General features: G+C 36.0%; 2 protein-coding genes and 1 long non-coding RNA gene across 3 annotated transcripts; 1 reads left to right on the top strand and 2 right to left on the bottom strand.

Annotated features, from left to right (window-relative positions):
• Window positions 1–14468: 14468 nt before the first annotated feature.
• LOC138374279 (transmembrane protease serine 11G-like) lies at window positions 14469–38898 on the bottom strand. The gene is made up of 10 exons (XM_069456990.1): window positions 38852–38898; window positions 34454–34620; window positions 33749–33867; window positions 30612–30679; window positions 29809–29963; window positions 20264–20302; window positions 19825–19996; window positions 18581–18840; window positions 16489–16631; window positions 14469–14630 (listed from the first exon to the last, which is right to left on the bottom strand). The coding sequence occupies exons 1-10, from the start codon at window positions 38896–38898 to the stop codon at window positions 14469–14471; spliced, it is 1332 nt and encodes a 443-aa protein (XP_069313091.1).
• Window positions 38899–58209: 19311 nt separating this feature from the next.
• LOC138374654 (transmembrane protease serine 11F) lies at window positions 58210–121932 on the bottom strand. Its single transcript, XM_069457695.1, has 10 exons — window positions 121873–121932; window positions 94877–95028; window positions 89164–89282; window positions 81925–81989; window positions 80151–80314; window positions 76475–76513; window positions 75100–75301; window positions 71370–71629; window positions 69270–69412; window positions 58210–59079 (listed from the first exon to the last, which is right to left on the bottom strand). The coding sequence occupies exons 1-10, from the start codon at window positions 121881–121883 to the stop codon at window positions 58921–58923; spliced, it is 1314 nt and encodes a 437-aa protein (XP_069313796.1). The 5' UTR covers window positions 121884–121932; the 3' UTR covers window positions 58210–58920.
• LOC138374655 (uncharacterized) lies at window positions 59590–71436 on the top strand. Its single transcript, XR_011231392.1, has 3 exons — window positions 59590–59700; window positions 62274–62388; window positions 71232–71436. It is a non-coding gene; the product is annotated as an uncharacterized lncRNA (long non-coding RNA).
• Window positions 121933–128772: the final 6840 nt, after the last annotated feature.

The following is a 128772-nucleotide window of genomic DNA, read 5'->3' as shown; positions in this document are numbered from 1 at the left end:
GACTAATTTTGTTAAAGGAGAAGAAGCTGGTTACAAGGATTTGAATGAGAAATATATTAGGCATGTTCTAGGATTAAGAGTTTAAAGAAGATTATTGGGAGGTATATAAATATCTTAAAGAAACCTTCACATAAAAGCTCTGCATGAAAACAATCAGATCTTAAAACCTAGACACATAGTATAACTCAAGAAATACTCCTTAAATTCTTATTGAACAACAGATACCTCCATGTATTACTGGGGTGTAGTGAATTTATTAGTATATAATAATTTTACTTTTAAAAATAGGTACCACTGAGAGTATAGACAAATTATTAATATCAAACCAGATTTTTCCCAAAATGACTTAATGTAATAAACATAGGTACAGGCTGGGCGGGGTGGCTCACGCCTGTAATCTCAGCACTCTGGGAGGCTGAGGTGGGCGGATTGTTTGAGCTCAGGAGTTCAAGACCAGCCTGAGCAAGAGCAAGACCCCATCTCTACTAAAAAAATAGAAAGCAATTAGCTGGACAACTAAAAATATATAGAAAAAATTAGCTGGGCATGGTGGCACATGCCTGCAGTCCCAGCTATTTGGGAGGCTGAGGCAGGAGGATCACTTGAGCCTACGAGTTTGAGGTTGCTGTGAGCTAGGCTGACACCACGGCACTCTAGCCGAGGCAACAGAGTGACACTCCGTCTCAAAAAAATAAATAAATAAATAAACAAACATAGGTACAGAGGCATTCATCAGAATGAAGAAAACCAAAAGAGAAGAAAAAAATATTTTCAATTAGACAAACAATATGTGAATGCATGCTCTTTGTAAATATTGAAACCTTAGAAATGAGATTGAAACCCTGTTTGACCAGGCCATAATATTGGTCCCTTTTCTTCTCCTCAGAAGCAACTATGGGGTCTATCCTTCCACAGAACATTATAGGCATTTACACACACACACACACGTGCAAACATAAACATATATCCACACAAAAATATATATGCATCTTAACTTAAAAGTATCATATTGTATACATTCTTGTGCAATTCAGTTTTATTTCACTTAATATTTTGAAGATCTTTCTATTTTGGGAGACACAGATCTCCCTTATTCTTTTCAACAGTTACATAATGTATGAAAATATTTCGTGTTTAGCCTTGGTTATACTTTTACAACCAAATGGTACCGACTTAAAGGGAAATTCAGCAGCCATTGCATCTAACACTTAGAGAAAGTTCATTTGAAATAATCTTCTTTGACAGTACAGCATCGTGCTTTAAGTGCACAGACTCTAGAGTCAGAGTGCTTGGATTCAACTCTAAGCAGTTTCTACCATGTCTGTAAAATAGAAATAATACTAGTAATTTCCTTGCCAGGTTTTTGTGAAATGTAAATAAGTTAAAACTGTATATGTAAAATGTTTAGAATAGTGCCTCCCTAAATGGAAGCACTACAGAAATATTGGCTATTGTTAGGACTTTAGTTCATTTGCATATGTTTTTTTTTACCTAAAATTTAACAGAGAAAAACTTAGTTGAAGGTCATTCTGTTGAACTATACAATGAGCACACATAGTTACATTCTTTCCTTCCTTTCCCTTCCTTTCCTTCTTTTCCCTTCTCTTTTTTTTCCCCCGTGGGGCACAGTGCTTCACTGAATAGTGAAAAGGGCATGGACTTGGAACAGAATTCTGACTCCCTGCCAGTTACGTGAATCTGGACAGGCTACTCCAACCCTCTGAGCATCATTTTTCTCCCATGTAGAATGAATTGATACCATCTATATGCAGGACTTTTGTGAGAATAAATGGCATAATGTATGTGAAACTGCCTAATACACTGCCTGGCAATAAATGGCAGCTTCTGTTGTGGGTGGCAGAAGGCTCTGTAAACAGCTCAGTCTTTGGAGGGAGATCCATTTGCCTGCAAATCCTGGCTGTACCACACAGCTGTTGTTTGGCCTTTCTGCGTCTTAGCTTCCTCATCTGTAAATGGTATTAATAGTTTTCCATACTATTGTATGAATTAAATGAAACAATATGTGTAAAATGCCCCATACTATATGGTACAAACAAGAACTGAATAGTGGACAGTATTAAGTATATTCACATTGTTTTGCAACCATTACCACTATCTGTCTCCAGCGTTTTTTCATCTTCCCAAACTGAAACTCTGTATCCACTAAACACTAACTGCCCATGCCCCCAACCCTCCAACCCTGGCAACCACCATTTTACTTACTGTGAAATTAATTTGACTACCTCCTATAAGTGGGATCATATAGTAATTGTCTTTTTGTGACTGGTTTATTTCACTTAGCATAATGTCCTCAAGGTTTATACATGTTGTAGCATGTGTCAGAATTTCTATCCTTTTTAAATCTTAATAACATTCCATTGTGTATACACACACACACACACACACACACACACACATTGTTTATTTATTCATCTGTTAATGGATTCTTGGGTTACTTCTACCTTTTGGCAATTGTGAATGACATTGCTATGAACATGGTGTCCCTGTTTTCAATTCTTTTGAATATGTACCCCTATGTGGTATTGCTGGCTTATATGATAATTTTATGTTTAACTTTTTGAGAAACCATCTGTCATACCATTTTCCACAGCAACTGCACCATTTTACATTCCTACTAGCAATGCACAAACGTTCCAATTTCTCAACATCTTTGCCAATACGTTATTTTCTGTTTTCCCCCATCCTAATGTGAATGAAGTGATATCTCATTATGTTTTTGATTTGTATTTCCCTAATGGTTAATGCTGTTAAGCATCTTTTTATGTGCTTATTGCCATTTGTATATTTTATTTGGAGAAATGTCTATTCAAGTACTTTGTTCATTTTGAATGGATTGTTTTTTAGTTGTTGAGTTATAGGAGTTCTTTATATATTCTGGATATTAACCCCTTATCAGGTATATGATTTATAAATATTTTCTTCTATTTCATGGGTTGCCTTTTCACTAAGTTGATATTAACAATATCCTCTGATGCACAAAAGTTTTTAATTTTGATGGAGTCCAGTTTATCTATTTGTTCTTTATTGGGCTGTGCTTTTGGTATAATGTCTAAGAAATCATTGCCAAAGCCAATGAATGTCATGAAGCTTATCTCTTGTGTTTTCTTTTAAGACATTTATACTTTCAGATCTTATATTTGGGTCTTTAATCCCATTTGAGTTAATGTTTGTACATAGTAAAGTAAGGGTATAACTTCATTCTTTTGTATGTGGATATCCAGTTTTCACAACACTATTTGTTGAAAAGACTGTCCTTTACCCATTGAATGGTCTTGGCATCCTTGTCAAAAATCATTTGACCATTTATGTGAGGATTTGTTTCTAGACTCTCTATTCTATTCTATTAGTCCATGTCTGTCTTTCAATATCACACTCCTTTGATTAATGTAGCTTTGTAGTAAGTATTGAAATCAGGAAGTGTGAGTTCTCCAGCTTTCTTCTTTCTCAAGATTGTTTTGACTATTCAGGGTCCCTTGAAATTCCATATAAATTTTAAGTTGGATTTATCTATTTCTGCCAAAAAGTCATTGGTATGGTTTAGTTTTGTCTAGTAAATACAATGTCTATGGTTCCTCAGGACTTGTTTCTGTTAATTTGTATCTTTCTTAAGTATGGGCTGTACTTTTTTGCTTCTTTGTTCCTTTATATGTTTTATAGGAAAATGTACATTGAATATGATGGTGTGGTAACTCTGGGAATCAGATTATCCCCTCTCCCCACAGTTGTTTGTTGTTGCTTGCTGTTGTAGTTGTTAGTGTGTTTAGTGACTTTTCTAAAACTATTTTAAAGACTATTCTTTGTCATGTGTGGCCCCTGAGGTCTTTATCCCTTTAGCTTAGTGGTCAGCTAGTGAATTTCCTGGAATGCTTGGAACCAAAAAACAAAACAAAGCAAAAACCAAAACAAATAGATTCTCCAGGTCTTTTCACATTGGCTCTGTGTTGCAGCATATTTTTAACACAGACAGGCCATTTACAACTCTTCCTCAGTCTTTACATTCTGTTTTTTCTGAGTCTGAAGAATAGCCAGAGATGAAAGATTATAGTCTTCTCAAGCTTTTTCTGAGCATGCATTCTGCTCTGTGCATGCATGTGGCCTTTCTACATTCCCCAGTATATGCAGGAGCTGTCCAAAGCCCTAATTCTCCAAAGTATCTTACTCCCTACCTGCTCCTCCAGGCTTTCAGGTGCCTACTATTTGTCCCAACAGTTATCTTTTGTGCCGAGTGGCACCAGCTTGCTAGTTAGCCTTTTCATGTTTCAAAATTACATACTTCATGTTGCTGCTTCTCTGCCATCAAAAGGTTCTAGTTAGGAGAAACAAAGTCAAGCCTCTTGAGTTAGTCTCTTAGAGAGCCCCAGATACCTTAAAACAGACAAACACAATTCCTCGGGAATAAGACCTGCTATTATTCCTCTGGAACTTGAAACCTGCAACAGGAATGTGGGCTGCTGTCTTCAAAACTGCCATCCTGTCAGGGAGTTGGGTGGGGCAAGGGTAAATTAAAACACCGTAAATGTCTCCCACCCTGCTTCAGTGGCCTTTCTCTCAATTAAGAGTTCACTTGGTCACTGTAAACCTTTGACTGTCTTGCAGGGTTTCAATAAAGTTGATTCTGGCAGTTTTTATTAGTTTTTTTTTTTTTTTTTTTTTTTTGGTGTTTCCAGGGAGAGATCAGTCCCCAGAGTTCCTCACTCTGCCATTTTCTTTTATATCAGTCTCCCAGCTCATTTTTTTTATTTTGATTTATTTTTAATATGTTTTTTGTCTATTTTTTCTTATTATGTGTTCATTCTTAGAAACTCTTAAAATAAATAATGACATAAAACAAACATGACATTCATAATCTCTCTTGCCTGCTGTCAACCAGGCCTAAAAAGTTAAAGAGTATTTTTAAAATCTTTTCTGCTTGCATTTCCTATTGTTAGAACTATAGGTTGTTTACAACTTTTTACGTTTACAAACTATCAGAGTTTGGCTAAGCATAAATTAGAAGTTATAAAGGAAATTATAAAAATAGACTATTAAAGAGATGTAGTTCGCAAAACTGCTCAAAGAAGAAACACAACTGATATTCAAAAATTAAATGACTGAGAACGTTATTTTTAGTCATGTATCAATTTCAATGAAATTCTGTTTCCAATATCTTTTTAATTTTAATTTTTAATATTGAAGACAATGTACTAGAATACAAATTGAAAGTGACTTAGTGCATGACAGGGACTGGTGCAGAATTCCTGGATCACAGGTGATGTATATATGTAATTGAACTAAAATGGACTGCTACCACCAGCATTCTGCAAAAGTTCTACATTCTTGCCTACACTTGACATTATTTCACCTGTCTACTAGATGTAACAATACCTTTCTTTTGTTTTAATTGTATGTCTCTTAATACTAATTATTTGAGAATTTCTTTATATAGTTGCTAGCTTTTTTGTTTTTTGTTTTTTTGGTAAATTATCTTTTTATATCCTTTGCCCATATTTCCACTGAGATTACTGTTTTCCTTGTTCTTTTAAGGAGTATTTTGTATTAATATATTCTAGATATTACTACCTTGTCAGTTTTAGACATTTTAAATATCTTCTATCCTATCCATAGTGTTAGTTGCATAATAGAAACAGTCAATAGTCAAATGTATCTTTTTTTGTCTTACACTTAATACTTCCAATACTTCCTATGCTTAGCTTTAACAATCTATCTCTTATCCTAAGTTGCAAGAAATTTTTTCTTTTCTTTCTTTTTTTTTTTTTTTTTTGTATTAACATGATCATTTTTTTCCCTTCTCACTTAGGTCTCTAGTTCATTTTTGGAGTCTACCTTTGTGTGTGATTTTAGGCAAGGATTGTGGTTGTGGTGATCATGGAAATGTGTCTCTCAGATCTTGTGCTTGGGGAAATATAACCGACAGTTGGCCCAGCTTCTGTCCTGTGAGCCCACAGCTGCATTCACAACGAGGCCACATCTCCCAATCTCCCACAGGCTCCTCCCAGCTATGATTAAGCACAGCAGGAATGTTAAGGTTGGTATTCCAGGACATATGGGATTCCTTTGATGGGTAACTTTAACTTCAGGACTCCTCATCGGCTTAGCCAAATTTTCTTGGAACTGCACTGCCATGTGCAATTCTTTGTATCCTACTCTTGCTTCTCCATGGCACAGAGGTCAGACCTGCACTGCATTCTGAAATGTCTCTCTGACTCCTCCAACAAGCATAACATTTTCTTCACATAAATTTTCTCTAATAAGTTTCTTGTACTTCAAATCAGGTTGGGATCTAATAGAGTAGTCTCAGAAATTTAGACTGACTAATTCACTTCACTGCCTTTTGGGCAAAGAGGATGCCATCCTGAGTGGCTGCGGGACACAGATAATCCTTGGCATAAAGTGGCAGCTGCGTTGTTAAAAATTTCACCAGCAGTGGCCTGGGAAAGCTTCCTGGAGCTTCCTGGTAGAGGGGATACTATTGTAGGTGTGAGGGTTCAGGCAGTTGAAAGATGGGAGGGAGGAATGCCTTTTACAAAGGTAGTGGAGTTGGCTGCTTACTTTTAAATTGCACTGTTATCCTGCATAGGGATAAGGGGAAACTGAGATCCATTTATAATTAGTTAAAGGCTAAGTATGAAAACCAGTTACTGAAAAGCTTGCATCTCCTGCAGAGGGAGAGTATAGACACAGCTAAGCAATAGGCTCAAGATTTAATAGATTCCCAGAGTTTGAATGCTTAGTCAAAGCAAATCTGCTAAGCTTGGGTAAGGACCCTTCTTGGAAAAATCTAAGACTTGAAATATAAGATCGGACAACGAGATGGATGTCCTTGAGAGGGATGGTTCTGCAGACCCCCCCAACCCTCATAATTTACATAAGAAATCACTCTGTCCTTAGTAAAAGCCAGCCCTTCTCCCCGCTGAAAGATGCTACAAGAACCCTTTTCCCCCACAAGGAAACAGGTACCTCTTCAAGAGATATCTTCACCTCTTCAAGTGACAACCAATCCAGTAGCTCAGCTAGTAACCTGCTGGGCCTGATAAGGAAGGAATAGAGACTATGCACTAAAGAAATTGTAAGAATTCATTTCTATTTACTGGCTTCTGACATTAGGTGCTTGATCAAGTAAGGATGAATGGAAGACTAGATAAGTAAGAATTCATTGGCTTGGGAGCATTTTCTCAAGATATGGAATTTAACACCCTAGCAAGGATCCAAGGAGATTAGGCAAACTTGCTGCTAGGGTGGCTCTTAGCAGCCTAGAGGAAGCCATTTCCAGGGTGGAATGAAGGTGAAATGTCCCAGTTGCCCTGGAGGACAGTGGAGAAAGAAATGAAGAGGCTGAGGGAAGTAGGCATGTTGGAATGGACATACTGTATGAGGCCAGAAGACACACAAGGGGATATGTTTCATGGAAAAGCCCAGAGGATATGCCATTTACCAAAGCCACTAGAAATGAGCTGGTGGGAGGTGCTCTAGAATAACTAAGTAGTTCAGTAATGGCTCTCCTTTGCAGGTGAAGCTTGACAGCAAGAGAAGCAACTACAGAACTAGGATCGACCATAGAGATGATGGTGCCCTGAAATAATAGAAGCCAAGCAGCAGTGCTTAACTACCAAAGCCAGGAACCCACAGTGAGCTTTAAGAAATAACAAGGTCAGAGGGACAGCCAAGGATGCTGGACCCACAAGGAATTGTGGGGGTGGTTCGAAGAACATGGTGTCTTTAGGGGAAAATAAACAGGCCACCAATAAGAGTGCTGATTAATCAAAAAGGACAAAAAGAAAAAGAAAAAAGCCAACAAAAAAAATAAAGAAAGAAAAAGAATAAAAAGGCACAAATGGAAGAACAAGTGGCTCTGGGTGATCACCACACTAGAAAGTGAAGATCCATTGCTCGGTTCTCGGTCTTGAGGCAATTTTCAGATCCAGAACCCACTGTCTGAAGAGGTGGTTATGTTCTTAGGAGGAAGGACCCTCCTAAGGGTCCTTGTATGGACCCTTGTATGGTCCTTGTATGGTAAGTGTATACAGTGATGATTCCCTAAGCGCTGCCTGAAAGGGACCTACTGCCATTTATTTACTGGGTGACTATACAACAGGCAAGGGAAATATGCAGATGTTTCAAGGACTGTTAGAAAGAGGATCTGAGTTGACACTCATACCGGAGACACGTAACATCATTATGGCTCCCCTGTTAGTGGTGGGATTTATGGGGGGCATGTTTGTCCTGAATATGAAATTCTAAGTTTATAGTTCTTTTCTTTTTTAAAAAAAATAATTAACTAATTAATTTTTGCATTTTTAAAATTTCAAAATATCACGGGGGCACAAATGTTTTTGGTTACATGGATCACTTCTGTAATGCTTGAGTAAGGGCTATAAGTGTGCCCATCACCTGGACAGTGTTCACTGTCCCCGTTAGGTAGCTTATAGTTCCTTTCTTTTAACACTTTAAAAATATTACTCCATTATCACCTTGTTTCCAATATTGCTGCCAACAAGGCTGATGTCATCTAATTTTTGTTACTTTACAGGTGAACCGCTCTTTCTCTCTGGTATGTTTTATAATGTTTTTACGTTGATATTTTAAAATGTACTTTAATATATCTAGGTATGGGTTTTTCCTTCTCTCTCCTATTTGGAACCCTACAAGCCTTTTTAATATAATGTTTTTCAATCTTCTTTAATTATGAAAATCTTACCCCTTAATATTTTTTCAAAAATATCCTCATCTCTATTTTCAATTTTTTTCTCCATTTGAGAATCTTGTAATTGGGATGTAGGAATTCCTACTTTTACCTTTCACATCTCTGAAATTTTTAAAATTGATTTTGTATTTTTATCCTTTCCCTCTGCTATTCTGGGAGAGTTCCTCAATTTGAACTTCCACCTCATTAATTTATTTTTCACTTGTAACTATCCTACCATTTAACTCATCAATTGTGACTTTATGTTTCAACTCTTAGTTTCCAGGTCTAATTTTTCCATTTGGTTCTCTTTTTGTACATTCTTATTCTTACTTCAGATGATTAATGTGAGCAACGACAGATAGCTAATATTTTCCCATATCTTTTTAAGCATTGATGTCATGTTTATTTCACATTCTTTGTCTATTCTAATGCTTCTGCTTCAGAAGCTATATGTTATCTCATCTATTGGATTTTTTCTGAGAAGCTGTACAATTCAATCTACTTATTGTGGACCATGATTTCATGTTTCCCTGGGCGTCAGTTGCTTTATCTGGCAGCATGGACTGTGGAAGGACCAAAGGTCAGGCCTTTTACCTGTGTCAGTCAAGGTGAGTTTAAGGAAGAGGGTGGGGATGAATTCTACAGTAGAGCGCTCCAGGAGCCACGAAACTAATATTGATCGTTCCTGTTTGTTGACCCTCCAGAAGCTGACTCTTGCAGTGGGAATTTCACTGATAAACTCCTAGGAGTGAAGCAGTACTAGGAGGAAGCAGTCTTTCTTAATTTTAATGCACCGACCCTGGAAGCCTGGAAAGGTAAGGGTGAGAAGAAAATACCTGAAAGCTGCTGATTAGTGCTACCCTTTCCAGAAACATCTCTTCTCAGTAGCCTTTGATCCTGATAATTCCAAAATTGATGGCCTGGATTGCTGAGACTCGTTTCCAGTATGAAAAGAAGGTAAACACTGTCTCAAGGCAATATAGGGGAAGGCAGGGTATTGGGGCACACAAGAGAAAAACTGAAAAAGCTTTTCTCTTTACTATTGTCTCATTCCACTGCAGGGTTTAGCCACCTACCCTCCCTACACACTCCAGTTTGAGATAGCCTCAGTTTCCCAGTTTCAGCCTGGATTCCATGTTTACCTCTTTCTTCTATAGTTTGGGGTTGATTCAGGGGAGGAAGAAAGTGTCACGTGTTAGTTCACCATTTTGGCAGAAAAAAAGCATATATGTACATATTTATACATATTAATATATGTATATATTGAAGGAGCTCAGGAAAATTCACCCCAAAATATAAAAGGCCCTCGAAATCTACAGGTGTTGGAAAGGGCTTTCCCCCTATCTGCATAAAACCAGATGGATCCATCAACGAGGACAATTGTCTTTGCTTCCCCTCCCTGTTATCCCAATATATTGCAGGAAAGAAGATCAAGAATGCAACCAGACCTGGCCCAACACATTTTAAAGATAATACTTGTCTCCTAGGTTAATTTAATTTCCAAAGAGAATCAATCTGTTTCCCCTCATCCGTTCATTCTCCCAAGTATCTATTCATTCTCCCTAGTAACCATTTATTGCCCCTAAACAGAATTACCTATATTTCCCGTCTCCTCCTCCCTCTAAAATGAGGGATATAAACTTCTAGATCCCATTGGGTTGTTGGGTAATCACTCTGTGATTCTCTCCATGAACACAGTAAATAAATTTGTAATCTGTTTCTCTTATTAACCTGCCTTATTGTGAATTGATCTTTTAGTGAAACTTTAGGGGGCAAGGGGGAAGTTTTCCTTTCTCCTCCACAATATACATATACAGACATACACACACGTATGTGTGCATTTATCAGATGATCTTATTTTTGAAACAAAAAGTGGATGAGCCCTTTATAAGTGAACAGATATACTTGTTTATATTTATATAAACAGAGAGAACAATGTGAAAGAATATACAAACGTTTAAACTTCGATTTACTCAGGAGAAAATCAGGGAGAGATTGCTAGATTTTCTTTGTACTACTCTATGTTGGTAAACAGCTCATATAACTTCAAAGCTTGAAATGAAATTACAGTTGACCCTTGAACAACATGGGGGTTAGTGTTGACGACCCCTGTGTAGTTCAAAATCCATGTATAACTTTGAGTCTCCCAAACTTAATCACTGGCAGCCTACAGTTGACTGGAAGCTTTACTGCTAATATAAACAGTCAATTAACACATATTTTGTATACCTATTATATACTGGATTCTAAGAATAAAGTAAGACAGAGAAAAGAAATTGTCATTAAGAAAATCATAAGGAAGAGAAAATATATTTACTCTTCAATAAGTGGAATGGGATCAACATAAAGGTCTTAATCTTCATTGTCTTCACACTAAGTAGCCTGAGGAGTAGGGGGAAGAGGAGAGAATTGGTCTTGTTGTCTCAGAGAAGGCAGAGGCAGAAGAAAATCCATATAAAAGTTCCTACCCATACTGTTTAAGGGTCAGCTGTCAATTATATGTTTTAAGTAACATGGACCAGCAGATGGCAGCATAGTAACACATTTGGTGTAAGTTTCTCTCCTGCCCTTTCTGCAACAAGTGTGGGGTCACGGTGACCTGCTGTTTCTGCATTTCCTGAATGTAACTATGATAAAATGACATTAACATATTGTGCAATCCAATTTTTGTTTTATTTGGGTTGGCTGCTTGCTTAAATTGTAATTTGCTGTTTTTAATAGGTGTGATTAAGTCGCTCTGATATTCCTCCATTAGCTGTTACTCTTTTGCTTGGTTGCCATTAATATATCTTTCTGGGTTATAAGAAATACCTTGCTGATTTAAAAAACAGCAAAAACGTGTTTTGATTCTTTAATACAGTATTAACTGGAGAAGTTCTGGCGTCTTTTTTGCAGGAAGGTTGAAAAACCGGTTTGTGATCCCTCAGTCTCACCTGTGGGTCCCTGAGCTGTATGTAGCTCACACAGAGTCCCCTTTCCATACTAGTGGACCACGTGCTGCCCAAGATGGTAGCCACTAGCCACACGTGGCTATTTTGTGCTTGATATGTGGCTAGTATGACATTAATGACTAAATGTGATTAGTATGACAAAATGAATTTTTAACTTATTTAATTTTAATTAATGTGAATCTAAATAGCCCCATCTGACCAGTGGCTATCATATTGGACAGTGTAGTTTTAGTGCTCAGTGAGGTTATGAAATTTTCTATTTTTCACTCTTCCGTGTTAGTGAAGTAATGACGAGCTGAGCCCTTCTGTCTCAGCCAAATACAAAAACCCCTTTTCAAGTGGTATCAATGCATTCTGAAGATATTAAGTGAGTATACTTGGTGTCATTATTCAGGATTTAGGCATCTAACAAATAACTCACAATATATTCATGTTTAATATATTTATGAACTATATGCCTGTAGCAGCTCAGCCTTCAAATGTCTTTTTTCAACTTTCTCCAACCAGTTTCAGTTTCCAAATGATCTTAATTTGGCTAGGATTGTATAGCCCTGAGTATAGTCACAACAGATTTTATTTTAGCATTTTCAATGCATCCGCACTATAAAAAGGGGGAGAAGAAAAATATCTCCCTCAAGGGATTAGTCATTTTAAAAGGAAAAAAAATAAAAGAAAGAAAAATATCTCCAAACTCATGCAAGGAAATTGTGAAGGGCTGGGTGCCGTGGCTCAGACCTGTAATCCTAGCACTCTGGGAAGCTGAGGCAGGAGAATCTCTTGAGCTCAGGAGTTCAAGACCAGCCTGAGCAAGAGCGAGACACCCATCTCTACTAAAAATAGAAAAAATTGACCAGGCACAGTGGCACGGGCCTGTAGTCCCAGCTAGGTTGAGGCAGAAGGATCGCTTGAGCCCACAAATTTGAGGTTGCTGTGAGCTAGGCTGATGCCACACACTCTAGCCTGGGCAACGGAGCGAGACTCTGTCTCAAATAAATAAATAAATAAATAAAACAAAGAAAGGAAATTGTGAGTACATGGTTTTTAACAGTGACTTTTTCCCTCTGACTACTGACCCCATTATAGTGATTCTTAACTGGGGATAATTTTGCTCTCCAGGGGATATTTGGCAATGTCTGGAGTAATTTTTGGTTGTTACAATTTGGTGGGGGGTACTACAGGCATCTAGTATGCAGAAGTAAGAAATGTTGCGAAGCATTCTACAAGGCACAAGGTAATCTCTCCCCCTCCCCCAAACAAAGAATTATCTGTGACAAAATGTCAATAGCATCAAGGTTGAGAAACTCTACATTACAGTCATGATTCAAAGAGAATGAGTTTGAGTTTATTACCATAAATATATTTTAACATATATGCTATAATATGTGGAGCAAGGGAGACTCTTACTTGATATAAAACCCCAAGGAAAATCTTAGCACAGCAGTTATCTCATTAACTAAATTAATTGTAAATGTGTGTTTGTGGGGGGGGTGGAAATAAAGGTTTAGATGCACAGAAAAAGACTTTTGTTAAATACTAGTCCACAGTCATGTACAGTACTATAAAATATGCAATTAAATACATATAAAATGATAATCTTATCATAATTAAACTAATACAAAGATACTTTCTTGATTACCCAAATAGTTTCTACAAATACTACTCTGCAAAAAATGCTGGCCATTTTTAACAGTAAATATAAATATTATACAATACGGTCTTTACCAAAATCTTGTATCAAATTGTTTATGAATGTCTAATTTTATATTAGCTTCTCATGTAAGTTGTTTATTCATATCTAATTTATATTGACTTCCTATTCTGTAGGTCCTTTAATTATTTTAAAGTTGGTTGAAAATAAAACTGATTAAGTAAAATATATTAAGAGATCATGAAACAAAAGTGAAAAGTAAATTTATACAAAGACTGAAATTTTTATCATTTTTAGAGATGGATCCAAAAGTAGCTCCTTCTCACTAAATCCTGCTTCTTTTCATTTCAACTTGACAAAAAGACCAAGAAAGTCTGCCTTTAATTTCTGAGTACCTGAAGGCATTTTTACATGGTTCAGGGCAGAATCCTGTGCCGGCAATATTTCAATGTGTCAGCTTTTTTTCAAGTTTCAAGTTTGAATCTGCTGACAGATTCAAGGATTTACTTATTCCTCCAAAATAAACAGCAGTGTAGTTGCTTAAAGAGATTAAAATCTACACCACTGGGTGTAAACATGTATGTCAGTTTTTTTCAAGTTTCAAAGAGAGGTTAAATGCACCTCTGAGAGCGAAGGGGAATGGACTCACAGTAGTTCTGTCTCTTAGGTTTCAGTTTCGTGTCTGGTGGCTCCTGTGTCATTTGTGTTAGCTGTAGCCAAAGCTAGTAATCTCCACTTGTCTAGTACAGGGGATTTAAAAATTCTTTATAAGGATTACTTAATGAGGAAGACAAAAACTGTGGCACCATCAGGGAAGAAAGGCATGCTCTGTTAGGGAAAAAGTAGAGAACATTTAGCATTTGGTACTTATCTGATTAAACTGCCAGATTACTCTACAAAAAATAGTACATAGCAGGGACAGAAAGGTGAACAAATCAGACCCAGTAGCAATGGCAGATCTTTGTGGAGTTGACAGTATTTTCTGTGCTCATAGTCAGCAAAACATTTCAGATGATGGGAAAGAAAGCCTGCCTCCCATGTTTAAGGGGAAAGTCATCAGATCACACTTATTTGTGTCTCGAACTTGGTGGCAACACACGCTAAACACAGTTTTCTAGAGACCACACGTGACATTTATAGTTTGAATGTAGAGGTAGCTGTTGCATTAGATGTTAGTTTCAGATTTAATCCAGTCCCGATAATGAGTCACTTTGGTATAAAGTCCAGGCTTGTTTTCTTTTCCACAGTCTATTCCCCAGCTTACTATTCCAATAAGATACCAGATGTTTCTATCTTGTGCAATAACCAGAGGTCCTCCAGAGTCACCCTGGAGAAGAAGAAAAAAATATGGTCAATTTGATAAACAGGAGTCAGAAATGAGTTAATCGGCATCTGAATGCCTGATTAATACTTTGAATTGAAACAAGTAAAATGAATTCCATTTTACTTACCATTAGTATTAATATGATAATTGACCTTATTACTTAGTCCCTGTGAATGATTTCAGCTATAATATAATATAAGTAAAGCTAAAGTTTCAGTTTTATCCTTATAAAATTTTTAGTTTTACTCTATCTAAACAGGGACCACAAACTGAACATAAGTCTAGGCAGCCAATTCTTACACAAATGATGACCTCCAGACCCAACTGAAATGTCACCTCCTCCTTGAAGCCTCTGTTAGCTAGAAATACTCTCTTGCTGTGAATTTGAATCTCACCTTGTTCCACTCACACTGATTGATAGGAGGGTGTCCTGGACATTGCTATGCAGTGGTAGGTTCAAGAGGAGGAAGACATGCAAAGACTCTCGAAGCAAACATGCACTATTTATTACTGAAAGGATTTTCCTCCCAAATTGAGGCAGAATCCCTCGACCTAGTGAACTGGTTTAAGGTATGTGAAACATGAGGACTTCCCTGTTAACGTTAATCCAAGGTTAGATAAATGATTTTAAATTTATCTTTTAGCAATGGACTTATTCATTCAAAAATGTATTATGTGGAAGCCCATTACAGAGTTTTTAAATAAAAGAAATAATCCTGTTTAAAGCAGGCATGGGGTTCTAGAGCCTTGTGCCTTTTGATTCCCTCCCTTCCATTTTCCTCCCATACTTCTCTCCTTCTGTGTTTGGTGGACAGAGGGTGAAAACCTGGTCTACCAAAAGACATCCTCCTTAGCTCCTTCCCCTTAGACTTGTATCCTAATCGAGGTCCTCAGTATTTTACTATGCTAGTGGTGAAAGGCGGCAAGACAGTATGAACCAATGGCAAGAGAACATCTGCTTTTATCCAGATTTGTTTGTTTCTCCTTTAAGTTATATTATCCAGCGGTATCTTGGACCACCTACATTGTCTCTCCTCAGGGACTGGAAGGACACCTTGTATTCTAGACTATGGAGCTAAATCCTGACCCTTCCTTTGTTTTAGTTACTTGTGTGCTCTATTATTAGACTGCACATTCATTGTGAATTCATTGTAATGTTTTAAATGTTTATGTTTCCTTCAGTAACTGCTGCTGTGCCTTGCAGTACACAAGAAAATCTGAGTGAATAAGTGAATGGATGTTTATTACCATCACATGACAGCCAGCCAATGATAGATCAGTAGTGGCACCTTTGCATGTTAAAAAAAAAAAAGCACAATATATATCAAATTCTCAAAGCCATTCTTAATCCTTCAAAAAATTGCAAAACTGTTGGACCTAGTTTCAAATTCTACAGGTAAAGTTTTTAAATAATGTAATCATATCTGGATGTATACTGCTTAAAGTCAAAGGTTTGGGCAGCACTGGTGGAGCGATGCTTTATTGGCCTTAGAGATAGCTGCAGAGCCTGTCCCACAGTGCCTCCCAGTTAATAGGGATTAGATACCCAACTGTTGGTTATGACTGTGCCCTGAAGCAAGTATGGCTTCCTAACTTGGTTTCCACTACCTGCTTCCAGTACATTTCTCTAATCAGAGTCCTAATTTGTAGCTGGCATCCATTTTTCTACAGATGGTTCTGTTCAATAAATAGGGTGTTAAATGAGGAGGATGTCTTACAGTTCTTCCACTCCCTCATTTACAACCTCTTCGCTCCCCCACAAGTTAATTTCATGGAGTCACGTGAAATGACATTGGCCTATGGTCTGTAAGCCCATCCCTACTTAACAGAACCATTTTTGTGGATTCGAGTCTATTCTTACCTCACAGGCATCTAGCTTTCCTGTCAAGAATCCAGCACAGATCATTCCTGATGAGACAGCACCGCCATATACATTAACTTGATTACATATATCATTACTTATGATCTCTATTTCAACTTCTCGCAGAGTATTAGGAAAAGCACCTAAAGAAAGAAAAAATTAATAAATAGATGAATTTCCACATTGTTGTTCTCATAGTTAATTGTGCCCTGCTATGGACGGACCAGTGATGAAAGCTAAGTCTTGAAGGTGTAGGATTCTGGGCTGAATGACAACGTTCAGAATTAAGTTACATGTCCTGGGTGCCTTCTAGATGCTGGGTACTATGTTTGGCTTGTTTGCTCCTACTATCTTATTTAATCCTTGCAAAACCCACCAAAGATAGATATAAATATTCTTTTTTTCAGTTGAGGAAACTGAAGCTTATCTGGTTAGGGGTCTTGCCCTGATCACATGGCCAAATGGAGAATAATGTTAGATATAAACCCAGGGTATTTCTCAACACCTGGGAGAATCTGTGACTGCTTACCTTACCTTACCTGGAAATCTACTACATCACTTCACAAAGAACACAGCTATTTTGAAAACTGGGAATCCTTTAGCAAGAGCAGTATAGAACAAGGCTATACTACTAGGAAGTAACTTTAATACTGATGGAATCCTACTGCTTCATAAGAAAGATCAAGTTTACTTTGATAATAGCTTAACTTGCTACTCATAACAAACACCAGGGTAAATAACAAATACTAAGATAAGAAATAGATCATGTTTTATTGATTCATGACACATTTATTGATTCATTATTATATGAAGGGTATTATCTAGTTGCACTTAGTATTGTTTTAGCCATTATATTCTCCTCATTTCCCCTTAATAAATTCTATTTTAAAGGCTATTAATCCTTCATATAAAGATGAATGCTTTGCTTATAGCAGATTCAAAGACAATTGAGAGGATGAAGGAGTGCAGTGCTATTTATTTGAGACCTGAGTCAGGGTAATTCTGTGATTAAAGGCCCTGGTCTTAAAGGTTGCAGATATGAGTTTGAATGCTGTTTGCATAGTTTGTAAGCCACGTGACCTTGGGAAAGTTACCAAGCATCATTTTACTCACTTGTAAAAAAGAGGAAATTATGCCTTTCTCTCATGTTCATTATGAGTTAAAAATGATGAGGAAGTGGCTTTAAACCCCAAATGATTTAATTTCCCTTCATAGTCATCACCACTTCCTGTAGAACAATGCAAATCCCCCGCTCTCAGGTTATAACAACAGTACATCAACCTGGCCAGATCTTGGGGTGCACATTTAGAGGGCAGCAGACCTGTATAAAATCAACTGATAAGACTCATAGTCAATAAAAGCTATAGTTCACGCAAGCACATAAATAAGACTATGACATCATAATAAGAGCCTGGAACAAGAATCAGAAATTTGAGAGCAGACTAAACTATATGTAAAAAGTTCAACCAATAGACATATGAATTGGAAACTTATATCAGGATCTCAAGGTCTATGTTTGCAGTTTATTGTGTATGATTAAGTGGAGTAAAATGCCATACCTGTCAACTTTATAAAACCTCAGTTTCAAGAATACCACCATAGATACATGGATCAAAGGGACCCCATTTAGTAAGTGCTAGGTAAAGAACAGCCATCCATATTGCTCACTTAAGGCTATTTCTGTTTCGCTGCATGATAGGTTGCAGAAACTTATCATTACTAGCGCTTGCAAATCATGCAATTTATGAACCACCCAGCCATAGCAGAATCTCTACATGTAAAAGACAGCATCCAAAAGAAAAAAAATGATATAAAAATATGCTTCAATAAATGTTGAAAATAACATTCTAACTGGTTTCCATAATAATCCATAAAAAAGGCAATAAACGTAGGTACTGTGTAATAGTAATGGTAACAGCCAAAGTTCCAGAAATTCATCACATCTGTTTTTTGTTTGTTTTTGTCATATTTATCATGAGATATCTGATTTTATCTTATTTTGTATATTTTAATTTTGTATTTTATTTCACATCTCCTTTCAAATGAAGGATAGGCTTGTATTTTTTGTTTGCTGTTTTACTGAGATACTCACCATTTGCTTTTAATGCTCCCCATCCGGTGACAAACACTTTACTCTTGGGCAAAACTTCAAAAGTAGCATCCGGGAGACAGACTCTGTGCACCTCATTGGAAAATACGATGGGGGTGGAGAGCTTCACCACAGCGATGTCATCCTCATGTTTATGGGCAGCATAGTTTTTGTGAACAATAATTGACTGCACCTTTCTTCTCATCAGTGAAGGGTTTAGGGTTCTTCCAAAACTAGCCATCCATAGTCTGGGGTTTTTGTAACTGATCACAGATTAAAAGGAGTACATTTGGTTCATTTCTGATCTGATGTTGCCCAGGACTCTGGATGGGCATGGGATATAAGTATGGGAGAAGGGCAAATTTTTTAAGTTGATTGGGACCTTCCCATCTTCTTTTCTGAGTCTTCTCCCCTAAGAATGCTTTGCTTTCATCTAGCTGAGAACAATTCCCCCATTCCAAGGTAGCTTAAATTACTCTCCTTGAGGGGAATTTGTATTTTTTAAAAGAAATGTATCATTGCCATTTTTGATTATAAAAATGATGCAAATTAATGAAAGAAAATATAAACAAACAAAATGTGCATATATGTCCGAACATATACACACATAAACACACATATATTCGCATATCCATGCACACTAATATAAATGTATGTACAGCTATGGAGAGAGAGAGAGAGAGAGAGAGAGAGAAGTGTAAAATTGGAGCCATATTTTAGATATTGTTTTTTCATGCTTCCATTTTATTTGGCATTTTATCCAGAATATTTTTACCACTTAATACGATTCCACTAGGGTTACTGAATATCTCTATTATTTCCAAGTGTCCCAAATGTTAAATTTTCAAAAAACATAAAAAAACTAAAAGCCCAGCACCAAAGATATTCACAACACCAAATATATCTAGGATAATCAGATATATTTATAGGTTAGGATGCTGTTTTCAGAATTTTTAAAAATCTACAATATGTCTCAGGAAAACTGGTGGGCATGTTTAATTTTGGCAGTGTTGGCTTGTGAGATTTCTAGATAGTACATTTTCAGTTGGAGCTGAAGATACTCTTAATTTTTTCCGCTATTCTTCAGTAATTCTCATTTTTTCTAAAGCCTGATAGACTGTCATGAGTAGCATTGGAAGGCGTAAGATGTTCATGAAGGAAATGTAAAAGAGAGAAGAACTATAGGAGGTAAACAGGAGAAAAAGAGGTGAAGTTGGTGATCATATGGGTACAGAATGTAGACTTACACATCAAAACAGTGAGCGGCAGTCAGGAGCCACTCCTCACTGATCACAGATGCTCCGCAGATGTGCACACCTTCCACCTGCAGGCTGGCTTGCCATGGCCAGTCACCTTTCTTTGTAATAACACCATCAGCAATTCTTTCCATGGATGGCAACTCCTTTCCTAAACCACAACCTGTCACAAAGGAATTAGATAGTTATTTCCAGAGAGTTATAAACATACATAGGTATGTTTGACACATAAAGATAGAAACATTTGTAAGTGTGACATTTCCAATTATTAGTAGTAATTTTCTTTTTTGAGGAAAATTAAATCACATGTCCATTTAGAGATATAATATACTTTTGGGAAATAGTAAACATGGGAATGGAGAAAGGCTAAAAGTATTTTGAGTTTTATTCTTTGATTTATAAACATCTCAGTGATATTCTTGGAACTTACAGCTGTTCAGAATGTGTTCTGCTTGTTCTTCATTCATAACTGGAAAAAAAACCAAGATGATTGATTGCTCAGTAATGAAAGTAGGTTAAAATACTATGCCTGCATGCTATAAATTTTTCTGGTTGGAAGGAACTGCATTAGTTAGTAAATTTTTAATTTAAGGACAATAGAATAAAATCCTACAAAAAAGAGAGGCTTAGATGTAAACTAAACTCTCTGACTATAGGTAGACACTGGGAAAATCCTCGTTCATGATTACAAAAATCAATCGGCATAGAGAAGGCTATGAAGGAGGACTGTATCTAGTTAATTAATGCTATACCAGTATATTAAAATGTGAGTTAAAATAGAAGAGGTCTAGGACTAGTTTTACATGTGCACTGCTATATGTCAAGAGACCATTTCCTTCAGACTCCACTTAGTGTTATGGTAAAGGCATTTGTAGCATTCTGGAGCCTGGCATCTAGGTTTGGTCCATGGGTGCTTCCTGTGGAATCAAAATCCACCAGTGTGATAACAAATCCTCAGTCATATTTTTCATAAAGCAAAATAGAGAAAGCATGATCTGTGGCTGTCCCCCAAACTATTTGATTGTTCCTTATGCCAGCTAACATAATGAATAATCCAGACCCATATTTTGTTAAGAAAGCTGTTATGTTGTTTTGGTGGGCTTGCATATTAATGAGTCTGTAATTTAGGTAAGACTCTAAAAAGGAGCATTGAGTTCATCTGCAGGGAGCCATGCTTAGAGAATTTATTAGAGTAATTCCCTTAGAATTAATTTTTGCCCATAATAACAACAACTAGCTAATGGATTCCCTGGTCTTTAGGATAAACCCAAACTTCCATGACATAGTCCCTGTTTACATCTTTGATGCGATGTTGAACTGTTCTCGCTCTTGGTCATTACTCAATGGCTACCTTGGCCTTCCTGTTTCTTGATTGTGCCAAGGTTTTCCTGCCTGCAGTTTTTGTCCTAGCTGTCCCCTTTGCCAGGAATGCTCTTCCCTTGGTCTGTTATGGTTTGTTTCCCATTGTTATTCAGCTCTCAGCTTAAAAATCCTCTCCTCAGAGAGAACTTCCATGACAACTAAATCTAAAGTAGCCTAGACTCTCTGTTTTCTGCATGGAGTTTCACATTGTTTATTACCTTGTTTATTTACTTACTTGTTGGTCATCATCTTTCTTACCCCAGTTAGAATGTCAGTTCTGTGAGGACAGAGACTTTAGTTCCTGGCACAAATATGTTCTCAATAAATACTTGCTGAGTGAATAAATACACAGTAATGATAACTTTTACTGAGTCTTGTGTAGCAGGTACTGTGACAAACACAAATTTGCTTATTATATTCTCACAATAATATTATAGACTCACAAGTCTATTAACAACATGATTTAATAGTTCTTGAGGCAAAAAGCTTGTCCATCAACCATTTCACTATAAAGTCAATTATAGTTTAGTCCCACCCTCTGTAGGTCATGAACAGTGAGAGAGAGGTGAAGTTATGATTAGTTCACAGCTAATTTTTCCTTAATTCTAAACTCATCTCTATACATGCAGAAACTGTTGATCAACTTCTACGATGGTGCTATGTTCCATATGTGAACATATGCAATAGATATGTTCCTCTTGCAGGATAAAAGAGGTTGAATAGCTCCAGTTCTAGAACAAGATTGTGTAGACTTACTTTTCTTTGCTCTTCTCCTATAAATACAGCTAAGTACTCTGAAAATTATTCATTAGGAAACAATAAAAGAAAAGCTGGAAGGAAAAAGACGGAATAGTTAGAGTCTTCAGAATTTGAGGATGGACAAGTGGTGAGTTTCCTGAGTTTTCTTTTATCTCACATATACTGTGGACTGCAACCTGTAACCATCATTAGGCATAGACAAAATAATCTCAAGAAAAGTCTGTTCTCTCCATCCCAAGTACTCAGAAAGCAGAAGCCTAATAGAGACCTAGTAAAAAACCCAAACCCCTCACTTCACAGCCAAGGCCTGACAGTCCATTTTGCCAGCAGCAGGACAGAAAAAGAAAAATCATAGGAACAATCCCAAAAGAGCAAAAGTGGCTATACTGGTGTCAGATCATGTAAACTTCAGAGCAAAGAAAATTACTTGGGACAAAGAGGCACATTATTTCATGATAAAAGGATCAATTAGCCAAAAATATGTAGCAATTTCACATGCTCATACACCAAACAACAGAGTTTCAAAATACACGAAGCAAAACTGAGAGAACTGAAAGGAGATAAAGAAAAATCCACAACCATAGTTGGGTCCTTCAACATCCCCCAATCTCAGCAATTGATAAAATTACTAGACAAAATCAGCAAGGATGCAGAACTAAACAACATCACCAACTGTAAAGGCCCACTCGCGAGGTGACCTATGTTCGCTTGACCTATGTCTGTAATTGGGAAAAAGTACCCTGCAGAGATAAATCAAAGCAATTAACTTGTAACTGTTTAAACTTTCCAGCTGCCTGTTGTAAAATTTGTTGTGCTTGATTAACGTCTGAAAGAATGCTCCTTAATTGGTGCTGTTTCTGTAAACCTGCTCGCTTAAAAATTGTAACCGAAACGGGGTTCCGAGGCTGGTCCCAGACCCCACAGCTGTGGAGAAGATGATATAATGTTGTTTCTACCACCGTGCCTAAAGTCACGTAGCTCTAACTTAGGATAGTATAAAACCTTCCTGTTTTTTCGGCTCAGGGCCATTCTCTGTACCTGTACCCTAACAGAGCAGGGGGTGGTTGCTGGCCAGCTAAGAAAGACTCATAATTTGGCTCAATTTGGTCTCTAGGAGGTCATTTCTCGCACTCCACACTATAACGCAACCAACAGGATCTAATTGACATCTATAAAACTTACTACACAACAATAGCAAAATACACATTCTTTTCAAGCACCCATGGAACATTCCTCAAGATAGACATATTCTGGGTCATAATCCTCAACTCATTTAAAAGAATTGAAATCATACAGAGTAAGTGCTCTGTCCCTAATAGAGTCAAACTGGGAGTCGATAACAGAACAATAATGGGAAAAATCTCCAAATACTTGGAAATTAACACACTACTAAATAACCCATGTGTAGGGGCTGGGCCCAGAAGAAAGGATAGATGGCAAGACCGTGAGTAGAGTGAATGAAGGGTCAGGTGAAAACGCCTGCCTGAAGCTGCTTGTTTGCTGAGTGCAAAGGTCAGCTGACCTGTATGGAAATTGTTAAAGAAATTAGCAAACGGCCCTGACCCTTTGCACGTGTCCTTGGAAATAAATACGGGGAGGAACCTAGCTGAGGAGGCCATTTTCTCCTTTAGAATTTGGGAGACGCTTCTCTCTAAGCACTGTGTGTTTCTGGTAATTATTCATTTCTTCACTACCGAGTTCAGGAGCAAAAAAGTAGCCCCCAAAAGTGGTGACCTGGGCGTGATTCAGGAATCCACGCGTCTAATGATCATTTTCGTCGTCTGGACTACAGGAAGAATCATCCCGGTAAGGGACAGTCCCGCCTGCTGCTTTGGTAAAGGGACCCATGCATGTAGTTTCAGAAGGGGATTTCTAATATGGGGCAGCACCTGACAAAAGATCAGCGAATTTATCTGTGCACTTTGCAACAACTCGTAAAAGCTGCCCAGTGTTCTGTCGAACCAGAAGCTTTACAACAACTCTTCTGTGCAGTAAGACAGCATTGCCCCTGGTTCCCAGATGAGGGCATGTTAGGTTTAGAGCTCTGGGAACAAGTAGGGAAGGTTTTTAAAAAGAATCTTAGGCAGGGGGTTCCGGTGCCCCTTGCAGTGTTAACTACACTGAGCCTGGTGCGAACAGCGCTGACTCCCTTGCTATTCCTGCAGATTCTAATCTGTAGGAATCTGTTCCTCCTCCTCTTCCGCTGTCTGCTCCGCCAGAGGAGCCCGTGTCCCCTGCCTGCTGTAAAATTCCCAAATCCTGAGCCATTCTCTCCACTATCACCTTCTGTGGCTCAACAGGAGGAACAGCTACCTCTTTCTCCTCCCCCCTCAAAGGGGATCTCTATTCCAACCCTGGTAAAACCATTTGCTTTTCAACATTGCCTAGGAGAGGGCCAATCTTTATGGGGATGAGATTTGCTAGAACAATGGAATCTTCTTCCAACTACCCAGCCTTTTCATTAGGGGCCACTGCTCAGGTGCATCCAATGCAACCCACACCTTTACAATGGCCTACTAATTCGCCCATCTGGATAGAGCAGCAGCCCATTAAGCAGGATAAATTAAAACATTTAAAAACTCTTGTCCAGGACCAACTTAAAGTGGGACATATAGAACCTTCCCTGAGCCCATAGAACACCCCTGTATTAGTCATCCCTAAAAAGAACCATAAGTGGTGGTTTACTATAGGACCTAAGAGCTCTTAATGCTATTACAGTCCTGATGGGACCTCTACAAACTTATCTTCCCCAGCTATCATTAATTCCAAGAGATTAGCCTTTGATTGTAATTGATTTAAAAGATTTTTTCACAGTTGAAACAAGACCAGGAAAAAATTTGCATTTTCTGTTCCCACTTATATGAATGCCTACCTGTTCTTTTATTTATCTTCAACACCCCACTATGTCCAACTGCTCTTACAGGCCAATTAACACCTCACATGGCTCCTTTGGAATGGCTGCTTCTACTTCACACTCCCTCCAAAACCTTTTCTCCCCTTCTAGATCTCTTTGTCTCTTTAATTATTAAGGGATTGCTTGGATTAGATCTGTACACTGTATATCTCCCTATTCCTAAAAACTGCTTCAAAGCAACTTTACATAATTCTTTACTTTGGCAATCAGTCCTTGCAAGTTATGTAGGTTCTTTCCTTCCATTACTTCTCTGACAAGCTTCTCTTCACACTCTCCTTACTTCCTGTACAACTGCTTACAAAACTCTTCTCCTACACCTCTTCCCACTGTCTGGACAATGTTTATAGATGGCTCAGGATGATTATCCAAAGCAGGAATTGCATGGAAAGATGGTGATTGGAAATATTTATCCACCTCCGGTTTTCCCTCCACTCAACAAGCAGAATTAAGAGTGTTTATATTAGCTGTAAAAACATTTCCATTAGAACCCCTAAACATCATCACTGATTCCCATTATGTATTCTATTCTGTTCTCCATGTCAAAACTGCTATCATTAAGGACATACCTAATCAAACTTCAACAATTCCTTGTTCTACAGGGCTTATTAGATATCTGGTGACACCCCCTCTTTATTTCTCATATTCATGCTAATACACCTTTGCCTGCACCTCTGACCAAGGGACATAATGCTGTTGATCGTCTCATTTCCTACCATGTTATGTTCCACTAATGCCTTTAAAAATGCTGTAACATCCTATCAGTTCTTTCACCAAAATGCTCAAACGCTTATTAAACAGTTTCCCATTACCCAGAAACAAGCTTGTCACATGGTTTGTGCCTGCTCAGCTTGTCAGGCTGGACAAGGTGTGCCTTTATCATCTAGGGTTAACCCTCATAGCCTAACTCCTAAATCACTCTGGCAAATGGATGTTACTCATTTCCCTGCCTTTGGGCGCCTTCGGTATCTACATGTAACTGTTGATACTTAGGAATGATCCATGCCACTCCATTTTCAGGTGAGTGTGTCTCCCATGCTATCACTCATTTGTTAAACTCCATTGCTTATCTAGGGCTTCCTCATACTGTAAAGACTGACAATGGACCCTGTTACACCACAATTGCCTGTCAGACTACTGTATAGAACTGGAACATTCACCACATCACTGGCACTCACATAACCCTACTGGACAGGCAATTGTTGAGCAGACCACCCAAACCTTAAAAAATTATTTGGAAAAACAAAAGGCGGAGTACTCTGCCCCTCCACAACAGAGAGTAGCAAAAGCATTATACACTCTTAATTTTTTTATTTTTGTTCAGTCTCTAGCTGTGGACGTCATTACACGTCCCTTTCCGGATCCAGAGAAACAGAAAGTCAGTTAGTGGTTGCCAAGGGCTAGGGGAAAGGGGAATGAGAAGTGACTTTTTAGTGGGTATAAGATTCTCTTTTGAGGTGATAAAAATGTCTTGAAACTTGGTAGAGGTGATTGTTCTGCAACATTGCATACTAAATGCCACTGACTTGTACACTTTAAAATGATTAATGGCTAATTTCATGTTATACGAATTTTAGTTCAAAAGAAAGTCCAATACCCATTCATGATAAAAACTTTTAGTTCATTAGGAATAGAGGAGTAATTCTTGAACCTCATAAAGAATGTCTACAAAAACCTGTATCTAACATCATACTTAAAGGTGAAAAATTGAATTCTTTTTCTCTATAATTGGAATAAAGCACAAATGTCCACTACTGGAAGGTCTAGCCACTGAGTAGGTAAGAAAATCAAGTAAAAGGCATTTGAATTGGAGAGGAAAAAAATAAAACTGTCTCTATTTATAGACAATGTGATTGTCTACATAGAAAACCCCAAGGAATTTATTAAAAATACTCCTAAAAATAATAAGTGAGTTTAATAATGTTCTAGGATATAAGATCAATACATAAAAATCAATTGCATTTCTATGTATTGACAATGAACAAGTGGAAACCATAATTAAAAACACAAAAACATTTACATTTTCTCCAACAAAAAAGAAATATTCACCTATAGATATAAAAATGTACAGGATTTGTATGCTGAAAGTTATAAAATGAAGAGATTCATAGTAAATATGTCAATTCTCCTTAAATTCTATATGTTCAAAATTTCTATCATGTCAGCAAATTTCTTTGTAGACATAAACAAGAATATATTAAATATTATGTAGAAAAGAACTAGAAGAGTCAAAACAATTTTGATAAAGAATAAAGTGAGAGAAATCATTCTTACCAATGTTACAGCTAGCTCACTGTATAGCTATGGTAATCAAGAAAGTGTGGTACTAATGAAGGGACAGACATATAAATCAATGGAACAGAATGGAGGACTCAAAAATAGAGCCGCACAAATATACCCAATTTATTTTTGACAAAGGAGCAAAACGAATTCAATGGAGGATGGATAGCCTTTTCAGTAAGTGGTACTGGCACAATTGAACATCAATTAGCAAAAGAAAAATAAGCCTTTGCCTAAATCTCACTGCATACAAAAATTAGCTCAAAATGAATCATAGACTTAAATGTAAAATATAAAGTAAAACTATAAAACTTATAAAAAAAAATGAAATGTATGAAAAGCATGTTTAAAATGTAAAATTATAAAACTTCTAGAAAAGAACTCAGATACCTGAGAAAGTCCTTAAAATGTTAAACTAATTTATTTGTACTTAGGGCTTTTAAAAGCATTTGTACACCTTCCTAAAGAGTAAGTTACACAGTTGCTATTATCTTCATTTTGCAAAACGGATTGAGGCACAAAGTTTCAGCAACTTATCCAAGGCCACCCTACTGTGATTATTGCTGGAATGCAAGTCTTCTGAGTCTAGCAATCTTTCTACTATCACTTGCAGTCTCTCCTAGAGTCCATTCTATGCATTCTTTTCTTTTCACTGCATATATTTAAATGATGTCTCTTATCCTATAAAACTCAACTTTTGTTTTAAAAAATTTTAAGTATGAAACCTCTCACTTTTTTTTTCCAATACAGTTCTAAAACTCTATGTGGAGATAGGAATGATTTCAGGTTCTTCAGTGCTCTTGTCGTATTATTAATTTTAAAAGACCTCTTTTGTGTCCTACTCACTTTGAACAGATTTAGTTTACAGAGTTAAAGATAAATCATTTCACAAATACCAAGTTCCTACTCTGTGTTGAGCTCTACGCTAATCTTGGTGATATGCTTGTGACTGTAGTAGACACATTTCCTATATTCAGAAAATTATCCGTCTTCTGGGGAGAGAGATGAAACAAAAAACACATAAATCAAAGCAATTCCCCAGGACCTTTGCAAAGCAAAGAAGTATCAGGAAATGCCACTCTAAGGGAGACTTTGGATGGGAATGAGGAATGTCTCAACAATAACTTGCTTAAACAGGCAACTGAGGATCTGGGGATGGACAATGGATCACCAGCAGACACCTGTATGACCAGTAATGACTGAGACCTAAACGTCCCCCCCCCCCACACCATTCAACACTGTGAAGGACCTAGGTCACCTAACACCATAGAGTGGGGTTGGAGGTGGGAGTGGGGGATAGATCCGGAAATGATGAATTTAATTTTCTTTCTTTTTTTTTTTTTTTTTTTTTTTTGTTGAGACAGAGTCTCACTTTGTTGCCCAGGCTAGAGTGAGTGCCGTGGCGTCAGCTTTAGCTCACAGCAACCTCAGACTCCTGGGCTTAAGCGATCCTACTGCCTCAGCCTCCCGAGTAGCTGGGACTACAGGCATGCGCCACTATACCCGGCTAATTTTTTCTATATATATTTTTAGTTGTCCATATAATTTCTTTCTATTTTTAGTAGAGACGGGGTCTCGCTCTTGCTCAGGCTGGTCTCGAACTCCTGACCTCGAGCTATCCACCCGCCTCAGCCTCCCAGAGTGCTAGGATTACAGGCGTGAGCCACCGCGCCCGGCCTAATTTTCTAACAAGTTGACTTAACAGGAACTCAAAATCAAAATTGAGTTTCTTAAAAAATAAAGTTCCATTTCACACATACCTACATCTTTCCAACAGGCTGTTTCCTTCAGGGAGTCTTGCTTCTGCAATCTAAAGTCCAGCGCACTGGATTCAGAGTCTACTCTGTTCTGTCTGCATGATTAACAGAACTGAATGCTGGGCATTACTCATAGAGACTTCACACTCTTACCTTCAAGCTATTTTACCTTCTTTTTGACTTTGGCCAAATCTATCACAGAATTTTCTCCTCTATTAACATATTATAATATACTTATTCTAGTCCTCAGGAATAGTTTGGGGAAAAAGTACTGAGGGAAGAGTTATTGGTAACTTGTAATTTTCTGTCAGCTCTATGATCTCCTTTCACATCTTAAATAAGTTCTGGTAAAATATGACAAAATTAGTTCATAGGAGGCTAACATCAGTTTTTGTATTGTAATGAACTTTGTGTAGTCTTACACCTCACGCATCTACCAACCAGCTGTTTATGTCTGGGTTGCAAATGAAATGGTGTCTTTATGCCTGAGACAGATACTGTCAGGGTCTGGTGTTTGTCTTCTGCCCTTTCTGTGTTCTGGGCCAATCCTATTCCGGGTGCAGTGGTGTAACCTACAGTGCCAGGCCTCCTTCCAAAAATCATGTTTGTGATCCACATACTGTGGTTCCTGTCCACACCACTCCCACATTCTGGATTCAGACTGTAGAGCGTATTGCAAGAGGAGGAGTCAGGCACTATAGATTACTATTGTTTATCAGTAGCAGAGTGTAGGTTTTGTCATATGCATGCTTAATTGATTCAAACTATTCCACTAAGATCTTTTTAAAAAACGAAGAAAGACTGTGATAGTTGGATTATCATACAATTCTTGCTTTATAATTATTTCTATAATTATATTATTAAAGAATGATTAACTATAATAGGGAAGAAAATAGTATTTCTTGCCTGTAAGATAAGGTAATGAAGTGTCTATCTTCAAGAAGGTTTCATTTGAATTCAACGTCTGATGCAAAATGTTATCAGCTTGCCTTTTTATTGTGTCCACATTGTTAGAAGTAAATTTAAGCAATACATCTGTTTCCAAACCATCATTACTTGGCCTATGAAACAAAATCATCAGAATGAGTGAGGTCATCGCCATAGTAATTATTATGTTATACCTTATGACTTAAATATTAGTTATATCTTCAAGAAAATACAACATAAATATGTTATGCATTTTTTTGCCATGGATTTTTTTTCCCCTTATATCATACAGATGTTAATACATAAGTTATTCCCTCCTTGTAAAACTTGATCATATTCAGGGAGGGGAGAGTATTTGAGAGTTCTAGAACATTTTTTTCTGAAAAAATAAATCAAAAGCACTTGTTAAATCCACCAGTTCTATATTTATATAGTGTTTATATAGAGTATGTGATATATATATATATTCTTGTATTTCAGAAATTCTTATCTGTTATTTTTAAAGTAAAATTGAGAGCAGTAATTAATGATTTTAAGAATCTTCATCTGAAATGAAAGTCTGTAAAAGGACAATCAGTAGAATATATTTTATCACTACTCAAGGAACTCACTATAGGTACTCTGTACAGAAGGAATAACAATTAAATGTAAAGTATTAGGCTATTTCTGCTCTTGGTGCATCTAAGATCTTTAGATCCTGTCCACAGAGCAAATAATTTAAGAAAAACAAAATAATGCAAAGTTGTCTTTGTTTATCATACAAATTAATTAGTTGTGATTACCTAAAGTTGATGACATGAGACTTGATGTAATGATGATTTAAACTGGATCTTTGAAATATCTTATCTATCTGAGAAAAGAAAAAAAAAATCCAACAGAATAGATCTTTGTTAAATATGAATTTCAAACATTTCAGTACATCACAAAAATGCTTATATAAAGCCTGCTGTGATGCAAATATCATTTATATTGATGTGTGTTTACAGCTATTCCCCGAACGCTCATTTGGGCATAATCCTGTAGTCATAAACATCATCCCTAAAACTGTACGTTGATATTTGAACAACTTATCACCTGGTCAAAGATGACAGATATAAAGAGTTGAATTAAGCTAGGTATTTCAGTAGCCATTGTAAAAGACACATGGATTTGCAAGTGCAGAGATTTAAAAGCTTTAGGTATGCAGGCATCAGCCAGTCATCGTTCAGTATCATTCAAGCTCAGTTATCGTCCTCATGGATGTAACTGAAAGATCATATTTTTATGTTTTAATGAAACTTTTGAGGCCACGTCTTGATCCTGTGGTAAATGGGGAGGGGAGGAGAATGTATATTTGTTGGGCACTTCTCAAAAACCAAAAAATGCATGAAAGGATTACTTAGAGTAAGGTAAGACTGTAAATGCCACTTACATGGGATAATTTCTCTGTGGTATAAAATCCTAGATCAAATTATTTCTTAATAAAGCCACAGCTTGTTACAGAATCTGTGGTCTTATAATCCTGTTTATTACCATTGCCTTACCAAGCCGGCTTGTCAGAAAAAAAACACCAATTAGATGCTAAACCTTAAGTGACCCTGAGTCTGCATAGTTAGTTCCACAAATCAAAAGAGAAGAGCTGCTAGACTGTGAAGCTGGGTGTAAGTCAAACAAGTGTTTTTCATTCATCTGTCTTAATTTATAAGATTTTCTTTGGTGAAGTGCCATGCAATAACATTGGATAAGCTGGTAGGCACAGGTGTACTAAGATATCAATAGTTATTCAAAACAAATGACAATGTGTTTTCCTTATGACTAACTATGAAGAGATATTTGTTCTTAAAATAGTTTTGTAAACACACAGGTACATTTATATGACAAAAGTAATACATACATATTTATTGTAAAAAAAATTTTTAAAAGCAAGCAGTACAGAAAAGTGTAATGTATTAAAATAATTTTTAAATAACTGTCTAGATAACCTGCTATTTATATTTTGGCATCTGTGCTTCCAGATTTTACATTTACATTTTTATATATACATACAAAATCTCTCTATATACACATATACAGATGTATACATAATAACTATATGTTTTCTGCTTGCCTATTTCCATTTTCTTTCCAATTTTATCATTTTTTCCCTTGAATTCACATGGAAAAGTCACAGCTTCATGAGCCATATATTATCCATGGCAATTGAGCACATAAACAGTCTTGATTATCGAATGCCACAAGAAACTATAAAATTCATTTTAAGTCCTGGTTTTAATCTTCTAGGAAAATGTTTGCTATAACTGTAACCTGCATTCTAAATCATGGGTCTGCAAACTACAGCCTGTAGGCCAAATCTGGCCTGCCATTTGTTTTTGTATTGCCCATGATCTAAGAATGGTCTTCATGTTTTTTTAATAAATAAAAAAATTAAAAGAAGAATATATTCTGACAACTAAAAATTTTACAAAATTCAACTTTCGGTGTTCATAATAAATTTTTATTGAAACATAGTCACACTCATTCGTGAATGTATTGTCTATGGCTACTTTCACACTATAATGACAGCAGTGAGTAGTTGCACAGACATTGTGTGGCCTGCAAGGCCGGAAATATTTACTATTCTGCATTTTACAGAAAAAGTTTGCCTACTCCTAGTCTAAATTATTTCACTGCCCTTCTTTATGTTGTCTCCACTTATGCTCTAGGAGACAGGACCAATACTAGTAAGTTGGTCATTTATTTATTAGTCATTTCCTTGATGAGTATTTTTATGGTCCTACCATGTGAAGACACTGTGAGAGGCAACAAAAATAGAAGAAGAAATAGACTCAGCCCCAGCACAAATGAATACACAAGTCCAAAGGGGGCATAGACATAAAATAATATTGTCATAAGGCTGTAAGTGCTTTAGCATAAATGTATGAAAAGTTCTGAGAGAGCTCTGGAAACAGATGCTAACATTTATTCAGATATTACCTGTCATACTTGCTATTCACTACATCTAGTAATCCTCAAAATAACTCTGGGAAATGGATAAAATTATTCTCATTTTGTAGTTGAAACTTTGAGGGGTCAAGTAACTTTTCAAACGTTCTTAGGCTGACAAAGGATAAAATTAGGAAATGAATCTAGATGCTTCTGATTCCAAAGCTTGGGCTGTCTGTAACTCAATATATGGATTCTTGTAACAAAATATATGATACTCTGGCCTGCTTCCCCCACTCTCCTCAATAAAAATTTCTTTAGGATGTATTTTTTAAAAGATATGCCCACCCCACTCATTTTATCAGCTTTTGCTTTGGGTTGTGAAATGGCTAAAAAAATATTTCTGAACTTGGCAAGAGTGATCTGCCACCTTTGGTCAATGTTAGGCTCAGTAGAGACTGTGTATACAACAAAAGTCTTCAGTAGACGAGCTAGTCTGTGTGATTCTGTGGTATATTTTCAGGAGTAGATGTTTGGTATAATGTGCCTAATGGGAAATCTATCAGGGTCATCTGTACAGTGGGCACTTAATAAATTGTATGTAGTAATCTTGTGCCTGAATGATTATGTTTCCAGATAATTCTAATACTTGTTTATTTTTCTGTTATGCTTATGTTGTTAAGTCTCTGGCATAATTATCTTGTTTCCAATGTATTTTTCTAGGCTTCCCAAGATAATGTTGGTTAGAGTTGCCAGAATGAGCAAATAAAAAACACAGTTAAATTTTAATTTTAAATAAACATTGAATGATATTTTTAGCACAAGCATGTTTCAAATACTACATAAAAATATTTTTAGGAGGATCTGAAATCATTAATAGAATACAGAATGCACAGTTAAATTTTATCTGGCGACCCTACAATGGGTGCTATCAGGAATGTGCTCAACTCACTTCTTACTTTAACCTTCACAATAGTATTGCCAGGGTAGGAATGATACCAGCGAATCTCAGACTTACCTCATCATTGACTTTTTGTTTCATGTCAGTCCCAGACGTTGAGTGTTCTACTGAAAAATCAGGATCATATTGAATACTAGGGATCTGGAAGGAGGCCTGGTAATAATGAGACTTCTGGTCTGGAAGGCAGAAGAGAAACACATGGTTTCTGCCTAGTTCATTTGAGTTGTATAAACGTGAGAAGTAGAGGGGATGATAAGCAAAATGTCATGTCATTGGCAAACTCCTGATAATTAAACATTCAATAGCTGTGGTCAATATCTCCCTCCAACCCTTTTTTAAGATCACGCATTCTCACAGTTACCATGGTTGTCAGGTGTGTATTCTTGCAGTTATCTGTTAGTGATGATTCATAAATTTAAGCTATAAATTAAGTAACAGTAGAATTTAATATAGTCTCATAAGTTGACCTCTAAGTTAGAATTTCTACTAAAATAATTTTTTACCCTCAACATACTAAATATTATTGAATCACAAAATTACATAGGAAGTGAATCTGTTGCATTGTTCAAGAGATATTATATAAACTACATGAAATTTTAAATGTTAGCAGTAGTTTTTACACATAAAAGTTTATTCTTCCAAAATGTATGTAAATTTGTTCAAATGAAAACTGCATTCTAAGATAATAGAAAATATTAATGTTTTGAAATAATTGAGTGGGTCTTCAAGTTTTCAAAATAATGCAATGAGATAGATACTTACCATATGCCAAGAAATGAATAAGGAGACCAATAATTATTGCCAGAACCAACACAATAGCTGTGACAATAAGAGCAATCATCCATGGTTTCAACGAACTTTTTCTTCTACCCAGTGTCTCTGGCCTTTTAAGAGAGAGTTGTATATTAAAAACAAGTAGAACTGTAAGACTAAATTTTTTTTGATGTAGAAAATATTTTATATTTTATGGAATTTATAGTTAGCTCGTATTGCATTTGATAACATTGGAATGTATTTTCCATAAAAAAATTCTCAAAATACTATCCAAAAGCTAATTGACATTTAACTTCATATTTTTATATTTATTTATTTATTTAATTTCAGCATATTACGGGGGTACAAATGTTTAGGTTACATATATTGCCTTTGCCCCACCCGAGTCAGAACTTTAAGCCTGTCCATCCCCCAGACGGTGCACACCGCACCCTTAAGGTGTGTATATATCCATCCCTTCCTCCCCCCTCCCATCTGCCCAACACCCGGTGAATGTTATTGCTATATGTGCACTTAAGTGTTGGTCAATTAATACCAATTTGATGGTGAGTACATGTGGTGCTTGTTTTTCCATTCTTGTGATACTGCACATAGTATCATATTGGCTCCAGCTCCATCCAGGATAATATAAGAGGTGGTAGATCACCATTGGTTTTTATGGCTGAGAAGAAGTCCATGGTATACATATATCACATTTTATTAATCCACTCATGTATTGATGGGCACTTGGGTTGATTCCACATCTTTGCAGTTGTGAATTGTGCTGCTATAAACATTCGAGTGCAGATGTCTTTTTTATAGAATGTCTTTTGTTCCTTTGGGTAGATGCCCAGTAATGGGATTGCTGAATCAAATGGTAGTTCTACTTGTAGTTCTTTGAGGTATCTCCATATTACTTCCCACAGAGGTTGTACTAGTTTGCAGTCCCACCAGCAGTGTATGAATGTTCCTATCTCTCTACATCCACGCCAACATTTATTGTTTGGGGACTTTTGGATAAAGGCCATTCTCCAGAATGGGAGAAGATATTAGCATATTTTGATTTTTAAAAGCCAGCCTCATATTATAGTTGACTACTGTTTCATATACTTATTGGTCCATTATATAAGATGTATTGAATTTTTTTTCTTTGTAAATAAGTGAATATTTTATATTTAGTTCATGTGCTTTAAATCACAATGAACCTTAGAGAGCAAGAGCATTTGGGTCATTCCTCTTATTCTAACATGCAGAGAGAGGAGCAGAGATTACCAGAACCTCAAGTTGGATATTGGGAGAGCCAAAAATAGGACTTAGGCTGTTGGGGCTCTTTTCACACCTTTATTCTTAAACCCATTGCTCCAATTTGTAGTTCATGTAATCTGTAATGCATATGAAGAGGATCTATAATTGGAAGATTTATGAAAATGGAAAAGAACTATATGGAAAAAATAGTTAGCAAAAATAAGAAGAAATCATTAATAGAAAGAACAAACACATAGTGGTAGCTCAGAACTTTGGACCCAGGAATTCTATGGTATGATATGATAAATATATATTTTATAGGGTTATAATATTTCAAGCCTATGATTTTTATAGATGATATTGCATAGGATAAGGCCACATTTATTTGAGTAAATAAAAATTGAACTTAAAAAAATCAAGACAATAATAATACCAGTGGTTTGCAAATGTGGCAAAAACCATGGGAAGTGGTTTGCAAATTACGCACATTTGAGAAATCTTCGTGGAAGCAGGGAAATGTGACAGAGCTCTGTCCCTATCCCAGTGTCAGGGCCCACAGTATAAAGACAAAATATGAACAGTTACAGAGTTGTGGCAGGCTAGGATACCACCCACATAGGCTGGTTGCCCAGAGAGATCTAATCCACAAGGGAACTGGACAGGAATAGGATTCTGAGAGTTAAAGGTCCTGGTTCTTACCTTGTCTGTCAAAATTACATGTGGAAAAGAGAAGCAAGAAATTACTTTACCTGAGATTGACACCTGGTAGTGGTAAAGTGGAAAGTAAGCCCCAGCTAAATAATTGAATATATCATTTTAGTCACCTCTTCAGGCATCAATGATCTGGAAGGAGTGAGGATTCCCCTGGTACCCTAGGGTCTGGGCAAAGGAGAACCTAGAAGCAGTTTCCCCACCCCAAGACCATAACCCTGAGCTCTGTTAAGTATTCAAGTAGCACTAATTCTAAGTTCAGCTGGGTTTCTGAAAGGATGTAAAGTTACTCTGGCCTGCCTACTCTTTGGTCAGGTGGCAAGAGGAAAGCATTAAAATCTGCAAATATCTAACATGTCTTTAGAAGAGCTGAGTTAGAGCTGGGGCATTGGCAAGAGCTGATGGATATATTCATCATCATTACTGATAGAAGACCATGGGCAATCATGAACTCATTCAGTTGACATTCATTGACTTTCTTCCATATCCCAGGGAAACACCTTCTCCTAGAGATTCAAAATGATTAAAACATAGTCTCCTATCTTAAAGGATGTGTAATCCAGAGACACATGAAGTAACTACTATAATACAATTGCTACATGTCATCATAGAATTATGCCCAAAATGCTATTAGAAATTAGCAGATACAAATGGTTTTTGCCTTAGAGAAGTTGTCCTTTGAATTGGGCCTTGAAGGCTGAAGAGGAATTGACAAGAGTGATGTGAGCTTCAGGCAGAGAGAACAACATAAGCAAAGACAAGGAGGCATGAGAACCTAGGACATATTAAATACTTGAGAAAATAAGAGTATATGAATGAGAGTTGAGGTAAACTCAATTAATGCATTCAGTTATTAGTTAACTCAGCAGGTATTTATTGAGCACTACTATATAGAAAATAGAATATAAAGACTCTTCAATAGATCTTTCTTTTGAGGAACTTACAGTCTTTTAAAGGAGGAGCATAGCATACACAAATTGCTGTCAGAATTGCAGAAAATTTTTTTTTTTTTTTTTTTTTTTTTTTTTTTTTTAGACAGAGTCTCACTCTGTTGCCCAGGCTAGAGTGAGTGCCGTGGCGTCAGCCTAGCTCACAGCAACCTCAAACTCCTGAGTTCAAGCGATCCTTCTGTCTCAGCCTCCCGAGTAGCTGGGACTACAGGCATGCACCACCATGCCCGGCTAAATTTTTCTCTATATATTTTTAGCTGTCCATATAATTTCTTTCTATTTTTAGTAGAGATGGGGTCTCGCTCTTGCTCAGGCTGGTCTCAAACTCCTGAGCTCAAACGATCCACCCACCTCGGCCTCCCAGAGTGCTAGGATTACAGGCATGAGCCACCGCGCCCGGCCTGCAGAAAATTTTAAAGAGAATTTCAAAGAAGGGCTAATGATTCTTCTTTGAAGCAAATAATGGCTGAAAAATAATGATAATGTTTTTTAAAGCCTAAAAAGGCTGGACCCATTTTTTTTCATTATTTTCCTCTCTGAGTCAGATACAGAAAACAATTTGTAAACAGGGAGATTGTTTTGCAACAAAATTCTCATCTTCAGAAGGACGTGGTTACCTGTTGAATTATGCCACTTCTAACATCAGAAACACCATTGTGATTGAATTATAGTCATGTATCTGTCAGAGTGAGAAATTGTTTCAATTTATTTCCTTGCAACATGACCTAAATATATATTCCTTGATTTTTTAAAAAAATACTTTTTCTCCCTATTTATTTTGTTATTAATCTAATTTTGATTTAAACATTGACTAATTTCAATGGCTGTTCCAGACTGGTGGAAGCTTGTGCCTCATAAATACTTGGTAAATATTTATCTACTCAATAAAAGAATGTGTCAAAGAGTAGTAGACAGTCCTAAACCATTTGCAAAACAAAAATTATTTTTACCAGAGAGTTTTGCTGGAGATGAATTCCTTCATCAGTGGCAGGAGGAGAAATGAGATTAAGCGTTTACCTAAAATCAAGATGCAATTACAATTAAATTTTTTACTTAAAAATCACTAAAGGATGATTCTCTCCTTCTCTTTTCTTCTTGGCTTCTCCCTATCCCTAATGCTTCCAATTCAAAGAATTTAACTTTGGTCAGACTATCCCAGCAAGACTACTCAACAGGTTCACTGCAGTGCAGGAAAATCCAGCCTTGGAGAAACCTCTGACACACAAACAAAAGAAAACACAGGTGACCTCACCTGTGCCAGTGTAAAGATGAGCACCTACAAAAAGCTACCTGTTCAGCAGGTCAGTGCAGAAAACTTTTGGCAGAGTCAAAGCATTTTTGAAAATTGTCATCTTTTTAATCCCTCCCCGACCTTCATTTAAATGCGAAGTGGCTCATTATCCAGAATGCCTCCTGGGTCAGTGTTTCTTCAGCAGAATGGACAGGACTCTTCTTGCTCTTTTCAACATCAGCTATTTCTTTCAATGTTATAATTGTTTACCAAGGTACATCTTCAGATCCTTTCCCCTCAGGTAGATCTCTTAGCATGTGTTCTTTTTTCTGGAGATTTTCAAATGCGTTATTTAACCAAAATGTTGGCACTCAGTGATTCAAGGATGAGAGATAAATGGATTTCTTTCTGCCACAGGAAGGGCCACAAGATGTGAAAGCCCCTAAAAGAGGTTGTTCAGCATCGTGGTTTAGAGGGTGGGTTCTGCAGCCATCCCACCTGAGTTCTTACCCTTTCTCCCCTACTAGGGACTTTTAGCAATCATTCAACCTCTGTGCTTCAGCTTCCTCATTAGTAAAATGGGGATAATAATATGCACTGTCTCAATCTGTTTTGTGTTGCTATAAAGGAATGCCTGAGGCTAGGTAATTTATAAAGAAAAAAGGCTTATTTGGCTCATAGTTCTGCAGGCCATGCAAGAAGCATGGCACTAGCATCTGCTTGGCTTCTGGTGAGGGCCTCAGGCTGCTTCTACTCGTGGTGGAACGCAAAATAGAGCTGGAGTATGCAGAGATCACGTGGTGAGAGAGGAGGTGTGCTAGGCCCTTTTTAACAATCAGCTCTCCTGGGAACTAATGGAGTGAAAATTTACCCCCTAGTGAGGGCACTAATTTATTGAGTCATTGGATCCACCCTCATGATCAAAACACCTCCCATTAGGCACTAGTTTCAACATTGGGGATCAAATTTCAATATGAGGTTTGGAGCAGACAAATACCCAAACCATGGCACCCTCCTTGAGGGATTATTGCAAAGACTAAATGAGTTAGTATATGTAAGAGCACTTGGAACAGTAGCTGAAACATGGTGAGGACTTAGGAGTTTTGGGTATTTTATTACCATTTTTATCCAGGGCATACTAAAAAGAAAATCTAATTTTTAAAAAATAGCTAAGAAAAGATACCAAGGAGTTTGTATGTAGATGGAGTGGAGTGAACTGGAGGATGGTGGACGTGTTGCTCAAGAAAGAAACAGAGTTGGGAACTGGTGCCCAGGACTTCAGAGCCTGAGTGGCAGCACTAGACGCAAACTACTCGTGGGTTAGGGAGCAGCTGGGCAGCCTAGCAAAGCCCCGCTTATCTCCACAGAGTGTTCCAGCAGATAAAGGGTTTTCCAAGCTTGGGAGAGCAGGGACACCAGAGCCTGCACTGTATCTAAGCATGGAAAAACCACACTTTTAGAAGCAGGGTTTATGTGGTGAGCACATATTGAAGCATCCAGGGGGAAAGAATTATTAGGAAGGAATGGGTATGGGGAGATTAGAACAAGATAGGTTAATCACCACTTGGGGTTTTGCTTCATTTCCTAGGGAAGACAGAATAACTCTGGAAGAAAGTTGTTGTCGTGCAAATACCAGGGAGTAGTAGTGTTATTATTCATAAAAATAGTGGCTCAGTAAAGATGATGATGATCATTCTAATTGTGCCACAGGTACAATGAGACTTACATAAAATAGGTGATATGGGCAGAAACACTAAAAGTTGTGTAAGAGGTTAAATGAGGTTTGTGCTTTCTTTTATGTTTTGTGTTCTGACAAGCTGTGTGTCTAGTTTCTGTCATCCTACATTATACAAATAAGAAAGACAAGGTTTCATGAATGGAAAGTTGATTGATATCATAGTTAAAATATGATTAAAATACCTAATATTGCAGTTAGGTAAGAGTTCAGAAGGGCATAATCAAGGTGAGAGAGTGCTATCCTTCAAAGATCTGTTCACTAATGCAAATATTTATGGTGGAATTCAGTGAGAAACTATTCCTTGAAGGAAATTTCAGAGCATTGAGATAATTAAAATGTGATAAGAACCAAAAAGATTGCATATGCCATTGACCTGGGCTATTGAAGGTAACGTGACTGGCCCAAACAGTTCTTCCATCCATTTTTGCCAATATGGCTTTAGGGTTTTTTAAAAAAAATTTGGTACATTTTCCTGTTTTCTTACTAATGTTTTCAATTAAGCATAGTTTGCCCTGAATCATCTCTCTTTCTACTGTTACTAACAGCAAATTTTGACATCCACAAGAAAGCAGGGCTTATTGTGAAAGTTTAAATGTGCACAAATGCACTATTTGCAAATCTTTTCGAATGAACAAGTCCTGCTGTCACTATATCTAAGTATTGGGAAACAGTCTTTATTTAAAAACTAAAATTTAAAGTTTGAAAAGAAAATCGACAAAGGTCTTCCTTGAGTCAAAAAGAACTATTGAAAGAACTATTTGAAACTGCTGGGGAAGTCAAGTCAGTGCCAAAAGGGAAAAATAATGATAGCTCTTGATTTTGAGAGCTTTGGTGAATAGTAGCTATGGGAGCTGTTACATTGAATGAAAACACACTTTTGACCCTGCAGAGCATTTTGGTCTCTTCCTTCCTGTCTTTTTTTTTTTTTTTTTTTGAGACAGACTCTCACTCTTTTGCCCCGGCTAGAGTGCCATGGCGTCAACCTAGCTCACAGCAACCTCAAACTCCTGGGCTCAAGCGATCCTTCTGCCTCAGCCTCCCAAGTAGCTGGGACTACAGGCATGCACCACCATGCCCAGCTCATTTTTTCTATATATTTTAGTTGTCCAGCTAATTTCTTTCTGGTTTTAGCAGAGACAGGGTCTCGCTCTTGCTCAGGCTGGTCTTGAACTCCTGAACTCAAACAATCTGCCTGCCTCAGCTTCCCAGAGTGCTAGGATTACAGGCGTGAGCCACCACGCCTGGCCTGTATATTTTTTATTGTGTATAATACAATGTTTTGAAGTACATATAAATTGTGGGATGGTTAAAGCTAGCTAATTAACAGATTACCTCACATAGTTAACATTTTTGTGGTAAGAACATATAATATCTTCTCCTTTTATATATATGTTTTAATGTTTAAAATTTATTGGTCCAAATTTATTGTATTATTTTAAGAATTGACATGAATGCAGTTGTGTGGTTTTATGATTTCTTTTTTAATTATTTCAAACTATTATGGGGTACAGATGTTTTTGGTTACATGCTCCATTCAGGGTTAAATGTGTGCCCATCACCCAGATAATGTTCACTATATCTGTTAAGTAGGTGTTTGCTCATCCCCTATTGCTCCCTCCCCCAACTTGATTTCCTTTGAGATTTACTTCCCTCTATGCACATGTGTGCTCATCAGTTAGTTCCAATTTAATAGTGAGTACATTTGGTGTTTGTTTTACCATTCTTCAGATACTTCACTTAGGATAATGGTTTCTAGTTCCACCCAAATTGTTGCAAAAGGCCTTAGTTCACCCTTCTTCATGGCTGAGTAGTATTCCATAGCATACATATATCACATTTTTCTTAATCCACTCATGAATTGGTGGGCACTTGAGTTGATGCCACATCTCTGCAATTGTGAAATGTGCTGTGATAAACATTCAAGTGCAGGTCTCTTTTTGTTAAAATGGCTTCTTTTCCTTTGGCTAAATACCCAATAGTGGGATTGCTGAATCAAATCATAGGTTGACTTTTGTTCTTTGAGGAATCTCTATACTGTTTTCCATAGTGGTTGTACTAATTTTCATTCCTACCAATAGTGTATAAGTGTTCCTTTCTCTCTGCATCCATTCCAGCATCTGTTGTTTTGGAACTTTTCAATAAAAACCACTCTGACTGGGGTAAGGTGGTTTTAATTTGCATTTCCCTGATAATTAGTGACATTGAGCATTTTTTCATATGTCTATTGGCCATTTGTCTATCTTCTTTTGAAAAGTTTCTGTTCATGTCTTTTGTCCACTTTTTAATGGAGTTGTTTATTTTTCCTTGCTGATTTGCTTGAGTTCTTTATAAATTCTAGTTATTAGGCCTTATTAGATGTATAGTTTGTGAATATTTTCTCCCATTCTGTAGGTTGTCGATTTCCTTAGCTGTGCAGAATCTTTTTAATTTAATCAAGTCCCATTTCTTTATTTTTTTTGTTGCTGTGATTGCCATTGGGGTCGTCTTCATAAATTCTTTGCTTAAGCCAATATGTAGAAGAGTTTTGCCAATGATTTCTTCTAGAATTCTTATGGTTTCATGCCTTACATTTCAGTCCTTTATCCATCTTGAATTAATTTTTGTGAGTGGTGAGAGATATGGATCCTGTTTCATTTTTTGTGGCTGTCCAATTTTCCTAGCACCATTTATTGAATAAGGCTTCTTTTCCCCAGTGTATATTGTCGTCTGCTTTGTCAAAGATCAGTTGGCTGTATGTGGATGGTTTTATATCTGGGTTTTCCGTTCTGTCCCTTTGGTCTATGTCTCTATATTTGTGCCAATACCATGCTGTTTTGGTTACTATAGCCTTATAGTTTAGTTTGAAGTCTGGTAATGTGATGCTTCCTGATTTGTTCCTTTTGCTTAAGATTGCTTTGGGTATTCAGGGTCTTTTCTGGTCAGGGACCATGGGGGTCCTTCCAGCTGTGGGTTTTATTGTGTTGGTTTAGGTACTAGGTTCCAAGGCAGAGTCCTATGCTTACTTCCCTCTCCTTCCCCCAAGTGGAAAGTATCTTCTCCATACTGCACTGCCTGGGGTTGCGGGAGGGATGGCATAGGCAATCCTGTGGCCATAAGGGGTCCTGTGGCACCTGAAGCCTTCTGCCAATGTGCATTGATGATACCTGTGCTTAACAGTAACTCAATTCCAAATTGTATTATATTTGTTGCTCACTTATCGTTTTTGCTCTTGTTCCCTTACTAGAAACCATGTTTCCTTTAACCCTCTATCATGTATCTAGTTACAAGTTTTGTCTTGGTAGTATTTGAGTACATTTTTGTTGCTTTTGTAGAAATAAAACTGCACTGAACTTACCTTACTGTTATGTAGATTGCTGGTCAGGATAAGAAATATTCTCAGTATTTCCTCATTATGACTCCTGTGTATGAGCCTGAAATTTTCTGTCTGATTCATTCTGAAGATCAAGACTGCATTTTTACTCAGTCAATAACTAGAAAATTCGTACGGCTAATAAATGGAGAAAAAGAACGTAGCCTGTGCTATGATTTTGTGAAGCAAGATTAATTGTGGACAGAATGGGTCGTAGTATTTTCAGGCTACAAACTGCTCTTTTATAAGTCTATAAAATAAGATAATTATTGTACATTTCTTACTCCTACGGGGACATTTTAAATATTATGATCTTGGCTTATTTTTCTTTGCCATCATATTTATGAATGACAGATGACAAAAACGACATATGCAGGCAAAGCTCATCAAGAGAAATAATAAATAACTTGACTAGTTAAGTAAACTTTATGATATTACACATTTTGTTTATCAAATTTTCATAAATGAAAGTCAAATGGCAAATTACAAGTATGAAATAGGGTAGATTAGTTTGCAAACACAAATAAAAATACATTCAATATGCATTCCTTTTAATCTAGCAATTTTACTTTACTATTTAAAATGATTACTGAGTTTATACTAATGCTAGGTACTGCTAGCCATTGACATTATAGCAGTGAACAAGCCAGGTACTGTGCCAGATCTTCTAGTGTTTTAGTATGTGGAATATGGTAGGTGCTTAAGAATTTTTTCAGTTGAAAGAACAGGAAGAGAGAAGGGCCCAGAAAAGACTTCTAAAAAGGACTCACATTCAAGGAACAGAGAAAGAATGCAGAAGCTTGAAAACCAGAGACAATAAGGAAAAAATTGGAAGAAATAGAAGAATAAATATAGTATTATAACAATGAATAAAAAAGAGTATTCAAGGAGGGATTGACTCAGTGTCAAATGCCATTGAGAAATCAAATATGATAAAATTTAGATTATGCACAGGGTTAAGCAATGGGGAATCACTGGTGATCATGATAGGAAAAGGAACAGAGTAGTGGGGTCATAAATCAAATGTCCACGAGTTCGAGGAAAAATTAGACGTGAGGAAATGGGACAGTGGGTATCAACAATATTTTTTCATGAGTTTGTGGATGGAAAGAGAGAGACAAGTCATCAAGGTATATGGAGTTGATGGAGGGTTTTTATTTTCTTGTGGATGGGACAGTTTTGTGTGTATAATCATTAGGTATTCTGAGGTTGGGAGGGGGATTGGGTTCAGAGCATATTTGAATAATTGTAGATTCTAAACCATTATGATCCCCATATGAAATTACCTTTTGGGTAGGTCAAAAGTGGTCATATATTGACATTTTCACATGGTTCAACCTAACAGGCTGGGGAACTTGGACACACTGTAAGCATCCTCTTGAGAATGTGAATAGATCCAGGTAGGTTTGTTGGTTTGATATCAGGAAGTTGAAGGAATTCTCATCTAATTCATCAATCACATTATCTCTTTGAAGTAGTAGAAAGATGAGAGGGCAGATGACGAGAACTGGAAATTCGAGGAAGCTGAAGTTAGAATAATCATCATGGAAAGTAGACTAAGGTGTTATAGTAGAAATGGTGGGCAGAATTAAGGGCTTGGATGAAGAGGCACCACCTGCACATTTGTGAGGTTTTTTGTAACATTCCCCCGTGGTCTGGGAAGAAGTAAGCCATTTTCAGAGAGTTACATTTTACCTAGAATTTAGGCAATATGAATGACAAAAGAGATATGGGGCAGGAGACTTTAGTGGAGTTTAAGACATTGTTAAACATTTTGTTTCAATCATTAACCTAAAGATCACCAGAGAAGCAAAAATGAGTTCGTGCATTTGCGTGAGCGCACACAAGTGTGGATGCTGGGAGTGGCAGGTGATGGATTCGAAGAATTTAAAGATTAGAAGAGTGGTTGAAATAAAAACAACTGATTCCTTAGAACTAACTAAGACTGTTAAGAAAGAAGGTTATAATAGTGACAGAAGTTCAAAGTTATGATTCAGATAGAGTAATTCTAAGTCATCACAATGTCCAGGATGTGGATATGAGAGGAGTATTTGAAGAGAAGATTATAGATATAAGAAGATCAAGGAGATAAATGACTAGGATGTGGAACATCAACCACAAAAGCACTTCTGCTACCTAGGACAAAGGTAGAACTTGAAGTTCATATTTCTCTGAGAGTTTGGGAATAAGAAACCCTTAAGTGAGGGGGGCCATAAAAAATGCTATGTCCTAAGGAAAGAACTATATTTCAACTATCCAGGGGTATAGGGAATAGTCAGTGACAAAAGAAACTTAGGGTGTAGAGTCATTAATTAACCATGAGATAACATGTCAAGACTTGTAAAAGTATGCAGAAAAGAATTCACTCTAAGGAAACAATTTTGAATGCGTGCAATAATTAGCTAAAGGGATGTTCATTATTATAGATAAGAGTGTTTGCAGGACATTGGTAAGTGCAATACTGACTTCCATGTATGTCAATTTTACCAAGATGAAAAAAGTTTTTTAAAAGTTAAAGAATATGTTTAAATTAAAGACTGTCATGACATTTTCCTGTTAAAAATATATAAAAATAGATTAATAAAGATACGTTTGTCTTTTTATGTCTTATTTAAAAACATATATGATTTAAAAAGTAAATACGAATGTATATGTGTATATGAGGTCTGTCCAGAAAGTATCCAGCCATTCTTAATATAATATGTTCATATTACACGGCTGGATACTTTCTGGACAGACCTCAGTATATACATATGTGTATATGTTCTGACAAAGCTTTAATTGCATTTTTAAATTGGAATTATGCTAATTCAGAGATAGTATTTACTCTTGTTCAGTTTTGGGGCCATCTGTCTTCTCACGGTTTTTCTGTATCTAGTCCTAGATCTACACTAACAGTGCTGAACTTACAGAGCCCAAAACACTATCTCTGAAGATAAAGGAAATCTCTCATTTACATGACAAATTTGGTTTCCAAATGATAATCATCAGACTTTGTTTTCTACATTTATATGTTTTCACTGGACAAAGCCCTTTTATGCTTCCTCTTATGAAACCAAAACTTGATTTTAATGGTCCATGTAGGAAATAAACTAAAATCCACTGATAGAAGTAACTACGTGAAAAGCAACTCTACAATTTTTGTGTGAGGCAAAGAGAAATGTAAAATTGCACAGAACCTCATTTTAGGAATGAGCTAATCTAAGGAATCTATTTCATAGTTACTTATTTGTGGAAAACAATTAAGGACTAAATACTATAAGTGTATTTATTTACACTTACTTACATTACTATAAAATTTAAATACAGAGTGGCTTACTAGAAAATTAAACAAAATATCACTGTGAAAAAGGAGTGTTTAAAGATGGTATGGATTCCATTTGAGTCAAATGAAGATCTGAACAACCAAGAGCTGATAAGTTGTTGGTTGGAAATTAGTTGGTTCCAAATAAATTTGAAGAACAATTAACCAGTTAACTAACACATACATATGTGCCAAGCATTCTCCTAGGTACTGGCCTGTGCAAGAAAGTAAAAAATATATTTTCTTCAGATTACTCACAGGTGGCAAAAACTAATAAAGATCTATTTGTGTATCACAAATGGAGAAAACCCTCTGAGAGTTAATTACACTCAGGCACTGATTATCAATGGGAAGAGTGGGGATGATTTTTCAACACCTCCCCTACCCATCCTGACACTCTCGCCCTCTGAGCCACAAAGCCAAGGAAAACCAAACTGAGTACTGCAAAAATATATACAGTACTGAATAGGAAATGGTACTGTGGAATTTTAAAAGATTTTGGACCTGGAGAGTAACTTTAAAAATCTTGAAAATGGGAGGTAGCAGGAATGCAGAAACTTAAATGGTTTCTTGGACTATTGATCACATGCACATCTTTTGCTTTTCCCAGATTTTTATTTTACTCTATTTTCCCTGTTTGTCTCCTTTTATGTCACTTTCTTTTGTCTATTTACCTTTCTGGTGTATTTCTTATGTATTTAACCAGCCAATAGTACAGAATTGACATTCACATAGCCCTAAAAGAAATTTAAACTGTATGTTTTTCACTGCTATGCCTCCAATGCCAAGAATGGTTCCCGGCACATAATAGTATTTGAATAAATGCATGGCTATTAAAGTTATTAAAGAGGAAAAAAAATGGGTTAATTGAATTATTTTTATTGGCATGGCATCACCAACTTTTCCCTTAGAGATTGAAGATCCCTTTAAGTAAAAATAATAATAACATATAATAGTAATTATAATCCTGCTTTTATTACCATCCATTTTATTTATTTATTTATTTATTTTTATTTATTTTTTTGTTGAGACAGAGTCTCACTTTGTTGCCCAGGCTAGAGTGAGTGCCCTGGCGTCAGCTTAGCTCACAGCAACCTCAGACTCCTCGGCTTAAGCGATTCTACTGCCTCAGCCTCCCGAGTAGCTGGGACTACAGGCATGCGCCACTATGCCCGGCTAATTTTTTCTATATAGATTTTTAGTTGTCCATATAATTTCTTTCTGTTTTTAGTAGAGACGGGGTCTCGCTCTTGCTCAGGCTGGTCTCGAACTCCTGACCTCGAGCGATCCACCTGCCTTGGCCTCCCAGAGTGCTAGGATTACAGGCGTGAGCCACCGCTCCCGGCCACCATCCATTTTAAAAGTAAATGTTAATGCATACCAGTTCTATAAGTAAGGTCAATTAAGTGTGAAAAGTTTGTTTTTGTTTGTTTATTTTGTTTTGTCTTTCAACAACCTCCGCCTTAATTTGTGGCTATAAGTAAGTAGATGGAAAGGGAAGACTTTGAATGATTGTAAAACATAAAATCTATTATGGGGATTGTAGTCTAGAAATCTTTGTGTTTAATTAAATTTTATATACACAAAATCCAATTATTACCAATGAAGAAAAAAGTTCAACTCTGGCTAAACACCGCTAGAAGAAGTACTTATAATTCCCTCATTATCTTGAGTAATTTTTACTAATTGACCTCATATTTATAGATGAAAAATTAATGTTCAATAATGTCAAAAATGTAAAACAATGTAGAATAGACCAGACAGGAAAGTAAGGGCTAAAAAATGTTCAAGATTTATTTTCTATAAACTTCCTTTCAATCTATTAATATATAAAAATCTTTGAATCATTTATTTGCTTCCTGTTTTTTATATTATGTACAAATTGTTTTTATATTCTTTGATTTACTTTTATTTTAAAAGGCAAAGAATTTCTTAAAAGATATTAAAATTCATATTCATTTTTTGAGTTTTAGTTGTATTTATCACTTATAGAATGAGGGTTAAAATACAATATTTCCTATACAACTTGGATATTTCCTCTCTTTTCCATGTGTCAGTTAAACAAATGATTTACAAAGATCACAAATGGCATTAAATATTCTAAACTCTGGAGTGAGGATGAGAAATACTTCCATCCTTGCCCCATTCTACTCCTACAAATTTAGATAATTCACCTCAGGCTCTTTGGTTTTCCTCCCTCTCTCTGTGATTATCTCATTCTCACATTAAGCTTTTCAATGTGTGAAACTTTTCAAATATTAAATGTAAAATCATTAGCCTGGTTTCCTTAAATAGTATTAATTAACATTACTTAGTTACTACATTCTCCAACAAAAGTAGAGACAAAAACGATTAGATTCCCAATCCAATTTGCACTGGATTCCACAAATCTGAAACAAATCTTTCAAACATGAAATAAAATTAAACTTACGGATACATCATACGCTACTGAGAATGCAAACAACTCCACCTCCGTGCTGCTCTGCAATTTCTGGTCAAATGAGTAGTATCTTGGGCATTCTTTCAGACTTGTAAGCTGACTAAAGTAAGAATACTTAAGGATTTGAAAGAAACTAGTTTAACAAGTTGGGATGGGTAAACTTTAACCAGTAATATGTATCGAGGTGAAGAATCACTTGATAAGTCTGTTGCAGGAAGTAAGAATTTCCTGGTTCTGGCTAATTAAAATTAAGTGAGAAACAATACTGAGTCCAAAACCTAAGCAACACCCTTTGATACTTTGGAAAGTTTTGTATTTGTCTTTCAAGAGGTGGCACTCTTCGTTCTGAGTCAGTACAAGTCTGGTGTCAGGCCCTGCCCTTCATCTCTTCCAGAGGCAAGCCTGAAAGATCAGAGGTTTTCTTAAAATGTCTGATAGCCCTTGACTGGCTTTTCTCAGGGCAATGGTCCGTGTGCTCATTATATCTGCCCCAGAAATTCATTTGTGTACTCTAGAGGATAATCTGACTTTAAAGTGGGAAAATTAAAATTTATTTTGAGCCAACTATTTTAAAAGGCTTCACCAACTGATCATCTCTCTGTGTGCTTCCTTTTTAGCTATACCATTGTCTGCCTTCTTTGACTTAGCTGAGTATTTTTTTCTCAGTCTAGTCGTTTTTTTTCCCCCATTGAATCTTTGTCCCACATTCCTAAACGGTTTTTCCTTTAACTTTCAAAATATTAAGGGAGTACAAATGTGTTCGTTATGTGGATGTACTGCATAATGCTGAACTCAGCGCTTTCAGTGTACCCATCACCAGGACAGTGTTCATTGTAGGTAAGTTTTTATCCTTCATCCCCCTCATCCTCCCCTTTCATAGTTTCTAATGTCTTTTATGTCTTCTTGTGCCCATATGTACCCACAGTGTAGCTCTCACTCATTAATGAGAACATTTGGTGTTTGTTTTTCCATTCCTGAGATACTTCACTTAGGGTAATGGTCTCTAGTTCCATCCAAGTTGCTGCAAATGGCATTATTTCATTCCTTTAATGGCTGAGTAGTACTCCATAACACTGCTTCTGTGTGGATATATATCACATTTTCTTCATCCATTCATGAATCGATGGACATTTAGGTTGATTCTGTATCTTTGCAATTGTGAATTATGCTGTGATAAACATTCAAGTGCAGGTATCTTTTTGATAAAATGCAGTTTTTCCTGTGGGTAGATACTTAGTAGTGGGATTGCTGGATCAAATGGTAGGTCTATGTTTAGCTTTTTAAGAAATCTCCATAGTGTTTTCCATAGATGTTTTACTGGTTTTCAGTCTCATCAACAATGTATAAGCACATCTTTTTCTTTGAATCTACACAAGCATCTGTTGTTTTTCGGCTTTATAATAATGGCCATTCTGACAGAGGTAAGGTGCTATTTCATTGTGGTTTTAATTTGCATTTCTCTGATGATTAGTAATGTTGAATATTTTATTATTTTTTTGGCCATTTGTCTACCTTCATTTGAAGAAATTCTGTTCCTATCTTTTGCCCAATTTTTGATAGGGTTGTTTGTTTTATTCTTGCTGTTTTGTTTGAGTTCTTTGTAGATTCTGGAAATTAGTCCTTTGTGAAATATATAGCTTGAGGATATTTTCTGCCATTCCATAGGTTGCCTGTTTACTCTGTTGATTATTCCCTTTGCTGTGCAGAAGCTTTTTAGTTTAATTAAGTCTCATTTATTTATTTTTGTAGCTGCTATATTTGTCTTTGGGGTCTTTGTCATAAATTTTTTTTCCTAGGCATATGTCTAGAAGAGATTTTCCTGTGTTTTCTAAAATTTGTTGTGGTTTCATGCCTCACATTTAAGTATTTAATCCATCTTGAATTAATTTTTATATATGGTGAGACATAAAAACATATAGAAATATGTAAAAAAAACATTAAAAAATAACCCCATTAAAAAGTGGACAAAATACATGAGCATATTTTTCTCAAAAGAAGATATAGAAATGGGCAACAAACATGTAAAAATGTTCAACATCACTAATTATCAAGGAATGCAAATTAAAACCACAATGAGATATTACCTTACTCCTGTTAGAATGGCTATTATTAAAAAGTAAAAAAAACCAAAACCAATAGATGTTGGTGCAGTCACAGCAAAGCAAAAATGCTTATACACTGTTGGTAGGAATGTAAAGTAGTACAACTGCTATGGAAAATAGTATGGAGATTCCTCAAAGAGCTAAAAGTAGATCTACTATTTGATCCAGCAATCCTACTACTGGGTATCTACTTAAAGGAAAAGAAGTGATTTTATCAAAAAGACATCTGCACTTGAATGTTTATCACAGCACACTTCACAATTGTAAAAATATGGAACCAACATAAATGCCCATCAACTGATGAGTGGATAAAGATCATGTGGCATATATATACCATGGAGTACTACTCAGCCATAAAGGGAATGAAAGTGTTTTTAAAAGAAAGTAAAAGAATTATCTGGGTCATCAATGGTGCAACTAAAATGAGATAGTCCAAATTTCTAATGGTATTAATGTATATGGTTGAATGAATTTTCTTTAACTCTGCTCACTTATTCCAGACATAGAAGAGCCACTGAGTTCTGGAATTGATCTAGAACTGGGAGTGTGCTGTTTTGGTAGGCTGCAAGCTAAGGACTAGGGAACTGACCATGATGATGATGGAAAACCAGTTTATATGACCTACAGTGAAGTCTAACAGGTTTGTATGGAAGGAAGTGTGGTTTTTAGGAGTTAGACATACTATGATATGGATACTCTGAGAGATTTAATAAATTGGAACATAAGATTTCTAGAGTGCAATAAAAGTTAAAGTCATTTGGATTCATAAGCTCAAAGAATTAAGGATAGGTGTGGACCATCCACTTTGATGTTGAAATTGACCACAATGAAGACAGGAGTTGGGTGGAGAGGTCTATTTTGAACCAGGTTCCTAGTACCTCAATAAACCTGAGAAGCAATCAAGAGGAGGTCAGCAGCAATTAGGAGAGGCAATGTATGGTAGGTATAGGTAGAGGAATTAGAGGAATGAGCTTCAAGGAAATATAGTTTTATGCTAGTGTGTAGCAGAAATTGTTGGAAGACTACACAAAAGTTTGAAAGCTTATAGTTGGACTTGGAAGAATTCTGACTTAGTATTAAAGCCAGGGAGAAAGAGCAATCACTTGAGAGGGCTAAAAATGAAGTGATAGTGACATCCAGACTTTAATAAGATGATGAGGGAGCATTCTGTGAAGAGGTTGAAAGTATAGGGGCATTTTAATAAAAGAGAGCAAGGAAGACTTAGTGGAACCAGCTGGGAAAGAGGGTAAGAAAGAGGTATTAAACCAGCGGGGGAGAAACAAAGAGCAGTACGAAGTCAAGAGGAAGAAACAACACACATTATGGGAGAGAAGCAACGTAGAGAAGGAGCTAGGTGATCACGGGGGTCTTCATTTAGTGCAGAGCTAGAGGCTCGTGGAGTGGGGAAGGGCAATGTGCCATACTTTATGGTTCCTGATCTCAGGTGGAAAAATATATAATTTTATATAAGCTATTATATAAATTTGTGAAATATGTGTTCATATGTACAGGGATTAGAAGATAAAAATTAAAAATAGTTGTAAATTGGTAAAGCTGTGTTCTCTCTCCCTGTCAATAAGTATTTATTTCTTTAATTTTTTTCAAAGAGGGTAAATGAATCACCCATTTACTTCTTTAAAAATCACATTTATTCTGAATTCTGTTTTTTCTTCTATGAAACTTTTTCATCCAGTGTCTGTGGCTTAGTATTTGCCTTTCCAATAGGTTTGTCTTTTTTATTCTCAGATTCTGTCTATCCTCTCCACTTTTTTTAATTCTATTAAATTAATTTATTTTTTTATTTTGGCATATTACAGGGGTACAAATGTTTAAGTTACATATATTGCCTTTGCCCCACTCAAAGGAAAAAAAGACATTCTGTAAAAAAGTCATCTGCACTAGAATGCTTATAGCAGCACAATTCTCTCCACTGTTAAATTCTCCCTTTCCTCATACTGCATCTCAACTTGTTCATTCAGCCTTCTAATCCTCTTTCCCTAAAGATCATCACTTGTAAAGTGAACATTAGACGGTTTAAAAAAATTATCCTAAGAACTCAGGAATCTCCACATAGATCTAAACAGGTTTGAAGTGTAGCAGAAGGTACTTGACTATAGACAAAGGGCAGTTATTAAAACCACTAGAATGGCAATCCTATGATGTTTATGAAATTTCTCCTTCTGGAAATATTTAGAGGAGGTCGGGGGGCATCTGAACATCTTCTATGGAGATGACCTGGGTTTGAGAATGGAAAGAAAAGAAATATCCAACAGGATAATCTCTTTGTCTCCAAGCCTACATTTTAAAATAACAGCTGGGAACACAGGTTCTAACAATGGACTAAAATGTATGAAAATAAAACTTCACAGGAAATCTACGACATCTGGTTAGCATATTCACTATTGCATAGCTCTGTGACTTAAGTTAAAGAAGCTCTAATAATTCAGAATATAGAATGCTATGGTTAGGATATTATTTGTCCCCACCAAACTCATGTGGAAATTTGATCCCCAATGTGGCAGTATTGGGAGACAGGGCCTCGTGAGAAGTGTTTGGGTCAGGAGGGTGGATCCCTCAGGAATGGCTTGGTGCTGTTCTCTTGGTAGTGAGTTCTTGCTCCCTCGAGATGCGATTAGTTCTCATGGGAATGGATTAGTTCCCAGGAGAGCAGGTTGTTATAAAGTGAGGCTCCTCCTCCTGTTTGCCCTCTTGGCACATGTCAGCTTCCCCTTTGACCATCTACCGTGTTTTGACCCAGCACAAAAGTCCTCATCAGAAGACAAATAGATGCTGGAGCCATGGCCCTGTGAACTTCCCAGCCTGCAGAACCGTGAGCTAAAGAAAACCCTTTTCTTTATAAACTACCCAGTCTCGGGTATTCTGTTATAGCAACACAACATGGACTAAGACATAGACTAAAAAAATTACTTCGTTAAATGCTGATTCTGGAATGTTTTTGGTATTTTCCACTGTCAGCTATATAATAGCATTAAAATGTTCCAAGTAGATTGATTAGAGAGTCCTGGGACATGCTATGGTAAAATATTCTTTAGAGAAAATAAAGTTGAATTATATTTATTCTTAAAGCTGTCAAGTTAACAGTTAATTTTATTTGGCTGGTTTTCTTTTTTTCAATAAATTAATATTAACCACAGAAGCTATATTGTGTGGTTCTCATGAGAAAATGTTAACTATGTCAGCCAAACAGCAGTATCTGCAAAATAACAAATTGATACTATTGATAAAAAAAAAATGCTAACACTCTATAAAAAACTTCTTTACAATTTTAACAAGTGTGTAGCATTTCTTGTGTTGAAATCAGTTTATAATGATCTGCACTTTTGGAGCATATTTTAAACATTCTCTGACTTTTAGACTTTATTATTCAACTGGAAAGCCACACAACAGCATTCTGGGGAAGATAGGTTAATATTCCATTTGACGGCTTGAAGACAGTGGACCAAAGGTGTATTTCTTTTTTTTTTTCTTTTTTAATTGTGTGAAATGATTGCATTTTCCTCCTTTTTTATTAGTCATAGTTAAAACTTTAAGGCAAGGAAAATATTGGAACCTGTAAAAGAATGTTCATTGTAAGCATTTACAAAAGCAGCTTAATCAAAACTTTTTAAGTTTTCTGCATTTTTGTGGACTTCTGTAGCTTTGTTTATAAAACACATTCTCTAATGAGGTATTTAAAAAGAACAAAGAGGAAGACAAACATTTGGTATTTTAATAAGGTTCAAAATCTTTTGCTGCTCCTCATTTTAAAATATGATATGGATTTTATTTGTACCATTTCAAGGCTTTAAATTACTTCATAAAGTTTAGTGTGGAGGGTGAGAAAAGGATGGCATAAGGTATGAATTTAGGGGGTAAACTTTGCATAGAGCAGTCTGACCTGCCAGCTTAACTAGCTTAGTAGACTTGCCTACATTAAATTCATTCTGCATTTCCTTAGCAATAGTTGAATATAGTTTTGAGTGGGTTATTGTCTTAATGGTAAAAATGGTTTGGTACAACCACATACTTTGCTCAGTACCATGTGGGTTTAGCTTACCTAACATTTTCTTTTGCAGGGAAAAACTGGTTTGGCAATAGCCATTTTAATTTCAGCGATTTCTAGGTCTGCAGTGAAAACTGGTGACTGAACATGCATAACTCAGGTAAGAGTAGTGGAGAAAAGACTAGACTGGGCACCTGGATTCTGTTCCTACACTGGCTATAACTCACTGTATAACCTTATAATTGTCTTGGCATTGATTTCATATCAGTCAATAAAAGAGGTTGATAATCTCTTAGGTGCTTCCTAGCTCTAACATCTATGATTCTAGCGTGAATTTCAAACATTTGTAACAAATGTATATTTCATTTTGATGATTGCATGAAGGAATGCCTCACACACCTCCCCTCTCTGTTAAACATAGTAACAAATAAGTTTATTCAGTGGAAAGGGTAGATTCCTGTTAATATATTTTTGTTGTTCTTATTATTGAATCACACAGATTTCATTAAGAGATGGTTAACTATTGCAAAAATTTTGGTCCAGCCTTGTCCTGGCGTTATAAACTAACCCTTCAGTTCTCGTGGCATCCAAGATTCCACAGGGATTTTGTGATGCACTATTTATTATCAGCCTAATGGATTTGACCTGTATTTTAAAATGAGTCAGACAAACTGTAGGGTTTTTTTTTTTCTATGAAAAGATGTGAATATTACTATAGCATCACCACACGGAAGGCAAAGCCTCGTTTTTGTTTTGTTTTTGTTTTTAACCATAAATATATTTGCAAAATTCACAAAGCAATAAAAATGTCAATACTGTTAAAAAAAAAAACTTTTTTACAATCTTAATGCATTTGTAGCATCACCTGTATTGGTATTGGTTTACAATAATATACTTTGCATTTTTTTCGTCAAGGTTTAAAACATTTTTTTACTTTTCAACTTTATTATTATTCATCAGGAAAGCCCCACAACAATGCCATGAGGTAGACAGCCTAATGTCCCATTTGGCAGATGGAAAACATGAGGTAAGAAATATTACATGATTTCTATAAAACAACTCTATAGGTCGGACATGAAACTAGAAATAGGACATAGAAATTCTTTTTAAAAATCCACTTTTCCATTTCTTAGATTTACTTATGGCCTTTTGTATTTATTCATCTCATTTGTGTTAAAATGCCATTGAATAGAATAGAATTAAGCATTGAAATATTTAATCAGTATACATAGTTTCACAGATACTTATTCACAAAAAGGTATCACAGTCTTATGAAACATAAATAGAATTACACAAAAGCACATATCCATTGTTACAGACTTACATAAGTTTTTTCTTTGTGAACAGATTTGCTATCCTGTATCTACAGAGGAGATGTTTAATATTTAAAAAGTTCATAATCGGTCAAGGGCATCTTTAATAGGCTAAATATTCTCAGAACGCTTTAGATGTTTCTGTGCTAGATGAAAATTGTAGGAGTTTAAGTTAAGGAATTGTAAGAATTTAAGTTTTCATTCTTTTTTTCTGGTGGTATTTAGTTATTACTAATCAACTCAGAAATTTGATGACATTTCCATTTTAAAAGGGAAGTGTGCATGGATTACCCTCTTGTGTTCATGATGTCTTAGTGAGATATAAATAATGATATTTTGTTAGTTATATTTATCTTATTTACATATATTACATATAAACACACATTCATGTAAATTAACAAAACGTTCCATCACCAAAGAAATGGATGGGCCAGATTATTCTGGGATAAATCAGAAATCTCACATTTGAGATTTGGAGATGAATACGGATGCGTAGCTGTAGTCACAGCCATGGTGACAGATGAGCATAGCATTCTATAACTGTCTATAAGCAGACATAATTCAAAATGTATTAATGAGACATAAAAGTGATTTTGAAAATCTAGTAGTTCATCTAACTTTTTTCACAATGTAATTCAAAGTATTTTAAAACCAATTACATGGCTTTACAGAAGCAAGGGACAGTTTTTAAAAGTTTTATTGAGTCCAAAGCAAATTTATAGTGATTAATATTAATAGTAGCTAATCCATATTGAGAGCCTACTGTGTACAGACACTATTCAAATGCTTTACTTGTATTAATGCATTTAATCCTCAAAACAATCATGTGAGGTAGTACCATTTTTATTCTCATTGTAGAGATGAAAGAGCTAATAAAGACAGAAGTTAAGTAATTCTCACAAAGACAGTCAGCTCATATGTGACAAGAGACAATGTTTGAGCTCGGGCAGTCTGGTTCAAAGCCTGTGCTCCTTACCACTAGGCTTTGGGCTGTCTTAAACCCCAAAGTCATTCACGTATTTGACAGAATTGAATTTATTTATCTTAAAGCTTGCTAAAGCAATGAATTCCACATAGCAAACATTTATTTAGTGCCTGGTATATGCTAGGCACTGTGTTTTATTCAAATCAGCTCTTCCAACCTGAAATTCTGATAGACATCTGACCTCTCAGAGAGCTGAAGACTTCTGAAAGTACTATAATAGTTACCATATGCTGATATAAGTATTTTTAAATAAGTAACTGGACAGCTCATTCCACCAAAAATCAGAGCATCTGTCCTATTGCTCATCATTTGAAACCAGCTCTGCTAGCCTTCATACCCTTCTTTTTATCTTCTTTGTACTCATGGAAAAATGCTTCCATGAGTCTTCTTTTTCTCCTCTCTAGGCTGACTATAATTTATGTCCAGATGCTAAAGTGTTGATAAATAATAAATTCAGAAATGCTTCTTAACACAACCTGCTTCCTGAAGCCAGTGCTTGAGTGTACAACACAGTGGTAATACCAAGTTTTCATACGTTGAAACGGTTTTCAAATGTCACATCTTGTGGCTAATGATAATGTCTGTATTATTACCTATAAACCCAGGTTAGAGTTCAAGTTATATTGCAAACGCCATGCTTCTACATTCTGGCCATTGAATGTCCATTCAGCAGTTCCAGAATGTTGAAGGCCCTGAATCCTCAGAGAAGATTGTTCTTGGATTTTTCACTAGAAGAAGCCCAGGTACTCCAGGTATTATTGAGGTTAGATTTTGGCAACACTGGTAGCTCTTGATATCCTGTGGGAAATGATGTTCCTGTCTTCCATTGAGGGAAAGCACCAGTAAGTATTCACTTCATTAAGAAGAATCACAGGCAGTTTCCATGGTGAGTGAGGAATTGGTGCTGTTTCTTCTCTCATGGAAGAGAGAGAGTTTGGCCATATATACACAAAGGCCACCTCATGGTACTAGATTTGGCTGGGTTTGAAGGGTTTGTTGACATCTGAGCAAAAGCACTTATCCAAACCACATGAATATAAATAATACACAATATGCAACAGTTTCAGCTCCATGTGCCATGAATGTAACTCATGGACAATGCACACTAGATACCAGTCTTTGAGGCAATCCAGTCTCGATATTTAGCCACCCTCGTGTAGACTCCAGGTTTTTTGGGAAGAGCACATGATTGTCCCCAACTTACTATACCTACAATGTACCAGATGTCATGATTATCGTAAACCAGAGGTCCACCAGAATCACCCTGGAATAAAAACAAATGCATATTTGAAACTGTTAACTCTAATTCAGTAGGAAGGTCATTGTAATCATCTCTCTTTCACATTAAAAAAATGGAAATTGGTACATAGACCACACAGCCAGACTATAAATAGAGTATATCATTGTTCTCTTAATTGAGTTAGAAGTTGGTGCCAAGTTTTAAAGTGCATTGGGTTTTCTTTTTTTAGAAAGGCTAACATTCATTCATATGGAATAGTTACATTATTTATGGTTTAGCATCCCTATATTTTATTTTTTTCTATTTTGATTAGATACTTTATACATGATTTGATAATGCATATAAAATGTTAAATATGAGATTGGTATTTGTGGGCCTAGGGGGAAAATTTCAATGATCTCTTCTGAATTTTGTTAGCTCGATTGTATTTTATGAACCTACTCATGGTCTCCTTTTCTTTTACTCACCTAGTTGTAATTTATGTTTTCTTGCTGAATTGTATATAAGGTCCTTTAAATTTCTTTGCAACAAGGAAGGTTCAGTAAATAAACAGATACACAAGCAGAGGTTAAAAGTGTGCGCTTAGCAGTTGAACTGACTGGGCTTCAGATCCAGCTCTATTCATTACTGGCTGTGTGACGTCAGGTAAGACACTTAACTTTTCTGTGCCTCTTCCACTGCACTCATTTGTTTATTTATCAACTATTTACCGAGTTCCCATTATGTGTCACAAGCATTTTGATTTGTACTGGGGATACAATGGTGACCAAATGAAAGGTCCTCATGCTCAAAGAACTTGAAGTTTAGGTTAAAAAAAATATTAAATAAACCCATAAATGCAAAATTACCACTGTGATAAGTCCTATATGAACACACAATAGTGAAATTTCACTGGTAATAGTAAAATATGAGAGCAAAGTTTCCTCTGATAAGTGCAATTGAGCTGATATCTGAAGGAAGAGGAGTTAACCCCTCCAAGGAAAGTGGAGATGAAATGTGTTGGAGGCAGAGGGAACAGTGTTACAAATGCTCTGTGGCATGAAGGGAGTATGGCATATGCAAGGGCGACAAGTGCTATGGGATGAGCTAAGGAGAGCTAAGGACAGACTAGTCCCTGTGGAGCCCCGGGGGTCTTGTGTAGGAGATTTTGTTTTTTATCTTAAGACCAAAGGTAAGCCACTAAAGGTGTTTTCAATAGGAATTTGAAGTGATTAAATTAACATCTTGTTAGAAATCATTCTGGCTTTCATTTGACTAATGCAGTAAAGGAGCATAAGAGTGAACATGAGGAAATAAGATTGCTATTAATAGTATAGTTGTCTGGTGGAAGGAGGGAGCAATGGAGGATGAGAGATAAGGGGAAGAGGGCAATGGAGAAATGGCTAAAGAGAGGTATTTAAGAAGAAAAAATCCATGGGATTAGATAATTGATGGGATATGGGAAAAGAAAAGAGAATGGCTGGTTCTAGCCTTCGGGCTTGTTTAACAGAATGAAAGGGGATGAAATTCAATGCAGGTAAAAAACACAGGAAGATGATCAGGTTGGGTGGGTAGATGAATAAGAACAGAAACGGACGTAGTATTTTGAATTTGATATGCCTTTGAACTATCCAAGTGGAGTTAGCAAGCAAAAGTTGGATATATGAGTCTGGAGATTAGGGGACATGGGGCTGAAAGTATAAACTTTTGAAACATCTGCAAAGAGACCAAAAGTATTAAAGAAATTTAGATTCTCCAGGGAGAACGTATAGAGTACAAAGAGGAACGGTCACAGAAAAGATCTACCTTTAATGGCAGAGATTAAAAGAATGAACCTGAAGAGGAGACAGAAAAGGAACACACAGAGATGTGGGCTGAAACTCATTACAAGCCAGGTAAAGATAATATTTCAAGAAAGGGAGGCCGGGCGCGGTGGCTCACGCCTGTAATCCTAGCACTCTGGGAGGCCGAGGCGGGTGGATCGCTGGAGGTCAGGAGTTCGAGACCAGCCTGAGCAAGAGCGAGACCCCGTCTCTACTAAAAATAGAAAGAAATTATCTCGCCAACTAAAAATATATATAGAAAAAATTAGCCGGGCATGGTGGTGCATGCCTGTAGTCCCAGCTACATGGGAGGCTGAGGCAGTAGGATCGCTTGAGCCCAGGAGTTTGAGGTTGCTGTGAGTTAGGCTGATGCCACGGCACTCACTCTAGCCTGGGCAACAGAGCGAGACTCTGTCTCAAAAAAAAAAAAAAAGAAAGAAAGAAAGAAAGAAAGAAAGGGAAGTAGTAAGCAATATTACATGCTGCTAAGAGATCAAAAAGGAATAGAATCAAACATTTGTTTGATTTTAAAAACATGTATGTCATTGGTGAATCACTGGAAAACTTAAAAAGCTATTTCGGTGATATAATAGGGTAGAAACAATATTGAAATGGTTTGAGGAATTAAGGGCAAATGAGAAAATTGAGATAATGGGTATAGAATTTTTTGCAAATATTTGATAATAAAGCTATAAGAGAAGATGCCAGCTTGAGGCATTCAGGTTAAAGAAAACAAGAAAGAGCTTTTTCTCCCCTAATTTGATACATTCGAATAGGGAAGGATCCATTTGCAAAATAAATATTAACTATAAAAATAGAGAAAGGAAATTATTGCTAATGTAAACTTCCTTAAAACACCAATGAGAACAGGAGAATAGAGGAAGAGGAATTAGCTTTAGAGAAGAGGCAACTTCTCTGTTGAGATCTGAGCTGAAGGTGAAAGAAGAGAATCCAGATGAAGGCAGGGTTGCATGCTTGGTGTTGGGAAGAATGATTTCTATTTTTCTTTGAAAATTGTTAAACAGACTTATTGGCTGAGTGTAAGGGTAGGAAAAATTGCAAGTTAAGGGAAGTGCTAAAAATTGTTTAAAAATGGACAATTTGGGAAAAAAAAAAAAAAAAGCAAACAAAAAAAAACCAGAAAAAGATTGTCAGATTTATTATCCAGAACCTCTAATGGAAACAATTTGTTTTGTTAGGATATTTTCTCCAGGAATATTTAACCACCTAGGTTCAAGCAAAGAGAGAGAGAGAAAGATGTATCTTCCAGGTTTGGGATATCGTCAGATAAAAATACTAGAAATAAAGAGCAACAAGTAAACTGAGTATAAGCAAAATTGTTTAAAAAGTAATGGATCTGAGTGGCACCAACAGGACGGTGGAGTGGGAATTCTCCAGCTCTACTCTTCCCCACAGAAATCCAACTAGCAACTGTTCACAGACAAGAATACCCTTGTGAATATTCCAGAACTTGGGAGTGAGGCTGAGCATCCCCTTGGACCACAGAACTGAGAATAGCCACAGGAGAAGGGTAAGTTGAGTGGTTTTACTTTGATAACATCTACCCTTCACAAACCTGGTCCAGTGCTGCACAGAGAGGATTTTGCAGGACTCATGGTTTTTACAGAGGGAGAAGAAAGTTTGGGGCAGACATTCAGCTTTGCCAGCATTCTGGGACCCTTATCTTGTCCCACAGGAAACATGGGGGGTATCGGCAGGGCTTGACCACCTAGGCTCAGTTAGAAACAAAGAACAGAGGTGTAACCAGTATGCAGATCTTGATGATAGTTCTGAGTTCCACCCAGTGGAGGGACACAATCTGAGTGGCTAACCAACAGCATTGTTCTACAGGAAACATGGTTGACAGATCTCCCGAGCTTGAACCCCTGGATGACTTTTCCACCCCAGCCCCAGTGATCTCCTTAATCCTTCCAGGGACGAGGTGACAATCAACCCAGCAAAACCCTGGGGTTGTCCTTAAGCCCTCACCAAGCTGGGAGGCCAGAGTAGGTCAGCAAATATCTGCTGAGGGGAGCATCTGGTCCCACTCAACCCCAGTATCTGAACTGCTATTGCTAATTCTATCAAGATTGGTACTCTGCTTAAGGATACCCTAGGATGAGAAGCAAACCCAAGTCCACACACATCTGTGATGCACAGCTTCTGGCCATGCTCACCCCAAGTGGTTAAGAATGATCCCAACGACCTCGCCTAGTCTTGGAGCCCAGCAAATAGCCCTGCCCAACTACAGATCCCAAACTGCAGTACTGGCCAGGCAGGGAGACAATCAGTAACTCTGATCATAGGGCCCAGCTAACAGCTCTACTTTACTGCAAAGTTCAGCCAATGGTTTTATCAGATTGCAGAGCACAGGTAGCAGTTCCACTTGACTCCAGAGTAGAAGTAACAACCCAACTAGAGAACATAACACCAATGTATACCTAATCCAGGGGTCCAACCAGAATCTCAGTGAAGGTCTACAACTGCCAAAGAGTACCAGCAAAGGCTGAAAGGGGTAGTCATTTCCTTAAATGTGCAGGCACCAATGCAAGGACAGAAGGATTATGAAAAATCAGAGAAATACAACATTACAAAAGAAACTAATAATGCTGCAACAATGGACCCTAAAGAAATGGAGATCTATAAAATAACTGATAAATAATTCAAAATAACCTTCTTACAAAAGTTTAGAGAACTATAAGAAAATACAGATAAAAGATTACATGAAATTTAGAAAACAATTCATGAACAAAATATGGAGTTTGACAAAGAAATTAAAAAAAACTAAATGGGAAGGGGTCAAGATGATGGATTAGAAGCAGCTGACACACTGCTCTAAAGGAGAGGATTCAAAGTTGCAAGTAGATGCCCACCTACAGAATATAGAATCCAGAAATAAAACCATATAGCTACGACTGCTATCACTAGTCAGGGAAATGCAAATTAAAACTAAAAGAGATACCATGTTACCCCTGTCAGAATGGCCATTATTAAAAAGTCCAGGAACAACAAATGCTGGCATGGATGCAGAGAAAAAAAGAACACTTATATACTGTTGGTAGGGCTGCAAACTAATACAACCTCTATGGGAAACAGTACATAGGTTCTTTAAAAAATAAATGTACAGCTACCATTTGATCCAGCAATCCCACTATGATATCTACGCAATGTTTATTGCGGCATGATTCACAATTGCAAAGATATGGAATCAACCTAAGTGCCCATCAAAACATGAGTGGATAAGGAAAAATGTGGTGTGTGGTGGCAGGCATACTGAAAGCTGTGGCCCCAGCATTATAGAGCTTATTCATGTAACAAAAATTTGTACTTCCTTAATATTTTGAAATAAAAATTTTTTAAAAACCAAAGTCCTAGAGATAAAGAATATAATAATCGAACTATGAAATTCAATAGAAGGCTTCAACAGGATACTTGAGCAAGGAGAACAAAGATTCAGTGAACTCAAGGACAGGACATTTTAAATCATCTGGTCAGAGGAGCAAACAGGAAAAATAAGAATTTAAAAACATGAAGAAAGTGACTGTGGGCATTATGAAATGCCATCAATAGATGCAAACTAGCATAATACGAGTTCTAAAGGAGAAGAGTGAGAATAAGACGTAGAAAGCATATTTAAGAAAATAGTTCCTGAAATTTTCCCACATCTGGGGATAGAAGATAACAGCCAGGTACAGGAAGTTTAGAGGTCTCCAATCAAATTCAATCCCAAAAGGAGTTCAACAAGATATATCATAATCAAATTATCAAAAACCAAAGACAAAAATGAATACTGAAGGCAGTAAGAGATAAGAAACATATCACATTCAATGAAGTCCTGATGTGGCTTTCAGCAAATTTCTCAGCAGAAGCCCTGCAGGCCAGGAGCGAGTGAGATGATATATTCAAAGTGCTGAAGTGGGGGTGTTTGTGGGGAATTGCCAACCTAGAATACTTTACCTGATAAAATTGTCCTTTGAAATGAGGGAGAAATAAAAACTCTCAGATAAACAAAAACCAAGGGAGTTCATTATCACTATGCCTACTCTATGGGAATTACTAAAGGGAGTTAGTTATTCAAGCTGAAACAAAAGGCTGCTGGCCAATAATGTAAAAATGCCAAACTAAAAATCTCAATGGTATAAGTAATACATAGTTGTATTCAGAGTACTCTAATACTGTAAGGGTGGTATATGAAGCAATTTTATCTTTACTATGAAGGTTAAAAGACAAAACTATTAAAAATAATTCTCACTACAATAAATTATTAAGGGACACAAATTACAAAAAAAGGGCCAATCTTAGCATTGAAATTGTAACAGAAGGAGGAAGTGAAAGTGTGGAGTTTTGTCTGCCACTAAAGTTAGATTGTTATCAGCTTAAGATAGCCAGTCTTAAGTATAAGATATTTTATATAAACATTATGGTAACCCATAAAGCAAATTCATAGTAAATGTATAAAATATAAAAAGAAAGATTCAAAGCAGACCACCATATAAAACCATCAAACCAAACCACAAGAAAGGAAGAAAGAAATAAAGGATCTACAACACAACTAGAATACAAATTGCACAATTACAGGAGCAAATCTTTATCAATAATTACCTTAAATTTAAGTACATTAAATTTTCCAATCAAAAAACCTAGAGTGACAAAATGGGTTAAAAAAACAAGATCCAACCATGTGATGCCTAAAAGAAACTCACTTTACTGGTAAGCACACATATAGATTGAAAGTGAAGAGAAGAAAAAAGATTCCACACAAATGGAAACCTGAAGATAGTAGGGGTAGCTATACTTATAATATCAGATAGAATAGGTTTTAAGTGAAAAATCATAAAAAGAGACAAAGAAGGGCATTATATAATGATAAAGGGGTCAAGTCACCAAGAGGACACAATTGTGAATATATATACATATCCAACATTGGAGCACTTAAATACATAAAGAAATTGTTAAATTATCTGAGGAGAGAGATGGACTGCAGTACGTTAATAGTAGGGGACCTCAAGATCCCACTTTCAATAATGAAAAGATCATCTAGATGGAAACTCAATAAGGAAACACTAGACTTTAATTACACTTTAAATCAAATGGATCTAGCAGACATACAGAATATTCCATTCAACAGAAACAAAATATACTTACCAGGGGCACATTAAACATCCTTCAGGATAGCCATATGTTAGAACACATAACAATTCTTAATAAATTTAAGAGGATTGAAATCATATGAAGTATCTTTTCTGATCACAATGGCATAAAACGAGAAGTCAAAAATAGCACGTTTTAAAACAGCCAATGGCTGACAGAAGAAACAAACAAAAAAATTCCTTAAAACAAATGAAAATGGAAACACAACATACCAAACTTATGGGATGCAGCAAAAGAAGTTCTAAAAGGCAAATTTATAGCAATAAATGCCTGTATCAAAATTAAGAAAGATCTCAAATAATCTTACATTATACCTTGAAGAACTAGAAAAAAAGAACCAACTAAGTGCAAAATTAGAAGGAACAAAATAATAAAGAGCAGAGCAGAAACAAATGAAATAGAGACTAGAAAAACAATAGAAAAACAATAATACTAATCATTAACTTTTTGAAAGAGCAAAAAAAAAAAAATCAATAAACTTTTAGCTAGACTGACAAAGAAGACTCAGATAAATAACATCAGAAGTGAAAGTGGAGACATTACAACTGACACCACCAAAATATAAAGGATTATAAGAAACTACTATGAACAATTATATGGAAAGAAATTGGTTACTCTGGAAGAAATGGGTAAATTCTTAGACACATACAACCTACCAAGACTGAACCATGAAGAAAGAGAAAACCTTAACAAGACCAATAATTAGTAAGAAGATGGGATCAGAAATAAAAAGTCTCCCATCAAAGAAAATCCCAGGAGTGAATGGATTCACAGTTGAATTCTACCACACGTCAAAAGAACAACTAATAAAAATCCTTCTAAAACTCTTCAAAAAACTGAAGAAGAGGGAATACTCCCAAACTCATCTTACAAGGCAGCATTAGCCTGATACTAAAGCCAGATGAGGACAATACAAGAAAAGAAAACTACAGGCCAATATCCCTAATGAACATAGATGCAAAAATCCTTAACAAAATACTTGAAAATTCAACTAAAAACAGATTAAAAGAAACATTTACCATAATCAAGAGGGATTTATTATTAAGATGCAAGAATGGCTCAATATATATAAATCAACAAATGTGATTTACCACATTAAAAAAATGAAGGTTAAAAACCCTATGATTATCTCAACAGATCAAAACACCCTTTCAGGATAAAAACTGTCAACACAATAGGTATAGAGGGAAGTTACCTCAACATAACAATTCTTGGCCAACATTATACTCAACAGTGAAAAGTTAAAATCTTTCCCCCTAAGGTCAGGAAAAAGACAAAAATGTCCACTTTCACCACTTCTCTTCAACACACTTCTGGAAGTCCTTGTCAGAGAAATTAGGCAAGAAAAATAAATAAAAGGCATCATCATAGGAAAGAAAGAAGTAAAATTGTCTCTGCTGAAAATCTAATCTTATATATAGAAAACCCTAAAGACTCTACCAAAAAAACTGTTAGAACTGATAAACGAATTCAGTAAAATTATAAGATAAAAAATTAATAACATTTCTATAAACTAGTAGTGAGCCATATGAAAAGGAAATTAAGAAAACAACCTCATTTATGATAGTAACAACAAAGCAAAACACTTGGACATAAATTTAACTGAGGGGAAAGACTTGTATATTGAAAACTGTAAAACACTCATGGAAGAAACTGGATAAAACACAAATACATGGAAAGATATTCCACACTCATGGATTGAAAGAATATTGTTAAAATGTCCATACTATCCCAAATGATCGACAGAGTCAATGCAATCCCTATCAAAATTCTACTGTCTTTTTTCATGGAAAGATAAAAAACTATCTTTAAATTCATTGGAAGCAAAAAAAGACTCTAAATAGTCAAAACAATTTTGAGCAAAAAAAAAAAAAAAAAAGCTGGGGGCATCATACTACCTGATTTCAAAATATATTATAAAGCAATTATAATCAAAATAGCATGCCACTGGCATAATAAGAGAGACATCAACCAATGGACAGGACAGAAAGCTTAGAAATAAACACACACATTTATGGTCAATTGATTTTTAACAAAGATGTCAAGAACACACAATGAGGAAACGAGTGTCTATTCAATAAATGGTGCTGGGAAAACTGGTTATCTATATCAGAAGAATGAAATTAGACCCTTATCTTACACTGTGCACAAAAATAAACTCAAAATGGATTAAAGACTTAAACATATGACCTGAAACTATAAAACTACTAGAAGAAAGCAAAGGGGGAAAGCTCCACAATGTTGGTCTGAGCAATGGTTTTTTTTGGATATGACCTTAAAACTCAGGCAACCAAAGCAAAAATAGACAAATAGGATTGCATAAAACTGAAAGCTTCTGAACAGCAAAATGAATCATTAACAAAGTTAAGAGACAACACACAGACTGGAAAAAAAAACATGTTTGTGAACCATACATTTGCTAAGAGATTAATATCGAAAATATATCAGGAAGTCAAAACAACAGCAAGAAAACAAATAACCTGATTTAAAAAATGGGCAAAGGACATTTCTCAAAAGAAGACATACAAGTGACCATCAGGCTCACAAAAAAATGCTCAGCATTTATCACTAATCATTCAGAAAATGCAAATTAAAACTACAATGAGATACCACTTCACTCCTATTAGAATGGCTTTTATCAAAAAGATTAAAGATAAAATGTTTCATTGAGGTTGTGGAGAAAAGAGAACCCTTGTACACTCTTAGTAGGAATGTAAATTAGTACAGCTATTATGGAAAACAGTATGGTGGTTCCTAAAAAAACTAAAAATAAAACTACTGGCAATCCCATTTCTGGACATATATCCAAAGGAACTGAAATCAATATGTTGAAGTGATACCTGCATTACCAAGTTCACTGCAACATTATTCACGATAGCCAAGTTTTGGGAACAATCTAAGTGTCCATCAAGATATGAATGGACAAAGAAAATGTGGTATATATACAAAATGGGATAGTATTCAGCCTTAAAAAAGAAATGGAATGCTGTTGTTCAGGGCAACCTGAGTAAATCCAGAGGACATTATGCTAAGTGAAATAAGGCAAGCACAGAAAGAAATACCACATGATCTTACTTATATGTAGAATCTAAAAGAAAAGTTGAATTCATGGAAGTAGAGTAAAATGATGGTTACCAAAGGCTGGGAGGTATTGGTTGGGGCAGGGACTGAGGGTATGGGGAGTTGCCTTGCTCGTCAAGGGTACAAAGCTTCAGTTAGACAGGAGGAATAAATTCTGAGGTCTGTTGACTTTGGACTTACCTTACATGCATCTACTTTTCCTTCCATGAATCCAGCACATAACATTCCTGGAGTTATCAGGCCATCGTACACATCCTTTCTGTTACATACATCAGTGCCTATGGTTTCTACCCTGGCTTGCCGAAGTTTATTTTGTGTAGGTCCTATTACACAAAGAGACAAAAAAATAAATATGTTCTTCAAACACAACAGTATCTAAAACATGGAAGACATATAAATTGTATATTCCTAGGAGCAAAAGCCCAAGATTATTTAATTAACATTAGTTATCACCTAATTTTATTTTCTTTGTCACAAGGAACCACAAATATATATGCCCCAGTATTATATCATATTTTTGGATCTTTCAGGGCTACTGAAAGCCCTAAAACTATATGTGAAATATTCATATATATATATATATATATATACATGCACACACATGTATATGTATACATACACATTTATTTTTTATGAGGAGAGGGTCCATAGTTTTCATTTGATTCTCGTAGGGATTCATCACACTGATTTTGTCCAACTGCTATATTTTCTGTGGCCCATGGAAGTTCATTGATATCCCAAGAGTATTCAAATAGAAGCAAGGACACAGCTGCACAGATCCATTCGCTCTATGCTACTCTGCAGTGTGTTCCTTAGGGTTGTCTCACAGCATGGGAGGCAGAATGGATGCCCAGTACATGCCAGAGATTTGATGCCAACACAGAACAGGGGCAGGAGGAGAGGATACTGCTCAGTTGAGCACAGGAAGGGAAGGAGTTTAGGGCTCCTGGTTGAAACTGTTGGTGAGTAGCCAACAGCTAGCAGTAGGGAAAAGAAGATGAAAAGAGACTTTTAAGAACTTCTCACAAACCCAAGTTGGATATGCATGGAGCATTTGGCAAATTTTTCACATAATAGAAGGCTGTCAAAAAAAAAAAAGGTAGATTAAGATATATATTAGCATGTCTAGTTTCTTCAGATATCCTTGATAGAACCTTAACTATTTTTTTTAATTTCAGAATATTACAGGGGCACAAATGTTTTTGTTACATAAATTGCTTCTGTACCATTTGAGTCAAAGTTGTAAGTGTGCCCATCACCCAGATAGTGTGCACTATACCTGTTAGATGTGAATTTACCCATCTCCTCCTCTCCCTCCCACCTCCTTGATTTCTAATGAGTGTTATTTCCATATGTGCACTTAAATGTTGATTGATTAGTTCCAATTTAATGGTAAGTACATGTGATGTTTATTTTTCCATTCTTGTGACAATTTTAGAAGAATGGTCTCTAGTTCCATTCAGGTTAATACAAGAGGTATCAGTTCACCATTTTTTTTTTTTTTTTGAGTGGCTCCATGGTATATATATACACACCATATTTTATTGATCCACTCATGTATTTATGGACACTTGGGTTGTTCTGCATCTTTGCAATTGTGAATTGTGCTGCTACAAACATTCCAGCGCAGGTGTCTTTTTTATAAAATGTCTTTTCTCACTTGAAACCATTTAATCTCCCTCTATAGAGCAGAGTGAGCCAGTACCAAGAAATCTTAAGTTCCAGGCTTCAGTTTAACAATTCTTACATTTGATGTCTTTTAACACCTGAGCAGGTGAAATGAAGGAAGAAAAATACAGATTCTATTAACTAACCAAAATTAAAATTCTCAAACCATTCACAACCCATTTTCATGTTTATGACCATTAAAAATTCTCATAAAATGAAGAATGATTGAGATAAAGAAAAAAGCTATCATTCTGATTGTGATTTAAAGTATATGCTGACCAGAAGTAGTTACATCCAGGAAGCATACAATTTGTAATTAGTTACTCCCTTGCACTTTCATAGTATTTTGTCCCTTCTTACATCACCTGTTCAGTCTGTTCTTTTCTTCCATATGAGTCTCTCCCTCTTTTCAGTACTGCTCCAGTTGTGAATGCAGAGACAGAGACCTGATTTCTTTTACCTTTTCATCCAGAGCTCCCTGTTCTGCTCAGGGCCACACACCTTGGAAACATCACCAGTACTTTTATGAAAAGCTTAAGAAGGATTCTTCAAAACAGCTTGTTCCATCTCAAGCCATTTTTGTGCTAAGAAAATTCGGTTGACACTACTCACCGTCATCTACAATGGATCCAAAGCCTGTGACAAATACGCTTGTTTTAGGTGGCAACTTCATAGAGGAATCTGGGAGGCAAACTCTCTGGGCTATGTTTGAAAACTCAACTCGGGCAGTCAGCTGAGCCAAAGCAATGTCATTTTCATTTGTGTCTCTGTGATAATTTTCATGAATGATAATTTTCCCCACATTTCGTTTCACCGCGGGTGGTGTAATGGTTGTACCAAAAGTAGCAATCCACTTATTTGGGTCTTTATTTCTGCAAAAAATTTAAGCATAAGATTTGTTATGCTTAACTTTATTATTAAAAAAGATTGAGACCATATTTCTCCCCATCTATTGGGATTATGCTCCTGAAAAATTTCTTTAGTGAGAGAATTTGCAGTTGTTGACTTTATGGGAAAAAGAGTTCCTATAATTAATTGCGTATAATTAATTAGTATGTTTAATTTCTAATTTTTAAATTCCTTGCTTGTTAGCAACTCTTCAGGTTCTCTTTCGTCTCTAACTGAACTGTGTAGAAACTAATTTTGATTTGTTTCGGGTAATATGTGTACTAAGAGGCATTTCCCCTCTGTATCAAATCCTTGCTTATTTTATGACTCACTTGTTGGCTCTTGTTTACTGGGTTTTACTGTGATCTTTGAGGTAAAGTGTATTTGCCTGTTTTGCAAACCTCATGTCTACACAGGGTTGTTTCTCCACCCTATTCCCATACCCCTCCCTGATGTTCAAGGGCTGAGCAGCCCTAACTCGAATTCATGCTCCTGCCACCCTTTGCTCTGGCCTGGTCAGTCCCACTTAGTGGACTTGCAGGTCTCCCTTCACAGAGATGCTTTTCTCTGCCAGCAGGTTTATATCCCAGGCAAATTCCATCGAGTGCTATTATCACTGTACCTCCGCATTCTCCTCCAAAGTCCAATTCCTTCTTTTTAAAATTATCCCTATCAAGAAAGATTGGAGGCCGGACGTGGTGGCTCACGCCTGTAATCCTAGCACTCTGGGAGGCCGAGGCGGGCGGATGGTTTCAGCTCAGGAGTTCGAGACTAGCCTGAGCAAGAACAAGACCCTGCCTCTACTAAAAAAAAAAAAAAAAATAGAAATTATCTGGACAACTAAAAATATATAGAAAAAATTAGCTGGGCATGGTGGCGCATGCATGTAGTCCCAGCTACTCAGGAGGCTGAGGCAGGAGGATCGCTTGAGCCCAGGAATTTGAGGTTGCTGTGAGCTAGGCTGACACCACGGCACTCTAGCCAGGGCAAAAGAGTGAGACTCTGTCTCAAAAAAAAAAAAAAAAAAAAAGAATGATTGGAAACACAGAAACTTGAAATTGTTTGAGTAAAAAAAAAAAAAAATATGTGGAAGGAAATCACACAGAGGATAATTCAAAAAGGGTATTTCCTCTTTCATGTGGGATTCCTTTGTTGGTGAATCACCAACTTTTATGTGTAGTAAAAAACCTGAAATATCAGTGGTTTTCACAGTACTCTGCACTGCCCTAGGAGTGAGCAGGCAGAGCTCAGCGAGAAGAGATGGGGCTCTGCTCTCATCTGTTTTACTTATTTACACGTCAAGGGAAAATTTTAATCAAAGCAGAAATCTTAGGACTGAAGCATTCATTTGACAACTAGACTCTAGATACTAGAATTCTGGGAGACATATATGACTCCAGGCCTTAAGGATTTCACTAATTAACTGGGTTGAAAAAATAGGATTATCCCATTCCTTTATGTATTGTCAGTGAGAGAGGAAGCCTCATGTGAGAGGCTGAATTCAACATGTTTTGTGGATAGGGACCCTAAGGTTCAGAAGTTTAGTGACTTGCCCAGATGAGTGATATATTAATGTACAGCTGGTTAGTGTCAAAAGGAGAGGTCCCAGGTCACCTGACATCTTGTCGAGGACTTTTTTGCAACCCACACTGTTGCACAAAGACTGGGATCATTTTTCATGGACATAAAGGTGCTAAGATTTGTCTTAAACATGATTTTTTAAAATGCAGTATTTCTGCAGGGAAAAAAAACACTTACAAAAATTTAAAAATTATTGGGATAGCTGCAATATTGTCCTCAAAGTATCCTATATTTTTCCCTCACAAAATAACACATTGTACAATTACATGAAAAATTGAACGCTTTTTCTCCATGGTTATTACCTTACTCAAGTGTTTTGGGTTATTATCATCAGCATAAAATATGCTATAATATGTCTCCCATATTTTTTAAAATCCTTCTTTTGGTTGCTCAACTTTTGAAGTTGAGCCCTCAGTTATCAAATATCTGTTCCCTTTCGTGTAAAAACTCCTTCAAAGTGGTTTTTAGACTTACTGGTTTTAGACTTAGACATCCAAACCTCCTTCCATTTTTTCTTGAACCCATTCCCATTCCTATAATACCACTGGACTTTCTCTTATCAAGGTCACTGGTAATCTCTACTTTATCAAGCTCAATGATCAATTCCCATGTAGATCTGTTAGTACACAGACTGCCCTGGACCTGCTGAAACAAGTATTTGAATCACCATAGCTTATATTCTTCACTAAATATTAAGTTGACATTCTAGGTTTATTTATTTTTAATTTACACAAACAGATCAGTTGTAACCTAAAGTGGATGACACTCTTACAAAAACAGAAGTGCAAAGACTGGAGCACTGTGAATGTGAAAAAATCAGAAAGCTTTAACAAGTTAGCATGACCCAAGTTTACCTCTAAGGCATGATATTAGTCACTCTGGGAGTTATAAATATGTATAAGCGAGTCCTCTCTCTCTTCTCTAGTGAGGAAGTGACAATCGCCTTAAATCCATTGGGTCATTCTCATTATACCTTTACCCCATAAAGAATGATATAAGTATTTTGGAACCATTTGGGATGTTACCCTTGAAAGGATAATAACTGAACCTTCTAGAATCACCAAGGATGGGCTCCCTTAGAAGAGTGCATAAGTAGTGCCGCTGGCCAGGCAAAAGGGACTTTGTTCAGAGTTTTTGTCTTTTGAGAGTTTAAAAGGAAAAGCTTTCTGTACTCTGATGGTAAAAACCCAGGGAAGAAAGATCGTATGTCCCTGACCTCCTGGGGCAACAGGGTACCTGTGTATGTCTGTGTCTGTGAACTCACACAGCTAAGTTTTAAGAGCCACAACCTAGAAAGCCCAAGCAGAGAACTCCTGCTGGGTTGTACATGGCCAGTCTTCAATACTGTGAGGGCAGTGAGACAAGGCAGCAGGTCTCTTCCGTCTTCCTCACACCTCTCTGGACCATATGTGCCTGCCGGGGTTCTTAGATAATGCAGAGAAAGGAGACCTTCCAGAGGGGACACCTATGATCCTTTCCTTATTTTTAAAGCGATGCTGATGCTGACAGTGGGAGATTAAAGGGATTAATTGGAAAAAAGAGAACAGAAGTAGCTATTTTTCTTCTTGAGTATGTATAAGAGATTAAACTTGTTATGTGTATAATATTTAGTCTTTACACTAAAATAACTACGATATAGCAGGAAAGGTAGCATTCAGGTCAAGATGATATAGAAAAATAGATGATAAGAACTATGGCACAAGCCAAGGATCACGGATCAGGCACATAGCACGATGCATTTAGAGGACAGAGAAGGGTCCACCCTGAACGGAGCAGAGGATAAACTGGCGATAACTGAACTCATCCTATGCACTGGATCGATGGCAAGTGAAGACTGAGAAAAGGAGGCTCACAACAGCCCTGGTGAACTTACTTCCGGAAGCAGTGGGCTGCTGTGAGCAGCCACGTGTTGCTGATGAGGCTGGCCCCACACTGATGGCCGGCCTCTACGAGCTGGAGGCTGGCCTGCCACGGCCACTCCCCCTCCATAGCTGTTTCCCGTCCTTGGACAATCCTTTCAGTAGAAGAGGATGCTGGTAATGGCATGTTTGAAGATGTCATCCTTATCCCACAGCCTGTCACAGAAATACATGTTAATTTGTTTTCACTGAAAAGAAGGAAAAAAAGCAAATCCTGATTTGTATTGGGTGTAGATGCTTAGACAGTCCCTTTTTCCCTGTGACTTTTTAACCCATGCATAGCATTCAGCCTTTGAGGTTATTTTATATGGATCTTACTGATCCAACTGAGGTTCAGATGAAATATTTACTAACATTTCAAGGCATTCAGTGTAGACATTAACTTCTGTCTTTCTATAAAGCATATACAGATAAATAGATAGATAATTCATAGAACATCAAAAATGTATAGATCCTCTGATAAGTGTTTTAGCTGTATTTATAGCAACATACTTTTTAGATGAGGACTTGGAGAGAAAACACTGCTGGAGGTCACCCCACTGGTAAGTGACAGAGTGAGATATAAAATTGGGAGGATCCACACCAAAGCCAGTGGTATTCTTATTAATACTACTGACAGAGAGCCCGATATTGAAAGTAGGTCATGAATTGCCTTTGACATAACTGAAGAGAATCAACTCATTGTTTTCTCAAAGCCCTGTATTTTAAGTCTTAAACAATATTGAGCTTTTTGTTCTTCTGAAATTTTAAAGACTAGTTTAAAAAAGTTATTCCCTGATATCAAACCTGCAATTGATTAGAGTTCAAATTAACCTTAAAAGAGACTTGAAAATGACTTTACGATATTTTTAATGGGTACATATTTGTCCACAGCATACCTGAAATATATACCAAAGCTGGAATGTGGAGTTCAGGGTGGGAGGAGGCAGAAAATGTACGTATATTTCAATAAAAATGCAAGAAAACTAAAAATATGAGCAAGAAAAAGTCTAACTAGTAGCCAGCTTACAACATTCTCTTGAATTGTGAGAGAACATTAAAGCATTATTGAAAGAGAATTAATAGTATAATATTTAGAACACAATGTGGGTTTTTTTTTTTTTTTTTTTTTTACCACATCCTATAGGTCATACAACTTAAAATTGCATCTGGTACACATTTATAAATTTAAATACTTTAAATGTTAAAAATAATAAAAGGACTGAGTGATTTAGAAAGATATAAAATGAGCCAAAAAAGCAGCTTAGTAAATTGTACTTCTAACTCTTCTGTGGCTTCCATTCATTATTTTTACGTGAAATAGAGCAAATTGTGTGTTTTGGAACTTACGGCTATTGAGAAGATTTCTCATCTTTTTGCCGTCAATAGCTGAAATGAACAAAACATAAATTAGTTGGCAGAAGAATATATTTCCATTTTCATCTTTTCTGGTCAAATGGTAGTTAATAGAAATGTTAATTATCCAAGGCACACATCTTTCAAGAGGGCAAAAGATTTTTCATAACCAAGTAATACATAAATAACCCTTTACTTTGGTTAGATTTGATTTTTGTTTTAAATTTTATAATTGCACTGAAAATCAGAGACCATTTTGTTTTCTGATTTTGCTTAGGAAAAGGAAAAAGAAAATAGGAAATTAGGAAAGAATGAATAAGTGTAAATATCCCTCACTGCTTTCTAGGGGGCTCCACTATAATACCAGGGAACCACCACCGATTTCTGTCACAACTGGTGTTCTCTGGTGTCTGTGCTTCAGGCATGTTCCCAACGGCCAGTGTGAAAGGGCAGCTCCAAGAAGCTACCGACGTCACAGACCCCTCAGTGCTAACAACACAAAATAAGTTACTGAGGCAAAGATCTCAATCAATGGAGGGGTATAAAGTCAAAGTTTGGGGACAAACCCAGGAAAAACACAAGCACAGACAGCATCTCTGACTGTTTTTTCTGGGGAAGAATTTGGTAGCTTCCGTGTTTAAGGGGACAGGGCATCCAGAAAGAAAAAGGAGGAGGGGGATGCACAGTGAGGCAAATGGTTACAATCTTGCGAGATCCTGGGCATCTGCATTTTACATAAGGTAAATGTTTAAGGAGAAAAAGGGAATAAAGGAAGAACCAATTATGCAGATGTCCCTGGGTAGGTGGAAGAATGATTGATCTCATCTTGTCTCTGTTCTGCACCTGGGAAGGTAAAGCTTGGAATCAACATTATCAGTGTGGAATTGAACAGACTTTAGTTTTAGGAGGTAGAGTTAGACAGCAGACCTAAAGCTATGATCAGCATGTCATTGTTTATGAGAGGCCAGTGAAGAGTTTCCTTGGGAATGATCTGTGGGGGCAGTCATTGTAGATGCCTGAGCCCTTTTACCTTTCCATGGCGATCTGGCTAATGCAGAATGTTAGTAACAGTTATTTATCTGGAAGGCGATGTTGCATGACTCCGCCTCCAGACTTGACCTTTCCCTTTGCATAAAGAGTTGGGGGTGGTCCTGAGATTTTCATTTTCCTTTACATGGCCCGATTTCAAGGCCCTTGTCTAACAGAATGGGAATTTAGTCAATGCTGGTTGATAACCTTCTCTCACTGGGGCTGCTCCCTCGGGGTGACTGCCTTGCAAGGTTGTGACTCAGGCAGAAGGCTTGAAGGTCTTTCACACGCAGCCAGCCCAGAGGCCCTGCCCATACACACACTCTCACTCCACTTATGCTTCCCTTCTGCAAAGTCCTTTTCCCTTCACACTTACTCATTCACATTCATTTTAACTCAGAATAAGGAACTCTACAATTTTAATAACTCAGTAAACATAATGTAATGCCATTTTTATGATGGATATTTTACTTTAGGATATATGGTTATGACTTGAGATAGTTATATTGTTAGGAGTTGAGATTAAATTTTATATGTCCATTTATAGAATACTGGAAAATATTATGTTTTAACTTTGGAATATAATTGATTAACAATGAAGGCAGATATGATACTCTTCATTATTTCTAATTACTTCATGAAAACGTTATCACTAATATTTGTGGGGATTGTATATCAAAATGTATTTAAAGGGTTTTCCTGATTTCTAACAACAAAGAAATTAACTTTAGACAATCTGTTTCCTCAATACATGGCTATTGGGAGAAGAAAAGACTTTTGCCAAAGGGCAAACCCCCTACTCTCCGTGCTTTTTTTGGTATTAAATCAGAAATAACTAAATTTGGAAATACGTAATGAGAAGCAATGAACAGAGCTGGAATACTTATCACATAAGTGATGTGTGCTAGTGTTTGAGGAAGGGGTAAGAAAATAATACAACACAGTTCCTGTCCTTGACCCTTAAAATCTCATTTGAAGCACATAAAAATGGAAATTCCTCTTGGCTTGGATTCCAGCTAGCTGTAAGGTAGTTTTGTTTTGTTTTGTTTTGTTTCAACATATTACTGGGGTACAAACATTTTGGTTACACGAATTACTTTTGTACAGTTTGAGTCAACCTTATCTTTTTCCCTTTTTGCTTTTTTCTTACATCTCTCACCTGCACAGAGAATCAAAGTTATAAGTGTGTCCATCACCCAGATAGTGTGCATTGTACCTGTTAGGTGTGAATTTATCCATTTCCTCCCCTTTCCTTCCACCTGCTTAATTTCCATTGAATTTTACTACCATAGGTACACTGAGTATTGATCATTTAATTCCAATTTAATAGTGAATACATGTGGTGTTTGTTTTTCCATTCTTGAGATACTTCATTTAGGAGGATGGTCTCCAGTTCCATCCAGGTTGTTACAAAAGGTAATTATTAATAGTTTACCAATTTTTTATGGCTAATACTCCATGGTATACATATACCACATTTTATGAATCCAGTCATGTATTGATGGGAACTTGGGTTGTTTCCATATCTTTGCGATTATGAATTGTGCTGCTATAAACATTCAAGTGCAAGTGTCTTTTTAAATAAAATATTTTAAGTTTCATAAACTTTTTGAACTTCCTTTTTTCCTAACTCAGGAGGGAAACAAAACAAGAACTTAGTCCTGATTTAGGTTTGTGAGCAATAAATAAGGAAATAAATGAACACTAGTTTTAAAAGTTGGAAATAGGCCGGGCACGGTGGCTCACGCCTGTAATCCTAGCACTCTGGGAGGCCGAAGCGGGTGGATCGTTTGAGCTCAGGAGTTCGAGACCAGCCTGAGCAAGAGCCAGACCCCATCTCTACTAAAAATAGAAAGAAATTATCTGGACAACTAAAAAAAAATGTGTGTGTGTGTGTGTGTGTGTGTGTGTATATATATATATATATATGTATGTATATATATATATAAAATTAGCCAGGCATGGTGGTGCATGCCTGTAGTCCCAGCTACTTGGGAAGCTGAGGCAGGAGGATCACTTGAGCCCAGGAGTTTGAGGTTGCTGTGAGCTAGGCTGACGCCATGGCACTCTAGCCCAGGCAATAAAGTGAGACTCTGTCTCAGAAAAAAAAAAAAAATAAAGTTGGAAATAAGCTAGAGAACCTCTTACAGTTGATGTCACTAGTTCTTTCTGCAGGGGTAGACCTTCATAAATATGTTGTTTCTCTGACACTGCAAAAGCTAACCCCCAGAATTGGTCTGTACAGAGCTCTGTGAGTCATAACACTATGTCTAGTTCTAGCCCCAAGGTTTGTTAATCCCATGTCTCCCATCTTCCTTGAGTCTCAGCTTCCTTACCTATAAAAATAGTGAAAATAATACCTACCCTTTGGTGCTTTTGTGAGGATCCAACATCATACTATATGGGAAAAATTTTAGAAACATTATTAAAAGCCCTAGTAAAATAGGAAAAACATTTGCCAGTGCTAAATTTTGCCTCATGGTGAGTTTTTATTTTGGTTTTATTCTACATTGATGTATGTTTATCAGTGGTGTATTCTTAAAATGGAAGAATATAATGACCAAATCCTTATGAAAAGTGAAGGGAATTATGAGATCAGGAAATCACAAAAATGGTAACAAACAAGCAAAAAATGACTTACGTGTGAGTCTAAATGATGGTTTACTTATGGTCAAAGGCAATTGTTTAATCTTCAAACTTTGATAAAAAATCTTTTCAATTCTTTTCTTGGTTTGTTCAACACTGTCGGTAGATGGGTATCGAAACATTAGCACCACAAGAATGTTTACACCTTGTTCATCTGGACTGAAGAGCAAAAAAGCAGATAAATAATGACATTTCTTTAATCATTAACTACTTTTACCTATTAAGATTTGCATTAAATTTAAAGAAACATAATGTACGATATATGTGCATACCAGATTTTTAAATTATCTCTAGGTAAAGGGAATAGAGAGTATAATGATCAGAAAGTGTTGGAAGCACTCAAGAAAAAACAGAGGCAACAAGCTAGAAATATTGGATAAGATATACCTGAAAAAAATTGTTTGCTGATCTTACTTAGCTCACAGTTTAGAGGGATTTGCAGGAAGATATGCTTATAAAATCATGCTTTATGTGCACTTAAAAGACTTACTTTTTAAGGCATTTTGAGCAAAAGTTGAAGTGAATATAATTATTCTTCAGTAGGGGTATGACAGAGACAATACTTTCGTTTACCAAACCCAGTTTCCTTTGCCTCCTGAGTACAGAGCTAGAGTTCATTTCCTAGCCTCTTTTGAAGTTTATTGAAACTCTCTAATGAATTCTGGCCAATGGGATGCAGGCAGAAATGATGCCCTCCCATTTCCAGGCCTGGTTCCTAATAAGACCTCCCATAGCATTTTCTTTGCTTTTGCTTTTTCATTGTCTGCCAAGCAAATGCACAAGATCCCATGGGCAATTCCATTCCACAGTCCCACCAGCAGCCACACCCTTGCACCCACTTCTCTTTGGTTTGTATCATGGAAATGAAATAAACCTTTGCTGTATTAAAACACTGATATTTTGAGGTTTGGTGGTCAGTTAATGAAAGAATGATTAGAGAAAGCAGTTATAAAAAATCATTTCATAAACAGTTCAAATACATAAATTTATATTGTCATGTATAGGGCTAGAAAGCCTCAACTAACCTTTTGAGAATGAATTTAATTTGAAAGATAAAAGAGAAAAAAGGAAGGAAAGAAGGAAGAAAATGAAAGAAGGAAGGAGGGAAGAAAGAAAAAAAGGGAAAGAAAAAGTAAAAAAGAAATGAAAGAAAGAAGGGCAAGAGGGAAAGACAAGACATGGGCTTCTTAATCATTTAACCATATTTATATTTACCCCCCAAGAAGTGAAGCAAACAAAGGTTACAACTGTATATTTCACTATGGAATCTCAGCCTTATAGACATCACATAAAAAACATATTCAACATAGTCTTTGATAACTCCATGTTTCATTTATGTTTATTACCTTTCACCAAAACATCAAAATGAAAAGGCATTTAAAAATAACAAAAATTCACTCACATTAAAGAAAAACCTTGCTGCAGAGAAAGTTGTAGTCTAATAGTTGGGTAGACTTAAAATGAGGAAAATTAAAAAGACATAAATTTTACTTAGTTCCTAGCTTAAGAGGAGGATATTAGCAGCACCATCCCTCCTCTATGTTTTTTTCCTCTTTTTTCTATCTAATAACTGAGAATTTCTTATCATAGAGCACTTTATGTCTTCCTATTGTGCCTGAGAAATGATTAGGTAGTATAACCTGGGCTGTTCAGGATTTATGAAATCTTTGTGTTGTTGCAAAGATTCTCTCAGGTAGCTGAGCAATTATGTTAACCAAATAACTCATCTTAACAGTATTGGTTTGAAGTTACAAACCAAGTTTACATACCTTATTCTGGTAACATGTGATTTGATAAATCGACCCCCTCCAGAACGTCGAAATATCCTAGACATCTGATTTTAAAAAAAAAAGTGTTAGTTTTAAGAAAAATGTTACTCCTTGTCTTATCTAGAGACTTGGGCCAAACACAAGGTTTCTCAGTTTATTCTCAGCCATGTAAACTGGTTTATTCACAGTGATAAGACTAAACCTGGGTTCCAATATTTGTAGAATCGATCATAACAAAATTGTTGAATTTTGGTAAGCCTCTGTAAAATGGGATAACAACAATATCTGCCTCAGAGTTGATTTGAAAATCAAATGAAATTATTTTACGTATGTTACACCTTGTCTGGTATCTATAATAATAAATTATTGATGATGTTAGTTTTAATCATTGTCAAATGAATTAAAGTATGGGCTACTTTTTAAGGTAACATCCTTATTTCTAAGAAAGCCCAGCATTTGTTGTATTCATTCCGGGATCTGGCATCTACTGATACCAACTCGTTGATTTTTTAAATGATCATGCCATTACTAAGCCATTTGACAGAACTTGTAACAACATCTGTCGTGTGACTCTGACCCCCTCCCTCACCTGTTAGTCATCTCTCTCTGTCATGCAGGATCTTACCACTGGCAGCAGGGCTGGGAATAAGTTTCGCCATACCATCAGCATTTCATTACTCAGCTGTGCCAGTCTGAGCCATTAAAGGATTTTAGATGTTCAGTAAACTGATTTTCTAAAGGATCCTGATTCCCAAAAGGAAACCCGGCTGACAATTGAGGCACTTTCTTATAGGCAAAAAAGCACTGGACGGAGCCAGAAGTCAGGAACTACAGGGCCACGTAAGTTTACATGAGGTCCACTTAGCGCCCGATTACTATATCCACTGGGAAGATGGAGAATTGTCTTCTTCTCCAACAAGCTTCCTCCCTTTCCCGATTCCTCTAAACTAGCAACAATGCCCAGTAGACTTTACCTCCTATATATTAAATCCATTCTTCCCTTGCTCCAATCCTACTGCTGTGGTCTCAAATCATCTCCTTAGAAACTTGTGCCTGGACTGTTGCAGTAGCCTCCTCGCTGACCAGTGTGTGTGGTTCTGCCCTAGCTTCTGTCTCCTCAGTTGTTCCCTCTTAATGCTAGCAAGCAAGACGACATCTCTAAAATGCAAACTTGAGTATATTATGTTCCTACCTCAAGCTCAATGTCTTCCTCAGTGTGAGCCTCACAATCTTATCCCTTCACTGGCCCCTGCTTTTCTTCTCTCTCTTTAAATATTATGGTGTTTATTTTATAAAAGCTGACATGGAAATACCTCAGATAGGACTTGAACAAGTACTTAATACACAGTCACTGACAAGATGAAGTACATTAACAGAGAAATACAATAAAAGACTAGATCAACAATAATATTTTATAGGACAACAAATTGCTTTACTGGAAGAAGAAAGATACTCCATATAAGAAAAGAGTAAAGAACATTTTCAACACAGAAAATCAAATTTACATATTTAGAAACCACGGTAGTGTTAACAGAGAAAAGTTTACTTAAGATTATAGCTTCTTTCTTAATCAAGAAATAGGAGAGTGCAGTTTCTGGGCTTAACCAAGGAAACGTGACTGATATCTTTTCTACTCAGAGCTGAGAGTGAAACCACTGTCCATATAACAAGGTCACCTTCCTTGCTTAATGTATGGCATATGATTATCATTTCTAGTTTGTAGGCTGGTGATAATTTTTCTATTTTAGCCATGGTCATTGAAAACTCTTATTACAATTCCTAATAAAAGGACAACAATAGCAACAGCTAAGGCCATCCCAGGATAGAAAATCAACTGTCTCACTGTCAAAACATCTGCATCTGGCTACTGCATACCAGGTGTTTTCTTCCACCACTTGGTTGGTTTGGCTCTCTTGTCTGGTACTACCAGACAAAATCACTACACGGGTTAGTTTTCTTTCTGGGATAGGCAGCTCTGTGAGGGTAGGTCTGGTCTCTTTACTCTTTTAGACCAGTTCAAACCTGGGCCTGCTCTGCAACTCTATCGCAGTCTGTCCTCGAGGCGTACACCACATAGAAAAGGGCTTGAAAGAAGACACAAACTATTCATCCAGACCAAAGACCCATTATTCCAAGTTTAGCAGGAAATATCAGAGATACTCCAATGAGAAAACCGAAAAGATAATAACCAATGGCATATCAAGATAGCACCAATCTTTTATTCTCCTGTACCTCTCCGGACTCCACCACAGGTGCCTACAAATATATCAAATAGATGAAAAGAAGCAAAATAAGGCATCACTTGCGAAATAATGTCTTTGTCACTGGTAAATACATAGGCAACCACATCATTCAAAAGTTGCAAGTACAACACCTACAAGTGTGCACACATCAGCACACAGGTGAACAGTGATGTGAGAGCACCCAGCCTGCTCTGCATCCCCTGTCCCCAGAGAATTGCCCACTCACACAATGTCTGCTATACCAAAGCCGAGAGGCACTATGTAGATTGCAAAAGCCAGTTCACAGATGATGGCGTGGGCTCCCAGCTCTCTCACATTAATCAGTCCTGCAAGGAAGTTCCAATCTCAAAGGTCCACCACTCAATGGACACCATTGACATTCTGGGAATAGCTAGCTGGATATAGAAGCCTCACTCCTCAAAATATTAATAGTCCCTACTCCAACCTCCCCCAGTGTCGATGGGGGCTTTTTCCCACTACACATAGAAGTAAAGAAGAGCAAACAGGAAGAACTGAGAGATGGTGTTGGCCAGACAGAACCTACCACTCCCAGGGCCAGGGCACGCAGCAAGAGTACATTCATGCCTACAGTGACAACATTCAACGCGAACCCAGTAATAACATAAGGCAAGATGATGCCCTGACTTTGTAAGTATCTTTTCTGCAGTTGGAACAGGAATGTTGCTGGAAGAGCAGGAATGAGAATCATCATATAAATTTGGGCCATCCTGGAGACGTCAGGGTCTTGTTTTAAGAGCAGGATGCTCTCTGTATGTATGAAGATGGCCCAGGGGGAAAGCTACACAGCATCAAGATGAGGATTCCTCTTTGAAATACAGTCCCCATGTGTTTTAGGTTCTTTCCTCCAAAGGACTGAGGCGTTATCAGGTCACAGAGGGAGGTTAATCCAGTTCCAAGTGAAATCCTAGTAACATTCACAACCGCGACACCAAGTGTAACAGCATCCAGCTCGCCTGTGCTTAGCTGTCCACAGAATACGGAACTGATGATGCTAATAAGAAAGGTCATCAACTGACCAGCTTGGCTGCCTCCATCTGCACATCGTGTAGCAGCACTTCCCGCGGGCCCAGCAGGCAGCCATGCCAGTGGGCACAGTGCTGTCGTGGCTGTCACCCACTTAGGACTTCACTAGGCTTTTCTGAGCCCATTATATTACTATTTACATCTCTCCATCTCTCAAGGAACAGAGAGAAAAGCTGGTTTTAATGTCTCTAGGACTTCAGATAAATGTCATTGAAATTCTGAACTGTGCACATATGGCACTTTGGGGAAGGATCAGGAGTCCATCATTTCAGGGTATAAGGAAATACCAAGAATCTATTCACGCTAAAATGTGATATTAACAAACCATCATTGCCCTGAGGAATTGACCTCTATTTAAAAAATGGTAGATCCTTACACAGTACAATATTGGCGTGACCACTACCAATAGCTTACAGGTATTAAGTCCATACTACATGGCAAACATTGGACTGATTCCTTTGTTGAAACCTCAAACCACTTTAGGAGGAAAGTACTGTACTCTTTAGCCCCATTTTATAGATGAGGAAACTGAGGCCTAGGACACATACACTTGTCTGGTGGCATAGGAAGTGGTGGTTCTGGGATATGAATCCATGGGAGCCAGGTTTAGATCCTGTGTTAAAGTATATTAAGTGACTTTGCCAACCTTGAAGTACTTATATGTTTGAAGACAGATGTTCAGGTTGGGTGGGGAGTAGAAAGGTACTAGGGAAAGAAATTTTTCAACTGCATCTTTTATTCCCTGAATATAAACCTCCTAAGACAGAACCTCTTGGGATGTTGCTTCTATTTTTGCTTCTAAGTTTAACAGGGCTAGGGGAACTCTTCCTCCTCAGACACATAACCATTGTTATAACTCTTTTCTGCAGAAGTTTAACTCATATTTATATTTCTTTCCTGGGAACTCAATAATATGATATTTAGTTCAAATTACAAAGATTGTTTCCTTCTCTTTTTATGGTCCCAACCTAAGAATAGGTCATTTTACTAAAGATTATTCCATTTAAAACAAGACAAGGCTCATGGTAAAATGCAAGCGAAAAAATATTCACCTTAAAAATCAGATACCCTTGGTTTGAACTCTAGCATTAAAAAAACATAATAACATATTTGAAACAATACATGTGGCTCTGACTAAATAGCTTGGTACCTGCCCAGTTACTGCTTTTGGCAAGTCTGAGCTTGCACCTTTCCTCTGGCTGGGAACTGTATGCAAATGAAGTCCTCAAGGAAGATCAGCAGTTACTGGATGCCAGCTGGGGAATCCCTTTGAGATCCACCCATGAAAATAGGTCAGGCGAGTTCTGCAGATCTCCTGCTGCAGTCAGGGGAACAGACACCAGCAGAGGGCACAAACGCCAACAAACTGATTCCTTTTCCTCTTCCTCTCTAGAAAAGCTTCTTGTTAACTCACGGGGATTTTTCTTCCTCTGAACTTCGAAAACATTAATACTAATCCTTCCAGTCACACATTTTGACAGTGATATGCTGCACCGTGGAAGCTCTCGTGTATCATATAATTAAGTTATCTCAATTTTCATTTGGTATTCTTTTCCGTGCATAAACTTCCATATGTAGACCATATTAAAACCTACTTTAAGGAAGGGACTGTACTTTACTGACCTTGGCATTCTTTATAACCTTGCACAAAGTAGATGTACAATAACATTTTTATTAATAATTGATTCTACAGCTATGGTTAGTCTTAACCAACAGTGTGAGGACAAAAAAAAGTGTTGGCTTTTGCATTCCATCATGCCTCTTTCAGAATATTCTGTCTCCTTCTTCCCTTTTTGTAATTTATTTATTCATTCAAAACAATTAGGTAGGAGTCTCCAATGTTTGAGGTATGTGTCAGAAACTGTATAGACCCTAGATTTAAGAAATTAATTACAAAAGACAATTAGTATAGTAAAGTAATATGGGATAATGGCTGGGGGACTGTAACAGGGAAGGGTTCTCCAAGTAGGTGATGTTTAAGTGATATCTTAGGATCGGAAGGAGTGAGCAACAGAAAGAGCAGGGTCATGGGACAATCTTCCAAGTGGAAGAAACAGAATATGCAAAAAACCCAAAAGAAGGCCAATGTAGGCCGGGCGCGATGGCTCACGCCTGTAATCCTAGCACTCTGGGAGGCCGAGGCGGGTGGATCACTCGAGGTCAGGAGTTCAAGACCAGCCTGAGCAAGAGCGAGACCCCGTCTCTACTAAAAATAGAAAGAAATTATCTGGCCAACTAAAATATATATAGAAAAAATTACCCGGGCATGGTGGCACATGCCTGTAGTCCCAGCTACATGGGAGGCTGAGGCAGTAGGATCACTTAAGCCCAGGAGTTTGAGGTTGCTGTGAGCTAGGCTGATGCCACGGCACTCACTCTAGCCTGGGCAACAAAGCGAGACTCTGTCTCAAAAAAAAAAAAAAAAGAAGGCCAATCTGGGTAGAGCTCAGTGAGAAAGGAGGAGAGTGTAGCAGTGGGAAGAGCAGTCAGAGCCAAAGCATGCAAGTCCTTGGAGGCCTTGCTAAGGCTTGGATTTTATTCTAGGTATGTTTGGGAGGCATTTAAGAGATTTGAAGCAAAAGTGGCAGATTCCTATCCACAAACACAATCCACCAGCTCAGAGATTAAGCTCAGGACCAAACTCACTGCACTCCACTGGGAAGAGGTGAAGACAACAGGTCAGAGGTAACCCAAGAGGTGGATCTAACCTGCTAAAACATCTCAAAGGCAACTGAGGACCGGCACTCCTCTCCTCAGCACTGTCAGGGATCAATCTTTGGGGACTCAGAGATAGGGCCATAAAGAAGCCCTAGCACCCCCAGCTCTTGACCAAGATGTCAGATAAGAATCAGTAACACAACTCTGGAAACATGAAGAATCACAGCAAAAAGTCATCCCCAAAAGAAATCAATAACTCTTCACTAATGGATACCAACCTAAATGAAATGGTTAAAATGACACATGAAGAATTTCAAACATGGTTTGTAAGAAAGTTCAACGAAATACAAGAGAAAATAGAAATCCAACACAAAGAAGCTACAAAAACAAGACAGGAAATGAATGAAAAAAATTTCTAAAGATATCAAAGTATTAAAGAAAAACCAAACAGAAATTCTGGAAATGAAAAATTCATTCAAGGAATTTACATAACACTGTGGAAAGCCTTAAGAATAGGCACATCTTTTAATTAAAAGAGATAGTGCCTACAGCTAATCATAAAGAATCATATTAATGCCCTTTCTATTCAGCTATTAATTCTTTGTTCTAGAATAACTCTCATAAACCTAAAAGGACTAAAATCTTGGCTAATATACTGGGATTTGCTAAACAAATCTATGGTGTCCATGACCATGCTTTTCATGGGACAAAAAAATGGAAAACTATTTGACTTGACTTTCTGCCCTGATGCTTAGGATTTAGCTCATACAATATACTTAAAAATTAGTTATGCCTCCATAAATACATAAACTATCAAGGAAAACCAAAATATTTTAGGGCATAACTAAATTTAAGGTTGATATCAAGAATTACTATAGACACATCACATCTGTTTATATGATCTGATCCTTAAGTGCTTTCAAAAACAAACAAAATGATAAGGTGAGTGTGGCAATTCTATATTCTTACATTAAAGAATGTTAATGAAAATGAACCAAGAAAGATAAAATCAAGAGTTAAAAATAGGGAAAACATTTGTTTCAACCAACAGTTTCCTCAGGAGCTAGTTGCCTACTCTAATCGACTACATACATGTTATGGTGCACATTATTGTAAATGTTTAACATATATTAAATCATTTAATCCTCACAACTGTATGACCTAGATACCGTATCATTGTTGTTGTACAGAAGAACAAGTTGAGGCACAGAGAGACTATTTTCCTATAATGCTCACATTCAAAGTGAGGCAGAAAGACACATTTGTAAACATTTAAAATTTCTATCGAGCTCACCATTCTCTCAATCTGATGACTCCTTTCTGTAAACTCCCTTGAGGATCTCACTCCGTAATTTTCTTTGTATTTGATATTTGTGATTTTAAAAGAGCCAAGATAATAGAATGACCTATCATCTGAAAGGGAAAATAAGCAAAAGATTCATGGTTAAAGGTAATCAGTACCTGGTCCTCCACTTCCTGTCTACTCCCACTAAATAGGCTACTATAACACAGTTTATTTCTACTTAGTACAAAAATTATTGCAGACACACTTCAAATATTGTGTAATTTCATCAATGCAGCCAGTTAAAAGAGAAAATTCTGATCCCAAAGTACACTTACAGAATACTTCATTTACAGATATCAAAATGTTCATTAAATTTGACACATAATACACAATGGAAAGTAAATATTGAAAACAATTGCTGAAAGTCATGTAAAAAATCATCAATTTCCTCAAAGAATTGCTAACATAGGTATATTATACAATACCTAAACTGTATTATGAAGATATATTGAACAAGCTATCATTTTTTTCTGTGTTACTGTTAAACTTACTTAAATAGAAGTCTATATTGTTTTCGCTTTGTTTTTTTCTCATTCATTTCTCTTTTTTTTTTTTTTGAGACAGAGTCTTGCTCTTTTGAGCGGGCTAGAGTGCCGTGGTGTCAGCCTAGCTCACAGCAACCTCAAACTCCTGGGCTCAAGCTATCCTTCTGCCTCAGCCTCCCGAGTAGCTGGGACTACAGGCATGCGCCACCATGCCCGGCTAATTTTTTCTATATATATTTTTTTAGTTGTCCAGCTAATTTCTTTCTATTTTTAGTAGAGACGGGGTCTTGCTCTTGCTCAGGCTGGTCTCGAACTCCTGACCTCGAGCAATCCACCAGCCTCGGCCTCCCAGAGTGCTAGGATTACAGGCGTGAGTCACCGCGCCCCGCCATCATTTACTTCTTAATTCTCCATAATCTACTCCTACCACACCACTAAGCCTGTTATTGTCAAAGACAACAGTGGTAATATTTAATGGTTACCTTTTTTTGATTATTTTTGTTTTACCCCTTCATTTCTTTACAGCCTCAATCATGTTCCTTGAAACCCCATCTTTGACTTTATGAAGCCATCTTCTAGTTTTTTGTCTTTCTCCCTGGCCACTTCTCAGTTACCTTGGAGAACTCTCTATTTCCACCCTTATCCTTAGTATCCCAAGGTTCTATTCTTGGCCTGGTTGTACTAAACACTTGCCGATCTTAACTGGGATGACCTTAACCGGTAACTATTTGTTGATGACTTTATATTTTTATCTCCAGACAAAATCTTTGTTGTGAGTTTCAATTCTATATCAACTGACTTCCAGAGACTGTTGTTTGCACATTCAATAGGCACCTCAAATATAATATTTCCAAAGTGAAATAATCATTTACCTCTTCCTTTACTCTAAACCTGCTTTACTCCCTATATTTTCTATATTTGTGAACAGCTCTATCATCTACACATGGCTTCATCCTCATTTCCAACATCCAATTCATCTTTCAGTCTTTAAATCCTATGGACGAAAACCTATTTAATCTCTAATATCTTTCTCCACACACATGGGATACTTCCTTAATTCAGGTCCTCATCAATCACCCAGCTGATAGCCATCCAAAACAAAATCACATTTCCATACAAAAGAAGTCTCCTATCTGTATTCTCTATCTCAAATACTATCATTACAGTTTACTTCATCACTCAGACTAGAAATCTTGGCATAATCCCCGATCCCTTCCTAATTAATTATCAGGTACCAACAATGTTATCACACTTTAAAATTTTTTAAATCCATCTTCTTCACAAATTCCACTGCCACTAATGCTCCTGGTCATGCCCTTGTCATTGACTGCCTGCTTTCCAATTAGTATCCCTGCCTCCTGTCCTGTTTTCCTCAAATCCATTCTCCATGTGGTAGCCAGAGTGATCCATTAAATTGCAAATTTGACAATATTACTTCTTAAATTAAAACATTTCCCTTTTTTTTTTCCCCATTGTCAGTGGGAAGGAGTCTCAACTCTTTGGCTATGACTTACAAAGTCTTTTCTTGCCCTGGATCCTGCTTGCCTCTTCAGCATATTCTTTGCCATGTTTCCCTTAGGATTTAGGTTAAAATCACAGTGACCAGTTTGCATCTGTCTGCATTCACTGTGCTGTTTTCTTTCCTTAAGATTTGCTTCTGCTACCTCTTTCCCTTTAAATGCCCTTTCTCAGAAATGCCCTTTTCCCAGACTTTTCTACTGCCTGCATCCTATGCGTGCCATCACCTCCGTGAGGAAAGTCTCTGGAGTATCCAGACTAAGACAGAGCCTACAAAGCTGTGCCGCTGTACTACCTTGTGAAGACCTCTACTTTGCAATTGCCACATATCTTAATGATCTGTGGATTTTAGCCCATTGGAATGTCAGCTTTTAGAGGGAAGTGTTGTGCCGTTATTACATTAACAGAGGGGGAACATTTCAGATAATAGTAAAAAAAACAAGCACTTTTAGCTTTTTATAAAGCAATGAATTATTAATTATTTCAATATTCTACATTTAATAAAAGCATAAGACATCAGACTCTGGGCTAAATATTCTAATTTTTAATTTAATTAATTAGATTTTCATTTAAAAACTTTTTTTTTTTTTTTTTTTTTTTTTTGAGACAGAGTCTCGCTTTGTTGCCCGGGCTAGAGTGAGTGCCGTGGCGTCAGTCTAGCTCACAGTAACCTCAAACTCCTGGGCTTAAGCGATCCTACTGCCTCAGCCTCCCGAGTAGCTGGGACTACAGGCATGCGCCACCATGCCCGGGTAATTTTTTGTATATATATATTTTAGTTGTCCATATAATTTCTTTCTATTTTTAGTAGAGACGGGGTCTCGCTCTTGCTCAGGCTGGTCTCGAACTCCTGACCTCGAGCGATCCACCCGCCTCGGCCTCCCAGAGTGCTAGGATTACAGGCGTGAGCCACCGCGCCCGGCCTTAAAAACTTTTTTTAGGTTATAAATGCTATATCAAAAACCCTGGAATGAACAAAAAAACATATATAAGACACTAAAAATTATAACCCTAATATCTAGAGGTAATTGATATTATTTTGGTTTATGTTTATATTGCTAACAATATTGTTTTACTTGGCTGAAATAGATTATCACCACAATTTTTTATCTTTTTTTCTACTTACAAAATTAATCCTAAGCATTTTCTTACTTCTTTAAAAAAATACATTTTGTTCATTTGAAGCGAATTGAGAAACAGGAATCAGAAATATTTTACCCTAATAATTTATGTTCCACTTTGTTGTTTTGCTATTTTTATTTTAAAGATTATGACTTTATTCTTATTTTATGGGTGAGTGGATGAATGAATCAGTATTTACCAAGTTCCTAACATACACTAAGCTCTGTCTAATCAGCTCTCACATGTATTATCTTATCAAATAAAATCAATTCAAGCTACTTCTCCAGTTGTATCTTGACAAGATTTCACGAATGAAGTTCTATTACAAAAAGATAAAATTAAGATGATCTCACACTAACACAGTGATATTATTCATTATCATATACATATCCCAATATTCTCTTTAAGACTTTCCCAGTTGGGCAAAAACATCCTCTGGAATCATGTACAAGTAAAAGTAAAAGATTTTAATATATACTTAAATGCTTTTAAAAATGTAAGTTATATATATATATATATATATATATATAACATAGTAATTGCATTAGTCACTGTAACAAATAGATTATATTAATAGTAATGTTGAACTTTTGTATTAATAAATAATGATACCTATCTTTTATTGAATTTTCATTATATCTTGAGAACATTTATTCTCATTTGCCATATTTTCATGTGGTATTTATTGAGTCTTTATTATATGTTTGGCTCATTTCACCAGTGAGGAACTTGAACACTACAGGAGTCAATTAGGAAGCTGTTTCAGAAATTCGATTTAATAACAGCAAATATTTATGAGAAATCACTATATGCCATGCACTGTGCTAAACACAAATGGATCATTTAATCTTCACAATAAATTTCTAAAGTAAAAATAATATCTCTTTACATGGTACTTAAGCTTGGTAAAGTAGAAAATTAGCTTGCCAAAGATCACTCAATTAGGATATGATGTCCCTGAGATTAAAACCAAAGTTCATTTGACTCTAAATTTCATGGAAAGATAAAACCCTGGAAGTGGATCCAGGCCTACAGAATGAGAAGACAAATGATGCTCTCCCAATGCAGGCTTTACTCTTTAGGTTTTTAAGAAACCTAACTTTAAAAACAGCTTTAGAGCTTTATAAAACTGTGTTTATGGATTTTGTGAAAATATAATTCTAAATAGTAAATTCTTCAAAATATTTGCAACTCCCTAAAGCAGATTTTTTTTAATCTCATGACAAGAGATATAATAAATAATCCTAAATAATCCTGAAAAAATTAATCTGGGTCATGAAAATGTTTGTTAAAAATATAATTTACTATATAATTCCAGTAAAACTAAAAGACAAAATGACAATAATAAATAAAAAAAAAACAGACAGCTTGCAAACTCAATGTTTGAATTTTTTTAGTTAATGCCATATTTCATGTAAATGGTGGTAGTGGCTGTGATTTTATTCATTATTCTCAAAGATTCTCACACAGTTATGGTGATTTCATTATTAAATATATATATATATCATGATTTTTTTATTACTGGCAGAAGACGTTTGCAACACATACAACTGACAATGGAGATTGATCTATCTATAGATATAGATATATAGATAGCCCATGTGTACCAAGATATATGTATAAGAAGGTTCATAGCAGTATTTAATGTTTAAAACCTGGAACGACCAAAATGTCCATGAACATCTGAATAGATAAGCAAATTATGGCATGTATAAGACAACAGAATATCAGTCAATTAAGAAAATAAATGGACTAAAGCTACTTATAACAAGGTGGATGACTTCTGCAACAATGTTCAGTAGAAGCAGGCCTCAAAAAATATGTGCAATGGGGCTGGGCACGGTGGTTCATGCCTGTAATCCTAGCACTCTGGGAGGCCGAGACGGGAGGATCATTTGAGCTCAGGAGTTTGAGATCAGCCTGAGCAAGAGCGAGACCTCGTCTCTACTAAAAGTAGAAAGAAATTATATGGACAGCTAAAAATATATACAGAAAAAATTAGCCGGGCATGGTGGCACATGCCTGAAGTCCCAGCTACTAGGGAGGCTGAGGCAGTAGGATTGCTTAAGCCCAGGAGTTTGAGGTCACTGTGAGCTAGGCTGATGCCACGGCACTCTAGCCCGGTCAAAAGAGCGAGACTCTTGTCTCAAAAAAAAAAAAAAAAAGTGCAATGGTGTTATATTTATTTAATGTTCATTGAGGTTACTTATTAATATACTGATTCTGAGAAAAATATATTAATCTCAGTATATGATGTGATTTGTCTTTGTTCTGATGACGATGTTTTCATCCTTCTTTTTCTTTTTTTATGTGTGTTTCTTTTAGATATGTCTATAAATATAATATATATTACAAATTTCACTGGGTGGACATGTAACACAGAGCTCGATGCAAGAGCAAACTATAATTTAACATTAGTAAAAGATTAGTAACTCAAATGTTAATATCATGCAAATGTCATTTTTTATACAACAGAGAATTTCAAGATACTAAGTCATGGAGTACTTAAGCAATAGAAATGTGACCTGGATACTTACCCTCAACAACAAAATGAGTAACAATACCAATTGCAATGCCTATGATTGCTACAATCACCAGTGTGAAAAGAGCTAGCCGTATAGGGTCCCAAAATTGCTGTCTTCTTTGATACTCAATTCGTGGGTATTCAGCTTCTGAAAATTCAACTGGTCTGTGATAACAGAAAGAAAGAAAATAATAAGACAATAAAAAATTCATTATGGTTCTACTTTTTGTTCACTTAGTATGTTCCTCTATGAAAATAATTTATACTACTAATAGTGGGAAAATTAGATCTTGAAAGGAATACTAGGTTTTAATTTGTATACCTTCTCTCAACACCTCAATCATTGTAGAAGTTTTAGTTAAAGTTCTACTGATGTTGACATTCAAGTGAAGATATCTTCCCACTACATTTGGTCTGGCATATTGGCAATTTGAAATTTTGGTAGTGAAATACAAAGAATCGCTTTTAAAAAGGTAAATTATAATTAACATTTCATGTCATTTAAATAAGGGAGCTTTTAGCAACAAAATTACACAATATTCTCACCAGTTTTACTTGATTAAAAGTATTTTAATATGATTATATTTAAAATGATCTTAAAAATTTCTTAATGGCTTGCTTTAAAAATAGCAATATGACTTTTGAAGATATGATCACGGTTCTTTGAATTTTATTAGTACCTCCCAGTGAAATCACAAAGTGTGTATTGTACTTAATGAGACTCCAACATCCAAGAGCACCCTTCAGTGCCACCAAACTCTTACCTGTCCCTGCCGGTACAGCCCTCCACTACCCTAAATATCCTACGCCATTTAAATTATCTTTCTCCAACTTGAAACTTGCCATTTTTTATTTTCTGAATCCCCAGAGATGAGCACCTTTTCACATACCTGTTGGCCATTTCTATGTCTTCTTTAGAGAAATGCTTATTTGGGTCTTTTGCACATTTTTTAAATCAGGTTATATGTTTTTCCACTATTGAGTTATATGAATTATTTATAAATTTTGGATATTAACCCTTTTAACAGATATATTGTTTGCAAATATTTTTTCTCAATCACTAGGCTGCCTTTTCATTTTATTATTTCCTTTGCTGTGCAAAAGCTTTTTAGTTTGATGTTGTCATATTTATTTTTCCTTTTGTGTCCTGAGCTTTTGGTGTGATATCCAAAAAAGCATTGCCAAGGCAATTGCCAATGCCAATGTCTAGGAGATTTTCCCTATATTCTCTTCTAAGAGTTTTATATTAATATTTTTGGTCTTATATTTAGGTATTTTATTTATTTTGAGTTGATTTTTGAATGTGGTGTAATATAAGGGTTTAATTTCATTCTTTTGCATGTGGAAATCCAGTTTTCCTAGCACCATTAATTGAATAAACTATTCTTTCCAAATTGTGTCCTTTTGGCATCCTTGTCAAAAATTAGTTGACTGTATATGTTTGTAATTACTTCTCAGTTCTTTACTATATTCCATTGATCTGTGTGCCTGTTTTTATGCCAATACCATACTATTTTGATTATTATAGCTTTGTAATACAATTTAAAATCAGGAACTGTGATGCCTCAAGCTCCGTTTTTCTTTCTCAGAATTATTTTGGCCATTCATGATCTTTTATGGTCCCATACAAATTTTATGATTTTTTTTCTATTTCTACGAAAAATGCCATTGGGAGTTTGATAGAAATTGTATCGAATCTGTACATTGGTTTGGCCAGTATGGACATTTTAACAATGGTATTTTTTTCTGAACCATAGGCTAGCTTTCCATTTATTTGTGTTTTCTTTAATTTCTTTCATCAATGTTTCATAGCTTTCAGCATACAGATCATTCACCTCTTTGGTTATATTTATCCTAGGTATTTTTTTTGATGCTATCAGAAATGAAATTGTTTTCTTATTTTTTAGTTGTTATTTGTGTATAAAAATGCTACTGATTTTTGTATGTTGATTTTGTATCTTGCAACTTCACTAAATTCACTTATTAGTCCTAATAGCGTTTATGTTGCATCTTTGGGATTTTTTACATATAGGATCATGTCATCTGCCAATGGATAGAATTTTACTTCTTCCTTTCCAATTTGGATGCCTTTTATTTCTTTTCCTTGTCTGAATGCTCTTGCTAGTATTTGCAGTGTGGAATACAAGTGGCAGGAGTAGGTATCTTTGCCTAGTACCAGATCTCGGTTGAAAAGCTTTCAGTTTTTCCCCATTGATTATGATGTTAGTTGTAGGTTTTTCATAAATAGTCTTTTCTTATGTTGAGTAATTTCCCTTCTATACCTAAACTATTGAGAGTTTTTATCAAGAAAGGATGTTGAAGACTTTTTCTATATCAATTAGGACAATCATGAGGTTTTTATCTTTCACTGTATTAACGTGATGTATTACATTGATTGATTTGTGTATGTTAAACCAGCCTTGCATGCCAGGAATAAATCCCACTTGGTCATGATGTATAATCTTTTTGATGTGTTGTTGGATTCAGTTTGCTAATATTTTACTGAGTATTTTTGCATCACTGTTTATCAGGGAAATTGGCCTGTAGTTTTCATTTCTTGTGATGTCCTTGCCTGTCTTAGGTATCAGGGTAATGCTGGCCTCATAAATTGTGTTTGGAAGTATTCCCTCTAGCTTTATTTTTCAGAAGAGTTTAAGAAGTATTGGTATTAATTCCTCTTTGAATGTTTGGTAGAATTCAGCCATGCCATCTGGTCCTGGGCTTTTCTTTGCTGAGAGTTAACAGCCTTTTATGATACTTTGTATTGCATCTGCTTTAAAAGAACAAATTGAGCATGTTTGTTCTGTCGTTCTTTTGAGGGTGGGGATGTTGTTTGCTTTGCTTTATTTTCTTTCTTCATATTAAAGTAAAATGAGAATAAAAATTGAGAAATCTACAACTCAAATTTACTCTTTCATTGAAATAACCCTTTTAAGTTAAATGGAGAATCTCTGTACATCCTCTAAATAGGTGATGGCTTTTTAAGATGGAAATGAACACAACTTGACTGGGTTTAATTCTGGCTTCGCTACTATCAGCAGGCTAGCTAAATTCAATCTCAATCTCCTCATCTGTAAAATTAAGAACAAAGGCCTTTTATGGCTTTGTTAGAATCCAAGTAGTACAAACAAATAATACAAGTAAAAAGTCAGAGGATCGCCTGTTTATCTCAGCACATGAAATAAAAAGGGCTTTGTTTTTCTCTGTTTTGTTGTGTTTGGTGTCTTGTCTTTAAATATAATGCTTCAATGACCTGACAGTTTATAGTCAAGAATATTTCTGTATTTTCTCCAGAGTAATCTACATTATTAATATAAGAATAAATAACAAGCAAGAATAACTTTGACAGTAATTATATTAATAATTTAGAAAATATTGTTTCTGAATTTGTTACAAAATGAATAAAAAACTGATCTCTTGAAGCATAAACATTAAGAATATAAATCTAGGCCGGGCGCGGTGGCTCACGCCTACAATCCTAGCACTCTGGGAGGCCGAGGCGGGCGGATCGTTTGAGCTCAGGAGTTTAAGACCAGCCTGAGCAAGAGCGAGACCCCATCTCTACTAAAAATAGAAAGAAATTATATGGACAGCTAAAAACATATATAGAAAAATTAGCCGGGCATGGTGGCACATGCCTGTAGTCCCAGCTACTCGGGAGGCTGAGGCAGGAGGATTGCTTGAGCCCAGGAGTTTGAGGTTGCTGTGAGCTAGGCTGATGCCATGGCACTCTAGCTCAGGCAACAGAGTGACACTGTCTCAAAAAAAAAAAAAAAAAAGAGAAAGAAAGAAAGAATATAAATCTATTAGTTTTCATTGCCAAAGTCCTCTGACTTATTTCAGCTGCTTCCATACATCAACCACACAGCAGAATCAAAATAAAATAAAATCTTGATGCTCAGGCTGAGGATATCAAACCCAGAATATTAAAATAAAACCTGTATCTTTGTTTTAGAAACCTAGAATAATGCTTTATGACTAATGCATATATGTGGACACCAAGTAAAGTAAAATGACATTATTGTTACATCACATTAATGTTATGATCCCTGAAATAATTACCATCTTTGGAAGTTCATATCATTTCTAAAAATCCTTTCAAATAAACAATACAGGAACTAAAGTCTTTTGGTAATTTGCATAGAAATAAAACTTGAACGGTTACAGTAATGGAATACAGATGGAAACGGTATTAGAAAGAGCATGAAATTTAATATCATAAATCCTAGGTTAAAGACTTTTTTAAATTATATACTGACTCTGTTTTCTTGGTATCTCTGATTCTCTAAGAATCCTTCATCTATTAAATTAGGGTGACAATATCCCCCACCTCTCTAAGTTTTTGTAAGGATTAAATTATGAAGATATTTCATAATTTTTAAAGAATTATGTGAATAGGACTTGTCAGAAACCATAGGCTTCTTTGAGAAAAAGAATAGATTATACTACTTTGTAGTAACCCTAATATTTAGTACAATACCTTACATAAATGTTCCTACTCTTTAAATGAAGAAATGATGAATGAAAGAAACTAAGTCTATATCCTAGTTCCAGAAAAACTTTGAATACAAAGTGGAAAGAATTCTAGAAATAAGAATTACTTTTTAATACTCAACAAGCAATTATTTCATAAACACCTACCATGTTTTAGGCATTAATAGGCAGGAACTAAATATACAGTGAATAAAATACAAACACATGTTCCTGATGCCACAGTACTTACAGTCTGGAAGTAAAAACTAATAAAACTAGTAAACACAGAGGTCCTTAAAAGTTTGATAAGAGCTATGAAGAAGACTAGCTTGTCTGTGATCAAAAATAAGAGGGTATATATTGGGTGAGGAGAGAGGACTACTTGAAATGGGTCAGGAAGTCCTCTTCGTAAGGTATCATTTATGCTGAGACACGAAGGATGAGAAGAAACTTGCCATGTGTAGAATGGTTCCAAGTTTGTTTCTGGCAGGTAGAAAGTGTGTGAAGAGCCCGGATTGAAAAATAATTAGGCTTGTTGACTATTAGACATTGAAAAAAATTATCATGGAGAAGCAGCTATACATCAATAAATATTTCCTCACAAAATTTAGATAGTAAGAGAAGCATTTTAGTTGCTTTAGCACAAAGAATGCCTTCTATATTCCCAGAGAAAGCTCTTCCTTACATTTTTCCCAGGTCTAAGTCCATGCTGCTATTTCATTCTTATGACCTAACTCAGCTAGATATGGTAGACTAACTACGTTATCACAGTGAGACCAAAAAGATGTACACACACACACAAACACAAAGATCAGTCTCACACCTTTCTCTGTAGATAGTCTCACAAAAACTCTGATCAAGAGAGCAAACAATCATAATCTATGATGCCCTCCCACATTCCACCCCCAAAGTGCCACCTAAGTGCCTTAGCAATTAAGCGTGGGAACTTGGTCTTCTTTTAGGGGCAGGCTCTTTGAGGATAAGCACTGTAATCAGGCCTCAACAAATAGTGAGAAAGCCTGTCCCCTCCCAGTAATTAGTTGTAATGAGCTCTATGATGACTATATCAAAGATTGCTCATCATTGGGCCTAGGACAATTGCTTACTAGAGAGGGAGAAGAGCTAGTTCAGTCTTAAAATTTTAAGAATCTCTATTTAACTAGCAACGCAACTGAAACAGAATTGCTTTCCCACCATTTCTTCTATAGACTTTTCTTTTCATGTCAAATTAATCAAGGTTCTAACTAATGTAGTTTAAGTAGAGGTATGCAGAGGTTGGCCACCTTCGTTATATATTTTTTGCACCAAATGGCATGAGTGCCTATTATATTAGGCACAATAAGGAGACTGTTATATGACTAAGATTGTTATATGTTTCAGTGCCTCATGCCTCACCTCGGTACATCATTTAGATTATAAGAATCTATAGAACAAAGCTGTTCAAATTCCAATGATACATGGAAATACTCAGAAAAATCATAGTATTTTTGACCAGATTAAATAATAATGAATTACAAATAAGTTATGATGATGAAGATATATAAGACAGTGCATCATTGCCAAAATTATTCTTATTACAGAATTCTCAAAGTCAATCCATTTGTAGCCTGTTAAGTAGTTAAGTTGAAATATATGTTAGCCTATATGGTTCAGGGAGATTTTAGAAGTGATAGAAAGGAGGAGGACACTAATATGATGAGAGAGATATCCCTAGGCTAATCACCAAACATCACTGCCAGATATTCTCTTGATGGCATGATGAAAGAGTCAAGTGAGATTGGCAAAAGGTTTAAGTTTTAGCTTCATATTTAGGATGTTTTTCCTGCCTGTCTTTTTGCTTGACATGACTTACACCACTAATTTGGGACACTTTCTAGCACGTGGCTAGGAACAGTATTCTGTCTCTCTTTAATCTCTCAGCACTTCAGTTTATTCAGTTGTAACACTGGAAACTGAACGTTTATCACTGAAATATATTCACGTCACTTTTTTATTTCTAGACTTCCTAATTCAGTTGGGGTGTGTGTGATTTTTCTAAGATTATATCACCAGAAAGCATCGATGCTATTACTGAATAATTATTTGTTGGTTTAGCATTGACTGACAAATTTTCAGCTTCTTGGTTCTCTGAGCTAACTGCAATGCAGATATATGTCTGGAAAGGAGCATATTACAGTATATATCTATGTATATCTACATCTATCTTAAATAGCTCTATTTTTTTAAAACTACAACATTGTATTTGTTGCTACAGAGGCAAAGCTTGGGATAAGCCTTGTAAACTTGGGTATTACCTACTTTCTCTGAACTCTAAATGAATCAGAAGTTTTCCAGTATGTTTTGTCTCCTGCAGTCTTACTGTATGACTATTGGGCTCATGTAAAAGGTGCCCAAACTACATATTAATAATATAAACCAATATAGCAATGAGTTTACTCATGTAAAATGTGTCAAGTGTTTCTAGACAAAGCTCTGCTGGTAGTGAACTTGGAACATACCCAGAAAACACGATGCACGGTGCAGTTGGCAGGAGGATTGCTGCAGCCCTTTCTGTTCTATTTAAGAACCATTTATGTGTGTCTAATACATCTCAAGAACTGGGGACACAAAAAATTTCCTTTAAAGTGCATAGGCTTTGTATTGAAGGGCTCGTGGTAAAGTAGAAAGATGCAAAATAATAAAATCAATATAGTCACATAGTGAAAACAATAGATGGACCAAGTACAGTGTTAAGAAAACATGGAGAATTAAACAATAAAGTTGTTTGTGAAATGGACAGAAAAGGGCATAAGAAAGATTTCTCAGATGGGATAGCTGAGCTGGCCCTCAAAGGACAAAGGGAATCTTCTAGCACGTAAGACTGGTTAAATACATCCTGCCCCCTTTTACTCCTTACTTACAAGTAAGACAACTTCTCATTATTATGAAAGTGCTTTTTAAAACAGGAATGTGACCATAGAATTTATTTGGAAGTCAAAGAGAACTCATTGATTAATTACTATTTTTCACTACCACTCAAAAGAATTATTGATAAGGCCAAAGAACACAATTCACGTATTTTGGACAGAAAATGAAAAAGAGTTTAAGAATATTTGAGAAACCATCTTAGTGGTTTAAATAGTCTAATTTAGTTCTGCTCGTGGCAGTGGAATTTTCTCTGGGAGATCTCTTTTGATAGTAGGACTATTGGCAATACCGGAAAGCATGAATCAGAAACACTGTCAACAGTAGATAGTAAAAGGGAGGAGCTAATTGTGTTGTAGCAATTAAAATGATACAGACATCTAAGCTGCTGTTACACTGGTATTTCATGATGAGGTAAAAATCTGCTTTGGACTTGATAAGAATTTCAAAGATAAGGAACATAAATCAGAGGACTGCCAAAAAATAAAATAAAATAATCCTTGGTTTTATCCAAAAGGCACATGAGGGTGTCGTCTATAAATGTCATGATAAGTGACTTGAGAAGCAACAAGAACTAACAAAGTGGTGGGAAAGGGAAAATTTCAAGTATGAGTTAGTCATCAAAATTAGCTTCCTATCAGCTAGAAATGACTGGTTTGACATTCAATGGAAAAGGGCAAAATCACAGGGTATGGGCAGAAATTGCATAACATCCTGCTCCTTTACTGGAATAGGGAATAGTTCTGTACTTAGGGGAAATGTTAGCATTATTAAATCCTATTACTATAGTAGAATATAACATAAAAACGCATAAGACATTTCAAGAAATTGGTCATAATAATTTCATGAGTTTTCCAAAAATCCCTTTAAAAATTTTTAGACCTATGAATTCTAAATCTAGTAAAAAATAATCTACCCCCCCTTATAGCTGACCTTCAAAATCATCATTATGATTTTGTAAGCACTCAGAAGCTCTTCCACCTCCTCCCACGCTACAACATCACCAAGATCAGCTCCATTTCTGCTAGCAGCTACATGAGCAACAATACTTAGCAATTTAATTTAATTCATACAAATATAAGGAACTTTTACATAGTTTTTCTGTGTCCTTCAAAAATCTATCAAGCTCTTCAAAATCTTTTATCTCCTGGATGACTACATAAATTGTATCAGAGTTACCATATTTTCTACCTCAGGAAGACTTCATGGTTATAACTGCCAAGCCTACTGTTAATAAAAATGAATTTCATTCATTCTTTCAGCACATGTTCATTCAGCATGTGTTTGCTGAGCATCTACTATGTTAGACACTATTTTAAGTACTAGAGATATAGCAGACTCTGCCCTCATGTCTCCTGGTGGGAAAGACAGAGAGTATGCAATAAACGAATCTATACGTAAATGTCAGGTGTCAGTTAAGAGGAAAGAGAATAAATGGGGGTATGATAGAGCAGCGGTCCCCAACCTTTTTGGCACCAGGGACTGGTTTCATGGAAGACAACTTTTCCATGGACCGGGGTGGGGGCGGTGATGCAAGCGATGGGGAACTGCCGTAAATGAAGCTTCGCTTGCTTGCCCGCCACTCACCTCCTGCTGTACGGCCTGGGTCCTAAGTTTCATGGAAAACAATTTTTCCAAGGAAGGGGCTGTTGGGGGTGGGGGTGGCAGACCTCATGCAGTGATAGCACCCGGTTCCTAACAGGCCATGGACCGGACAGGGGCAGGGAGGGTGGGGACCGCAGTGATAAGGGATGGGGCGGGATTAAGGTGATCAGGGAAGACCACTCTGCGAAGGAGAAGTCTAAGTAGCAGTGCAGGTTGGAGCCGTGCAGATATCTGAGAGGAAAGTGCTACCAGCAAAGGGGAGAGTAACTACAAGGGCTGAGGTGTGAGCAGACTTGGTGAGTTTGCAGAAGAGCAGAAGGTCAGGGTGGCCAGCGTTCAGTAAGCAAGCAGAGGAAGGGAGAAGGTGGGTTCAAAGATAATTATGGACCACATCATAACCCAGCAGGTCATGATAAGGACTATTTTATGTTGCTCTGAGTAAGAAAGGACAGCCATTATAGAGTCTTGATTAGTGGATTGGAATGATCCTTTTAAAAGGATCACCCCGTAGAGGATACACTGGGTGGCGGTGCCAGGGGAATGTGTGAAAAGTGGAAGCTGCCAAACTGCTTAGGGACCCCTACAATGGTTCAAGTGAGAGATGACGACTGCTTGGATTAGAATGCCAGCAGTGAGGAGAGCACAACATGTAATTGAATTCAGAATATATTTTGAGGTTACAGCTGGCAGAATTTGCTGATGAACTGGTTGCAGATTGTGAGAGAAAGACAAAAGTTAAGGAGGATTCCAAGGTGTTCAGCCTGAGCAGGGGAAAATATGATAATACAGGGGCTTTGAAACATTTTGAAAGTGGTGACATCTTTCTCAAATTCATTTTTATATGGAACTCTAATGTACAATACAGATTTAAAACAGATGGTCTGGGATGGACAGGGTGTACAGAACTCTGTGCCTATATAATCTCCCCCTGGGACATATTTGCAAGAATTAACTGCTGAATTTCACATTGACTACAAACTTCAACAAAATCCTCAAGATCCTCCATGATGGAGCCTTGGACAGCCTGATCTGTCACGCGGCCTTCTCCATCTCTCCTGCATTTGGTTCTCCAGCCTTTCCCTGCCACACACCCAGGGAGCACTTCTTGATTTTTCCATTGTCACCTCTACAAAGTCTTTTCAACGTAGCAAATTCCTGGGCAGGCTTTGACCAGCAGGCAGGCAGTGGTTACAGACATGAGCCATTTATTTTCTTTCTGTCCAAATGCCTCGGAAGAGGCAGGAAAGGCTGGGATCGAGAGAAGTTAGTCTTTGGTAACTGACACTAACTGCAAATACAAATGTATTTGTAAGTACAGGGATAGAGATTTGAAGGACTCCTTTATTTTACCCAGAACCTGATAGAATCACAGACTTTACAGTTAAACCACTTCAATCACCAATGCTAACATCCCCTTTTCATAACACAACCATAATATTGTCCAGTCTATTCTTAAAACACTTCCTTCCTAACCTTTGAGGAAGCCCCTCCTACCTTTGATTAGTCTGATGATGGTTTGTAGGCATGCAGTCCCAAAGTTTATATCTATTACATTAGCTGGATTTCCCTGGAAAATATTTCCTTACAAAAGTATCTAATCCTTCTGCCACATCTAATTCATTCCATGAGTTCTCTTTGAGCTCCAATTGTGTGCCCAGCACTATTCTAGGTACTTGGTATTCACTAAATGATCAAGCCAAAGTCCTTGTTGTCACATAAATTAAAATCAATTGTACTTTCACAGTTTATTCCACCAGTAGGCCAACCCAGAGGGTTAAATTTCTTTATTGCCTTGGGGAAAATGTTAGGGGCATGTTGAGGAAGCATTTCCAACATACCTTTTATATATTAAGAAATATTAACAGGAAGTATATAACAGGTGAATATGCTATTGAAAGCACAGCTCCTTAACACCTTTATAAATCTGTTGGGTTTTTTTTTGTTGTTGTTCATTCAGAATTTAAGGCTTTGGCTTTGTTTTAAAATCAACCACTAAAATAATGCCTCTGAAAATTAAAAAGAGCGCCAAGAGTTTATGTTGCACACATTTGTATATTAATTCAACTCAGGAACACAAGGAGAGGAGGAAGAGTTGGCCAAGGGTCTAAATACAAAAGAAAATACTCATACTATTTTGTGAGTAGTATGTAAACATCCTTTAATAAAGTGTGACAATATTATTCAGATCTTTATGACCACCCTAACGTGACTTTCTCATTGGGCTTATTTCTATGTTTATTTTTAATGTCATCAAAATGGAACAAGGAAACTCTGTACAATTAATTTGAAGCAGGTGAAATGAATCCATCAGATAATTGATGGCACCAAGATGAGGATTTAAATATCTGACTATTCTCGATACTAAAGAAATGTAAATAATGAAACAAATTAAATGCAGGACACTTTTCTACATGCAGCATAAATATTTATGTGCCAATCAAGTGTTCTCACAGCAACAGTCCTGAGGGGAAATTCTTTCTATGTCTTACACATGTCTTAACACATTTGTATTCAACCTGGAGAATAGATACACATCAGATATTCTGTTTGGGCACAGCCCTCTCTGCTTCTTGCCAAAAAGCCTTCATTTCTGGGAATACTCATGATTAATAACATCTCTATAATGACATAGGTTAACTGAGGATAATGGCCTTCCTTAACACAAACACACATACACACACAAGCTAATGGCGAGAAGCAGTAACAGATAACAAATACAATATTCACTTTAGATGCAATTTTGAATGCACAAAGGAACCTGTCAATCTCAGCAATATCTATAGACTCAGACCTTTCTTCCCCAGTGGTTAGTCATGGATACGTAGCCAAGTGGAATTAAATCATCAAGAATGGATTGTTTTTCATTGTGGTCTGCTCTACAGGCAGTTAAAAGGAATAAAATTCGTTTTTAGAGATTTGAGTTGAGAGATAGCATAGCATGCTGGTTAGAAGCACACACTTTGGTCTAGCTATTCTATTTTATTTTTTAAATTGATACATATTTTACATATCTGTGGGGTACATGTGATATTCTGTTACATGCATGCGATGTGTACTAATCAAGTCAGAGTATCTAGAGTATCCATCAGGTTGAGTGTGTATGATTTCTATGTGTTGGGAATATTTCAAATCCTCCCTTCTAGCTCCTTTGAAATATACTTTGTTGCTAACTATAGTCATCTTACTCTGCTATGGAACATTAGAATTTATACCTTCCATCGAACTCTATGTTTGTGTCCATTGACCAACCTCTCTTCATCCTCTCCTCCTACCCACACACCCTTTGATCATCTCAGTAAATTCAGTAAAAGCATCTGACAAAATTCAACATTAATTTGTGATAAAACCAAATGAGCCTTTCAGCAAGCTAGGATAGAAGAGAACTTTGTCAACTTGAAAAAGGTCTTCTAAGAAAATTCTACAACTAATACATGCAATGGTGAGAGAATAAATCCGTTCTCCTAAGACTGGGAGCAAAAGAAGAATGTGTGCTTTTACCACTCCTATTCATACTGGAGGTCTTAGCTAGTGTAATGAAGCAGGAGAAAGAAATAAAAAACATGCAGAATGGCAAGGAATAAACTGCCTTTATGAACACATTATATAGAAAATCCCTGAGAATCTACCATAAAGGGACTAAAATTTATGTTTACAAAGATCACAGGATGGAAGGTCATATATAAAAATCAAACTATTTCTATATACTAGCATTGCATAAATGGATATTAAAATTATAAGAGCAGTACCATATATAATAGCATTAAAAACCATGATAAACATTTATCAGAAAACAACATATAAATGGACCTGTTAGAGTGGCTGTTATCAAAAAAACAAGATAGCAAGTATTGGTGAGATTTTGGAGAAAATAGAACTGTTGTACACTGTTGATGGGGATGTAAATTGGTGCAGCCACTATGAAGAATGGAGTTTTCCCCCAAAAAATTAAAGATAGAATTACCATTTAATCTAGCAATCCCACTTCTGGAAATATATCCAAAGGAATGGAAGTCAGGATCTTGAAGAGATATTTGCATCCCATGTTCACTGTAGCGTTTCTCATTACAGCTAAGATATGAAAACAAATGCCCATCAGTGGATGACTGGATAAAGAAAATGTGGTATATACATATAATGGAATATTACTTAGTTTTGTAAAAGAAGGAAATCCTGACATTTGTGTCAACACAGATAAACCTGAAGTAACTATGCTACGTGAAATAAGCTAGACACAGAAAGACAAATACCGAATGATATCACTTTTATACGGAATCTAAAATAGTCAAACTCAGAATCAGAGAGTAGGAATAGTGGATACCAGGGCCTAGGGAGAAGGGAAAAATGGGGAGGTGTCTGTCAAAAGATACTAAGTTTCATTTATGCAAGATGAATAACTTCTGTAGATCTACTGAACACCATAGGGTATAAAGTTAACAATAATGCATTGTATATTAAAAAATTTCAAAGAGGGTAGATCTTATGCTAAGTACTCTTATCACAAAAGAAAATATTTAAAAAATTATTGTAAATTAAAAAATGAAGGGGGTAGAAGAAAACTTTTGGAGATGATAAATGTATGGCCCTGACTGTGGCACTGATCTCACAGTTGTATACTTATCTCCAAACTCATCAAGTTGTATACCTTAAATATGTACAGCTTTTTATATGTCAATCATACCTCCAAGTGGTTAAAATAAAATTAAATTAAAAAGGAAAATAGATTGTGCTAATAGGAAACAGAAAAAGAGAATTTGTGTATGATTATAAATATGAAAGCCATAAATGACAACTAAAAGAATATTGTAGTTTATTTAATGTCTAGAGCAGATAACAGAAAGGACATGCAGATTATTACATGTTGCATCTCCCGGGGTTGCCACAGACAACATATTATTAGGCTAGATGGGCTCCTATGAGTGCAGTTATTGGCTAGACAAACCTCCAACAAAAATGAGTCATGTTTCTGCAAATGACAAAATTTCCTTCTTTTTCATGGCTAATATTCCTTTGTATACATATACCACATCGTTTTTATCCATTCATCCCTTGATAAACCCTTAAGTTGATTCCATAATTTAGCCATTGTGAATAATGCTGCAATAAACACTGAAGTGTAAGTATCTTCTGGTTACATTTTATGACTTTGCCTCACCCAAGCGAGGTTTAGAGGTATGCTCTTCCCCTCTACAATGTTCACCATGTCTGTGACCCTTAGTTGTGAGTTTGTGCCCCCAACCCCCTAATCCCTGGAGAATATTACTACCATGTGAGCACCATAGTGTTGATCAGTTAGTACCAATCTGATGGCGAGTATATATGTAGACTATTCCTCCAATCTTGTGATACCTCACTGCGGATAACGGGCTCAAGCTCAATCCATGAAAATATAAGCGGTGCTAGATCACTGTCATTTCTTATAACTGAGTAATATTCCCTTGTATACATATACCAAATGTTAATAATCCAGTCATGAATTGACGGGCACTTGGGTTGTTTCCAGATCCTTGCAATAGTGAATTTTTTAAAAAGGTAAAAAAATAGACACACCTTTAGCCAGACTAACCAAAAAAAGAGAGAGAGAGAGAGAGAAGACCCAAGTATATAAAATCAGAGACGAAAAAGGAGACATTACAACTGACACTGCAGAAATCCTAAGGATCAGTAGAGATTACTATAAGCAACTATATGCCAATAAATTGGAAAAGCTAGAAGACATGGCTAAATTCCTAGACACATACAACCTACCAAGATTGAACCAGGAAGAAATCAAAAATCTGAATAAACCAATAGCAAGTAACAAGACAGAAGCAGTAACAAAAGGTCTCCCATCAAAGAAAAGCCCAGGACCTGATGGCCTCACTGCTGAATTTTACCAAACATTCAAAGAACTAATACCAATCCTATTTAAACTATTCCAAAAAAAAAAAAAAAAAATCAAGGAGGAGGTAATACTTCCAAACTCATTCTACAAGATCTGTATCAATCTGATACCAAAACCAGACAAAGACACAATAGAAAAAGAAAGCTATAGGCCAAAATCTCTGATGAACATAGATGCAAAAATCCTCAAGAAAATACTAGCAAACTGAATTCGACAACACATTAAAAAGATTATTCATCACGATCAAGTGGGATCCATCCCAGGATTGCAAGAATGGTTTAATATATGCAAACCAATCAACATAATACATCATATCAACAGAACAAAGGACAAAAACCATATGATCATTTAAATTGATGCTGAAAAAGCATTCTATAAAAGTCAACATTCCTTCATGATAAAAACTCTCAAAAAATTGGGTATAGAAGGAATTTACCTCAACATGATAAACATCATATATGACAGCCCCACAGCTAGTATCATACTGAATGGGGAAAAACAGAAAGCCTGTCCTCTAAGATCTGGAACAAGACAAGGATACCCACTTTCACCACTGTTATTCAACATAGTACTGGAAGATCTAGCTAGAGCAATCAGACAAGAGAAAGAAATAAAGGACATTCAAACTCGAAAGAAAGAAGTAAATTATCCTTATTTGCAGACAATATGATCTTATGTCTACAGAAAACTAAAGACACCACAAAAAATTAGAATTGATGAACAAATCCAGTAAAGTTGCATGTTACAAAATTGACAAACAAAAATCAGTGGCATTTCTATATGCCAACAGCAAACAATTTGAAAAAGAAAGCAAGAAAGTAATCCCATCTAAAATAGCTACACATAAAATGAAATATCTAGAAATGAATTTAACCAAACGAGTAAAAGATCTCTATAATGAAAACTATAAAACATTGATGAAATAAACTGAAGAGGACACCAAAAGATGGAAAGATGTTCCATGCTCATGGATTGGAAGAATCAATATTGTTAAAATGTCCATACTATCCAAAGCACTGAAAAGATTCAATGCCAATCCCATCAAAATACCAATGACATTCTTCACAGAAATAGAAAAAGTAATCCTAAAATGTATGTGGAAGAATAAAAGACTGAGAATAGCCAAAGCCATCCTGAACAGAAGGAACCAAAGTGGAGGCATCACATTACCTGATCAAATTATACTACAGAGCTGTAGTAACCAAGACAGCATGGTACTGGCATACAAGCAGTCACATAGACCAATGGAATAGAACAGAGAACCCAGAAATAAATCTACACATCTATCGTGAACTTATCTTCATCCAAAGTGCCAAGAACATCCTTTGGGGGAAGTACAGTCTCTTCAATAAATTGTGCTGGGAAAACTAGATATCCACATGTAGAAGAATGAAACTAGACTCTTATTTCTCCCCATTTACAAAAAATCAAATCAAAGTGGATTGAAGACTTAAATCTAAGACCTGAAACTATGAAACTACTAAAAGAGAACACTGAGGAAATGCTTCAGGACATCAGTCTGGGCAAGAACTTCTTGAGTAATACCTCCAAAGCACAGGCAACCAAAGCAAAATTGGATGATCAGGATCACATCAAGCTGAAAAGCTTCCGCACAGCAAAGAAAACAATCAGAAAGTGAAAAGACAACCCACAGAATGGGAGAAAATATTTGCAAACTATCTGACAGCGGATTAATAGCTAGAATATATAAGGAGCTCCAACTACTCAATACAAAAAAATAAAATAATCCAATTAAAAATGGGCAAAAGATTTGAACAGACATTTCTCAAAAGAAGACATACAAATGACCAACAGGTATATGAAAAAAATTCTCAACACCATTAGTCATCAGAGAAATATAAATCAAAACTACAACGAGGTATCATCTCACTCCTATTAAAATGGCTATTACCAAAAAGACAGGCAATAATGAGTTCTGGCAAGGATGAAGAGAAAGGGGAACCCTCATACAGTCCTTTTGGAAATGTAAATTAGCGCAACCCCTATGGAGAACAGTATGGAGGTTCCTTAAAAAACTAAAAATAGAACTACCATATGACAACAGCAATCTCACTGCTGGGTATATATCCAAAGGAGGATAATTCATTATATCAAAAAGATATTTGCACTTCCATGTTTATTGCGGCACTATTCACAATAGCCAAAATTTGGAATCAACCTAAGTGTCCATCAATGGCTACATGGATAAATTGTACATATACACAATGGAATACTATATAGCCACAAAACAATGAAATCCTGCCATTTGCAACAACATGGATGGAATTGGAGAACATTATCTTAGGTGAAATAAGCCAAGCACAGAAAGAAAAATCTTGCATGTTCTCACTCCTGTATGGGAGCTAAATATTAATAACAATTGATCTCATGGAGACAGAGAGTAGAATGATGGTTACCAGAGGCTGGGAAGTGTAGCAGGTTAGGCATATAAAGTGGGAATGGTTAACGGGTGCAAAAATGTAGTCAGATAGTTAACAAATAATATTTGATAGCACAGCAAAGTGACTATAATCAACAAGTTAGGGTATACTTTAAAATAACTAGAAGAGTGGAATTGAAATGTTCCGAACACAAAGAAATGTTAAATGTCTGAGGTGACAGGTACCCCAATTACCCTGATTTGGTTAACCCACATGTATGCCTGTATCAAAACACCAAATATACCCTATAAATATATACAACTATTATGTATCCATAATAATTAAAAATAAAAAAAAATTTTTAAAGTCACCTCAGAATCCCAATAGACAGATAGATAGCAAATACAGTTAGGCCAATTAATAGCCCTATAATGGCCTCCGAATGTTCAAGTCAAAGGAAGACTAGCATGTCTCTTACTTTAAATCAAAAGCTAGAAGTGACTAAGCTTAGTGAGGAAGGCATTTGAAAGCTGAGATAGCAAAGGCTAGGCCTTTATACCAGCTGGTCAAGTTGTGAATGCAAAGGAAAATTTCTTGAAGTAAATTAAAAGTGCTACTCCAATGAACACATGAATGATAAGAGAGACCTTGTTGCAGATGTGAAGAAAGTTTTAGTGGTCTGGACAGAAGCTCAAACAAGCCACAACATTCTCTTAAACCACAGCCTAATCTAGAACAAGGCCCTTTCTCTATTTTAAATTCTATTAAGGCAGAGAAAGGTGAGGAAGCTTCAGGAGGAAAGTTTGTAGCTAGTAAAAGTTGGTTCCTGAAGTGTAAGAAAAGAAGCCATTTCTACAACGCAAACGTGCAAGGTTGAAGCAGCAATTGCTGATATTGAGGCTACAACAAGTTATCCTGAAGATCTAGCTAAGATCACTGATGAAAATCTAGCCAAGATCATATTAAGCAATAGATTTTCAATGTAGGCGAAACAGCCGTATATTCACAAAAAGATGCCATCTAGGACCTTCATAGCCAGTGAGAAGTCAATGCCTGGCTTCAAAGCTTCAAAAGACAATTGAGGCCGGGCGCGGTGGCTCACGCCTGTAATCCTAGCTCTCTGGGAGGCCAAGGTGGGCGGATCGTTTGAGCTCAGGAGTTCGAGACCAGCCTGAGCAAGAGCGAGACCCCATCTCTACTAAAAATAGAAAGAAATTATATGGACAGCTAAAATATATATATAGAAAAAAATTAGCCGGGCATGGTGGTGCATGCCTGTAGTCCCAGCTACTCGGGAGGCTGAGACAGGAGGATCGCTTGAGCCCAGGAGTTTGAGGTTGCTGTGAGCTAGGCTGATGCCACGGCACTCACTCTAGCCCGGGCAACACAGTGAGACTCTGTCTCAAAAAGTAAAAAAAAAAAAAAAAAAAAAAGACAATTGACTTGCCTATGAAGAGCTAATGCAGCTGTTGACTTGAAATTGAAGCCAGTATTCATTTACCATTCTGAAAATTCCAGGGCCCTTAAGAGTTATGCTAACTATAAGCAGAACGACACAGCCTGGATGACAGTATATCTGTTTATAGCATGGTGTATTGAATATTTTAAGCCCACTGTCGAGACCTGCTGCTCATAAAAAAAGATTCCCTTCAAAATATTACTGTTCCGTGACAGTACACCTGGTCACCCATGAGCATCCTCATCCAACACCCCATAAAATGCTTCTTAAAAAATCAAATTCTGTTACTTGTGACTGAGTTTGAGGTAATATTTCAGAAGACAAAAGCAGAATTAAAATAGTGACTGAAAAAGAATCCATAAACTGTTAAGTATACTCTTCTCGGAAACATATTTTGTATTATTTGTTGACGTTGAACATTTTTGGTATGTTATCCCTAAAAAAATTCAATATTTTGTCTCCTATTCAAAGATTAGTTATAAAAAGTACTATTAGTTGCGGTAAATTAGAATTTGCAATAAATACCAGCTCTATTTCATATTATATATAGCCAGATGTGCGTATGTATGTGTATATATACATATATAGAGAGAGAGAGAAAGAGAAAGAAAGAGAAAGCATGCACACACACAGATGCCAAGCAGAATTTGTTATTGCTATGCAGGTCCTGGCAAAAAAAGTAACTAAATACATAAATATATAATTTCAAAATGCAGTTGTTCTCAATAAGCAGCCTATGTTCTTCACTTAACTTCCTGTATGATTAGCATAAAGGTTTGTATTTCTGTGTGTTTTGCAATCCAGTTCAGAGGGTGGAGCTATCATTAAGATATAATTATTCTAGATAAAGGAGATCAACAAGGTTCACAACTAATATAATCTGCATATTAAATAAACAAAATTAACATGCTCCAGAATCTGACTGCCACATTTCTGAAGAGCCATGTGTGAGAGAGGTAATGAGCAGGTTAGAGTGCTGCATACAAAGAAGTTTAGGAGCTTCTCATTCTTGAAATTTTCCCCTCAAATACTGAGCTGCCTTATTATTGACTAATTAACTAAAAAATTGTGCAACTTAGATGCTATTTCATAAGACTTAAAATTTTTATAAATAACCATTTTTTATGTTTTGAAGGTCTGAGTATTCCCAGAAGTTTAACAAGACATACCATATAGCTATGGAATAATGAAGAATAATTGAATTTTAACTTCTGGGCTTTAAAAAAAAATCCTTATAAGTATGTGCACAGTTTAAGCAATGTAAGTGTTAAATTTTGTGTGTATAAGAATACCTAGGGTTCTATTATTGAATTTCATATTCTAGTAGATTCTACTTTTATTTCCATAAATAGATCAACAGGAATTCACTTCCATGTTTGCATGAAAGCCCCTTAATCAACTTAGTATAGTATTATATATGGCTATAGATGTAACTCTGAAAAGGAATTATAGTCAGAATAAAAGCTTATTCCATAGCTGTATGCATCATAATAGCCATATTTCATTAAGTATACTGCAGCATTTGAAATCTAGATTTCACATATTTTCACCTATGCGGTTAAACAGTTAAACATTATAAATGCAACATTAGTTTCCTCAACATTAGCATATGAATCAAACAAAAGGAAATTCTAATAAGTAGTTTCCATTCTAAATGTTTATGTCATTTATTCTAATGCATAGGTAACACATTATTCAAGTAGATAATCTACTTCCAGTCATCTAGAACAACTCCTAATACATGCCTGTTGAATGAAAATGCATCATATTTAAAATCTACAAAATCACTTCCGGAAAGGCAATCATGAATATAGAATACTTTATTCTTATTCGTTTAGAAGTATGTACATTAGTGCTGCCTAAGTTCTGGATCCACCTAAAACAAAATTTTTTTTGAAAGAATGTACAGTGAAGCTTAAGTATGAACTCTGGCTTAGCAATATCAGAAACAGTACTGAGCTCAGTTGGGCAGTGGGGTAAGAATATAGTAATAGTTGGGTTTACTATATTCCTTAATAAACTGCAACTCTACTTTAGACATCAAACTTTCCAACTAACGGAGGGCCCTAAGAGAGTCAAGGCAAATAAATTTCCACAATACAAATATAGACATACACAACACGACTGAAAATCTGATTCAAAGTCCATAAATTTGTGAGTGGAGAATAGCTAATGAGCCATATCATCACAGTTTAATTACAAGTAATGTTTAAGGTTCTTTTAAAAGCTGCTGTCAGCAAGAGAAAGATGGCCGTTGACCAGCTAAATGAATTGAAATAAGAAAAAATTAATTGTTTTGCCAATTTTGAAGAAATAGTAAACATTAACTAAATTCTTGCTTTTCTCGTTGGGCCGAGAAGTAAAGAACACAGGAACAATCCTAAGCAAGAATTAGTTGCCCAAAACGTAAGAATCAGAAAAGGAAAAGAATCTAAGTCTGTGTTCTCCTCTAAGAGGACACATTTCTTGAGTTAACTTCACTATTATTCTGTTCATTCTGTGAAAAGGTGAAGATACTTGTCTCAACCATTTCATCTGATAATATACCACCGACTCAACTGCAACATCCCATGAGCTAATATTTCTTAAAAAGTGGTATGATATATAAGCTATGAAAAAAAATGATCTTTCCCTTCCCTATCAGAAATGGTGGCCCGTACCACCTAAAGCAACTGAAGTTTGCAATTGGAAATGAAGGTATAATCAGGACCTAGTAACCACTAAAGAGCAAGATGATTAGGGGAAAATGAATGAGAAGAGGGGAGGGGAAGGTAGTCAGTAGGGTCAAAATGGGGCAGGAAATGCCTCACTGATTTAGCAGAAAGGAAAGAAAGGATGACACCTGTTGTCGTAGTTTCGAGGCGGTGTCTATGCTAATATGTCAAACCCAATTCTTAACAGGCCTCTACAACATGTTCAGGTCCACACACATGACTGAAATAATTAGTTCAGTGTTAAAGATGGGAGTAATATAAATGACCTGATTTTTAATCTGTTTTTAAAAACCTTTAGCAAGATAAAGCTGTAGGTTCTTTTACTTTGCACTGATTCTCTTATGATTTGACCCTGATGTATTTATTGCACTGAAGGCCTCATTCATTTTAGGTCTTTCTGCCTGTTCAAGTTTATTTGGCTGATTATAAAAAGAAGCAGTGCAAAGCAAATGCCAGAATCTGTCAATGGACGCGACAGGCGGATACAAGAGTTAAGGCAGTTGTTTTGCACCTTGTAGATCAAATGATTAACTGGATTTTTTTTTTTTTTCCTTTTTGCTTACAATACTATCTAGACAAACCCTACAGTCTGTTTTGCACTAAGGTTTGTCTTTGTTTTTGTTTTTTTTTCTATTTTCAGGAGTTAATTCTTACCAACTTGCTCTTGTCTTATTATCTCACCTGTTAGAATGTGTCTTTAATATTCTAATATCAATAACAGCATTTTTTTTTAGACAGTACAAAGGATTTTTCAATCCTTTATATTTAGTTTTTAAAATCATGTATTCTGAATGTTATTTAGTCGTTCCATATATTATATTATAGGGAAAATAAAACAAGACCAGGAGGAGACTTAATCAATTTGAAACACATGAAATTTTTGGTATTCAAATTTTACCCTGCAAAGGTGGCAATTTCACATGGTCCTTGCTTGCAGATCATACCGCATATTTTCTATAGTTATATTTTAAATTAATTCATCTTTATGTTATATAAAATGCCAAAGATGTGGTCTTCATCTGATGATAATGTTATATAAGTTGTGGAATACTTCAAAGTAGCCTGTTGTCAGATTTTGAGTAATAATAAGCAATTAATTATAAACTTTTTAAAACTTTGCAAGAAATTAAAGACTAATATATTTTAAATACTGGCAAGTACAGGGAATTAGTTAAGAGTCAAAGTTTAGTCACATACACTATTGGAAGGAAACATAATAAACAGAATCCAAAATAAAAAATGGAAACATTTCTGATTTGTCTTTGAATTGGGTTTTGAACATGGATTTTGCATATAAATGTTCCTGAAATGCTAAGGGTTCGCAGTGCTTCATAATAAATAATGAGGCCTTATCATGTTCATATGATTCAAGAATATGAAAACTTTATTGCAACTTGTCCCTAAATATCTATCAACTACCCTAACCCATCCAACCCCATAGCACTCCTGCGATACAATATCCTTTTTAAAGGCTACACCAAATGACTGCTTAAAGCAACACAGACTTATCTTCTTGGTCAAGTTACTGGTTTTCATGCTGTCTTCCCACATTTGTTGAATAGTGTTAAGAGGTGCTATTTAGATCTCCACAAGGCTTCCTTAAGCACAGAGGGAACCTCTATCATTATTTAATTTTTTTCAAAAGGCATTTCAGATATTTAGCTTTTGTTTATCTGCTGATAAACATGGGCCATAGAATGTTACCACATACAGCAAAAATCTATTTTTTTTTAAAAGCTAGCAGTTAACAAAGAAACTGAATTTTTAAAAATTTTGGAAAGTGTAAGATGTTTAACCTCATGGTTGTCACATTTATAATTCACATCCATTTGTTTGTTTATCTTGTCTTCTCCTTTAGATTGTCAATACCATAAAAGTAGAGACCATGTTTGTTTCATTCATATAGGTGTGTATTTGTTTATGTGCATCTGATATATATGTATACACATAACACTCAACAAGTAATATATATAGATATGCACATATATGTGTGTATAATGTGCTACCAGTATAGGCTAGCATAATACACATTTGTTGAATTAATTAATAAATGAAACTTTAAGATCTAGTCTATAAGCATTTATTTGATGCTTTCACCTCTTGAATAAATTCTAATCACCACCACAACATAAATTTACTTGGAATAAATTATCTCCCCTGTTCAGCTTTTTATTTACCTGCTGAATTACCATATCTCAAATATCTCCTAGGCCTTCTTTAAGAAGTTATGTGAGATATGTACACACATAGATATATAATGAAGAGAAAATCTGAAATTTATTTACTGCTAGTCTTTCCTCTGTTCTCAGTATCTGTTCTTTGGCTTTAGGCCTATGTAATCATAAGTCAACATGCACATACGGAGAATCTGCAATAGGACAGGCAGTCTGTTTAGCACCAGAGATACAGAGAGCTTTCTGCTTAACTGGTGAGACATAACTGAAAACAAATAACCATACAGGGAGAGAAGTACCAACGTAAACCTACACGATGTGTTATCTCAGTTTGAAGAGGATGGCTGTGCTTCAGGGATAATTAAGATGTGAGGGTACGAGAAAAGTTTCACAGTAATTTTGATTAGAATCTTGAAAGACTGTGGGGTCTCACCGAAAGTGGGGAGGAACATTTACTGTAGGCAAAGGAAAGAACCTGTATGTAAACAGTCTCGCTGCCACTCCATTTAGTTCCCCAACTGTACCCAAATGACAATAGCGCCATCAAACTGTGCTCGTCCACCCTAATGGTTCTAAATTGCAAATTTTATCATTTTTTCCTCTCGCTTAAATTTTGATTGAACTTTCAAAATCAAGTCCAGAGATTTTAATCCGGTAAGAAAGGCCCTTAATAGACTGGTCACTTCAGTTTCGTCTGACAATTTCCAACATCTATTTGAGAGCATATCTCAAGTCCGACATTTGCAGGGATGATGTTCTCTCAGCCCAGAATACCTTCTTCTTTCTCCTCCATCTAATTCCTACTTGCTTTTTAAGGCTAAACTCGGTGATTACATATACAGAGAAGCTTTTATGAGATCGAGTGGGCACCCCCATAGCACCCTGTTTATGCTTATTTTTTAAATTTATCAGATTGTGCCATCAGGGTGTGGCTTGTTGATTTGCCTCACCACAAAGGTCTCTTCTGGTGACCGTATCTCTTACCTCTGCCTCATTTATAAAGGGCACCAAATCTAGGGACTAGTAAAAAAAAATAATAATAATAATCTACAATCTGGGATGATTTAAATTGTCCTTTAGTGCCTTTAAGAAAGTTAATGCTCTCCATACTAACTATTAACTCTTTCAAATCATAGAATTTAAGTATTCAAAAGGACTTGAGGGCTATCTAATACTGTGTTTTTAAAAATATTTTTGACCATGATCCACAGTAAGAAATGTTCTGTATCATGGCATGGTACACACAAACACTCATATATCCAAGACAACAGTTCCACAAGATATAGTCAAAATATAACAAAATTAATATCAGATATTATTCATTACTGTTGAAATACAACAAAGAAAAAAAAAACAAAATATCAGAAAATAATAAACCCAAAACAGCTTTGTGTTTATCCATAAAAATGATTTCAAAGCCCATTAATGCTGACAACCCCTCCCTCCTATTATGCTACTGTAAACTGTCCCCATGTTTTATAGATAAAAGTGAAGCCTTGAGAGGTAAGTGACTTGTGTAGACAAATTAGTGTGAAGCTGGATCTAGAACACATCTAAATGTCATGCTGGAACTTTTTCAGCTTAACCACAGTGAAGATAAGACTCTTGCTAAGAAGCTATGGCATATCTCACTTGTTCATTCTTTAAGACGAGATCCCTTGAGCAAAACACTTTTACTAACACATTTCAAAAATCACTACCTTACCTTCTCTTTATGCACAATCTCTATTTTTAACATAATATCTGTGTTAAAAAAAATGCTAGTTTGGAATCCAATTAGAAAGGATATTTAAAATCGTCAGAACTATAAACTCTGAATCAAATTTGATAAGCCTCAATATGGAAATTTCATATGAAATGAAGCTTTCAGAATGGAAAAGTGAGTGAGTAGAGATGACACCATAATTGGGAAAAGAAGAACCAGGCTAATAGAAAAAGACAAACCACAGAATTCTAAAATAAATGAGCATGAGACAACTGCAAATATAAATTTAAGAGGAAAGTGTATTAGAATTATTAAGTTTTTTAAATGAAAATTTTAGCATATTATATTTACATGAATGTTTGTTAAATATAAAAGTTTTTTATATTGCACATTTTATCTTGTTCTGTATTTACCTTGGTAAATAAGAAATATACTTTCTTGTATTTCATAAGAAGTACACACAGCTTGCTGTATCATACTATCATGAAAGTGTCTCTGGCAAAAGCTTTCAGCATGAAATGGACAGTCTTCCTCAGGTTCATACTGTTATTAGAAAATAAATTAGGGAGGGCAAGAAGACTCATCATTTAAGAGTGCCAGAGCCTACAGGCTTAATGTGTGTTATTTAATTGAAGACAAAATCAAATGACTGAAAAATTGCAATTATCACAAAATCATGATTAAGTCTGAAACAACAGTCAGTACAGAACATGTGCGAACCCTGTGTCTACAGAGAGATTAAGAACCTCTTTAAGAATTATGGTTAGACTGAGCAGGAGTTTGAATGAAATCATTAGTCAAATATCAATTATTCATTCTTCAATCAGTAAAACAATAGCCTGAATATTATCTAAATATAATCATATGCACAAATTTATCTACCTTAAATTCATCAATTGATGAATTATTTTGGAGTTCAAATGTCACATAGAGTCTAGATTTTAATTTTACTTCAATAATTTTTATAGATGAGTATTTTTACTCATTTATATAATACATACAACAATCCCATTGCCTATCATACTTTCTTTTAGAGTTAAACCAATAACAATTCTAATACCCATTCCTCTTAAATTTATATCTCATTTTCCTGGAATATACTTCAATAAGCAACATATGATAAAAATCTGTATCATGCTACTGAACATATTAAATTAAATGAACTATATTAAATACTTTATTCTTTGAAGCACAGGTTTTTCTAAATGTTTTAATATAATAATTTGTTACTGCACATCATTTCCCTTTGTATTATTTAGAAAGAAATGACCACATCGGCCGCTTTTCAAAAGTCTTACATTCATTCTTTGAGACTAGATCCCTTGAGAGCAAAACACTTTTACTAACACATTTTAAAAATCACTACCTTACCTTCTCTTTATGCATAGTCTCTATTTTTAACATAGTACCTGTGTTAAAAAAAAAATACTGATTTGGAATCCAATTAGAAAGGATATTTAAAATCTTAAGGACTGTAAGCTCTGGATCAAAATTGATGAGGCCTCAATATAGAAATTTCAACACCACCACAATAAAACAACAACAACAACAAAACAACACAATAAAACTTTAACAGAAAATACAAAAGCACACACATGAAAAACTCTAATTTTTGAAGCACTCTCCACCAACCAACATCTGCGCGTCCTGTCTCCGGAGTTGTGAACCTCTGTCCCCACTGACAACCCTTACTGAGAAAAACTGAGTACTTACGCGTACATCATGAACCCAAGACTGGGGCAGCTTCTATTCAGTCAACATCTGATCTATATCAGCCAGGTGAGGGCTGGGAGGCTGGAAAATAATGACAGTCATTGGCAACAAGAAAAGAAACCAGTCTGACAGGTTTAGTGACTGAGATGTGCAGTCTTGATATAGCCTGATAAGAACATGATCAATTTTGTGCCAGCTGGTTCCACACCATGATGTGATTGTCAATACCCGCATAGAGAAGCCCCAAACAGTAGAGGGCTCAGAATGTGCAAATGGTGATGACTCAGAAGACCACACTTTTCCGGTTGGGAAGGTGTGATCAGCATTGAGGTGTGGCCCTAATTTGTTTTCAAAACAAAACAATACACTAGAGTACATTGATGGCACTTCTTACTTCCTCATTAGAAATGTTCCTTCTCTTCCCTTTGAGGGCATCACAGGTGTGGTAGAGCAGAGAAGACCTGGACTATGGACCAGGGTGCCTGTCTCTGCCACTTTGGTGATGTGACCATGATCAAGCTACTTAGTTTACTGGACTTACTTTCTTCGTAAGTTAAATGGCAGGACTGTATTAGCTTTTTCTAATACTGTCCATTTTACCTCTATAAATAATAAATAGACTTCATTGAAAGAATTTATTTACTCCAAAAGGCAAAAAAAGTAAACAAACAAACAAACAAACAAAAACAAAACAAAACAAAACCTCTTTTCCCCTTATCATTAGGAATAGCTTTGTCCATCTTAGTGGTGTGAATTCCCCAGTATTTATAAATGGTCCCTTTAAATACTTGCCAACATCCACAGAGAATTTACTCTGAATGCATGAATTTCTAATAAAGATCAGTAAAATTATTAGATATTTCAATTTTAATAGCTACTTTTAAAGGCTCAGAGCCACAAGATATTAAAGACAAAAGTTATAAGTGTGTATTCTTGTTGTTCATAGGGAATACTTTATCTAAAGCATTACAAACACAATATAAATCTAATGTTAACGTTTTCATTATAATACTCTGCTAAGGCATTAAAAGGAAATAAATTTCCCAAGACATTTCACAAATGGAAAAAATAAAGCAGATTGTTCATTTGTATAATCATCAATATGACAAAAAGACATATAATTTTATGAGTAGAAATAAAAATTTCTAAATAAGTAATTGACAAAACTTACCAATTACTTTAACTACATTGAAAACTGTGTCTTAATTCAGCAAAATAAACTTTTCTCTTTAGAGCATTTTTTGTCAAAAGTAAAAAACTATAAAATCTAACAAAAAGGTTCTAGAATAATAATTTTAGTGTATGACTATAACTCATTATTACTTTCATTTTCTATGTAGTATAGTACTACTTATGCTAACTTTAAATTTACATTGTGCAAATATTCTTGTAAAATGGTTTTAATGTTTACATTAAAGTATTTCCCATTAACTAATGTTTATAATCCATGTTAAAATTCATAAAAATAGTCTCAGACTTTTATGTTAGTAAATAATTATACAACAGAAAATAAACTCTGTGTCTTAAGTCAAGGAAATTATGCTATATAAAAAGCATATCCAAGTAAGTATGAGCAAGTCCAGAAGCCAGCTTTGAGGATTCTGGAATGAGACATGTGGTATGTACATATCACTTCTCTTAATTAAGAAAATCAGCATTTTCATATTGAATCAGAGGACTTGGGAGAGAAACACTTAGGAGATATAGTAATATGTATTTTATCTATTTGGAAACAGTTAAAGATTGCAGAGAAGCTGTCTTAGTTTTAAAAGCTCAAAAATAGAGGTTTAACTCTCTCCCTCAGGAACCTTTTCTGTTGGCCCATTCTTTCTAATTATCTTCTATTTGGTTTTAAAGCTTGTATTTCTTTGTTTGTTTTTGTCCCCCTGCCCCAACACACCCTTCTGCTTTCAGTGAATATGTAAAATAACTCATTTTTATTCTCTGGGGTGGTGCCTTCACTGTGGTGGGTGGCAGTACACCACGCTCCTGGGTGAGATGCCCGAGTTCAATTCCTGGCACTGGTTGGCATTAACCACCTGTGTGAACTTAGGAATGTTCTTAACCTTTCTATGTCTCAGTTCCTCCCTCTGTAAAATGGGGATTACACTTTCATCTAATTTAAATGAGATAATAAGTGTAAAGAATTTAAAACAATGTCTGGCCCATAATAAATCCCTCAAAACAGTTAGTTACTTTATTCTCTCAATTCTTATTTTTCTAGGATTAGCACTATATTGTTCATTGTTCTTCAAATGTGGTATTTTCTAAACTCTTCTGTCTATGTAGCTCTCTTTCAGCAACATATTGTCTTGAGTCCTTTGCTTTAATCGTGATAAATAAAGACATTGATCTATAAGGTTCTAATTCATATAGCACATGAAGATTTCCAAAAGAGTGATCTTCATAAGGCTAGGTAAGCCTTCATGAGGTTAATTCCAAGGGTTGGCAGGCATTAGTAATTTGTACTATAAAAGTGAAATTACCACATGTGAATTTTATTTCGTTAGCTCTCAGAACCATTAGACACATGTTGCCACATGTGGGCAGGCACTTATACTGGTTTCCATTGCTGCATTGTTGATTGATTTATTATCAGTGGAAAGACAATGAGCGTATGATGCAAAATGTTCACAAGGAAAAGTCTACAATACGATGACATTACACCAGGACACCAAAGGGAAAGTTAAGGTACTCCCAAATCAACTGGGTTTCTTCAATGTCGAAAATTTTCAAAAAGAATAAAAATAAGTAACTTTTAGAATAAACTCTAAAAGGATTGTGTACACTTCCCTGTAACTGCAGATTATATAATAAATTAATTAAATTCTGAACTTAGTAAGTAAGTCATCAGCAAAGAAATAATTTAACTTTTTACCTACTAATAACTTAAGGGTTGGCTGTAGGTTTTACCTTGCACTTGTAAAACAATCAGTATACTATTTTTCCGTTGAAGAAAGAACATAAGGGGATTTAGTGCAGAATCACACCTTCCCAAGTATGGGCACTTGGATCTCAAAGATGGGCTTCCAGAAGATACTACCATGGAAAGAAGCCGTCCTCAAGGGAGACAGTGAGTCCCATGGGTTAGGAATGGCTTCATAGGCCTGAGGAAAAGGAGACCAAATTGGATGGTCTTTCTTTAATATAAGAATTGATATAATTTGTGTCAAAAAACTGAGACAATAAAAAATTGGAGACACTCACTGTAAACTCAACTCATTTTTATGGACCACTTCCATGCTCATTAAATTCTGGAACTGAGAAACTCGAAACATAATATATGTGCATTTTTTTTTAACTCAAAGAGTAAATCTTGGAGTTATTTATACCAATGTTCAAGTCCATACTTTTCTTACTCAGATCTCAATTGTTTCTTAAAAAAAAAAAACCTACTTCTTAAGCAAACTCTATATTTTATACAAAGATCACATTTAAATTACCAATATAAATAATTGCTATTATAACCATGCTCAAAGTTGTAGACGTATTCTATTATCACTCAAGCATAAAGTACTAAAATGGTGTCCTTGATGGCAAATATCTGTAATGGTAGGTAAAACAATTTATCTAGCAGTACAACGAGACTGCAGGAACTAACTTACATAACATTCTTTGGATGGTCTCCTCATGGTTTTGGGGTTTTCTATTTTCCAATTATGCAATAGTAGAACCAAGTCAACATCAAAGCTGAAGAAGGTATCATTTTTTTATATCTTAGAAATTTTCAAAACTAAAAAATCTTACAAATTTTAAATCTCTTATTCATGGTTAAGCATTCTCTTTTACAAATATTGCTACTTAAGTTATTTTATAAGCAGTTATCAAATATATTTCTGCATTATATGTAGAATTCATTTTTTTACACTTTGTGATCCAGCTATCACCCACCTAAATGCTAGGAACATAGCAGATATGTAAGAAATAATTGTTGTACTGAAGCACATAGACTAATATCTGTAGTACTGAAAATCTATTTCCAATAATCACATAGCCATTTATTTTCATTCTTTGGGTGATGTTATTGGAAAACATTTTATGCACAAATTGTTTAACTCTTAGAAAAAATTAGTAGGTTCTGCTGTAATAGAATACTTCATCAACCTCAAGTCAAATTTTAAAAAAATTCCTTTGTTATACTCTCAGTGTATTTATAATTTATGGATTACTTTTATGATGATTTCAATCCTGGTTCTGTAAAAAGAATAGGTCTAGTAGATAAATTTTTAAATAACATCTGTGTTAACTGCTTTCATTTGGTTGAGGAAGTCTAAGAATGTGTTTCTGGGGTATATGGTAATAGTCTGTATCTATTGATTAACTAACACTTGTCATCTTTAAAAAGAAAAATATCTTGAGCATGATATCCAATTTGATAAGCAGCTTGAATGTTACATGGTAGCACAGGTTACAAAGGAAAAATTAAAGCAACATAAACTTCTTATGTGGTTTTAATAATTTTGAGGTATGACCCATCTATGCCTATTTTGTTAAAAGTTTTTAATCATAAAGCTGTGTTGAATTTTAGAAATTCATACATTAAGAATTCTTCTAGAAATTGGACTCAAATTTTCATTTATTCATGCAAATAGTCATTAAACAACATTTACTGAGCACCTACTGCGTGCCAATAAATTAGCAAGCAGCATGCTTATTACTGAGCACATTGTAACAAAAAAGATTAATTTCTGTCTGCAAAGACCTTACACTTGAGCAAAGAAGACAAATATCAAGCAAATAATCATAGTAAGTATGTTATGATGGCAGAAGCACAAGGTGCTACAGGAACATCCGAATACAAAAAAAATTCTGGGGTTCAGAGAAGCCAAACAACATTTCCTGTCAATGAATATTTTATAGGCAGTTTGTTTCATTTTGTATTTGAATCAGTTTAAGTATTACTGCCCTTGCATTTCATATTGTAGCAAAGAGGATAGTCTTTAATCTCTATAAAAGCCTTGTGAGACAGACACAAATTTGAATCTATAAAATATTTTATAGAATATCTAATTTTCATAATTAATCAGATTCAGTCCTAGCTCCAATCCAATGATTAGGAATGAGGGATGGGAGAGAAGTATGAAAGAATTTTTATCCAACGCTTTGTTTTATCTATAAGGCACAAATAAGCCACAGGACTGATGACAGGTTCTGAAAACAGAAGTCTAGTTTTCTTTTGTCAAACTGTATTTATAGCTTCAGATTACTCATTGCTCCCCCAACATTCTTTCAGCTCATGATTATTTAACTTTTAGGTATTATAAAATATACAATTATAGGTATTATAGTACTTTAGGCTCAAGAGTTTCAATAATATCAATATACAGGTATTGGACTTTAAATAAAAGAATTAATAAGACAGATTGCCTCAGTAACATTCCTCCAAATTGTTTCTGGAACATAGCTGATACTACGTAAATATCAATTCTATCACTTTCTTTTTTCAGGAAACATTTACTTGAGTGACCAATACTGACAATCTCTAATTTTTACTACATTTTCTTCTTCTCATTTCCTTTCATCTCCTCTGATTTCAATATGAATATTCATATTCATGATCACAATCAATATTGCATTATCACATACCTTTTAGTTCACAAATTACTTTTTATATACTTTTGATTGATAAGATTCTCTCAATTCCCAAAGAATTTGTGATTGTTACATAGAAACTAAGGCTTAGTGCACTGTCCTGAGTTCCTTATCTTTCTAGTAATCTCTATTCTGCACTCATGTCTTCAAGCTCTCAAGTTGGAAGTTCCTACACTAGATTCTCTAGATTTTTTTTTCCAAAACAATTTCTCTTTCATGAGATAATCTATTCTCATGACTTTATTCTCTCCTTTCAGACAACTCCTAAATCTGTATCCCTATTTCCTCAATGAAGTTGTAGTCCTATAGACACCTGCTAAAAGATTTTGTTACATTATCTTACCGTGACCACATTCAATCACATATACTTTTTAATTTTTAATTTGTTATAGGTTCATAATAGTTGCATATATTTAGGGGGAACAATATTTTCTTGGTCACCTACTATGTGCCAGACACTATGTTCTCTGCCCTGAGAGCACCACCTTGCTCTCAGAGAATAATTGCAGTCTAGTTGGGTATCTCAAACTCAACAAATCTTTGCTCCTCCAAGCTTCTCTTTGTCATGGCACCACCCAATGTCCCAATCACCTGCACTCAAAATTCAAAAATATCCTTGACTCAGTCCTCAATTTTATTCTTTGCATGCAGCTAATGATTTTGATTATTCCTTCAAATTATTTCTTTGGTTAATACATTCCTCTCTCTTTCCAGCCTATCTTAGACTATTAGAACCACTTTGTTGCTGAACTCCATGACTTGTTCTTTTTTCTTTCCAGTGCACCTTCATGCTCATTAAATACTAATTGCCCAAAAACATGGCTTTTATCATGTGACTATTTAAAAAAATTCTTTTAATGGATCACTATTTTCTACCTCATCAAGAATATGCTCAATGAACTTCAAAATTCTCTAAGAATCAAATTTATCCCAGTTTTATTTCCCATGATAAATCACATTATTAATTTTCAAGTCTAATTAAGTTTTGTCATCCTTAAAACATGTAATACTCATTCCAGCTTTGTAATTTCTCTTCTATTATCACAGCCTGCTTCCCATGGAGGTGTTCTCCATGTTCTTTTCTCTTACTTAAATATGACACTTTGTAAAAGCTCAATCCAATTACTACTGGAAGGTGGTCTTACTAATAACCTATCTAACAGAGGAAAATAAACTATCGAACAGAAAGTAACAGAAAGAAATTCACAACTATCCTTTGTTTAATTAAAACATGTGTTGCCTAACTTGTTATCTCTGAGTTCTTTCTCAGCCTTGAAAAAGTTCCTCAGTGGATAGCAGGAAGGTGGG

Source organism: Eulemur rufifrons, chromosome 24 (genome assembly GCF_041146395.1).
Source record: "Eulemur rufifrons isolate Redbay chromosome 24, OSU_ERuf_1, whole genome shotgun sequence".
Classification (NCBI taxonomy): domain Eukaryota; kingdom Metazoa; phylum Chordata; class Mammalia; order Primates; family Lemuridae; genus Eulemur; species Eulemur rufifrons.
This window is presented reverse-complemented; position numbering and strand designations above follow the sequence as displayed.

Coding starts and splice junctions, on each gene's coding strand:
- LOC138374279 (XM_069456990.1), bottom strand. CDS start 38,898: ATGCTAAGAGATCTACCTGAGGGGAAAGGATCTGAAGATGTACCTTG. Junction 16,632..18,580: donor GGGAGCATTAAAAGCAAATG/GTGAGTATCTCA, acceptor TTCTTTCTTTAG/GTGCTTTTCCTAATACTCTG. Junction 14,631..16,488: donor GAAAGCTAGATGCCTGTGAG/GTAAGAATAGAC, acceptor CTTCTTCTCCAG/GGTGACTCTGGAGGACCTCT.
- LOC138374654 (XM_069457695.1), bottom strand. Junction 71,630..75,099: donor GCAGCCCACTGCTTCCGGAA/GTAAGTTCACCA, acceptor AATTTTTTGCAG/AAATAAAGACCCAAATAAGT. Junction 59,080..69,269: donor GAAAAGTAGATGCATGTAAG/GTAAGTCCAAAG, acceptor TTTTTATTCCAG/GGTGATTCTGGTGGACCTCT.